The sequence below is a fragment of the Sorex araneus genome, chromosome 5, assembly GCF_027595985.1.
Source record: "Sorex araneus isolate mSorAra2 chromosome 5, mSorAra2.pri, whole genome shotgun sequence".
In the NCBI taxonomy this organism is placed as follows: domain Eukaryota; kingdom Metazoa; phylum Chordata; class Mammalia; order Eulipotyphla; family Soricidae; genus Sorex; species Sorex araneus.
Genome location: NC_073306.1, coordinates 99,399,745 through 99,543,923, shown reverse-complemented (window position 1 = coordinate 99,543,923; position 144,179 = coordinate 99,399,745). Strand labels below are relative to the sequence as shown.

General features: G+C 44.7%; 2 protein-coding genes across 4 annotated transcripts; both read left to right on the top strand.

Annotated features, from left to right (window-relative positions):
* Positions 1-28,368: 28,368 nt before the first annotated feature.
* LOC101539556 (multidrug and toxin extrusion protein 1) lies at positions 28,369-67,272 on the top strand. 2 transcript variants are annotated; one of them, XM_004621594.2, is made up of 17 exons: positions 28,369-28,690; positions 38,066-38,167; positions 39,746-39,814; positions 42,716-42,864; positions 43,965-44,007; positions 45,324-45,368; positions 47,902-47,999; positions 48,274-48,371; positions 48,472-48,585; positions 48,655-48,722; positions 52,374-52,482; positions 52,592-52,667; positions 54,359-54,428; positions 54,679-54,811; positions 62,242-62,336; positions 64,504-64,579; positions 66,750-67,272. In XM_004621594.2, exons 1-17 carry the CDS (start codon positions 28,556-28,558, stop codon positions 66,968-66,970), a joined length of 1,701 nt encoding a protein of 566 aa, XP_004621651.2. In that variant the 5' UTR covers positions 28,369-28,555; the 3' UTR covers positions 66,971-67,272. The 2 variants fall into 2 exon arrangements, with proteins under 2 accessions (XP_004621651.2, XP_054996781.1); XM_055140806.1 differs by lacking the exons at positions 28,369-28,690; positions 38,066-38,167; positions 39,746-39,814 and adding an exon at positions 41,650-41,765.
* Positions 67,273-72,554: 5,282 nt separating this feature from the next.
* On the top strand, positions 72,555-130,695 carry LOC101539297 (multidrug and toxin extrusion protein 2-like). Of its 2 annotated transcripts, none has more exons than XM_055139383.1 (17): positions 72,555-72,782; positions 72,922-73,023; positions 81,960-82,028; positions 87,257-87,405; positions 89,287-89,329; positions 89,875-89,919; positions 90,510-90,607; positions 93,359-93,456; positions 96,700-96,813; positions 98,090-98,157; positions 113,348-113,456; positions 114,936-115,011; positions 122,932-123,001; positions 124,422-124,554; positions 125,270-125,364; positions 128,415-128,469; positions 128,753-130,695. In XM_055139383.1, exons 1-17 carry the CDS (start codon positions 72,615-72,617, stop codon positions 128,989-128,991), a joined length of 1,731 nt encoding a protein of 576 aa, XP_054995358.1. In that variant the 5' UTR covers positions 72,555-72,614; the 3' UTR covers positions 128,992-130,695. The 2 variants fall into 2 exon arrangements, with proteins under 2 accessions (XP_054995358.1, XP_054995357.1); XM_055139382.1 differs by having other exon boundaries at positions 114,936-115,032.
* Positions 130,696-144,179: the final 13,484 nt, after the last annotated feature.

The window sequence follows — 144,179 nt, the reverse complement described above, 5'->3', positions numbered from 1 at the left end:
ATTCTGAGTATGCAATGAATATACTTTAATACTTTTAGTAACTTCTGAATATGCAACGAATATATTTTCACACTTTTAAAAATAAATCATGAGACTAAAAAACTGACCACATAAAAAGAGACAATAAAAATAACCAGGCTTTTTTTTTTTTTTGGCAGGGGTGGGGAATTGTGGGGGTGAGGGAGGCTGTTTTTGGTCAATATTCAAGGCTCTCTCCTGACAGACTATGGGTGCCTGGGTGTTGGGGATCCAACCCAGGTGAGCTGAAGGTGCAGGGCAAGCACCCTACCCACTCTACTCACTCCAGCCCAGACCATGCATGTTTTATAGAACAAAATTCTAGAAATGTTTAAGATAAAGAGTATAATAAATACAATATAATGAATGGAGTTTAAAAAATGAATTAGTAAAATAGAATATTTTGGTGGCTCATGGTATAGTATATCCAGAAATTCCTGACAATATCTTCAAAAAAATTATTTCTAATTCTCTTTCCTTTAAATGTGACCTGTACTTAATACCTTTCAGTTGTCACAGAGGTTCCCAGACTCATTTAACCTACCATCCCCTTTTCAGAAAATAAAAAGAAAAGAAACAAACAAAAAAAACCTACTCAATACCCTCTGGAAATCATCCTCCTTTGAGTGAACAAACAGAAAGTGGCCCCCAATTGCATCTGAGGCTCCTAACACCCCATGCATTGCTTCAGCTGCACCCACTCTGGGAAACTCTGATCTAAGGAATGGAGAGTACGGGTGACTCTGGAGGTAGATCAATAGACAACTAGACAAAAATCAAATGCAATAAATCATCGAGAAGTAAAATTAAGAGGCAAGGAGATAAGAATGTGAGGGAAAAATCTAAGCTATATTGAAGTCAAAATAAAATGCAAATATCTAATCTCAATGTTAATGAAGATGCTAGAAACAGAGGTTGATGGAAGACATGAGCCTCCACTATTAAGAAGCACTCTATATCCTGAGCAGGCTAAGAGCAAAGAAGTCCGGGCCTCTAAAGAGCATAAGGAAACTACGTCAACAGCAAGTAAAGACTTTGAAACCAGAGGAAACAAAGATCAGTTAGCTCCAACAATTAACCTAAAGCAGAATTCTCAGCTGTAGCAATAAAAGAGTGTATGTACCAAGAAGGAAGTCATTTCCAAATAGAATAATATACTGGGAATTTGTTTCAGTAGTAGAGGCATCTTCAAATTAATGGCCCCATCAGAATCTCTTCCATGAAATTCTGTACTTTAGAGAGCTGTAAAGTGCATCTAGAGGATGTACTTTAAGGAGAAGAACCCAGTGGCAAGTTACAAGAGAAAGAAGGACTGTGAGCAAAGACAATGGGAGACCCCCAAGAAGAGCTAACAGAACAGCCACAGAGAAACAGCAACCTCAAGTATTATGGAGTCAAAACTAAAATATTAAAGACTGCCGTGTAACCAGAGTGACCTGGGACTAGGCCTTTTAATGTGTGAGATTGCTTGAAAGGAAGGTTACTTTCTAACCAGAAACCATAGCAAGTATATAAACAATACAGCGTGATCACACAAAGAATAGAGAAGATTGGTTGATTGTACAGCTCCTGAAAAATCAACTAAAACAAATCAAGATTTGAATAATAAAATTAGTAAGATTAGACTCCTGGACAAAACCAAAATTCCATGTAGAACAATTAGTAACTGTGTCCTTGAGTTCCCATGGAACGTTTTTTAATAACTTAGCTTCATTCTGAACCATGGACCAAGCCTCAGTCAGTTTCAAGCCCTAGTACCATGCAAGCCACTTTCTCTGACCAACTTACGGCACTCGGCAGCCACAAAAACAAACAAAAATAAAGCACAGAAACCAAAAGACAAACCAAGTAACAAGCGTAGATTATTTTTTAAAAGCAATTTGAAATGACTTCATACGTAAAAATAAAATTACACTTAAACAACCTAGAAGCTGAGAGCTACAGACATTGCAAAGGGTGAGCGAGGCTGTCAGAGTCAGCAGATGTTTACTTGCAGAATTGAGAAGCTAAAAAGAGTCAGCTGAAGATTTACTGAAAACATAAAGGAGCCAATAAAATAGGGCAGAACTAAAATCAGTGCCGCTTTTTAGAAAATCAACCAATAGCTAAACAAAAGGAGTAAGGTGAATGAGGACAAAGGTGGCAGCAAAGCTTGTCATATCAGTATGGCTCTATTACCTAGTTAAAGAAAGTTCTGGAGCTGGAGCAATAGCACAGTGGGTAGGGCACTTGCCTTCTGTGCAGCCGGCCTGGCTCCATCCCCTGCACCTCATATGGTCCCTTGAACACCACCAGGAATGATCCCTGAACACAGAGCCAGGAGTAAGCCAGGAGCACAAGGGTGTGGCCCAAACAGCCTCTTCCCACTGCACCCCTCTTCTCCCCTGCCTCCCTGTAAGAGAGAAAAGAAAGGTCTTAATGTCAGGGATCCTGACATTGAGGAGACCTAGAGACCCTCCGAGGGACCAGGTGGACTAGGTCAGGGCATTGGGCAGACAGGAAGTGTGCTCTGGGCAGACTCTAGGAGGAAGAAGTATTCCGGGAGGACACCCACCCCTGCTTGTGGCTTGTGTCAAGGTGGGCAGAAGCAACCAGTATGTCCAGTGGGAGGCCCACAGTCCCCAGCTTTAATGTGAGATCTTGCATGGTTTCCCTTTCAAAGACCCATTTTCTGACCCCACTTCCAGTCTGTCTGATGCAGCATGAGGCATTCCCCGACACTCTCTGGGACTTCTCTGTGGGCATTAATGCAGTGCTCACTCTCTGGCTTCCAGCTGAAACTGGTGGATGTGGAGAAGCCTGAGGAGGAGTTAAAGGCACACATGGGCACACACAGACACCACCCCCACACACCACCAAGAGAGCAACAGTCTGCTGTGTGGTCGTGGGCAGTGATGGAAGGGAGGTTTCACTGGCAACTGGGATAGACTCTGGGTTGCAGAGGCTGGAGCCTCGGCTCCTGGGGTTCTGGGACCAGCTAACTAGCAGAGAGACATTCTGTGTGATTGGTACTAGATCCTGGGTTTCTTCCACCTGTCTCTAAGTTGCACACAGACTCAATTCGGGAAGTTGTCAGTTATTGGTGAAGTCTTGGCCATTTGGGGTGAATTCTTGCAGAAGTGATCTAGAAGTGGTCTCTCGTAAGTCTGACGTCATGCAGCCCCCCGGGAGGTTTATTGGAGATCACGGTTTGCTTTTCTGTGCAGACCGCATTAGGTGACAAACTGAAGTCGTTGTTTTATATTTTTACTTGTGTTTGTTTGTTTGTTGATCCACATCTGGCAGTGTTCCAAGCTTACTCCTGGCTCTGCACTCAGGGATCACTCCTGGCAGGCTCCAGGGGTCATATGGGATACTGGGGACCGAACCAGGCAGGCTGCATGCGAGGGTAATGCCTTACCTGCCATATTATCTCTCCAGCCCCCAAAGTTGTCTGTTTACGGACGGACGGTGTCACAGGGATCTGTTTGTACCATGTGACCAGTCTCTGACAGGGGGCTAATTTTGGCAAAGCCCCAAACTCCTTCCTGCCCTGCCCTGCTCTCTGGAGCATTTCCTGACAGATCCGCCAGCTCAGAGTCTCAATGGGACCCTCCAGAGAGAAGAAATGCCCAGGCCCTATCCAGAGGCCCTTCTAGTCGCCTAAGGCGTGACTGGCCAAAGCGGCGCCTGTCCTGCAGCCTGAGTGTGGCTGGACTCTGGCCTGCAAGCGTCGTCTGAACTCCTGCCATCAGCACCGCCCCAGCAGTATTGGAGAAAGGCTTTCTGACTCCTCTCCTTGAGCCGACAGAGAAAACTCTAGAAGCTGCATGAAGAATGAAGTATACATGACCAAGAATACATGACCAAGTATACATGACCTGCCTCAAGCTGGAGATACACAAACTGGACAGTGGCTGAGAAGGGAGAAGAGAATGGCCAAGAGAATCTGCCATACTCCAGGTGTCAGGAGCAGACCCAGGGGCAGCAGATCCTGCACACACTCACACACAGCACTGGCAGAGGGTCTGTGGGGGGTAACAGCACAGAGATTCAGGTCTCTTGCCTGTATTTACACATTATCTTCTGCAAGAATGGCAGAGAGTAGAGGTAGTTGTGCCAGCCTGGAGTGCAGGGCCAGGACCTAAGCCTGGATTCCTCTCTCCCTCTCTCCCTCTCTTCCTCCCTTCCTCTCTAGTCCCTTGTACAACTTTTGGTTCTGTTTTTTATTTATTTATTTATTGCTGTTGTGGTTTTGGTTTTGGTTTGGGGTCACACCCAGAGGTGTCTAGGGCTCACTCATGGCTCTATGCTCTCTGGTGAGCTCGGGGGACCCTATGAACTGCCAGGAATGGGACAGGGTCAACCCCCCTGCCCGCTGTACTGTCTCTTCTTTCCCCACTATGTGACCTTAGATAACATTATTTCACCTCTCAGCTCATGAGAACCCGAGTGGTTCCCACCTTGCAAATCAGGTGAGTGATTGACTTTCAGGACTTCTAAAGTGACTAGCACAGAAGAAATAGTAGAGACCTCGGCTTTGTGATTTTCACTCTTAACGTTTTTGCTGTGGTTTTTTGTAACCGCATCTCCAAGGCTTGGACGCCCTCCTGAGATTAGTCTGCAAAGGAAGGGGTGTAAATTTGCAGAGACCGCGTGCAGCAGACCGAGAAAACTCCGCGCTGCGGCCTGGCCAGTTACTGCTCCCTCCCGGCTCTGTGGCTGTCACTCAAATGCTCTGGAGGCCGGTCCCCATAGAGACTAACCCAGCGGGGAAGGGAGCCAACAGGGCCGCGCGGCCTTTTATAGAAGCAGAAATACAGATCTCTAGCAGAGGGCGCACATGGCAAACCCAGAAAAGTCGGTTCTTTTCTTCCTCTGTAACTACCAGGCTTTTTCCCTTTGAGTCTCCTGAAAAGAATTTCTGGAAAATTATACAACTATTCAATTATACAACTCTTGCACATTTTCAAATAGGTATTTAACGCCTTCAGAAAAAACTTAAATAGTTGAACGAGTTTGTAATAGTAAGTAGTCATATTCTAAAATGTTTACATCATTCTTCTAAATATAGCTCTTAAAATATAAACATTACAATTTTATTCTATGGTCACTGTCATCCTGTTGCTCATCGATTTGTTCAAGCGGGCACCAGTAACGTCTCTCATTGAGAGACTTATTGTTACTGTTTTTGGCATATCCAATACGCACGGGAAGCTTGCCAGGCTCTGCCGTGCGGGCTCCATACTCTCAGTAGCTTGCCGGGCTCTCCGAGAGGGCGGAGGAATTGAACACGGGTTGGCCGCGTGAAAGGCCAACTTGCTATCACTCCAGCCCTTAATCTATGGTACACATAAAAATACAAGAGCTATTTTTTTGTTTGACAGACATTTTTCACATTTTCTTGCCTTTGTATTTCCTTCTCCCTATATTTGTGATAATGTAATATCCTTTTACTCTACCACTCTTTTATAACTTTTCCCACAAAAATAGAAACTGAAAAATTAAGATATATTGTACCCTAAGATCCTAGAACCCTAAGACGGAACAGTTTTTAATTGAATTAGCATTATAAATACTGTTGTCATACTCTGAACACAAACAGAATAAATATATTGGTTTTGGTAATAAAGTCTGAAATTGTCAAATAATCTGGTAACTTTACACCTCTTGGACAACACCGTGCAAGGGGATCTGGGCTAAGGGTGAGGAGGAGAGTAAGTAAAAGGAGATGGGAAAAGAAGAGTCAGGTCAGAGACAGGTTCTTATGTTTTTTTTTTTTATTTTTGGGCCACACCTGGCAGTGTTCAGGGCTTAGTCCTGGCTCTGTGCTCAGGGATGGCTCCTGGTGATGCTGGAGGGACCCTACACGATGCTGGAGGGACCCTACACGGTGCTGGAGGGACCCTACACGGTGCTGGAGACCAAGGTGGGGCCTGTTGCACACAGGCAAGTGTCTCACTCCTGCCCACCTCTCCAGCCCCCACAGTCAGTTTCAACAAGTTGAGGGGCTGGGAAACCAATTCCTTAAAATTACGTTTGCTCAGGGGTCACTCCTGGGCATTATGTGGGGTCGGTGGTGTGCAAGGCAAGCACTTTAACCTCTGTACTATCTCTCCGGCCAGGTTTTGTAGGTCAGCACAATCCATGGTTCTGTAATTAGACACTTGGCCCAGGAGAGCTGGACCAGGAATCAAGACTGAGTCATAGATGGCGTCTCTCAAAAGGGATGGAAAGAAATATTTTAAGGACTGGAAAGACAGTACAGCAGTCGGGACACTCACCTGTCTAAGGCTGCCCGGGTTGGATCCCCAGCATTGTAAATGGCCCCTGTACCCGCCTGGTTCTCCAGGAGTGGGTCCTAAGTGCAGAGTCAGGAGTAATCCCTGAGCACTGTTGGGTGTGGCAGAAAGAGAGAGAGAGAGAGAGAGAGAGAGAGAGAGAGAGAGAGAGAGAACACTCAAGGAAGAAGGGAAGGAAGAACGGAGGGAGGGAGGAAAAGGGAAGTAGGGAAGGAGTTTTTTTAAATTTTATTTTGTTTTTTGCTTTTTGGGTCACACCCAGTGATGCTCAGGGGTTACTGGAAAGAAGTTTTAAAAGAAAGAGTAAATATAGTTTTTCCAAGTGACTTCATTACTTTGCAACTAGGAATAACAGAGTATAGTGGATAGGTAGTGTTTCTGTTTTATTTATTTTCCTTTTTTTCTTTTTGGGTCACATCTGGCGATGCACAGGGGTTACTCCTGGCTCATGCACTCAGGAATTACTCCTGGCGGTGCTCAGGGGACCATATAGGATGCTGGGAATTGAACCCAGGTTGGCCGAGTGCAAGGCAAATGCCCTACCCGCTGTGCTATCGATCCAGCCCCAGAACTAGAATATTTTTAAATGAATTTATCCTTCCACTCCCCATGCTGCTCCCTGGAAGGGCCTATATTTCATTCAGTGGGTTTATTGGGGAGGATCAGGAGGTCCTGAGGCCCCTCTCAGGAATTTTTGCTCAAGGATGCAGTGCTAGGGATTATCTGGGTCGTTGCTTTACCCTGCGATGTTCATGGGACCAGGTAGTGCTGGGGATAGAATTAGGGTCAGCTGCATGCAAGGCATATGCCTTATTCCCTACACCAGCACTCCAGTCCCAAGGGGTGGATTCTGATGAGCCTAAATACATCACCAAAATCCATTCTCCAAGACCTCATTCAACCATTTACATTTCACAACAGGGTATTTTCAGCAGTGAACAATTGGGGTCATCATCATCAGGGTTCCAGGTACCCAGGAACCCTGATGATGATGTAAGATGATACATTGATGCTATCAAACATGAACTGCAACTGCCTTCCCCAAAGGGTAAGCCATATGTGCAGGAATGCATTTCACACACTTAAGGGCCAAGGATAAGGAGAGAGATAAGATTAATGCCACCTTCTCTTCTCCTGAAACATGAACACAGAGTCTGACCATGGCAGAAAGTACATTCAAAGTCACTTCAAAGCATCATCGATGCCTAACACAGTTATGGAAATCACAGCACCAAATTAGCTAGACTTTGCCACCTTCACCAAACTGCAATATTGTGAAAAGCAGAGGTACCAATGTTTGGGGGGTTTTTGGGGCAAATTCCTCCATCTGAGGGGAGGCCCTTTTCAGGCACCAGGTTTGAAAAAGACTTTCAGATGACAAGCATGATGGAATCAACCAAACTTAAAGGAAGACTATTCCCAAACCAATCCCAGTGACTATCTAAGCTCCAAGGTTAACAAGATGATCAGGCATGCATTCATGAAGAAGGGGGTGGCTTTGTGTGCCTGAATCAGCCAGGATGCTTTTCCTCAGCAAGCAGTGGGGTACTCAAACTCACACTGAACCAGTGACACTCAGGAAGGCAAAAGGAAGAGAGGGAGAATTCAAGCTGAATTCTTTTTTTTTTTTAACAATTATTTTAAACCGTATATATTTTTAATAGAATGAATTATTACTTTGTGGAGATTTTGGGAATCTCAAGTAATTTTGTGGATTTGTAGCTTTTTTTATTTTTAAAATTTTTTAATTTATTTTTTGAGGGTACAGTTACAGATTTATACATTTTTGTGCTCATGCTTCCCCCATACAAAGTTCGAGAACCCATCCCTTCACAAGTGCCCATTCTCCACCACAAATAAACCCAGCATCCCTCCCACCCTCCGCAATCCCATCTCCCCCGACCCCACCCTGCCACTGTGTCAGGGTATTCCCTTTTGTTCTCTGCTCTAATTAGATGTTGTGGTTTGCAATAAAGGTGTTGAGTGGCCATCGTGTTCAATCTCTAGTCTACATTCAGCACGCATCACCCTTCCCCCGCATGGCCTTGAACCACATTTTACTTGGTGTTCCCTTCTCTATCTGAGTTGCCCTCTCCCCATCAAGCTGAATTCTTTGGAGAAGCAAAACTGGCACATTTTGCATGGAGAGGGCACACCAATAGATGATAATGATAAATGATAAGCTGTGAATTGATAATGAAAATGATAAGCTGCAAACACCATTATTCAAAACCCTACTCAAAGGAGGTGGGACTGGAAGGATAGGGTGTTTGCCTTGCACGCAGCCAACCTGGGTTCGATTCCCAGCATTCCATATGGTCCCCCAAGCACTGCCAGGAGTAATTCCTGAGTGCATGAGCCAGGAATAACCCCTGAGCATCGCCACAAACCTGACCCAAAAAGAAAAAAAAAAAATGAGGTAGATTGACTAAAGCATGCCCCAGCATACATAAATCTGCAAACTCCCTGGCCCCAGAATGCTCCCAGTTTCCCTCAGGTCATCCTGCAGAGCTTGTCCAGAGGCTCTGAAGGGTGAGTGCAAATCCTCCCATGAATGAATTTTCCAAACGAGCCTCTCTTCTATAGTTTGTTCCTGAATAAGCCCTGTTGTGTTTGAAATCACTGAGGTCAGGTACCACATGTGCTCGGCCACATGGGCACAGGCAGCACCTGGGCTCAGGCAGTATATGCGCCTCACACTTCCTTTGTTCAAGGTGGCCTTTTATATAGGGTTTCTCCAACCTGCCCCCATGTGGGGATTCTACCTAGATAAAAGTCCATTGCTAGGGAGGTTACTAAGGGCGTTGGGAGTGGTGATGGTCTTCTTTGAAATTCCTTTCCTGACTTTGTTGCTGCAGTAGCTTCTTTTGGAGGGGTTCCTTCTTTTGGAGGGGTCCAGCCTCCTCACGGTCTGTTACCAATAGGCACCAGTTCTCCATGAGGTCAGGGCTATTCCTTCCCAGGAGATTTACTGCCATTGCTTGGGAAGGACTTCCCTGTCTGTCTGCCTACAGAGGCAGCAAGAGCTGGCCTTGTCAAATATTAACCTTTGGCCAAGTTTCAATCCTCTCTTTCAGTTCTTCTTCCTATTTTATGGAAATTGAGGCAGTCAAAACTGACTGCTTCCAACTGAAATAATTTTTTATCCTTTTTTCTCAAGATTATGTTATACACCAATAGGTGAAATCATCTGTGGTATCTTACTTTTTCTCTCTGACTTATTTCACTTAACAAAATACCCTCCAGTTCCATATTCAGTTACCTTTTCTGCTTAGATAACACAAACTAATTCTGATCAATAAACATACATAGGATAAAAAATATTTTTATAAGTATATTTTTATTTAAAATATACTTATAAAAATGTAAAAATATTTAAAAGTATATTTTTAAATAAAAATATACTTATAAAAATAAATATAATATAAATAATAATAAATAAAAATTCATTTTCATGACTTTGAAGACCCGCATATTTCCAAATGAACTATTTGGAAACTATTTGTTTTTTGGGTGTTGTTATATTTTTAATGATTATGCTTTAAACCAGGTTTCGTCTACCAAAATTACTCAGACCATAATTATTTGGGGTCAGATATTCTAACAATTCCCTCTGGAAATAAATTAAAATGAGAGATGTACATTCAGACACAAAAAGAAATCTCTTCGTTTTTGTTACAATTTTAGATACCTGAATAAGAAAATATTTGAACTGCCAATGTTTGTAAAAACACAAGAACTTGCTTTGATTTAATTTCAATAGTTCAGTATATGCTTTAAGAATTTTCTTTTTGTGTGGCTGGAAACATAGTATAGGGGACAGGGTGCTTGCCTTGCACACAGCCAACCAGAGTTTGATCCCTGGCATCCTGTATGGTCCCTTGAGACCTGCCAGGAATGATTCTTGAGTACAGAGCCAGGAGTAACCCCTGAGCATCACTGGGTGTGGCCCAAAACAAAACAAACAAATCTAAAAGGTACTTTGGGGACCAGAGAGATAGTACAAGCTTTAAGGCATGTGCCTTCCATCATCTGATCCTAGTCCAATCCCTGAACATCAGGGATCACATGGTCCCCTGAGAATCACCAGGGACAGCCCTAGGGGGTGGGGGGAGGCGAGGAGGAAGGGCGTGGCAACCGGCAAGGAAAAGGTGAGAGAGAAAAACCTTTCCCCTCCTGGGCAGGCATGGGGCTGCAGCTTAGTTTGCAGTCTAGAGACGTTTCTGCAAGAAGCTGCTGATACCAAAAGTAGTTTAGCTGGCCTCTGGAATTATGCTCATGCAGCTGTGGAGAGGCTGCACATGTGCAGCTGCCGGGATCACATCTCGGTGGAGAGCCCTTAACTTAAACTGTTAACATGTTTATTTTACCCTTTTTCCGTATGTTATATGGTAGGTGAAATTTGGATATCTTAGATAAACAAACAACATATTTATTGATTTGTTGAATCACGATAAGGTTGGAAGAGTTTTCAACTGATTATTGTACTTATAAAAATTTGAAGTTTTCAGCCTAAATTTTTTATTGGGGAAAATTAAATAAATTTAAAAAAATGAGAAAGCATGTAAGAATATTATGGTTAGCAAAGCTATTGTGAGTGATGTGTGTGTTTGTGTGTGTGTGTGTGTGTGTGTGTGTGTGTGAGTGAGTGAGTTTGCCACAACCAGCAGTGCTCAGGCTTTATTCTTCCTGGCTCTGAACTCAGTATTCACTCCTGGGAGTGCTTATGGGACCATGTTCGGTATCGGGAATTGAATCCTCATCTACTACATACAAGGCAAGTTTGTACCCTCTCTCTGGCCCCCAAAACATTTTAACTTTCAGACTTGAAACCTTTTAGGTTAAAATCTCTCTTTCTTTCTCTCTCTCTCCTTCCTTCCTTCCTTCCTTCCTTCCTTCCTTCCTTCTTTCTTTCTTTCTTTCTTTCTTTCTTTCTTTCTTTCTTTCTTTCTTTCTTTCTTTCTTTCTTTCTTTCTTTCTTTCTTTTCTTTCTTTTTCATTCACACCCAGCAATGATCAGGGGTTACTCCTGGCTCTGCACTCAGGAATTACCCCTGGTGGTGCCGGGGGGACCATAAGGGATGACAGGGATCGAACCTGGATCAGCTGCATGCAAGTCAAACACCCTACCCGTTGTACTACCTCTCTGGTCCCTCTCTTTCTTTTCTTCTTTCTTCTTTCCTTCTTTCTTTTCTCTCTCCTTCCTTCCTTCCTTCCTTCCTTCCTTCCTTCCTTCCTTCCTTCCTTCCTTCCTTCCTTCCTTCCTTCCTTCTTTCTTTCTTTCTTTCTTTCTTTCTCTCTTTCAATTTTATCTTATTTTTATAGGGCTGGAGTGATAGCACAGCGGTTGGGCATTTGCCTTTCACGCGGCCGACCCGAGTTCGATTCCTCCGCCCCTCTCGGAGAGCCCAGCAAGCTACCCGTGGCATATTGGATATGCCAAAAACAGTAACAGTAAGTCTCTCAGTGAGAGACGTTACTGGTGCCCGCTCGAACAAATCAATGAGCAACAGGATGACAGTGAAGTTAAGTGAAGGGTTGTATTCAATATGCCAAAAACAGTAACAACAAGTCTCACAATGGAGACATTACTGGTGCCTGCTCGAGCAAATCGATGAGCAACAGGATGACAGTGATAGTGACAGTGATATAATGACTTATTACATTCAACATTCAACACCAATTCCACCACCATTATTTTGAATATTCCCAACCACCACCCAACCTACCCAAATAGTAGGCCCTAAATAATTTATTTTGTATTGCTCATTATAAAGAATCCACTAAAAATGATCCAAAAGACTTTCCTCAAAGAAAAGTGTGTGAAGCTTGTTGTATCTCACCCTGTAACCATTAAGCCCTTGTATAAGAGATTACTAGCATGTTGTTACAGGTTGAGCTTTTTGTGTGCTAATGCATATACATATATATATTTTGATCAGGATGAGATTGATTGCCTTCTCTACATCCCATCTAAAGTGGTGTGCTGCTCCTGGTACATCAGTGGTGTAGAATGTAAGATATTGCATGGCCACAAATGCTGCCATGCACTCTAGGAATTCTAAAATTTTAAATAGGGTAATACAGCTGGAGTTAAATTTTTAACTATATGGTGACTTTGGGGTCCAGAGGCATCCCTGCAGTTTGTTGATCTCTTCTGAGATTTATTTTTGAGTCTCTGGATTATGGCCATAATGAGCTTATATAACCATTAATGAGTTCATGGGTGTGACTGCCACAATCCGGAAGAACAGGGAGACAAGGGGATGTCACCCTTCACCAACTCCACGAGACTTTGGAGATTTCGGTCACAAACCTGCATACCTGAGTTTCTCAGCAAATTCACTCACGAACGAGGCTCCTCTCCAGCCTGTGGAGACTGACTGTGAGCAAGGTGGTAATTGGGTTATGCAGGTTTTCGGCTGAAGACTCTGGGGCTTTGTTTGGGCTCACCCACCCTGCTCTGGGGTGCCCCAGATGAGATTCAGTCTGGGTCTGGAGGCATCTCTGCAGTTTGTTGATCTCTTCCGAAATTTATTTGTGAGTCTCTGGATCATGGTTATTAATGAGCTTATATGGCACCAGAGGCAGTTCATGGGCATGACTGCCAGGCTCCCAGAAGAACAGGGAGATGGGAAACTTTTTCTTTCTGGTGTGCATTTTTCTCTGAGAAATAAAGACACAGAAGTTGTTATACACAGATAGATGAACTGGTTAATGGATCCTGGGTAAAAATCCATAACTCTTCCGATTCCTTAGAGAGCACTTGCAGATTTTCCCCAAGTCCATAGGGAAATGGGTCCCAGACAGAGGGCAGGGAGTTTCTTGGACATGCACCCCAAGTTAGACTTTCTCTGTTTAGACACATCGAAGTGCTGACCTGTTTAGAGTACCATGAGAGGAAGAAGCATTGGGCCAGAGAAAAAGGGCCAAATCCTCAGGGCAGAGAGCCCTGACAGCAAAGGGGCTCATCCAAAAGTTTGCCCTATCCAAGGTTGATTCACCATAGTAAACTCCAGTCCTGCCTAGCTCACCAAATTTATAATCGCAAAGGATCAATCAAATAAGGACAAGGTGACAGGTCAAGAAAGAACTTTAATGACAAGCTTATAGGTTGGAAGATGGCAGACTCATCTAGAAGCAACCATGTTCTCTTCCTACTGGCAGGAAGGGGTTTTTATAGTGAAAGAGAGCAGGGAAAACATTTTTTAGGAAAGGAGAGTTACAGACTGATGAGCAGCAGGATGAATGATGAAAGCCTTTCCTAGACTTGTCCCTTCAGATACACTATTTTTTCTGCAAACTAAATAAAATATGGGTAAACTGAGAACAAAATGCCTTTATCAAAGACTGTTGTCCTAGTCTGATACTGATCTTTGAACTGGTTTTGGTGTGGATTTGGGAAGCAGGGCATTTACTCAAACCACCATTTCTCCAATACCAGCTCAGTGTCCTATGTTACAGTTCAATCGACATTATTACCTAGAGTTAGAATTAGATTCCACACTTCAAGAACCATTAATTCAGGCACCAGTTCCCAAGTTCCGATTGTCATCTGTGCCTCTGACCTTTCATCTATAGTTTAGAGGTTTCCATGATCCACTCCTTGCATTTTGTTAATTTTCTAAACTCACAGAACTCAGAGAAACATTTCACTTACCAGATTTCCAGCTACTATATAGAATTTTAACTCAAGTCAGGTGGAAGACATTCATAGTACAAGTTTTGGGAAAAAACATAGAACTTCCTTGCTATTCTTCACACTTTTATTTTTTCTTTTTGGGTCACACCAGGTGATGCTCAGGGGTTACTCTTGGCTCTGTACTCAGGAATTACTCCTGGTAGTGCTCCGGGGACAATATGGGATGCTAGGAATCTAACCCAGGTTGGCTGCATGCAAGGCAAATGCCCTACCCGCTGTGCTATTGCTTCAGCCCCTTCACAAACTTTTTTTATGTTCATCAACTTGGAAGCTTTCTGAACTCTACTTTTGGGAGAGTTTATGGAGACTTTATTACATATAAGTGATTGATTAAATTACTTACTATTGATGATTAATTTTATCTCCAGTCCAGATCTCTTTTTCTGGAAGTCAGTGAAATGGGACTGCAAATTCTTACTCTCAAATTGCATGACTGTTTCTCCTGACAAGTAACTCCCAACTTTAAGTGCATTCCAAAAGTTACTTCATTAACATAACAAAAGAAACCCTCCCATCAGGAAATTCCTCCAATCAAGAAATTTCAAAGATTTTAGGAACTCTTTGCCAGAAACAGGAATGAAGACCTGTGTGTGTGTGGGGGGGGGGGGGGTGCGCGTGTGCGGGCACGCATATATATATATATATATATATATATACATATATATATATATATGTGCGTGCTTGTTATCTCAACTATTAAAAAATCTTTTTCTCTTCTTGCAAATGGTAACGATTTACCTACTTACACTCTCAATAGCCCTCTTATTCGGTTAATTTTCCTTTTGTATCTGTGATTGTCTTGGCTTTCTCTTTCCACTATTGGCTTTCTCTTTGGGGCTGTTAGCATGATGGCTCTACTTTTGGCACTACAGCCGGATATTGCAACATTCAAAGGCATAAACTGAGACCCATTTCATTTTTGGCTCCTTAGAAACAACAACATCATACCCAGAAATGCCATCAGATTTTCTCTCTTGTTTCATGGTTTGAATGGAGACAAATATCTCTGTATCTATACTGAGTCCTGACAAGGAAAATGAGACTATCATGACTAAGATGAAATATTTAGGGTGAAGGGGCTGGAGAGATAACACAGCAGGTAGGGTGTTTGCCTTGCACGCGGCCGACCCGGGTTCGATTCCCAGCATCCCATATGGTCACCCAAGTGAATGTGACCCAAAAAGCAAAAAAAAAAAAAAGAAAAAGAAAAGAAATATTTAGGGTGAAAATAATATAAAAAACTAAAGTACAATGATTACAATACTTTCCATAATATAAAGAATTAGGGTAGCTTTGGAATTTTTCCCCTTAACACAGAATATGGGAAGCATAGTAGCTCCTCCTTACCCAGGACCATTGGTGGGCGCTTGATATCGTTAATAGTACTAAACCCTTTATGTGTTAGTTTTCTCTTGCACCTACTTAGGACAAAGTTTAACTTACAAGTTATGCACAGAAAGAGATTAACAATGATAGTAATACAATAGGATAGTTACAACATATAGTAATAAAAATAGGGTGGAAGTGATGGTACGTTGAGTAAAGCTCTTATCTTGCACATGGCTGATCTGGGTTCGATCCTCAGTATCCCATATGGTTCCCTGAGCAGTTCCAGGAGACATTCCTGAACACAGAGCCAGGATGAGAAAGTCAGAGGGATAGTGCAGCTGTCAAGGTGTTTGTCTTATATGCAACTGACTCAGATTTGATCCCTGGCATCCAGACTTGCCAGGAGTGATCCCTGAGCACAGAACCAGGGGTAAATTCTGATCACAGCTGGGCATAGGTCCCCCAAAGTTATGAGAATGTTACATTGTTGTAGTGAAGTTCACTCAATCAATCACACCAAGACAATCTTTTACTGTGGGGGTGCTCAGGGGTTGTGGCGATGCTCAGGGGTTACTTCTGGCTCTGCACTCAGGAGTCACTCCTGGCGATGCTCATGGGGCCATAAGGATACCAGGGATCAAACCTGGGTCAGCCATATGCAAGGCAAGCACCTTATCTGTCATACTGTCTCTCTTGGCCCTATACCAAGACAATCTATTTTTCGGGGGGGTCATACTCGGCGATGCACAGGGGTTACTCCTGACTCTGCACTCAGGAGTTACACCTGGCAGTGTTCAGAGGACCGTATATGGGATGCTGAGAACCTGGGTCGGCCGTGTGCAATGCAAACATCCTACCCGCTGTGTTATTGCTCCAACCCTCAACACCAAGACAATCTTAAGGTGGAAAAGGCAAGGATATCTTTTCTAGACAGATAACACAGCCAGGCAACCCAGCCTGAGCCTATACCTAAAGCAGGAGTAGGGAGCACTTTATATGAGTACATTGACAACGTAACCTACTGTGGAACAAAGAGAGGAGCAAAATAATGGAATTTTTTTGATTGATTATGTAACAACTGTACAATCGAGGCAGAAGAGCATATCATGGGAATAGCGGTGAACCCCCATTGCCAGGAGTCTTTGTGTTTAGACATTCTGTTTAAGTTTCCTACACTTATCTGTCAATTGTTTCTGTGTCCCCTTTCTTTCCCATGCCTAGGTAACCACGTCAATACAGCTCATAAAGCTGTTCTGGTCAGCTTCATGATTTATGATCTATTCATCGGCCCAGTTCCTAGAATGGGTCACTTGGAGTTCCTGCCACTATCTATCTGTTTATGGCTCTAGCTTTCCCACCACTACAACAATACATCAAGACAAGACATTTCTTAAGTTAAAAGAGTACATGGAGAGCAGAATAAAACCGCAGTTTAACCCTTGTATACACAATATGGCCATGATAGGTACCTGATATTAAAATGCAGCCTTATTTTGAAGTAGGATCTTTGCAGATGTGACAAACTAAGATCAGGTCATATGGATTATTAGGGTAGGTCCTGATACAAAGATGAGTGTCTGCACAGCGGGCGATTGTGGGATTCCCCATTAATGCTAGAGCTAGAGATCAGGCTTATGCTGCCACAGATCAAGGATTACCAGGGATTGCAGGTAGGCACCTGCAATGCTAAGAGAAGCTAAGAGAAAAGCCTGGAACAGACCTTCCCTGAGAATCCCTGAAACTGAACCAACCCTGAAAACTTCTTGGTTTCAGACTTCTGCACTGTATAGCACTGTCATTCCATTGTTCATCAATTTGCTCTAGTGGGCACCAGTAATGTCTTCATTGTGAGACTTGATGTTACTGTTTTTGGCATATCGAATACGCCACAGGTAGCTTGCCAGGCTATCCTGGGTGGGCAGGATTCTCTCAATAGCTTGCCGGGCTCTCCTAGAGAGACAGAGGAATCAAACTCGACTCAGCCGTGTGCAAGGCAAACGCCCTACCCGCTGTGATATCGCTTCAGCCCTTCAGACTTCTAGTCTCCAGAATTATGAAAGAATAAAATTCTGTTATTTCAAGTCATCAAGTTTGTGACAATTTGTTGTAGCCATCCTAAAATTCTAAAAAAGGTATATACCATCAATACGATTTGTCACCGCTGATATTAATGTATCATATGCCAGAAGCAGTATTTGCCAGATTCCTCCATTGTAAAGTTGCTCTTCTCCTTCTTATATTTCTTTCTCGTCAGAAGGAAGTTACTGTGTACAGCTGACTTTTAAGAGGTGGAATGCTATACTCCACATCATAATGTGTGTTTGTTTGCTGTTATCATAGGTTTCTCTTCAATTATTTCATATTTATTATTGCTGATATAAGTGACTAATATTGACTATCAAAGTACTTGAATGTAACAGCTTCCTTAGCACTCTTTATTAATTTACTTGTATCACTTGTCATTCTGTTGATCTTCGATTTGCTCGAGCGGGCACCAGTAATGTCTCCATTCATCCGTCTCGAGCTAGTGTAGCCCAATGATATCTGCTAACTCCAGGAACAGGAAGAGCGTCAAACCGTTCATTCAGGATTTTGATGAAGAAGTCTGACTATCTCATTAGTGGGCGGCCACGCGGTCTTTGACGTCCCATGGAATCAAGTCGGTAACAGCTCTAGTCCAGGGGTCGTCTCTGAATGGCATTACGTGTCCAGCCCATCTGATTTTTGATGCCTCGGCAAATGAGACAGCGTTCCTGACTCTTGACGTCGATGGAGGGCAGAACTCCAGATTCCTTCTCTCACTTGAGTGAAACGTGATAATCCAAGCATAGCTCTTTTGATTCCTCTTTGGGATACCCAAATAGCGTTCTCATCCTGTTTTCACAGGGCCTAGGTCTCTGAGGCGTATGTTAGTGCAGGCAGAATGGTGGAGTCGAAAAGATGTGCCTGGAACTGGAGGTTCTTCATCCTCTTAACCACTTCTTCAATGCTCTTGAAGGCGTTACACGCTGCTCTCTTCCTCTTGCACAGTTCTGGTGCCAAGTCGTTCCTCATGTTGAATTCTCCACCCAGGTACACATAGCTGCTGCATTTAGAGATATTCATTCCATTGAGAGCAAATGGAATGTCAGGGACTAGTTCATTTTTCATGAACATTGTTTTGCTGAGATTCAGCTGCAGTCCGACCTTTCCAGACTCGCGGTCGAAGTTGGCCAGCATTTGTTAATTAATTAATTCAATTGCCTATGCCCCAGATAATCATTGAGAATTATTTACAACTGTGGGTATTACTACTGCCTCTTTTGTCATATTTATACATTATGTATATATTCATAGGACTGCAGTGATAGCACAGTGGGTAGGGCATTTGCCTTGCACGCGGCCGACCAGGTTCAATTCCTCCATCCCTCTCAGAGATCCCGGCAAGCTACTGAGAGTATCCCGCCTGCATGGCAGAGCCTGGCAAGCTACCTGTGGCATATTCGATATGCCAAAAAACAGTAACAACAAGTCTCACAATGGAGACGTTACTGGTGCCCACTCGAGCAAATTGATGAACAATGGGACGACAATGCTACTGTAGTGTATATATTCATATATTATTTTTCTTCATTTCCTCCCTTAAATTGTCATTGTAATCCATATTGCTATATTTGGTGCTCATACATTTGTGTACAACCAGATTTAATCTTCACAACAACCTCACTTAATCTTCATAGCAACCAGTGGTGCAGATGTTATTTCCAACTTTACAGACACCAAAGATTTGTGGTGCTGGGGGTCTTGGTGGCAGTGCTCCCAGGGTCACCAGGGGGATGTGGGGCAGATCCAAAGGTGAGTTCTGTCCTCACTCCTAAAGGGGTATGTTCCACCATCGAGCCACGCTTCCAGTCACTCCCTATTTCACTTATTATATCGCCCACAATTCTAGAAGACCATTCAAGAATAATAGTGAATTAAAATGTTCTGTGTATGTGAGAACTTTAGTTTATTGGAACATTCATTCCTTTGAGGAACCTTTCTCCTCTCTCCACATGTGATTCTGGTGAGAATTTTGCCAATCCCAGATAGCGACCATCAGTTTCAGTGAGAGCTAAGTTTTTCATGGTTGTTTCAAATATGACAGGAAATTATGCAGAACTAATCTCGATTTCCCCTTGTGTTTTATTTGAGAGCTAGACTAGATGGAGAGGAAGGGCTTATTTTCTAGTTTCTGGGTGGGAAAAGGAATGAGAGTCTCCAGAAAACACTCCACACTGGTTAGGAAGGAGAGGCTGCCTTCAGAGAGAGTGAAACTAAGAAAATCAAAGAATGAAATGCTTTGCATTCCTAGGGTCAGAATCACTGAGGAGAAGGGGCTGGCAGAACAGAGACAAGGAGGAAACACTAATGACCCTGAATCCAAGTGTCCTGATTATGTGAGCCAAAAATATGTGTTTCATCTTTTTCATTGCTTCAGTTGTGGGCCAGTTACAGCAGAAAGGATGTTGATTATTGCAGCAATAACCTATCCTTGCTCTGGTAATTAACATTTGTTAGGTTGAGAGCGATGGTTTAGCTAAACAAGTTCATTTAAATTCCACAGCAAACAGGATGTAGATATTATGTCCAGCTAACAGATGAAGAAACAGAGGCTCTTGGCTTGGTCCTGGTCCGTGCAAATCCTATGTCACTGTGCTCACTAGGGAGCCCTCCTTTTCCTCCTCACTCTTTCTCTTCCATCGTCCTGAATTAACTCATAGTAAGAGATATTTTAAGGAGGTTCTCCCAGCTTAGTGGGACATTCCACTTACTACTACCCTTTTGTCCTGGAATGGGGAAACCGTTTGCCAGGTTTCCATTATGGAAAATCCTTTTCCTTTTGGGTTGAGAAACCTGATAACTCTTATTGATGATTGCTCTCTATTCTGATCTGACACCTTTTTCATTGTCACCATGCCAAAAGGAAGGAAAGTCACTTTTCTTTTTGGCCACACCTGGAAGTCTCAGGACTTATTCCCGGTTCTGTGCTCAGGAATCACTCCTGATGGGGCTCAGGGGACCATGTAAAATTCTGGGGATTAAACTAGGGTTGGCAATGTGCAAGACACGTGTTTTACCCTGTGTACTATCACTTCAGCCAGTAAATTCACCACTCACCCTATACTTTCCTCTTTGGTAAAGCATTTCCTTAATGTACGTGGCTTCCCAAAGGGGAGACTTCCAGATTGACGTTAGTAGCTGTAAGTTCCCTTGTCCAGCAGTGGGACATCTCCATGCTGATTTGTAGTGGGATGCTAAGCCAGAGGAATTCACTCCTCAATTGGGATTTTAATAAGCCACCAACAATGAAAACATTAACACTCTCAGTAGATACCCATTCAGAATTCCAGTAAGTCATGTGCCAGGGATTCCTACCCCTATTTCTGGTCTCAAACCCAGTAGTATTTTCCAGGGACTTGATGACATTTTTTCTAGCCCATTGGATAGAGGAGCACTTCATTCATAGGATTCACAGCATTGGATTCCACCCAGCTAGCTTTTTTTTTTTTAAAAAAAGTAAGAGTACTACTATTTATTCAGTCACTGATTAAGCTGATTGAAGAAGTCATGAACTCCACACTTTTATTTTAATTAAATTTAAAAGTTTTTTCATAAAGTTGTTGACAGTAAAGTAGAGCTGAAGTGATAGCACAGCGGTAGGGCGTTCGCCTTTCACGTGGCCAACCCGAGTTTGATTCCTCCGCCCCTCTCGGAGAGCCTGGCAAGCTACCGAGAGTATTGAGCCTGTGCAACAGAGCCTGGTAAGCTACCCGTGTGTATTGGATATGCCAAAAACAGTAACAATAAGTATCTCAATGAGAGACATTACTGGTGCCCGCTCGAACAAATTGATGAGCAACAGGATGACAGTGGCAGTGACAGTGTTGACAGTAATTGTTTACAGCCAATATTTCAACACCAATCCCACCGCCATTGTCCCTTCCCACCACCATTACCTTGGATCTTTCCACCACCACCCCAGCCTGGTCCTTAGGCAGATGCTAAATTTTTGTATGGTTTGCCATGAATAGTATGAGGTGTCACACAACCATGAAAGTGGCCTGTGTTGCTGAAATTCTAAAATTTTTAAATATTTGGGGTCTGGAGGCATATCTGTGGTGTTCTGCTCTCTTCCAAGATTCATTTGTGAGTCTCTGAATCATAACCATTAATGCACTTAAATGGCACCCAGAGACAGTTTGTGGGCATGACTGCCAGGAAACCCAAAGGGAGAGGAGACGGGGGGAGGTTGCCCATCTCTGACTCCATGAAGCCTGGAATTTTCAGTCACTGGTTCTGCATACCTGGGTTTTTCAGTGGGTTCATTCTCATGTGTGGGGGGCTCGGGATGAGCCTGTGAAATTTGGCCATGAGCATGGCAGTGATTGGGTTCTGGAGGTTTGTGGCTGCTGGGGTTCATTTGGGGCAGGTGGAGGGTCATATTTGCCCCCCCTCCTCTGAGGTGCCCTGGTGAAATTAGCCTGGAGTGGGGTGGGGAGACATCTCTGTTGCAGGCTGCTCTTCTCTGAGATTCATTTGTGAGTCTCTGAATCATGACCATTAATGCACTTAAATGGCAGGCTTTTGATCTCTTTTGAGATTTATTTATGGGTCTCTGAGGCAAGGCTGATAACGAGCTTGTATAGCTGAGCCAGAGGTGGTTTGTGGGCATGACTACTACATATCCACCTTTTGGCCGTTTAATTTCTCAGGAAACTTGTTCCCAAGTTGTTGGGGTTTGGCCAGAGGCACAGTGGCAATTTGGGGGCATCAGGAAGCCTGAAGGCACCATCAGACTGCTGATGCACTCGCCTCTTGCGTACAGGCTGACCTGCTGGGCGGCACTGTACCCCTCACCCCAAGTTGGCTTTTTACCCATTAAAAACCCATGCCCTTGGGTTTTTACCCATTTGGCATCAGCAGGTGCCTGGCTTGGCAAGTGGTGGGACACTTCACTACTAAGAATCCCTTCCTGCAGGACTGGAGAGATAGTACAGTGGGTAGGGTGCATGATTTGATTTTCTTGCAAGCGACCGATCCAGGTTCGATCTCTGGTACCTGATATGGACCTCTGAGCTTTGCCAGGAGTGATCCCTGAGCACCACCACAACGTGTGGCCCCAAAGAGGGAAAAAAAATCTCCTTCTGTTTGTGTGCTTCAGCTAGGAACTATCACTTAATCCTGGATGGTTCACCTTCAGGCTGTCTACTGAAAGACTGGAAAATTTTGATCTCTAGTCTTTTAAGAAAAAAAAAAGACTCATCCGCAGCCAGAGACTGTCCACAGGACAGGAAATTAAGTCGGGAAATCTGGAGACTTGGCTAGGATAGGGAAGTATAAATTATACTATTTGGGAGCTAGGTCAGTGTTTTTAGGAGACTAGAAAAGAATGTGGAGTATCCTGCATCCAACTTTGCTTTGTGCAAAAATTCTGACCTCTGCCAACTGGCAGCTAGAGGCTGCTATGCAACGCTCTAAAACAAGTCTTGCCCCAAAGCCCTGATTCTTCTGTCTCTACAAAAAGGGAGACTTCTTCCCCTTGGCCGGGCTGCACCAAAGCCTTGGTGCCCCCTTCAGGGACTAACCCCATGAGTTTGGGACAGGCAGGATTCACTCCCCCCCTTTTTTTTTGTTCAAAGACTTAGAGCAAATAAAATTGACCTGAGATTTTTCAGATGATCCTGACAAGTACCTTGAGAATGTTCAGAACCAGACATAGATTTGTGAGATGACAGGAAAAAGCTGTTGCTCACTTTAAATCAAACCCTGACAATAAATTGAAAAAGAAAAACCCACAACAACCCACTGTATCCTAGACAAGGCAGAGGCTTTTGGGAACCAGATGGCTATTGCCTGTGTCAGAGTTCACTCTGAATGGGACTGCCATCAAGAAGATGGTGGAAGAGTTTAGCCTGGAGGAGGTGCTGATAAAAAGCATCAAGTCTTTTAACTACATCTAATTAACTATCACTGAATAAGAACCTAATGAGAATCCTACAGTCTTTTGGGAAAGATATAGGGAGGCTCTTAGGAGATAAACTCTATGAATCCTGACTCTTCCAAAAGGGGAAAATTTCTCATTCTTTTTTCTGTTTTGTTTGTTTTTGGACCATGCCTGGCTATGCTCAGGGATTACTCCTGGCTCTGCACTCAGGGGCAGGACCATATCATGCTGGGGATTGACCCAGGGCATCCATCTGCAAGGCAAGCCCTCTACTTGCTGTACTACCTCTCTGAGCAACACCAGGAGTGACCCCTGATGCAAAGCCAGGAGTAAGCCTTGAGTACTACCAGGTGTAGCCCAAATATCAAAACAAAACAAAACAAAACAAAACACAAAAAAAGTGTTGGATCTGGTTAAACAGGATGGCCTGATTGCTTGCAAGCAGTGGCAAGCTAGGGCTTAGTTAATGTAGAGATCTTCAGCTGAGTCAAGGAACTGCTTTCAACTGTCCAAACTCAAATAATGCCTCTCCTAAAAACCAACAGCAGCTTCTCAGAGGAACAGTTGCTTCCTCAAATATCATGATTAACTCTTGGAAAATCCAGACTTTAATGCTATGTACTACTTAATTTTATTTATTTATTTTGTTTTGAGGGGCCATACCTGGCTGTGCTCAGGAAAGATTCCTGGGTTCTGAACTCAGGGATATCTCCTGGTGGTGCTCAGGGGACCATATGAGCTGCCAGAGATGGTTGGAAGCATGTAAGTTAAGCACCCCACTCACTGTACTATTTATCGGCCCCATGCTTTAAATCCAGCTACTTTGCTTCCTATGCCAGGCCCCTCCTCCATTATAGTTTTCTTGTGCCCAGACCCTCAAACGAGCTCTGTCTGGTAGCTATCTGGAAAACCCAGACCTGATTTTGTTTATAGGTGGCAGCTCTTTTTTAGAACCAGGTCTCTGAAGTCTGTCTACGTGGTAGTCCACTCCACTGCAGTGGTGGAGATTGGTACTCCGCCAGCAGGATGTTTGCCCTGCTTGAAGAACTCATAGTCCTGGCCCTAAGCTACGGGAAGTCTGCAAAGATCAACATGGACTCTAAGTATGCCTTCTTGGTCTTTTATGCACATGCAGTCATTTGGAAGGAAAGAAGACTTTTGACAAAGACAGTCTCATTAAGGACAACTCTCAAATTCTCTTTGGAGGCTGCTCATCTGCCTACAAGGGAGGTGGTCACTATCAATGAGGTCACCAACAAGACAAAAGCAAGAACAAAAGAACAGATCAGGAAGCTAAACCACTGACCATGCAAATGGAAGCAAACATAAAAAAATGGGACTACATCAAACTAAGAAGCTTCTGCACTTCAAAAGAAATAGTGATGAGGGGCTGGAGAGATAGCACAGCGGGTAGGGTGTTTGCCTTGCATGCGGCCAACCTGGGTTCGATTGCCAGCATCCCATATGGTCCCCAGAGCACCACCAGGAGTAGCCAGGAGTAACCCCTGAGCATTGCCGGGTGTGACCCAAAAAGCGGAAAAAAAAAAAAAGAAAAAAAGAAACAGTGATGAAAATACAGAGAGAGCCCACAGAATGGGAAAGAATATTTACCCAATACCCATCTGTTAAGGGATTACTATCCAGGATATACAAGACACTAGTAGAATTGTGTAAGAAAAAAAAAACCCAACCCCATCAAAAAATGGGGAGAAGAAATGAACAGAAGCTTCCTCAAAAAAGAAATACAAATAGCCAAAAGGAACATGAAAAAATGCTCCACATCCCTAGTCATAAGGGAGATGCAAATCAAAACAACAATGAGATATCATCTCACACCACAGAGACTGGCACACATTCAAAAGAACAAAAGCAACCAGTGCTGGCGTGGATGTGGGGAAAAGGGGATGCTCTTTCACTGTTGGTGGGAAATGCCTTTCTGGAAAACAATATGGACATTCATTCAAAAACTAGAAATTGAACTTCCATATAAGCCTGCAATATAACTTCTGGGAATATATCCTAAGGGTGCAAAAAAGCACAATAGAAATGACATCTGTGGCAGACAATATTCCCCAAACTCACTCTCTGCTTTTGGGCATTATGGTTTGCAACAGAGGTGGGGAATGTGCACTGGTGGAGGGATGGGTGTTTGGTCATTGCGTGATTGTAACCCAAACATGAAAGCTTGTAACTATCTCATGGTTATTCAATAAAATTTAAAAAAATAATTAAAAAAAGAAATGACATCTGTACCTATATGTTCATTGCAGTACTGTTCACAATAGCCAAAATCTGGAAACAATCCAAGTGTCCTAGAACAGATTAAAGAAACTTTAACAAAGGTTAAAGAAACTTTGGTACATCTACACAATGGAATACTATGCAGCTGTTAGGAGAGATGAAGTCATGAAATTGGCTTATAAATGGATAGACATGGAGAGTATCATGCTAAGTGAAATCCCTCAGAAAGAAAGAGACAGACATAGAAGGACTGCACTCATTTGTATAGAATAACATCACATGAGACTGACACCCAAGGACAGTACATACAAAGGCCAGGAAGATTGATCCATAGTTGGAAGCCTGCCTCATGAGCTGAGGGGAGAAAGAAGCTGGAATAGAGAGGGTATCACTAAGTCAATGATGGCTGGAGGGATGGACTGGGATGGGAGATGTGTGCTGAAAGTAGATAATGGACCAAACATGATAACCCCTTAGTATCTGTACTGCAAACCAGAATGCCCAAAAGTAGAGAAAGAATGGGGAATACTGTATGCCATGGAGGCAGTGGGAGGGTGGGAAAGGGGGGGTATACCCGGGATATTGGTGGTGGGAATATGCACTGGTGGAGGGATGGGTGTTTGATCATTGTGTGATTGTAACCCAAACACGAAAGCTTGTATCTCATGGTGATTCAATAATAATGAAAAAAGAGCATCCTATAGAACACAAACTGCTGACAAGAGGATACTCTTATGGGTGTGAGTATGACTTTGCCCCAGCCTTTTTTGTGGAAGGCTCTCAAAGTCTTCTACATGATACCTGTGACTTGAGTGGAGAAAAACTTCACCTGTCACTCTGTTCTTTGTGGGCAAAGGCTAGCTAGTACTTTGGACTGAGTTTGTCAGAAATCTGTGCAAGTAACAATCCACAAGAGTCTCCCCCATTGGTCAGCCACACACAGAGGCCTGGACACCTAGAGAGGAAGACAATTGGACTTTGCTCAGCTGTCCCAAAGTGTGGGTTCAAAGTCTTGCTAGTCCTGGTGCACACCTCGGATAGATGAGTTGAAGCATTCCCTACGCAGACTGAAATAGCACAGGAAGTAACTAAGGCACTTATCCCAGAAATAATCCCCATATCCAAGCTATCCTGAAGTTTGCAAAGTGATAACAGTTCTTTATTCACTGCACAGATAACCCAACAGATGGTCAGTGATGTGGGGATTCAGTATTATTTACATTCTGACTGGAGACCTCAATCATGGGGAAAAGTGGAAAGAGAAAATCAGACCTTAAAGATACAAACCAGAAAGCAGAGAGAAAAAACTTGTCAAAATTGGAGCAGGTTATCCCCCTGGCTTTGTTTCAAATGCACACTCCCTCATCCACTGATTCAGGACTTCACTCCTTCAAAACCCTATATGCACTCACTTATTGCTTGATACAGCAATATTTTGAGTATTTTTACTTCAAAGGCATACACTTTTCTTCATTCCCCCCACACACACACTCTTAAGGTTGATCAACAAACACTCCCTGAACCCTAAATGTCTTATCGGGAACCCCTTTATTCTCTAGGTACTTGGTACTAGTCAAAGCTCACCGAAGTTGGCTTCAAGAACATGCTCTCCTTTGAACATGTATTTTACTTGCTTGCACATATATTTCTTTGCTTATGGTACATTTCCATTCTGAAGAAGCCTGTATTCTCTCTTAAACACACACTTCTTCCTTTCTTTCCCCTCACATCTTTCTAAATGAGTTTTACCAACACTCACCAGAATTACAAACTCTCTCGGGAAAGGGCCATTCTGGCCCTTCTTCTCCACTCACACATCCATCAAGACTCCTGGGATCCAGAGCTGAGTTCTTCACGCTCAGGTTGGGAAGGTGTGTTGGTCCTTCACTTATGGAGGTGGAGGGCTGACTCAGGTGTCTCATCACCAACAGAGACTGAGAAGACAAGAGATACCAGTCCCATCATCTGGAGGGCCAAAAACTTCCCTTCAGAACCTTCAGGTCAGTATATCTAATTTGCTAATTTGCCCCTTCTAATGATCACTTCTTTTTGTATATGTCTTGTAAATGGCTACACCAGAAGCCAGCAAGTTGCTGCCCTTAAGACCTAAGTTTCCTCCTAATAAATCCTATTTGCTTGTACTTTGGAACTTCCAAACTTCAAAGGATCCTGCTCTTTCTGCTGGAACACCATCCACTCCCCTTGGAACAGCCAGACTTCGGTCACAGACCACTAGGTCGTCCATGGAAGATCCTGGCCGGCGGTCCGTGTCATGGAGCGGGTTGGGAGGGTGTTAGGCGGGTGAGATGGGCTTTCACAGGGATGGGCAGGAAGGGAGCAAAGGGGGAACCTGTTAGACTCCTGGGCAGAAGTTGTGTTTACACCTTTCACACCTGGGGCAGACAGAAAAAGACTTTCAACAAATGCACAATGAGAGAACGAGAGAACAGCACGGAACCACATGCCAACCAAGTTAGTGCTGCCCGTGGTTCCAAAGTCCTCTTTGCCGTCCCCAAAAGAGCTGGTCTAGCAACTTGCTGGGTTCTAAGTAAACTTCACCTTTCCCAAGAGAAATAAACATAAGAGGCAGGGATAAGATGGGACTCCCCAAAGCAGGAAGTAGGTAAAAAGTACAAAGGGGAAACATCTCCGCGGTGCTTCCCTCAAACACCGCCCCCTCCCAGCCCCGCCCATGTGTGTGTGTGTGTGTGTGTGTGTGTGTGTGTGTGTGTGTGTGTGTGTCGGGGGGGGGGGGGCGTTGCATTTCACTTTCTAATAAACGCTGGTCTTGCTCGCTTCGGGGTCCCCGCGAAGTCTTTTCCAGGCTCCACACGCACCCAGCGGACTCGCTTGCGGGCGACACTCGGCAGCTGCAGCCGGGAGCGCGGCGCTGGGCTGCGCCCGGGACGGCGGCTGGCGGCGGGCCCGCGGGTCGCGGCGGCTCCCGGTTCCTCCGCCTGCGGCAGAGCCCGATCCGGGCCGCGCACGCTCCGCGTCTCCCCGCGGCCCCGCCGGCGCATGGAGGCCCCGGAGGAGCCCGGGCCGCGCCTCCCGGCCCGGGGTGCCCCTCGCCCGCGCCGCGGGCCCCGCTGCCCGCCGCTGGCCGGCTTCCGAGAGGAGCTCTGGGAACTCCTGGTCCTGGCGGGCCCCGCGGTGAGTTGGGGACTCCGCGCAAGCCGTCGCGGCAGCGTGGGGACCTGGGGACAGTGGCGAGCGGCCCGTGCGGAAGACTGTCGCCCTCGGGGAGCGCGGCCACCGTGCCTCACCGTGCCCCCCAGCGCGCCCGCCGCAAACTGGCCCCGAAGCGCGGGCGCGCGGGCGGTCCGCGCCGCTTCCCCGTCCCGGCTGCTGCTAGCCGCGCGCGCAGGACACTGGTGTGCTTAGGTCGACTTGTTTGAACTAGCGGTTTTGTTAGGAGGGGTGCGGGGTAGTATCAAGAAGTGGAATCGCTGGGTCATTTGGGAATGTTACTTTCTGAAGAAGCTCCTTACTATTTTCCATAATGGTATATACAGTTCACGGAATACCTCCCCGCTCTAAGGAAGAAATGAGATCTTGGATCTTTTCTGCACGTGGAAGGAACTGGAGGGTATCGTGGTCAGTGAAATAACAAATACGTTATGATTTCACTCATCAGTGGTATATAGACAAAACAGCATCAAATGGTAATATAAAGGTGACATTGGGACAATGGAGAGGGGTCTTGCACACTTTTGGTTTGGGGATGTGCAGTAGCATCAATACTAAAAACAGCACCATGTGACCTAAACTATAAGTTAAACATTAAATATTAAAACACATAAATTATGAATTTAGAAATAAAATAAGATCATGCAGGAATCTGATGGCTTAAAAACTAGCTGTTGAGTTTAGGAGCTGAGGTATGTAAACAATGTTTTCGAGTTGTGGAGAAGGAAGATAAATTGTCACAGAAGATAAATTGTCTCCAAAATAATTTCTTTGGAATTACTGATATAATCAGTCTCTGTCTGGGGAAAGCAGGAGGGTTCTCTCCCATATTTCTTCTTTCAAGTTATTTTAGTATTTTTTTTAAAACCCTTTTGGGCTGGAGTAGAGCCCATGCTTTGCATGTGTGAGACCCTGTGAGACCCTGGGTTTGATCACCAGCTTCACGTTCTCTCTCTCTCTTTTACACACACACACACACACACACACACACACATGCACACACGCATGCACGCACAGAGATAGAGAGAGAGAGAGAAAGTTTCTAATTTCCTATTTTGATCTTGGGTTGGTCATCCATCTTTCTCTTTTAAAAGCAATGTGGGTTTTTAAAACCACAAGGGCCACAAGAAATATAATCCAATCAAGTGTTCGTGCCAGAGGGTGGTGTCCAGTGGGCAGGGGTGGAGAGTCATTTCATTGGACAGAAAGGGCCTGGTGTGATTTTAAAGTGTGAATAAACTATTGACACAGGGTAGACTTTCCGCACCTGCGAAGGCTAAGGTGGACCATTGTATGTCCTGGCATGTGGACATTCTGTTCTGCAGGATCCTGTGGGGCACTCGTGGCCCGGGTAGTGTCAGGGACAAAGCCATGGATGTAAGCCCATGAAGCAGGAAGAGTTGCTGAGGTTCTCTTACAAAATATATTGCAAGAACACCTAGATCAAAATCTCACTCCCTTTGACCCTTTTCCTGCTTTGATCTCAGGAGGTGATTCGTGAAACAACTCCATGATTTTGAGTAGTCTTGGAATCTCTTCCAATCTCTGCTTATTCATTTATAAAATGAAAATAATCCTTGCTTTTATCCAACACTCCGTTGCAGAACTGCTGTAAGAATTATTTCTGCAAGGCTGATATCATTCTTTTTTTTCCCTATTTTTTAAAAAAACATTTATTGAATCATCGTGAGAGAGTTACAAGCTTTCATGTTTGGGTTACAATCTCACATTGATCAAACACCCATCCCTCCACCAGTAAGGCTGATATTATTCTAACAGCATGGAAAAAAAACACACCAGCCATCGCAGTGAACTGGTCCTCTGGTGCAGGGATCCTTCTGGTTCCTGGGACAGGCACTACACATGTGTATGCATGTATATGCCTGTGTTTGTTACCAATGAACAAATTCCTAGGAAAATGAAGACAAAAGAAAAGCTCTAAAATTTTACTGAGATTGTTTGGAAGTTTTCTTTCCAGTGTTTGAAAACATTTGTAAGTAACATCTTCCCCCAATGAGGACAGAGTTCATACTTTTAAAATTTCTTGTAAATTTTTTATGTGCCTTTAAGTCTTCATCTTTGTTCCCTTCTGCTGCAAGTTTTCTATTTCACCAACTTCTTTTCCCTGCTCAGGGTCCTGCACTTTGCCCTTCAAGACACCATAACAAGTTAGGGGGTAACCTGACCTGCAGCTCCTGTCTGATTTTTCTCTTTCCCACTCACCATCTCTCCTCCAGGCTTCACATGTTAACAGGGAGGTTTGAATCCTGTTGGGGTTCACCACTCTCTCACCAGCCTTTAAATGAGGCTTCTAAGGAGGGAGGGAATATCTCAGGACACAATGAAAAGATTGTGAGATGAACCACGTGCAACAGAAAAGATTCTATCCAGAGATGTTTTCCATTTGTCCTGCAGAGAGCTTTAGGAAAATGTATTTATGTGAGAGGCAAAGTTAAAATTACCTAGCCTCAGGCACTTCAATCTTTCTCTGTCATTATCACCTCCTCCACAGGCTGGAATGTCAGAAACGGAATCCTGGAGCAGGAGTAACTGCTCCCCACCAGATTGGGCTCTGTGTAGTATTGGCAAGGGTACAAAACACAATAGAATTCTCGGAAAGAGAAAACTTGGGAGAGAGCTGGAAAATTTTTTAGAGTTTTGTAGACAGAAAAAAACTAAAAAGGCCCTGCTATTTGGGAGACGAGGGGTGGCGGTGAAGGAGAGACTGGCTGGCCTCAGTGGAGGACAGGAAGGCCCTGCAAAGTCATGTCCACGCCCTGGAGATGGGGGATTAGTTTGCAGGAAGTGCTTCATGACACTGTAAGATTGAGCAGGAACAAGATGTTCGAGGCAGAAAACTCTCTAGGTGAACTGATAAAGGCCTGGAAGGAAACTGTTGTCCATTTGGGAATGCCGAGGAAGTATTCCGTGCTGGACTGGGAGTGGCATACTCCAGGAATGTCCCTCTCTCCTCCCGATCCTTGCCAAGGCCTGATCATCTCTGCATCCCAATCTGGACCACTGTGGTCTCCAGCTAAATCTCCCCCTTTCAGCTCATGGGCCCAAAGTGCTCTGCCTGAAGCTACTAAAGTCCTCTTCAAATGCACATGAAGCTTGTGACTGTCTTTCCTTGGTCTTGAAGTTCTGTTAAGGCTTGGCCACCTTGATCTTGTTTCATTGTCTCTCGGCACCCCAGCCTTTGTTTGGTGCCTGAACCATGTCCACCACCTTGTAATCTCTTGTTACTCTCTTCCCTCAGTCAAGAATATTCTCTCTGGACAGAAGCCACTTTCACTTGCAGTTCATCATCTGGGTTTCAGCTAAGTGCATTTCCTTCAGGAACAGTCTCTGGTTCCTCTGCTGTACTCTCAGTATATCTTTGTTCTTTGCTGGACTTCTCATCTGTGTCAGCTCTATTGGCACACGAGGATGCGTTTGGAGCACTACAGATTCCGTGGGGTAGGAACGGAGTCATGGTTTTCCTTACTTGGATCTTTACCACGAGTGTACTCCCAGGATACTGGCCACACTAGCCATCGAGAGTCAGGGAGGGGACTTGGGTCCTAGTTGTTCCTTTACCACCAAGTAGCCACATGACTTTGGGCTGGTTGCCTGTTGATGTGGCACATGGGTCAGATTTATATTCATCACCTCTCTGACAGCTGTCCCTGGGAGCATCATTTGGAAGCTGCCAAATGGTAGAAGTTTTATTTGTTGCTGCCTGACCCAAAGGATCTCTGGGACAAGAAGGGACAGAAGTACAGGGTGGCCCTTTCTGTTGTCTAGTTGATACATCTGGGCTACTTTGAACTGGGGTTGTTGAGACCGTCATTGAGACATCTGGGGGAAGCAGACTTTGCCTAGGTTCATTCCCTGCACACAGCACCATGTCCTGTGACAGCACAGTACTACAGGGACTAGTGCTAGTTGATTGCATCTTGAAAAAGTGTGGATAAGGTGGAAGTAGGATGTGTCGAAATGAAAATCCCATGGCCTCACGAGACTCTTGAGATGGGTTGAGGCCCACTGCACACCACCTTGTGGATCCTTCTTTGTAGGAGTCACAGGCTGTGGCTAAGAGCGCACCTGGAGGCCTGGAACTCAGAACCTTAGATGAAGTGCATGGTGCTTGATTAATAAATATGAACCCTGGATCCAGAAAAATCTTGGGACAGAGGTTCAGGAAGGAGCCTGTGTAACTTCTATCACCTGAGCAAAGGAATTTATCTAGTGGCAGCTGTAGTAGATGCGTCTCACATGGATCAACTTCATCCAGCTAGACTTTCTTGCCTTGTGTAAGACACAGCCATTCCCTCCCTTGGACTGGCTCTTGCCCTGAGAAAATGCCTGTCTGCTCCACAGGAAACTGATCTTCCAAGCAGATCAATTTGTAATAGAAAATCTGGGAGAAGGCTCAGGGGAATGACAATAGAGAAGACATAAGTTTTCTTTCAAAGTCATGACAACCAGTTTAGAGGCCTACAAGGATTCAGGACAGGCAGGTCCACAATGCAGGGATGGCCTGAAGACAGTGGCTAGCAAGATTCCAGAGCTATGCTGGCATCATAAAGCAAACTGACCCCTCATGACCTCTGCATTATGTAATTTCACAGCCAAGGGACAATAACTTCTTGGAATGAATCCACCGAATACCTGTAGGTGGGGACAGTGCCTCACCTGTGGCCTGTCCCCTGCCACAGGTGCTCTGAGTACTCCATCTAGTTTCAGGTTCCTTGGAACTGTTTATTTTTCACATATTCTGAGTTTACAACTCTCTGCTTTGCTTTTTATTGTCTCCTGTCTCCTGTCTTGCTGAGGATTATTCTTTCAGTCCATGCTGAAAAGTTCCCTTGCAGATGAGTACCAGGAGGCTGTGTGGGACACTAAAGTCACATCTGTTATATGTGACTGTGAAAACCATGTGCCATGGCTTGGGAGGTGATGCAGTAAAGTATGCCCTTCATCTCTCACACACACATATGCATGCACACGTGCGCATAAATACATGCACACAGTCACATACACATGTACATGCACACAGAGGTAGGAACAGGGCTTTCAAGTTGCAACAACGTGGGACTGTCAGAATAGAAAACTGTCTCCCCACTGGTGGATTCAGGAGCATTAAACTCATGGTTATCTGATCCCTCGTGGGCAGGACCCTGACTCAGCAGTTTTTGGGTAACTCCAGGGCAGAAAGAAGGGCCTCTGTGGGCCATGGAAGGGAGGAATAACCCCAGACTGTTCTTCAACTCATTGGAAGGACTGAAGAGCAGCACTGCCCCCTGGACCAGCAGCTTCACCTGCCCCTCCTTTCTTCAGGGCACTGGCTTTGGGAGGGACTGCTGGGCTGAGGGGGAGACGGCAGCAAGTGAATTCACTAGTGAACTAGTGAATCCTTAAGTTGGATATTTTCCCTGGGGAATGAATCTCCCTACCCCCCACCCCATCCCAAAGCCTCCTCAGACTTCAGGACTTTCCTAGGAAGTTTCAGATCACCTGAGCTTGGTCATTGCTGGGCCGTGGGAAGTAGTTTTAAATCAGTCTAAATAAGTAAGATCCTGTCCAAGGTGCAACTAAAGCGCGGTGGAGGGGTCTATCAAAGTGGTTCTGAGGATTGTGAGAACTAGGGCTCCGGGCACAGTGGAGAGGGAGTTTGCCTTGCACGTGGCACCCCATATGGTCCCCGAGCACCTCCAGGAGCATTTCCTGAGTGCAGAGCCAGGAGTAACCCCTGACTGAGCAACCCAGTGTGGCCCCCCGGCCCCAATAAAAGGCAAAAAAAAAAAAAAAAAAGAGGAAGAAGAAAGAAATAGGGCTCATATCTCCGTATCTGAATTTCCCTGGAAATGAGACTTCAGACCCAGTCTGGCTTGGGGCCCAGCACACGCAGGAGACTGGGGGGACCAGTGCGGCTCCAGAAGCTGTCCTAGCACTAGGGGCAAATCTACGCTGCATGTCCACGTGGGATCTATCCTTCATGCACCCGGCACCGTCTGGAAGGCGCCCTCGTGTCCTGGCCGTGCTCAGAGGACTGGGGTCCGAAGCCTGGCCAAGTCCCACCCCGCCACCACAGTGCAGCTGCAAGATTCCCTAAGCGCAGACCCACAGCTGCCCGAAGCTGTCCCTTCTTCTTGGAGTTTGTGTGTGTGTGTGTGTGTGTGTGTGTGTGTGTGTTTTGGGGGGCGGGGGCGGCCAGGGTTCCCAGGCACAGAATTGCTGCTCCCTGAAGTTAGCTAGACCGTGAAGTAGAGGTGCCATGCAGATCCAGTGTGCTTCAAATGGACTTAACAACAGGGAAACTGAGGCACCCTCTGCTGGCCCAGCCCGGCTTGATGCAGGAGGAGCGGAGGCTTGACCCTGAGCCTGGGAGGGCTGCTGAGTAGGAGCAGGGCGCAAGGGGAAGGAGGAGGGCTTGTGAACGCAGCTCCTAGGGAAGGCCAGTCCAGGGGTCCATAAAAGCTGCTTTCCTCTTCCTTTCCTCAATTTCATATGCACTCCCCCCCCACGCGTGCGCGCGAGTGCATGCGCGCGCGCGCACACACACACACACACACACACACACACACACCACCTCATTTAGGTAGGGGCACCTTACCTCTCCCGGTAGTTAGTCTCCATCCTGGGTGGGAACCAGCTGCTGCGCACTGCTTGGCTAGTGTGTGAGGCGACAGGCAGAATTGGGAAGATGTAAAAGAAATGCGTGATGCAGCATTTATTGTTGAGCTTTAGGCAAGCAATGCCTTTATTTTTGGTTTTGAGGGTTTTTTGCAGGGAAAGGTTTGTACCCCAGCTCAGGGCTTACTCGTGGCTCTGAACTCAGGCATCACCCCTGGAGGTGTTGGGGGGCATAGGGTGCCAGGGATTGAATGCTGGCCCTGTGCAAGGCAAGTGCCCAACCCACTGTACTATCTCGCCAGCCCAGCACTGCCATTTTTTTTTTTGCTTTTTGGGTCACACCTGGCGATGCACAGGGGTTACTCCTGGTTCTACACTCAGGAATTACTCCTGGCGGTGCTCAGGGGACTATATGGGATGCTGAGATTCAAACCCGGGTCGGCCATGTGCAAGGCAAATGCCCTACCTGCTGTGCTATCGCTCCAGCCCCCAGCAAGTCTCAAAGGGCACTTTGGGTGGTAATATCACTTTAACCCCCTAAATCCGGAGTCTCTTCATCCCCCTTTCCCATTATATTGATCTCATTTCTTCTCTAGTTCCAAAGAAGACATTTCTTCCCTAGTTCCAAAGAAGAAAGAACAAAAAGTGAGGAAGAGTTGGTGACTGCCTAGCAGAAGGACCATAGTGGGCGAGACTGATTAACTTCTGATCTCTGCTCAGCACCAGGGTTGGGGGGCGGGGGGTTGTACCTGACACTATTCCTCTCAGCAGGAATATCAAATAAATTAGTGTTCCTGGGGCTGGAGAGATCGTATAGTGGGGAGGGTTGCCTTACACCCTGCCGACCCACTTTCAATCCCTGGCATTCCCATATGGTCCCCATCCTGAGCACTATAGAGCCAGGAGTAATCCCAGAGTATTGGACGATGTGGTCCTCCAAACCAGAAATGAATAAATAAATAAAATAGTGCTCCCATGAGCACTGCTGAGTGTGACACCACCATCACCCCCTAACTGAACCTCCCCTGCCTCAGTATTCCAAAAGGCACAAAGGCACCACGTAGTTTGGTCTTCTGATCTTAGACCCTGACTTGGGGAATGGAGCCTGAGGGGCCTGTGTATGTGTCTCTGTGTGGTTTGTTTAATTTGATTTTGCTTCTCTACACATCTGACCCCTTCCTGTTTTCAGAGAAAGTGGTAAAACTCTATGAAATTACTCTTCCTTATTCAATTATATTTTAAAAATTTCTATTTTGTTTATTTTGTTTTGGGCCATGCCTCATCAAATTCAGGGCATTCTCTTGGCTCTGTGTTGAGGAATAACCCCTGGCCATGCTCAGAGGACCATGCGAGGTGCCGGGGATGGAACCTGGGTCAGGTCCTGCAAGGCCAGCTCCTTACTTGCTGTAGAATCTCTCTGGACCCCCTTTTCTATTCTTTAAGTTCTTTTCTGGAAAGGAGAAGGGAAAAGCCTGTTTTCTTATTTGTTGTATAAATATTAAAACAATGTTAAAGGGATTAAAAATAAAACTTGTTATAGGCTTCATTTGAACTTTATTTTTTCTGAGCTCTGGTCTCTCCAGTTTTCATGATCAGTTACAATGTGATTTCACACCCTACTCATAAGAAAATGCAAAACACAAGCATTTTCTTTTGGTAGGAGTGCTATTGACTCTAGAGTTTTCTCAGTAGCCACACAAAGCATTGGATATCAAAGTTATTGTCCTGATAATTTCTAAACCTACCCTGATTTTCTTTGAAAATGGATCATTTATTTCCTAGTTCTCTAATATAGGCTGTGTTTTGAAAAGAGATTTCTAAGGGTCAATTTGAACTTAGAAATAAGACCTGAAGGGGCCGGAGCGATAGCACAACGGGTAGGGCGTTTGCCTTTGCACGCGGCCGACCTGGGTTTAATCCCCGGCATCCCATATGGTCCCCCAAGCACTGCCAGGAGTAATTCCTGAGTGCAAAGCCAGAAGTAACCCCTGAGCATCGCTGTGTGTGACCCAAAAAGAAAAAAAAAAAGACCTGAAAATAAAAAATCATTTAAAAAAGAAACTAAGCCCTCAAGTGTCACCCTGAGGGTCCAGAGTGTGGTCCTTTCTACTTGGTGATCTTAATCCTGGGTCCTTTCTACTTGGTGATCTTAATCCTGATCAAGTTCTGTCTGTACAATGTTCTTGCTGGCCAGCATTCTTGCTGTCAGTGGCTTCACTACCCACTAGGTAGAAACCTGGGATGAAAAATGAGTTACCCCAAGGGGCCAAAGTGAGAGTACGGTGGGTAGGGCACTTGTCTTGCACATGGCCAGAGTTCTATTCCTGGCACCTCATATGGTTCCCCAAGCCCACTAGGAGTTATCTCTGAGCATAGAGCCAGGATTAAGCCCTGAGCATCACTGAATGTGGTCCAAATATAAAAAAAGGAAAAAAGAGTTATCTTAGAAGACAGTCTCTGAGAGTTTTGGACAAAATACAGCATGAGCATCTGAAATAAAAAAGCAGATTAAAAAAAAAGATGAAAATGTTCTCAAGAATATGATTCTGATTGCTTTTGCAGATTAGTTGTTTCAAATGTTCCCAGAAGCCCACCAGAAGTGGCCCATTCCCCCGGAATGAGTGAGGCCCCTGCTGCTGGGAGGGGAATCCTAAGGGAAGAGCTGTTCCTTCCTCTGGGCAGCATGGCCAGCCCACAACCCCTTGTTTTTCTCTTTTCCAGTTCTTGGCCCAGCTGATGGTATTTCTGATCAGTTTCATAAGCTCTGTGTTTTGCGGCCACCTGGGGAAGCTGGAACTGGACGCCGTCACGCTTGCCATTGCAGTACGTATGGGGCTTTCTGACATGGATTGATGAAAATGATCTGTACTTGTTTCTTCTTGCTGTGGTTACAGATTACCACAATTTGTTGACTTAAAAGAGCACAAGTTTATTATCTTAGTGTGTTGGAGGTTGGAAGTTCAACATAGGGTTCACTGGGCTCAAATCTAGGTGTTATCATGGCTGCAATCGTGTTATCATCTATAATCTTAATTATCCTAGACCACGTAGCTTCAAATATTTCCAGCTCTGGGAGTTAGACTGGGAACACCTTGTGTGTGTGTGTGTGTGTGTGTGTGTGTGTGTGTGTGTGTGTGTGTAGGGGCGGGCCCACCATCTGAGCTGATTTATAATCAATCCATGGACCCTGGGCTCCTGCTTTTGTTCCCACAGCTAAGAGAAGGGGATCATAATAAAGGGCTTGAGGAAACTTCACTAAGAGGAACCTTGCTCCCTTTCTCCTCCCCACCACTACTTGTCTGTCTCCCTGAGAATCCTGATCAGGAACAGAAACTAGAAAGAGAAAACTCAGGGTCGAGTGTTCAACCTAAAATTGGATGGGATCCAAATCTGCATACTGAATACTAACCCCAGATACCAAAGGGCTGTCCTCAACCTCTGGGTTAGCTGGTTGTGTTAAAGGGCCAGCACATTTTTTCCAGGTAAGTGGACTCAGTTGTTTTGCAGCAGGATGTGTCCCCTGCTCCCCTGAGCCCCCACATTTCCCCTTTTGCTCCTGAGGACCGCATGACTCTTCCCGCAATTCCTCCTGGGAGCTGAATTTGCTTCTTCTGAACTGTGGTGCTACTCTTATGCAACCCCTAGGCACGCAGAGGGTATTTTGCTGTCAGTCGGTTCCTGGCAGTCTCAGGAGGAGGTAGTGGTTTTAGACAGCAAGAACATCAGGTGTCTTATAATTTCACTCCCTGATTTAGGGGGCACTGCTCTGGAACCCCCGGTTTTGTTGTTGAACTTTGTCAAGACAAGAACCTGGAAGGTCTGGCACACTAGCCTTGTTGCAAGGGAAGGGTGTTGGTCCACACCCAAGTGTGCTCAGGGCCTGTTCCTGGCTCTGTGCTTGGGAGTGATCTCTGGCAACTCAGAGGACCAGGCAGTGCTGGGGTTCAATCTATAACCATTCACATGCGAGGCAATTACCTTACTCACTGTACTACCACTCCAGCTCGTGGGATACTAGCTTTTACTTCAGGATTACTCCTGTGCTCCCGGAGTTCTTTTGGGCATTGTAACAGGCCTTGCTTGACCTTGAACAAGTAAATTCATCAGAACTGCTATTACTCCCTGATGAATTTCCCCTTAGAAATGGTGTGAAAAAATTCTCTGTGAAATTGAGAAATGAAATGCCTAAGACTTAACATGGAGAGGGATGGGCAAGACTTATGTTTTTCTTCTGACTTTAAAATTGTTACTCTTTAAATGAAATCGTCCCAGTGGATCCCAGGTAGATAACTTGGAGTTGACTTATGGTTGATTCCAGTCTGACTGCAGACTGGAATCAGACAGAATTTGCCTGTTTTTCCTTTTTTAAGTGCATGACCTTCTCCTTGTGCTTATATCCAGGTTATTAACATCACTGGAATCTCTGTTGGGTTCGGTTTATCCTCTGCTTGTGACACTCTCATCTCCCAGGTAAACAGAAAGCTCTCTCATAGCCTCTCTCAGAGTGTTTGTGGGCATCTTCTCTCAAAAAGTTCAACTTTCCCAGCAGCCCAAATGGCAAGTCTATGTCCAGTAGGAGGAAGGCCCTAACAAACCCTGCCCTGGTGTTTTGTCAGCTACTTATTCCCAATCCTGCCTGCTCTCTTTGACATGTGGTTGAATGTCATTCATAGTTGCTGAGCTAGTTCGTATCTGCACAACTGCCTTGCCTAAAGGGGGAAGTTTTACAAACATACCTCCTATTGCTTTTCTTTTTTAAAAAAAATTTTAATTTTAAAAGTTAGTTCACAGTATTTGACTACATTTAATATTCAAACACCAATCCCACCACCATTATACCTTCCCACCAGATTCAGAATATTTTCATCCCAAGCCCCAATTCCTGTCCCAAAACTCAACCAAAATAATATATTTTTTGTTGTCTGTTATAAAGAACTGCTGAACATGTTTACAAAATAGTGTTCATATAGGAAACAGTGTGAAGATTGTTCTATTTTGGCAGGATATCACTAACATGTTGTTAAAGTTCGGGTGATGTGAGCTTTGGTATATATATACATATATATCTGAAAATATGTATATATGCATATATATACACTTATTTCCTTCATGATTTGTTGCCTACTGTCTGAACCCCATCAAATATGGTGTAGTAATTATGGAGAATGGGTAGGGAGTATCTTATGATGTGTTGTGCTGCTGCAAAAGCGGCCGCACAGTCCAGGAATATGTTCACTCATATTGGTCCCATTGAGCCCAGAGTCCAAGATCACAAAGTTCCGCATTACCTGGGTTCTGTGGGACTTCACTCATGTGTGAGGCTTGGCCCCTGCGTGTGTGGGGAGGAGGCTTGGAGCATGGCGGTGGTTGGGTTGTGGAGGCCAGCTCCCGGGGCTGGGTCCCTTGGGGCAGGGAGGGCTTTTTACCCTCTGTGGCACCCTTGTGAAAACAGCAGAGTCCGGTGGCATGACTATGGGGGGCCTCATGTTATGCTCGCTTCCGGGAGAAGCAGCTGTGTCTCCTGTTGCTTTTCATGTTTCTGCATCCCTGTCTCTCAAGCTTTATTGTATATCAGATTCACCTGGAGGGCTTACTAGAACATAGGTGAGTGGCCCTCAGTCAGTGGTCAGCTGATAAATATTTAAGGACATGGTCCTTAAATATTGTGTAGTTCTCCCTCTTGGAGAACTTGGCAAGAGTATCCTGCCCACACGGCAGAGCCTGGCAAGCTCCCGTGGCAAATTTGATATGCCAAAAACAGTAACAATGATGGGTCTCATTCCCCTGACCCTGAAAGAGCCTCCAATGTGGCAGCTTTAGGATGGACAAGTAAAGAGAGGCTGCTAAAATCTCAGGGCTAAGATGAATGGAGACATTACTGGCGCCCACTCGAGAAAATCGATGAACAGCAGGATGACAGTGATACAGTGATACAGAGATGGACCTGAGTTCTCCAAGAGGCCAAGTTCTCCAAGAGGGAGAACTACACAATATTTAAGGACCATGTCCTTAAATATTTATCAGCTGACCACTGACTGAGGGCCACTCACCTATGTTCTAGTAAGCCCTCCAGGTGAATCTGATATACAATAAAGCAGGAAGGAAATGCTTTATCAAGTAGGGTTTCCTAATTCCAGTGGAATAAGCATTTTTCAACCTTTTTACACCCATGAACTGGTTCCTGTTCTGGATATCAGCACACAGAGCAGCCATTCTAACCAAAGCCTAGACCATTGTTTTTTAACTTTTTTACACTTGCAGGTTAGCATCAGGCCATGGGCCATGGACCAGCGGTGTAAGCAACTCATTGAATTTCAAATTAATCTCAACCTATGGAGAACACAGAGTGACCGTGGAGATGTCTAAACAGAGCTGTGAGATGTGCAGTTTGGCTTTTGCAGGCCTACAGGCACTGGCAGCAGTATGTTGTCATCCCTGCCCTCCAAGTTTATGCCTGGAGTAGGGCCCGAGACTGTTTTTCTTTGTGTTTTTTTGTTTGTTTGTTTGTTTTGGTTTTGGTTTTGGGGATGCAAACCTGGCTGTGCTCAAGGATTACTCCTAGCTCTATGCTCAGAGATCACTACTTTCAGGCTTGGGGGAACATATAGAGTGCCAGAGGTAGATCATGTGCAAAGCAAGTATCTTACTTGCTGTATTATCTCTCTGACTCGACTCTGCATTTCTTACAAATTCCCAGGTGATAAAATCTCAACTAGAATCACATGGGAACTTTATATTTTTTTCTTAATATCTGTGTCAGTTAAATTCAGTTTCCCAGTGGGAACCTGGATCCGTGTCTTAAAAATATTCCTCTTGGGCTAGAACTATAGTATAGCAGGCAGGGCTCTTACCTAGGGTCACGTAGCCTATGGGTAGCCAGGAGAAGATGGATCCAAGCAGTCTGGCGTCAGCATTCCAGTCCAGGGACATGGTTCAAAGGGCTGGAGTGTGTGTTTTGTAAGGGGGACCCCCTCCCTCTCTCCCTAGCACTGCATAGTCCCCCGGGCACTACTGAGAGAGCCTCCAAGTCACGGGGCCCAAGCAATTTTACAGCTAATATGGCATTTGTCTTGAATGTGGCTGACCCAGGTTCAATTCCTGGCATTCCATATGGTCCCCTGAGCACTGCCAGGAGTGATTCCTCGGTACAGAGTCAGGAGTAACCACTGAACACCCCTGGATGTGGCCCCGAAACAAACAAAGAAATTCCTTCTGGTGACTCTAATGGGCAGGAAAAGTTGGGATCATGAACACCCATGGAATGTGGCAGAATGTCTGGGGTGATGTGTGTCTAGGAGACATGACTGAGGTCTTTAAATGGGAGTGGTGCAGGTGCTAGACTGATGGTTCATTTTGGCTGCTTCTACCCAGACCTACGGAAGCCGGAACTTGAAGTATGTGGGTGTCATCCTGCAAAGGGGGGTGCTTATGCTCCTGCTCTGCTGCTTCCCCTGCTGGGCGCTCTTCATCAACACCAAGCAGATCCTGCTCCTCTTCAGGCAGGACCCGGATGTGTCCAGGTAAAATGGCATGTTCCACAGTGATAGTGGGTGGGATTGAGGACTGTCTTGGTAGAAGATGGTTCCCTTCTGAGAATCAGCAATACCAGGGACCAGGCCATCCACCAAGAAGGCAGAAATTTCTTCAGCTGACTTCAGCAAGGTCTTAGGGCTTTTTATGCTTGTTCCTTAAGATCTAGACTCGACTTCATCAGGGTGATGCATTTTGTGAACATCCTCCATCTTTCATATCATTGCAAGAAGATAGCTTCTGATTTTTTTTTTTCTTTTTGAGTCACACCTGGCAATACTCAGGGGTTACTCCTGGCTCTGCACTCAGGAATCACCCCTGGTGGTGCTCAGGGGACCATATGGGATGCTGGGAATCGAACCCGAGTCGGCTACGTGCAAGGCAAATGCCCTACCCGCTGTGCTATTGCTCCAGCCCCGATAGCTTCTGATTTTTATTCATGGTTTTGTGATTCTTGATCATGGTTGATATCTATCCCCTGGATGCTTTAAAAACTCACCCACGCCTGCCTCCCCACCTCTACTTTGTTTTCATTTGTTCAATGTATGCTTAAGCTTCAGTTTCTCTCAAAGCTCCCATACATGATTCAAACATGACACCAAGTTTGAGACCCATTGTTTTCTTAAACAATATATATCTATATATATGTATGTATGTATATATATATATATATATATATATATATATATATATAAAAGTCTCTTTCCTGGAAGAGTATAACTCCGAACCTTAGGGGTTTTGACAATGGTGGCCAAGATTTTTGATTATCAAATCCGGAAGTGGGCATAGTTGCATCTGAAAAACATCTTACAATGTACAGAACAGCTCCTCAGTGCAGGCAATGACCCAGCTACAGAACTGGAGTTGAAAACTCCTGTCTTAAGCCTAAAGACTTGGAAGGACCAAGAGGGGTTAATCTGATTATAAGAATGTTCTCAGTATAAAATTTCACATTTGTTCCATTTGCAGTCGAAGCCCATTAACTTAGAAAGAGGTGAGAATGAAAAAAGAAGTTTAAATTAGTTTATCCTGCCTTCTTTTACCTTAAAATGAAGACCTTATGAACTTTCTTTCCTTTTTTGTTTTATAGGCTTACCCAGACCTATGTCATGATCTTTATTCCAGCTCTTCCAGTAAGTTTGCTTGGGTTAACGGGCTTGAATGTTTTTCTCAAGGTCCGCTGACGAGGGAGAGCACAGCTCTGTCTGGGTGAACTGACTCAGTCTGATATGATTCCCACACGTGGTATTGGTGGCTCTAATTTTTAGTATAAAAGATACAAACATTTGTCCCTCAAGAAAAAAAAAACAGGCTTAAAGTTACTCTAGTGGAGTACAATCCTGAGCAGTGCTGGAGTGGGCCCGGGGAGCATCCATGCAGAAGTGTATAAATCATTTTTTGTGTGTGAAGGAATCAAGTCTTCCACACTGGGCCTTACTCTGCATGTTTACTCTTTTTAGTTTTGTTTTGGTTTGATTTTGCTTGTGGAGTGTGGTCACACAGAGCCTTAAGTGTAAATTAGTACTGACAGTCATGTCTGGGCAATGAATAATAAAAAATCAATTAGTATTCATTACTAGTGTAGCCAATTAGTTTGCCAGGGCTATGACAAGGGGGTACAGATCAGGGAAAACACAATGAACATCTATTTTCTCATCATTTGGAGACTGATAATTTGGGATGGAGGTGTTGCAGGAAAGGTTTCTTTTGATAAAAGGTTTTCCTCTCTCCTTGGCTTATAGATAACATGCTCTTGCCTCTTTATAGATCCCTGGGTTCCTCTGTTTTCTGATAAGTATACATCCTATTAGGACAGGGTCCACTCTAATTCCCTCACTGTAACTTAGTCAGCTCTTCAAAAATCTTTTTTTTTTTCTTTTTGGGTCATACTGGGTGATGCACAGGTGTTACTCCAGGTTCGTGCACTCAGAAATTACTCCTGGCGGTGCTCAGGGAACCATATGGGATGCTGAGAATCAAACCTGGGTCAGCCGCATGCAAGGCAAACACCCTACCCGCTGTGCTATCGCTTCAGCCTCCAGCTCTTCGAAAATCTTATCACCAAATAGTTACCTTGGGAGTTAGAACTTTAACATGTGAGTTTTTAGAGGCCACAGCTCAGTTACTAGCGATAGCCCTCTACTTTCATTTCAAATTGCTATTGTACTCCCTATTTATTCTGAAACCCTTTGATTTTATTATTTTTTAATTATTCCATGAAAAGGGGCTAGTAGTGAGCCTTTAAGGGAAACCAGTGTTGCTTGGAGCAGGTTCATCTGTAAAGGAATGTTTGGGCCCCCTCGGCCCCAGACAGCCTGGCTCCCCCCTTTATTCTAGCCCCGTTCTAGGCTAACTCTCAGTGGGATCAGAGCCTGCCAAACTGTGGCTCCCAGCTCTCTGCTTCACAAAGGCCAGAATGCTGACATTTGTCTGTCTTTTTCTCTCATAGGCAACCTTTCTTTATACACTGCAAGTTAAATATTTGCTCAATCAGGTAATGCAGACTTTTCTTTTCTTTCGTTTGGGGGCTCACGAGGCTTGTACCTTTCTTTCTGGCATCATGGAGCCCTGAAAACACTGAGGGATAAGAAAGACCAGGGTGGAGCTTGCCTGTGGAGTCACTGAAAAACATTTCCCCATTTATGCACCTAGGACTTTGGCAGTGAGTATTTTGTTAAGTGATATCAAGAAAAGGACAGATTATTTTAAATTCTGGAAAATTCACATCTGATTCACATTTGGAAATATTGCCATTGGAAGGCTTAAGGTTAGAGCTGTAGTGTTCTTTGGCTCAGTATTATAACCCAGACCCAGAGGTAGAATGCTTGCCTTGCATGAGACTTGCCTTGCACATGGCTGAGCTGTATTCAATCCGCAGCACCACATATAGTCTCCTGAGCCCTTCCAGAAGTGATCCAGGGTAATCCCTGTTAGGTATGGCCCAGGCCCTCTCCCTTCCCTCAAAGTAACTCATATCCTTGCAAGTGAGGGCATGTGTCTGGCCCCTAACTTCAGTATAATCATCACTCTCCAAGTATCCAATTCTGCACTAGTTTGTCTGTCTCCATGGGGTCCTAAAGCACGCATCATAATATTGCCTCAGAATCTTCATGGTATGAGCAAAGACCATACGCCAAAGACCAGCTCCTGGCATCCTGACTCCAGCTGATACTGGGCTGTCTGGGAGGAGGCATTTTTAGGGCCACTGTGTCTTTTCTGATGAGAATTTTAGCTTGTAGGAAACATACCAATTTCCAGGGGAAGAGATGAGAGTATTGCCATGATCCAAACAAAAATCATGGTCAATGATGGAGAAAGGACAGCCCTGTGGGATAATGGGAGAGCGAGTGCTGGGGCGGACTCTGCAAAGTGATGTTATGGCTTCGCTGGAGGGACCACAGGAGAGCAAGGAATGGCTTTGAACCAGTTTCCACTTGGGGGCCTGACCTGCCTGTGTGTATAAGACAGAAAGAAGCAACGGGGATTGTTGAGAAAGTAGCAAGGATATCTGGTAGGAAGAGAAGTGAGGAAATTGAGAACACTTATAGTTTTGAGGCAGTAGGGGAGTGAGAGGAGTCGGTGGCAGATGGCTTTAAGGATCTCTTCTTACCTTACTCTGCTCAGGGCAAGATGTCTTTGTGCGTGTCTCTCTCTCCACCTATGTGCCTACCGCACCTACATTTATGTCTATCTCTAACCACCTGCCTAGACATTCTTGCTCTTGCTCTAGGGCCCCAGACTTGACCTTTTCCTGGTGCTCCATAAGCCCTGCCCTTTGCTTTCCTGAATTCTAGTTATGGCATTGTCCATTATCTTCCCCCTTATTCATATTTTGTTGTAGTTACTGCTGTGGGGTTCACACTCAGCAGTGCTTGCAGATTGAACCCAGATCCTCTTGTGTGCAAAACATGTCCTCTACCATTGAGCCTCACCCCTGATCCATCTGTTCTTCCTGTATCCCATCATACATCATTCTAATCCTCCCACCCTTTCGTCTGCCTCCCTCTACACACACACACACACACACACACACACACACACACACACACACACTCACACACACATGCGTGTCTGTCACAGGGCCCTACAGTCTCACTTGCTGCTTTCCACCCTTCTTGTCACTGCCTTTACTCATCTCAGATCCTTCTCTCCCCCATATTACTTCAGTAGTCTCTTTTGTTATTGTTTGGGGGGGGTGTTCCCAAATGGTGTTCAGGAGGTCCAGGATCCCTTCCAAGAGATTCTCAGCCAACTGGGTCGCAAGGATCACTCCTTGTGGTGCTTAAGGGACTGTGTGGCACTGGAATGGAATCGAGGGCTCCCATAAAACAGCCAAATTATTTACAAACTATAATTTTAGAAAACTAAATTTCCAAAGAGCAAGAAATCTGTAGTCTTTCAAATGCAGGAAGGGCATGTGGGGCTGGGAAAATGACTTGAAGGACCAGAGCACGTACTTTTGCATGTAAGAGGGCCGATTTTGATCCCTGAGCATCACTGAATATAGCTCAAAACCAAACAATAAAAACAGAAGGCAAAACAAAGAAAAGGGATGAGGTCACACCTTCAAGTTTTCTGTTAGTTTTACAGATGACTTGACCCATGTCTACTATTCCTTCTTAATTCCTAGCAGAACAGATCTTTACCTCCTCAGTCCAGTGATATTTAACTCTCATACCTTAAGTCTTCTTTGGAGAAGACAAAGAGAGTGAATGGAGTCTTTCTACATTTTAGTTCCAAGTATCAATTGGATAGTCGATACTTTATAGACCAATGGAAGTAACTTACTGTCTACTTTTAAATCCCTGATGATCTTTGCATTCCTGTAGATGAGCCAGTTCTCTACTTACCTCTGTATATGCCTTTCATACCTTAGAAAGGAAGAGGTGGGGGATGCATGTGGGAAGGAAGGAGCAGCAAGTATGAGGGCCCCCACAGGCAGGAACTTCTGGCCACGCAGCCTTGTTTGGGTTGAGAAGACAGATCCAAGGTTCTCATGTATGGTGCATGGTCCTGGCTTCTTTCAGGGAATCATATTCCCCCAGATCATCACTGGAGTTGCAGCCAACCTTGTCAACGCTCTCACCAACTATCTATTTCTCCACCAAATGCACCTCGGCGTGATGTGAGTCCTACTAATTCCCGGGATGGGGAAAGGGCTCTGACTTGCAGATGGTCTTTCTGAGGGGGTGGTGAAGAGTGGGGAAACTTGGAACTTTTAGCTGGTCATCGTGTCCATGTGCATCTTAAGCCACTCTAGAAAAGCACCAAGGGATGGAGTGGAGTGCTGCTCTGAAAAGATGACAGTACTTCCAGTGAGGATGTCTCTCCCCTGCACCCGGTAGGATGGAGAGGAGGTGGAGTAAGACACTGCCCTTCACCGGGTTCTTTCTCCCCAGGGGTTCTGCACTGGCAAATACCATTTCCCAGTTCGTCCTGGCCTTGTTCCTCTTCTTCTACATCCTTTGGAGAAAACTGTATCAAGCTACCTGGGGAGGTAAAGGTGCTTTCGATTTTCCAGCTTGAATGTGGGTTTTTGTCCTGGGTTGAGCTCCAGCCTGGAAGCCGGATGTGTTGCCAGTGCCTGTGTCCTGTAGGGTGGTCCCTCGAGTGCCTGCAGGACTGGGCCTCCTTCCTCCACCTGGCCATCCCCAGCATGCTCATGCTGTGCATCGAGTGGTGGGCCTATGAGATCGGAAGCTTCCTGAGTGGTGAGTGTAGGGAGAGGGTGCTGGTGACTTGAGATGTGAAGACCCATGTCAACTTCCAGTCTCCACCAGGTATCCTTGGCATGGTGGAGCTCGGAGCCCAGTCAGTTGTGTATGAGCTGACCGTCATCGTGTACATGGTGAGTGTTGGAGGGCCACTATGTGCAAGTGCTAAATGATTCTCAGGACATCACTGACCTCTAGGATAATTTCCTGAAAGTATTATTTTTATTTGAGAATCTGAGGGATTGGGTCCTTTAGGGATGGTTAGAAGCTCTGAGCTAGAAAAACCACAGTTGAGGGGCTGGAGCAATAGCACAGTGGGTAGGACACTTGCCTTCCATGTGGCCAATCTGGGCTCAATCCCTGGCATCACATATGGTCCCTCAGTAGTACCAGGAGAGTGATCCCTGAGTGCAGAGTCAGGAGTAAGAACACTATCAGGTGTGACCCCCCCCCCAAACAAAATCAAACTACAATGACTCATTGCCATCAGTCTCTCTCTCTCTCTCTCTCTCTCTCTCTCTCTCTCTCTCTCTCTCTCTCACACACACACACACACACACACACACACACACACACACACATACACACATACACACACATACATACAATTCAAATCAGAAAAATTCTATTTGCTTGCCAAATATGAAGAATATTTTCGTATTTTCTAGGGCCAGGTGGGGGCATAAGCAGAGGATGGTGCTGGACACTGGCAAGAGCCAAAAGGCAGAAAGAACCCAAATGTCCTTGATAGATCAGATGTGGTCTGTCAGGCTGGAGCTCGTGGGTACAGCGGGTAGGGTGTTTGCCTTGTACGTGGCTGACCCAGGTTCGATTTCCAGCATCCCATATGGTCCCCCGAGCACTGCCAGGAGTAATTCCTGAGTGCAAAGCCAGGAGAAACCCCTGTGTATCACGGGGTATGACCCAAAAAACAAAATAAGTAAATAAATAATTTTTTTTAATGTGGTCAGTCCTTGCAATGAATTATCATTTTGTGTTGGAATGAAAAAAGTGGAGGTGCACAGGAGAAGCCCAGTCATTAGAAGCTTTTCTCTGTTCTTGTTTCTGTGAAAATGTTATGCTGAAGGGCTTTTTCTATAGTAAGCATCACTTTTGAATTTAAAAAGTCAGGTGGAAGCAGAAGATTTTTATAAGGTGGAAACTAAAGCATCATGTAGAACTTGATGTTGTTTATAGCACTAATGCTAAGATCTCCCCCATCTCAGACTGCTCATATAGAGTTGGGTTGGGGGAAGATGGTTGGGTCACACCCAGGGCCTATTCCTGGTTCTGCTCAGGGGTCACTCCCTGGAAGGACTTAGGGGATAGTGTGGATACAAGGCAAGTGTCCTAACCCTTGTACTATCTGTCTGGCCAGATTGGTTATGTTTTAAAAATAAAAATAGTATAGATTTACTGTTTTCCTTAAGAATTATTCTACTGAAGACTTGCTTCATTGAAACAGGTCAGAGAAATGCCCTTAATGACAGGAGTTATCCTGTGTATCTTTTTCCCATTTTCCTATCCTCAACAAAATTTTTTATCTGTCACTTCAACACTATTTATATTTTTATATACATTTATTTACATATATATTTATACATTTGTATTTTTTATTTTTTGGGTCACATTCAGCTGTACTCAGGGCTTTTTCCTGACTCTGCACTCAAGGATCAAGGATCACTCCTGGAAGGCTCAGGGACACTATGTCCTGCCAGGGATTGAACCTGGGTCAACCATGTGCAAGTCAATGCCCTACCTGCTATACTATCTGTCCAGCCCCTATATTTGATATACTTTTTCTATCTCAGTCACTGTCATCCCATTTCTCATGGATTTGTTCGAGCGGGCACCAGTAACGTCTCTCATTGTGAGACTTATTGTTACTGTTTTTGGCATATCCAATATGCCACAGGTAGCTTGCCAGGCTCTGCCGTGCGGGCTCGATACTCTCAGTAGCTTGCTGGGCTCTCCGAGGGGGCGGAGGAATCGAACACAGGTCCATCGCATGAAAGGTGAACGCCCTACCGCTGTGCTATTGCTCCAGCCCTTCTATTCCCAGTAGCAAAATCAAATAATTTGTTGTTGTTGTTGTTGTTGTTTTGGGCTATACCTGATGGCATTCAAGGCTCACTCCTGGTGCCATGCTTCAGGGATCTCTGCTGGCAGTGCTTGGAGAACCATGTGGATGCTGAGGATAGATCCCAGATCAGCCACATGTAAGACAAGTGTCCTGCCTGCTCTGTTATCTCTCTGGCCCCATCAGTACTAAATCCTGATTTTTAGTACTGTGTAATATTCCATGACATGTAGTATAACTAATAAAAATACTCTCCCAATGTCAGATATTTAGTTTATTCACTATGTTTCAGTCTAGCAAATCAATGAACATCTTAGGACAATTATCATTGTGTACTTGTCTATTTAAGAAAAATTCTTAGAAGTTTTGAACTTTTCTTTTCACGTATATTATAATACTTGCTTTAGGCTTATAATTACTTACATTTATATTTCTCCCTAATCAAATAAATATATTCCATCTATTTATCCACCCTATTTTAACATTTTGCCAACTTTATTCACCCAATCTTGCTTTCCTCCCCTTTTACTTCCCCTCTTTCCTTCTCTCTCCTTCCTTCCTCCCTCCCTCCCTCCCCCTCCTCCCTCCTTCCTTCCCTCCCTCCCTCCCTCCCTCACTTCCTTCCTTCCTTCCTTCCTTCCTTCCTTCCTTCCTTCCTTCCTTCCTTCCTTCCTTCCTTCCTTCCTCCCTCCCTTCCTTCCTTCCTTCTTTCTTTCCTTCCCCTCCATAGTCAAAGACAAGCAATTGTTCAAATAATGACCTTTGTAATAATTTTTCTCCTGGAATTATGGTACCATGTCTTATTAATGTGCTTTAACCTAGAACAGATTCTCATCCTTTTCCTTGTCTTTCTTGACCTTGTCTTTTATTTTTTAATTTAACTGGAATGTATAATGTTAAGGGAATTAAGCCAGGTAGACCACTTTGTGTAGAATTTCCTCACAGATAGAGCAATCTTCATTTGTCATTTGAAATGACACAGTGTCACTCTCAGGCACTGTAGTGGGCATTAGATGGGGCACCTGCATCTTTGGTACCCACTGCTGGGTTAAGGCAGTGTCTGCCAAGTTTCTCCACCATTGAGTCTCTTTTCTCCTTTGCAGTTAAACAGCAATCTTCCAAGAGATCTCTGTTCTGCTCCTACTAGACAGGACTAGAATTGCCTTGAATATTTCCAGGTGTGGCCAAAACCAAGCAAAAACAAAAACACCCAAGCCAACCCAGAGTCCCATTTCCTAACAATATTAGCATCTCCCACCCCTCTCAGAGAGGGGCAGCGTGGACTTGGTGCACTCACTCTTCCCCTAAGTCCATCCTTTCGTACCCGGAGGGGGATGTAGTTGTTTAAGGCCTCCACACCCACAGACACAAGTTGGAAACTGGGTGTGATGAGATCACAGCCTGGGGTTCCAGGATTCACACGTGTGTGTGTGTGTGTGTGTGTGTGTGTGTGTGTGTGTGTGTGCCGCGCGCGCGCGCACATGCACTCAAGGGAGAAGAGGGTGTGGGGCTGCAAGGAGGCAGTTAGTCAAAGGGGCTCTTACAAGTAAATCTTTTCAAACTTTTACTGTTTTTTTGTGGTGAGATAAGATGCGTGACCATCCAGGCTTTTGTGCCCCGGGGAAGGTGTGGGGAGACCCGAGGCGGGGCTGCGCCTTGGAGCCAGTGTCACTCTGTTTCATAGCAGGTTTCCTTTCCCCCTTAGATCCCGACAGGCTTCAGCGTGGCTGCCAGCGTCCGTGTGGGGAATGCATTAGGTGCAGGGAACATTGAGCAGGCCAAGAGGTCCTCGGCAGTTGCCCTGATCATCACAGGTGCTTAGACCCCTTGGTCCATAGCAGTCTGCACCCCTACAACCCATGTCTGGTACCTGACCATCCCCCTCTTTTTTACTCTGCTGTTTATTTGCAATTTTGCTTCCAGAACTCTTAGCTGTAACCTTATGTGTCCTGATGTTAAGCTGTAAGGACCTTGTGGGGTACATTTTCACAACTGACCGGTGAGTATTGGAATATTCTTGAAAGGTGAATATGTAGGGAAGAATGGTTGCATAGACGTTGGGTCTGGTACTGCTGGGGTTATTGCATCTTGGGGCAGGGTGGAGGGATGTCTGAGTCATTTACAAGTTTGATATTATTTGGGAAGAAGTGATTGTAAAGGGAAACTAATTTATAATCTAGAATGCCAACTTAGTAGTTTTTGGGACAATAATGTACTTCTAGGCATCAAGATGCTCTTGTATCGTTTGTCCTGGTCTTCCATGTGACTTACTTCACTCAGTATCATATCTGGTTCTATCCATGTTGCAACAAAGTGTATATAATTTTGTTCTTCCTAGTGGCACATAGTAATCTGTTGTGTGTGTATGTATGTGTGTATATTATATATATATGTACATATATATATAAATATCACAATTTTTTTTTGCCACACCCAGCAGTGCTCAGGGATCACTCCTGGTGGTGCTCAGGGGACCGTACGGGATGCTGGGGGTTGAACCAAGCTGCTTGCAAGGGAAGCGCCCTTCCCACTGTACTATGACTCTTGCCCCCTAGCAGCTCCTTGATCCGTTCATCCCTCGCTGGCATTTGGGTAGTTTCCACATCTTGGTCATTGTATTAAGTGCAGCAATGAACAGGGGTGCACACATACTCTTTTAAATCAATGTTTTGGGTTTGATTTCTTTTAACAACAAGCAAATGTTACCATTTAAAAAATGTTATTGGGATAACATAATTGTTTTTCTGTCCTTTGTATTAGTGGAAAGCATCTTATTTGGTGAAGGATTTTATATGTATTAGTTTATCCAGGAAATATCAGAAATCTTGCAGATTTATCTGTGACAAATCCATTCTGGGGTATCAGGAATTTCTTGCTTCCTCAGCCAGCAGCAAGATTATCTTTGTTGCTTTTGTTATTTTTGCTGTGATGACCGGAGGCTGTACACACTTTGTTGTGGTACTTGCACACTTGTTTGTGCTGCTTACTAGGGCCTGCACATGCAGTAGTATTAATTTTAGTTTTCTTTTAGTTTTCTAGTGTGGGCATTAAAAGCTAAGTCTTTAGTTTTGATAGTTAAATCTCATTTCTCAGAGACAAAAAAAATTCTGCAAATTTTATCCATGGCCTTGGTAATATGCTAACCTAGACCCATAAAGGGAACCTTAACTTTCTTTCATACATATTAGAGACATGTGAAATAACATTCAAAAGGATGGTGCTAGGGCTAAAGACATTGTCCAGTGGGTAAGGTGTTTGCTTTGCACTTGGCCAACAGGGATCCCCAGCATTCCATATGGACTCTTGAGCCCTACCAGGAGTGATCCCTGAACACAGAGCCAAGTGTTAGCTCTGAGCACTGCTGGACGTGGTCCCAAAACAAACAAGCAAAAACTGGATGGCACTATAATCCAGTTTTATTTGGAGGAGGAGGTTACCAGATTATTTAATTTTATTGTCTATATTAATTAAATAGACTATCTGTTTTCTCCAAAAGTGATAATGAAACATGGAGTTGGTTTCCGATACAGACCAAGACACAGTAGGACTGTCCATGAGTAGAACGTTGGCAGGCACTTGTGAGTCTCTTTGGTCAAGTAGAGAAGCTGCATGTCTGCATCCAGGACCTGCATGGCTCTACTTTTCCCACATGTTTGTCCCCCAGAACCATGTGCTTTATCTTTCAAACAGAGAAATCATTGCTCTAGTGGCCCAGGTGGTTCCGATCTATGCTGTTTCCCACCTCTTCGATGGTCTTGCTGTGAGTAACATGCCGTGTTCCCTAGATGTTCACCATCTATGTGTTTCTTCCTTTGATGATACACTGAAACAGAGAAGGGGGGCTGGGGATGGAAGGCAACACCAATTGTTCTTATCAGATTCACTTTACAAGAGAATTGGATCACTGCTTTCTAAGTCTGAGCATGGTAGAAAGGGTCGAAGTTGGGATAGAAATCATCCAGATAAGCTATCTGCATGGTTCACACTGATCAAATCTTCTCTGCCTGCAGTGCACAAGCGGTGGCATTCTGAGGGGAAGTGGAAATCAGAAGGTTGGAGCCATCATTAATGCAATTGGGTATTATGTCATTGGTCTCCCTATTGGAATTTCACTGATGTTTGCAGCCAAACTGGGAGTGATCGGTAAGCTTCAGCCACGGTAGGGCTGCGGACACCCAGCAGCCCCCAGCCGAACTCTCAGGGCTCAGAGGCTTTTCCTGAGACTCGGCCCTGAAATGGAAACTTTCCCAGGTTCCCTCAGACCCTGTTCAAGAGGGCACCAAGGGGACTGGGGAGCAGAGCCCCAAGGTACCTTCTCGCTCCCCTCATACACTCATAGTCAGTGACCCGTCACTGTGTGCTCTGACTATTCCTCTCTGTCCTGTGGCATCAGCCTCTTACTTCCACAAAGTTAGTGGCAGTAGGGATGCCTATTTTTGTGGCCCTTTTGTGGTTTCCTTCAGGGATAACCCTGGCATGGTGAGTCTCTGATAGAGTGGCCAACTGCCCATGGCCCTCAAACTGTCAGCCACAGCCACACAGCAGGGGTTGAGGCCCAGAAGTGGCAATCACCAGACAGCTTGTCTGCGGTTCTTACACAGCTTTTGGCAATAGCCAAAGTGGCTGAGTGACCCCAGAGCAGAATCTCTGTGTCTTAGCTGTCCAGCAAGAGAGAACAGCTAGGGGGCACCTCTGTCGTCATCTTCCCTGCTCTCCGAAGCCTCTACCTCCCACCCTGAAAGGCATAATGTTTTCAAGTGTGTGTCTGCTGGGTCTCCACACAGGGCATAGGTGATAAGTGTGACCTCAGAGGAGGGTGGGTTGGGTCATGGCCTCCTTCATTCCCTTTCTGTGTTGGTAGGAAGGAACTTAATCCACAGCATTTGAAATGAATGGCCAGAACTAATCTTGAAAAAATGGGGGGAAACCGAGGTTTGATTCCTAAAATAATAATTTGGAATATGTCTGCAGTCCATAAATGAAAGCAAAACACATTCGCTTTGACTGTGACTGACTTGAGGATGGTTTGTACTTTTATCCACAGGACCTTGGCAGGCTGAGGGGAGGTGAGAAGCCATGTGACACCTGGCTTGAACTTCCTGACTATTGAATTATATTACATTGCACATTTTTTCTCAAGCTCAATAATATTTTAGTGAAAAACATGGGAGGTATTCAAAGACAATGGAACTGCCAAGACAAAGTTCACCAGACTTGTGTCAGGGTACAAAAAACGATTCAGCTGATTTTCTGGGTTTTATTTATATTTGGACTTATAAACATATAGGTTTAGATTGTAATAGCTTTAGATTGATACCTAAGGGGAATATTAGCAGAATGTACTTAAAACTATAGATCCAGGACTGGGGCGATTGCATAGTGGTTAGCACTCTGGCCTTGCACGTGGCTAATCCAGGTTTGATCCTGGGTATCTCAAATGATCCTCCAAGCTTACTGGGAGTGAGTGATTCCTGAGCACAGAGTCAGGAGTAATCCCTGAGCACCATCAAGTACGAACTGAAAAAACTAAAACAAAAACGAAATTAAGGGGCCAGAGAGATACTACAGCAGGGAGAGCACTTATGGTCCCCCGAGCATCATCAGGAGTTATTCCTGAGTGCAGAGCCAGGAGTAAGCCCCAAGTATCACTGGGTGTGGCCTAAAAACAATATATATATATATATATATATATATATATATACACATATATAAAAAAAGGCAAAGATCTTTTTTCACTAATGTACAAATGACAGTTACTCATGAACCTTACTGTCCAAAATATGGTCTGATCACACCTGGAAAAAGTGATATGAGAATAATTCATACCAAGGAATGGTAAAAATCACACCAAGTTTCTAGGCCACCTATAAACTCAGTCTTGCCATCTTTTTTGCTTTTTTTTTTCTTTTTGGGTCACACCTGGCAATGCACAGGGGTCACTCCTGGCTCTGCACTCAGGAATTACCCCTGGTGGTGCTCAGGGGACCATATGGGATACTGGGAATCGAACCCGGGTCGGCTGTGTGCAAGGCAAATAAATGCCCTACCCACTGTGCTATTGCTCCAGCCCCCTGTCTTGCCATCTTAATCTTGCTGGGGGACCATGTGATGCCAAGAATTGAATCAGTGCTTCCTGCAGGCAAAGAATTCACTCAGCCCACTGAAATATATTTTTTATGGGTTGGTGAAAGTAGCAGTTTGGGAGCTTGCTTTGTACATGCCCGACCTGGATTTGAGGGCCAACACCCACACGTGGTCCCCAAAGCTCGCCAGGAGTGATTCCTAAGCACAGAGCAGGAGTAAGCCTGAGCATAGTCAGTGTGGCTCCCAAACCAAAAATTAAATATATATACATACATGCACATGTGTGTATAGATAGATATAGATATATATATAGGTACTTCCAGAGATTTGCACCACATTTCCCCACTTTGGTGCTTACACTCACCTGGCTACATAACAGTCAGAAATTAGCTCCAGGGATTGCAGGTTGAGTTACTAGGATTGCACTAAGCATGTGTGGCAAAAACAGAGATTTGAACTTGTGATCAGAACCTCACGAGCAGGCATTCTAAGTCTCTGTTCTTCCTCTAAGCCAAAAGTTGAATCAGTTTTTTTTGTTCTGTAGTAGGAAGTTTATCTACAACTGAACCAAAAAGGAATTTCCATCTTTGAGGTCTTGATTGAGCAACTGAAAAAAATGAGATGGGGGGATGGGGAGAGAGAACTTCAGTGAGCCCCTGGGTTACGTCTGTGCAGCGGGACTTGGTCCTCCACAGGTGAAGGCAGACATCTCAGTTCTCCTGGGGTAGAGATAGTGATCAACTGCAGGGGCAAGAGCAATATATAGAGGGGAGGGTTCTTGTCTTGCAAGTAGCTGACCTGGATTTGATCCCTGGCATCCCATGTGTTCCTCCAAGCCTGCCAGGAGTGATCCCTGAGTGCAGAGCAAGGAGTAACCCCTGAGCACTGATGGGTGTGGCAAAAAAGAAAAAGAAAAGAAAAATTAAGCAAATCCGTGAAACAAGTGGCTTTCAAAGAAATAGATGGTAGGAAAGTATTTATTTGGATTGGGGGTGATCAGGGTGCGGCAGGTGTCAATTTTCTTAAGCTTTTATTTATTTATTTTATTTTTTAGTTTTTTGCTTTTTGGGTCACACCTGGCAATGCGCAGGAGTTAGTCCTGGCTCTGCACTCAGAAATTACTCCTGGCAGTGCTCAGGGGACCATATGGGATGCTGGGATTCGAACCCGGGTTGGCCACGTGCAAGGCAAACGCCCTACCCGCTGTGCTATCACTCCAGCCCCTTTTTGAGCTTTTAAAACCAATCAATATCCTCATCCATTTGATTTCCTTACTGGTAGGACAGGCACGTCAAAGGGCTAGAGCCGACTAGAGTAGGCTAGAGAAGACTTCTGGATACGTCTTTCAACTCTAGGTTTGAGCCTTGCTTTGTTTTCACCTTCAGCAGGTGCTGGGATAATTAAGGCCATGTCTGGTGTGAGCTATCTGTGCTTTGATGAGTACTGCTCTAGTTGTACAGCTATGTCAATAGACTGTTTTACCCACGAAGTATCAGTTTCAGTGTCAAGAGCTTGTCTTGGGCTCTGCATCAAATGGAATGAAGGAGGCTTGATCTGTGAAGAGTATACCCGAGACTATGCCGGGGACACTCTGAAACCTGAGGAAGTAGCCGTTTATGTGCATTTCCTACCACACTTTCATCTGCAATTGGTGTCTTCCATTATGCTCACAGGGATCTCACAGAACAGAAGAGGAATGATAGGCCAAAATGATTTAGGTCCAAGGTTTCTAAGTAAGGGTGGAGAACAGGAGAGTCTATGGGTTTGCTGAATAAAATGGCTAACCAGGGGCCAGAGAGATAATCCTAAGGGCAGGGCATTTGCTTTGGTGTAACCAACCCGGGTTTGATCCCCGAAATCTCATGTTTCTCTAAGCCAACCAGGAGTGATCTCTTAGTACAGAGCCAGGAGTAAGCCCTGAGTATTGCCAGGTATGGTGTGGCCCAAAACCAAACAACCGTAACAAGTAATAAATTTGCGCCCCTGGCAATGGAAATCCAAAGAGAATGCCCTCTGTGAAACAAAGCCAAGTTCTTAGGACACAAGATTGAGCCAGAAGTTGTACCTAAGGCTGCTTAAATAGTAACCCTCAGTAAGATTGTGCAAGTGGATGTTGGTTCAGGGAGAACCAAACCTCGCAGTTCTGTGGGATCAGCTTGCACAACAGGCTCGAAGAGCCCAGGCCTGTCTATTCCCTGAGCATCTCCAGTGGCAAACAACACTTTTATAGTAAGCCCAAGGAGAGCAACATGGGAGGAAAGGAACATTCTGACTCTGCCAAAGGTGCCAAGCAGATGGGAACCACTGGCAAAATCCATGTACCAAACCAAAGAGGCATCCCAGGGGCTCAGTGAAGAGTGGAGTTAGATCAGTCCTGACAAGGCTCAGGCAGAAAGGTCAAGGGACTGCAATGAGTCTCATCTGGCCAAGACTAAGGTCCATGGTGATAGTCTCAGATGGCCTCTGTGATTAACTATTGTGGGTTTCAGAAAAAAAGCACAGTGGCATGCGGGACAAGAGTGTTCAGTGGCCCAGAATCATTCCCCTGGCCGGTCCATGGTGACAAACAAAGGACGGGGAAGGAGAGAAAGAGAGCCCCAGGCTGGTTGGTAGTTTATCTCTCTCTCCTCCACAGTGTAGTCCAATCTCTCCCTTATAACACAATCATAGTCGAGGTTTTGGTCGCAGTCTCAGTCGTTATAGTTCCATCATCCTAATTTCGTAGACCTCAAAGTCCCCCACCCGTCTTATCCATTAGAGCATAGTTACATAGAAATCATGAAGGATGGGGGTACACATAGGTGGGGTTGAGCATTGTCATAACAAACAGGTAAAGCCACTCCTTCAGGGGAAGTTCTCAAGGACAAAATCTCACCTGAGGGTTCAGCACTCCAGATTATTAGGAAATCCGCTCAAGGGTGGGATTCCATCCAGGGTGCATTGCTTTATCCTTTCCTCAGCTAGCAATCCATTTAAACAATCGTAGTAAATTTTCTTCTTATAGTATTTCTAGTCATTTTGTATGAACACAGTAAGAGATATATTGAGCTTAAAGGTTGGCTCTTCCTGGGGACATCTCGCTATATATCCCAGACCACAGTCCTCAGGCCAGGTTAGTCTTTCCTAACTCCAGCAGGGTCCTTATTCAGTTACTTCTTTTTGGGTCACGACAGAGTTTGTTCCATAACCAAGCTTTTAACTTATTATACTTATGGTGCTTAGCTTGTCCCCTTTCGATGCCAGGGTAGCTTATCGCTTGCCCTGGATCCATCCAATCCCTTTGTTAGGACCTTCCTTTTGGGGGTGTTAGGAAGTAAAGGAAACTGAGGCTTAAATCAGGTAATAAATAAATAAATAAATAAATCAGGTAAATATGATGGGTATCCAGAAGTTAAATATTATCTGGAGTCAATTAACTGCCATGTTACAAAGCATAGCATCAACTCTCTCCCTGTGTCTATACAAAAAGGACATTGCTAAACCAAACAAGTGATATAAAGGAAAGAGAAAAGCAATATAGGATTATTTGTGCTTGGTGGAATTGGGAATTGGGTGTGCCTCAGGGACACTGTTGTGGGAGTAACTCAATAAACCTAAGCTCCCTTTGGGAGAAGCAAGGACAACCCAATGTTATCCAACAAACTATAAAAATGAACAAAGACCAGCTGACTGAGGAAAGCCAAGACCCTTCTGGAATTGCTGTACATACGGGGATAAACCTTGTCCATGGAGGAGTGGGACAGAAGAAGAGGCTCAGCGTTGCCCTGAATGGGGGCTGTTGATCTGGGAGAGCTGGTGGCAGGCCCTGGAGTTCCTGTGTGATTGGTGAGATAGGTATTTAGTTTTCTCTGCCTGGCCCTAAGTTAAAAAAAAAAAAAAAGTACAACATTCGGGACACTGCTATTTGTTAATCGAGTCCTGGCCATTTGGGATTAATTGCTGCAAATGTTTTTTTCAATAAGAATTTTATTTTATTGAATCACCATGTGGAAAATTACAATGCTTTCAGGCTTAAGTTTTAGTCATACAATGCTGAAACAACCATCCCTTCACCAGTACCCATATCCCACCACCGAAAAAAAAACTACAGTACGCCTCCCATCCCGCCCACCCCCGCACCCCCCCACCCCGCCTTGTAACTGATAAATTTCACTTTACTTTCTGTTTACTTTGGTTACATTCAATATTTCAACACAAACCTCACCATTATTGTTAGGAGCACCCCACTAGAGTCAGACCTGTTGTGAAGAGAAATGAGGTTTTGGATTTCTGTACTTTAACAACTAAGTCCAGGGAGATTTCTTCAGGATGTTGGATCATTGCAAGCTTGTAAACCCCATCTGTGGTCGTCATAATATGGTGTCCCCACGCCCTGCATCCCCGGGAAGGGACAGGCGAGAGAGAGAAATACCTTTCCCCTCCTGGGTGGGCATGGGGTTGCGGCTTAGTTCTCAGGCTGGAGACAATCTGCAAGGAGCTGCCCATGTTGAAGTTGGTTCAGCTGGGTCTGGATTCATGCTTGTGCAGCTGCGGAGGAGCCGCACGCGCGTGCAGCCCCTGGGGTCACATCTCGGCAGTGGCAGGAGGGGCCAGTGCCTCCCACCTTCCTAAGAGCACCCTCTCGTCCTTTTGCTGCAGTTTTTCTGCTGCAAATTTTTTAAGTTTCTTTGAATTATATCCAATCAATCTGGCTTCTTCAAGTCTGATATCAGGCAGGCTGGCTTTTTGGGTGATTTGTTGTAGATAAGGGTTTGGTTTCCTGGGCAGATTGCTTTAGGTTGTGGGTATTTCTATGGTCTCATCATTGTTCATTTGTATAGACAGCCTCTTTGGGATCTCACTAGAATTTCTGATTTTGTTATCTGTTCGTTGTTGACCCCCTCCTCAAGAAACCCCTGTAATTTGGGGTCTCCTTGTGGGTCCCACGTGAGTTTCTTAGGCAGTTTGTATGGTATTTTGGGGTCTATAAGACTTTCCTCATCTCTATTCCCACGTAATCTCTCCTTTCTTATCCTTTAATCACTGCTGGAGGATAAGTGCCCTGGGAGCTTCAAGCACTATCTGTGGACCAAGCAAGTGAGATTGGACAGGAAGCATTCTAAACATGTTAGTCCCCTTTTGGGAAGAAAAAAAGGCACAGTAGTTTGAAAATAATGCTATAACAGTATTTAGTTATCTTAGTAGCCATGGTGACTTCACTCAGGCCAAAAACATTAAAAGCCAAAAAAGCCAAAAACATTAAAAGCATTATTATTGCAAATGCTGAAAATAACCACTGGCTACTCTGACATCTGGATCCTGAAAGGTTCCAGAAGCAGTGGGTACCCAGAACCTTCTGGAAGCCAAATGAGAGCGCAGGGTAGAGGTCTTCGGTTACTGGGGCTCCATCTCAGTTAGGGGAGATTTGGAGTGAGATATAACTGACATATTCTCTGGGGGGTGGCTAACTGAATCATGAATTGACTCCTGTGATGTGTTTCCGCTGCTAGGTCTGTGGGCAGGAATCATCATCTGTGTCATCTCCCAAGCTGTGTGTTTTCTAGTCTTTATTGCTCGGCTAAATTGGAAAAAAGCCTGCGAACAGGTAACTGCTATCCCTGTATGGTCTCTTTTCTTTTTTTCTTTTTTTAATAATTTATTTATTTTTAATTAGTGAATCACCGTGAGGGTACAGTTACAGATTTATACATTTTTGTGCTCATGTTTCCCCCATACAAATTTCGAGAACCCATCCCTTCACCAGTGCCCATTCTCTACCACCAGTAAACCCAACATCCCTCCCACCCTCCCCAGTCCCGTCTCCCCCACCCCACACTGCCACTATGGCAGGGTATTCCCTTTTGTTCTCTCTCTCTGATTAGGTGTTGTGGTTTGCAATAAAGGTGTTGCGTGGCCATTGCGTTCAATCTCTAGTCTACATTTGGCACGCATCACCATCTCTTTTCTAAAATTAGTGTTGACTCTCATTTTGAAAGTTTCTTTGCTCTTTTGTTGCACGTGCTACTTTATAGGTTATTTTGGGGCCACATCTGGTGAAGCCTTGGGCTTACTCCTGGCTCTGTGCCCAGGGATCACTCCTGGAGGTGTACAAGATACTGGGGATTTTAACCAGGGTTAACTGCCTTACCTCCTGCACTGTATTGTTTTAACTGGATTTAACTCAGATGTGATGACCAGACAATGGGCTATATTCATCTCCCTTTATTTCTTCATTAAATAGACAAATAAGGAGTTTTGTTTCTTTTTCCTGGCACCCCAGCTACACTACCACCTACCTTTGTGCCTCAAAAGTCAGCTTCAGAGTAAGATTTGGAATCTAGAGAGTGAGATGGAATGTCCTGAAATTCATTCTACGTTTTATAATTTCCACATATTTCTTTAAGATGCCTATGTATATCTGTCTCAAATTTTCTAGAGTGAGGTTTGAAAATATGTGGGGTCCCCCCTGCAGGCATCATCCTGTCCCGCAGGGAGGACCTTTCGTGGGGCTAAGGAGGGGACGCAACGGAACGAAGAGAGCAGAGCCAGAAGGAGGAGGAGAGAAAGAGAGAGTTTATTCACAGCAGTTACAATACTTATACCTCTTGGTGGGAGGGGGTGGTATGCATGCTTGGACCCCCATTGGAACAATAATAAAATGCAGATCAGGCATGGGCGTTGGCTAGTGAGAGAGGAATGGCGAACTGATAAGATCAGTAAGGTCAGCAGTGGTGACCTTGTTACAGGAATCCCAAGTAAGCCTCCGCTTGACTAGAGGATAAGAGCCGGGCTTGTAAAATGGCTCCCTACAAAAATAGGGTTAAATAAAGGAGTGAAGGAAGAAGGAAGATTCTAAATTATTTTAGTTCGTGCTCATTTATTTAGTTCGTGCTCAATTATTTTAGCTCTCCCTCATCTTGTGCTATTACATCGAACCTTACTGCCCTCCCACCCTCTGACCCTATATCAATCTTTACAAAGCATGACCCCTTGTTTGGAATTTAAGAAGACCCAGTTTGCATATGAATTAAAGAAAATAGCTTGACTTACAGTAGATGGGGATGTTAGAGAGGAAATGATCAGGAAGGGGCCCAGAAAGAGGAAGGGGGGACCAGACCTTTAATGGATAATTGGCATAATTTGCATCTGTGATCTGATTGGTCGTCCTCCAGACCTTACTCTCATAAGGGCATATGAGATCATCTCACAAATCCGCACAAGGGCGTGTACAATCTAACTGATCATCCCACAGTCATTCACCCTCCTTTGCAAACACAACACTAATTGGTTGTTCCAGTTACATGACCCGGATGTAACCAATCAAATAACAGCCACAATTAAGGGGCGTAACTACATAATTTATGTAAACCAGCTCACAGTAAGGAAGGGGCCCTGGTGCTAGTGCTACTACTTCTGTAGGGAAAAAAGACAAAAAAAAAAAAAAAAAAAGCCAGAGAACTACCTGGGCAAAAGGGGAGCTGGGTGTGTGAGCGAAGTGCAGAGGAGGAGAAAGGGAGACTGCAATTGGGGTTGCTGTCAAGGATGCTGTGGTTTCTGCTTCAGCAGTCCGCTGCGCTGCTGCCTGAAGAGAGATCTTTATGTGCTGTTGTGACAAAAAAGACTGTGGGGGTTGACATGTTAATCTTACACGTTGTCTATAAAAGATAAGCCAGAGCAAGTCACTACCTGCTGTAACAGGAGGTCCATCCAAATCAGGTGCTTTAATGACACTGTGGGAAAGCCTTGTGGATTTATTGTGTTTTATTTTCTAGGCTCAGGTACATGCTAATCTGAAAGGTGACATGACCCAGGAAGGAACTTCTCTCTCTCAGGACTCCATTTACCCAGGTATGATACAGCAGCTCTCAAAACAGGCCTGTCTAGATGGTCCTGGAGTCAAATACTGCAGAATACAACTAGATTTTCCGCCGATAGCTCCTACTTTTATTTTTTTTTCTTTTCTTTTTTATTGAATAACGAAGCTCCTACTTTTAAATAGGACAACAATCTTTCAGAAATAAAGGACAAAGTCAGATATCTAGTTGAGGTAAACAGACTTGAAGTTAGGTTTTGCTTTTAATTTTAAACATTAGCATATTGTTTTGTTGTTTTTGTTTTGGGATCACATTCTGCATTGTTCAAGGCTTACTCCTGGCTCTGTGCTCTGGGGTCACCCCAGGTGGGATCAGGGGATCATATGGGATGAGAGGATACAAGGCACTTGCCTTGTTTGGGGCCAATCCTGGTTCTGCAAACACTGCACGTAGTCCCTTTGACACAACCAGGGTTCACTCCCGAGTGCAGAGTTAGGAATAGCTCCTAAGAACCACCAGTGTGCCTCCCTCCCCCACAATTTATTTTGTAGAAGTGATATTAGTTATAGAAATTGAGGCCATTAGAATATTATTTATCTTCAGAAAGGTTTTCCTATGCTTCTCTCTAGTACATAACAGCTGTCTCGGAAATTTCAGAATTCAAGGTTTCTGGACCACTGTGAAGGCTGATTTACTTCTGGTTTATGCTTAATTCTTAGATGCAGTTCTTTGTTATTCTAAATTGAAGGATATTAAAGTACTGAGGAGTTTATCAGGGCCCTAATTCTGGCTTTAGTACTGGCTTTAGTACTAAACTCTCCAAAGCTCTGCTCTGTTCAGGAAGACAACCCTTAACCCAAGAAGCCACAAAGGTCAGAGCACTCCTCTGAGATTACTGCTTCTTCTTCCTTCAGTCTTCCCTGATGATTTTTCATTGCTTGTTTGTTTTTCGGCCCCTTAAGATAATGATGCTCATTTGTTTTATCCACCTGCTTTAAGTATCTTCAGAGGAATAATTGGTCTGTGTTTCTCACCATCTATCTTTTGCAAAACCAAGTAATAAGACCTCCTGTGACTGCAAATTAAGTGAATTTGCTTAACTCTAAGTTGCCTGCTATGAAATAAGCATTCGGTGAAGCTCATGCAGGCAAGTCTATTATGCTCAAATTATTTTCTCTTACAACTCCAATGGCAGCATTATGTTTCAAACATTTGCTTATGTTTAATATTAAATTGGATGCTGGTGTTATTAGGTTTGTTTTTTTGTTTGTTTGTTTGATTTTTGAGCTGCACACTTGACAATACTTGGGCCTTACTCCTGGCTCTGCACACAGGACTGGGGGACCATATGGGAGGCTGGGGATTGAACCTGGGTCAGCTGCATGCAAAGCAAGTGTTCTACTTATTGTACTACCTCTCTAGGGCCTGGATGCAAGTCTTAATCTTTTAGGCCCTCTGTTTTTTTGGTGTGTTTATTTTTCCTCTTGGCAAGATTTTCTCCTTCATTGGTCTTATTTTTCTAAAATGCTAGATAGGTGTTGGCCCCTTGAAAATTTTCCCTATGACACTTATTTTAATTATTTATTTTTTGCTTTTTGGGTCACACCTGGCAATGCACAGGGGTTACTCCCAGCTCTGCACTCAGGAATTACCCCTGGCAGTGCTCAGGGGACCACATGGGATGCTGGAAATTGAATCTGGGTTTGCCGCATGCAAGGCAAATGCCCTACCTGCTGTGCTATTGCTCCAGCCCCACACTTATTTTATTTTGATTTGTGTTGGGAGCCATATTAAGTAGTGCTCAGGACTTACTCCTGGCTCTGTGCTCAAAGGTCTCTCCTGGCAGTGCTTGATGGATCATATATGTGGTTGCAAGGATTGAATTTAGGTTGATTGTGTGCAAGGTGACCACTGTCCCGAGGTTACTATCACTCCAGACCTTACTCCCTGTGAATCTTGAGACTGATATTAATTCTGTTCTCTAGTTCTTGTGGAAGGGAGAATTCCCTGAATGCGCCAAGTTGATGACAGTGAAGTCTGGTCAGCGTCTGTGAGCAAGTGAATAGAGATGCACCCTGACATAGCAGTTCTTTTATTGACTCTGTAACAATTGCTTTCTCCAGATAGTGGCACATATAATCATTGCATTTGATATAAATTTAAAAAAATTATTTTAACGTACTATGTCCACTTTTACTTTCCAGTGAGTCCTGAAAACCATGGAGAAATTTTAATGAGAGATGTTGAAAAAAAAGAGGAGACACAGTGGAATCAGCAGATGCTTCAAGAAGAACATATTCAATCAGAGGACACACCTAAGTTGTCCAGGCAACGGCTGATACTGCGGCGAGGGCTTTTGTTCCTGGGGGTCATTTCAATCTTACTGGTGGGAATTTTAGTGAGAGTATATGTCAGAACTGAATGATAAGGTCAGGTCACAGTGATACATGTGAACTTACAAACAAATAATTCTTAGGCCAAAGGTAGGAGATAATTTTCAGTCAATGGGTTCAACTGCGTCCATGGATTTCAAGAACTGACAGTCTGAAGTATTACGTTCGAGTATTAATTGATCCTCCCCTATTTCAAGTAAGGACCACCATGTGCTGATTGCATTAGTTGATGGCTTTGATATTTCTTTTATTTACTGGTTTGTTTTTTAGATACAAATGCATATACTTAGTTTTGTGAATTCTTACTGTTTAAAATATTTAAAATATATTTTACAATACATCTTCCCTGTGCCTTAAATTATTATTCATCAGGCAACTAATATTAAGTAATGCTCATCTGGGAGTCCAGATCTCAGATCTCAGGGGCTGAGGGCATGGAGATGCTTTAAAAACTAAAAGATGGAGGTGGGTGTGTCGCGCGCCGCTTCGTCCAGCGAAGAAACACGCAACTCGGAGATCCTTTTGGCTGCGATTTATTCAGGAACTTTCTCATGCGTTGGAGAAGAAATCAGGAACGGGGACGTGGAGTAAGGAGGAAAAGGGGACGCATGAGGGAGAACCGACCAGCCAGGTGACTTCCCCCCTTATATACTTCTCCCTGCCTGTTTGCCCTCAAGTGTCTGCAGCTGATAAACCAGCCATAACTTGTGAGCGTGACAAGACATCCTGATTCCCCATCAGGTGTTGTTCACGAAGCACGGTGCAACCAACAAGAAACAGGTGTTCACGAAGCAGGTTCCATGGAGGCTCTCCACATGGGTGCAGGTGCTGGTACAATGAGTAGGAAGCTTTGCACACTGCTGACCCAGGTTTTATCCCCAGCACCAATATTACCCCCAAGCCCTGCCAAAAGTGATCCATGACACCACCAGATATGGCCCCTCCTAAAAAACAAAACAAAACAAAACAAAAACCCTAGAGAGGTAAAGAAAACAGATTTATTAAAAAGAAAGGAGCCAGATAACATCAGTTAGTCTGTTTCCTTACCACTTAAGACTGGTCTTAAAATCTGTTGGGACTCATGGACTAACACAGACAATGAGAAATGAAACTATATCTTAAGGGCCCCTGGGAATAGGTACTTATTTTATGGAATGGTGGGAGACTTGCAGAAAGAAATTGAGGGTTTGAGGGGCAATCAGACCTATGAAGAAGTCAGACCTTTTCCTTTTTGTAGTGGCGGGGGCAGAGCATTGGGCCACACTCAGTGGCACTCAGGAGCCATTTCTGGCACTATACTCAGAAGTGTCCCACCGATGGTGCTCAAAGGAACATTCACAGTGCTGGGGATGGAACTGGGATCAGTGGCAAAAAGGCAAGTGCTTTATGTTCTGTGTTATCTCTCTGGCCCCCTTTCTGATTTGCTAGTAGGGTAGGTCCTGTTCATCTTCTGTTTGTTCTATTCAAGTCTTTCAAAAGGCACACACTTTTACATGGTACACGCAGAAGGTCCTGTCTCATAAGGGTGCTATGATTATCGGGACTGAGTCATAGAAGAGCGGTAGAGCACTTGCCTTGCATGCTGCAGACCTAGATTTGATTCCCAGCACCCTGTATGGTCTCCTGAACCCCGATCTCTAAGTGTGGAACAAGGAGTAAATCCAGAGCACTGCTGGTTGTGCATTTCCCCTGTCCCCCAACCCCACCACCACCAATAACATTTTAAAAAAACCAAAAGGATGTGGTTTGGGCTGGGAATGTAGCTCAGGGGTAAAGCAGTTACCTTGCATGTGTCAGGCTCTCAGTTCCATCACAGGCACTACACATACACACACACACACATACACACACACACACACACACACACACACACACGAGAAGAGTTTTTTTATTGTTGTTGTTGGGCCACACCTGGTGTTAAAAACACAAAAAAGAAAAAAGGAAAGGGGCGAGGAGGGGAGCACCGCACCTCGGGCACTGGGCACAGGGTAGCAGCGCTCTATCTCTCCCGCCACCCGCGTTCAGTAGTCTCCAGCAGCTTCCCCACCCCGGGGAGGTTGATGGCAATGATGAGGCAGGCGAAGGAAGGAATGGAGCCAGGCTAGTTGGTCTCAGTTGTAGTTTATTCCATTCCCATCTCCATTCTCCTCTGATTCTCCTCCTGCTTCTTCCTCCCCCCATGCTACTTCATTCTCCTTCCCCTCTGGACCTGGATCTCGATCTGGCTTCTCCAGATCTCGCACTGGGACTCGCCCTAGAACTGGCCCTGGGACTGACCCTGGGACTGACCCTGGGACTGGCCCTGGGACTGGCCCCCAGCCCACTCTTACAGCCTGGTTAAATCCCCCAGCATGAGGGGTTGGGGCTTACACATAGGTGTGGTCACAATCAATGGGATAAAGTTCTATTCCTCAGGGGATGCTGCTTCTAGGACAGATACTCTTTCAGCAGGACACCCGCCCAAGAGAGAATCCCATGGGTGTGATTGTCCAACTAACATATAAGTATTCATATTATTAATAATTTTGTATGGACATAGCAAGAGATGCATTAAGCTTATAGAATTGCTTTCCTGGGGTCATCTCGATCTCATACTACAGTGCTCAGGCCCAGATTAGTCTTTCCTATCCCTAGCAGGGTCCTAGTCTCGTCATTGCTTTTGGATCATGACATGACATGTCCATGACCAATCTCTTAACATATAGTTAAGCATTAGGGGCTTTGGCCAGGCCCATCTCGATGCCAGGGTAGCACACAACTCACCGCTTGCCCTGGGTCCGTCCCGTCCCTCGTTGGGACCCTGCTTTTGGGGGTGATAGGAAGTAAGGGCAGCTGAGGCTTAAGTCAAGAAAGCAGATGACCGGGAGTGAATAATATTTGACGTCAATTAAATCCCATGTTATCAAAGCATATTAACAATTGTCTTTCTTTGTCCATACAAAAAGGATATTGTTTTAAAGTAAACTATTCAAAAGGCACAAGAGAGGAGAAAGACAATATTAATTTACAATACAAGTTCACTGTCCTAGCAAGGTCTGACCTTACAAATTAACAGAGTTTGATTAGGGGAAGAGCTGATTAACTAATTGGGGAAGGGAGCATAGAAGTGATTACAAATAAACAAAGGAATGGGAGTGACTCGGGAGCACCTTGATGGGTGTGACTGATATACCTAAGCTCCTAGTGGCAAGGGGAGCAGGACATACCAATGTAGTCTAGAATTGTTTAGAGATTATTACCAGATAAACCCAAACTCTGTGGCAAGGGAGAAAGGACAAACCAATGATATCCAACAACCTGGAGTTGATCAGGGCTTACTCTTGACTCTGAGCTCAGGAATCACACTGTCGGGGCTGAGGGGACCATTTGGGGGGCTGAGGATTAAACCTGTGTCAGTCATGTACAAGAAGTGCCCTACCCATTGTACTATTTCTCCAGCCTCCGACTTGCTATGGGGTACCAATTGGGATGCTGGGGATTGAACCTTGATTGGCTGTGTGTATAGCAAGTGCTATCTCTCCAGCCCCAAGGAGAAAAGGCCTTTTTGTTTGTTTGCTGGGTTTGACCCATGGTATTCATGGGTTGCTCCTGGTGGGGACCATACGGGATGCTGGGGGATGGAAGCCAGCTTGGCTACATGAAAGGCAAGCGCCCTACCCTTTGTACTATCTCTGGAGCCACAGAGATAGTATGTGGATGAGGTTTTAATAAATGTTTCCTTTTCCCTGGCCTTAGAAAATAATTGGGGAGCAGTGAAAATTCATACAACCACAGAGGAGTTTTGGGCTTGGGAAGATAGTAGAAGAGGCTAGTGTCTCCTGAGCAGCAACTAACAGGGCTCCGGGATTCGGGACTGGGACACATCCGAGCCACGGGGGGCGGGAGGGGGGGCACTGGAGTGGGGCGGCGCCAGCCCAGCCTCCTCGTGGTCCCGGCCGCCGGAAGTCATGCCCTCGACCCACCCTCGGCGCCATCTTGCCACATTCAACAGAGAAGCAGCCAGGCATTCTGGTGAGCAACGCGGCCCAGAAAATGCTCCGGACCCGAATTGGGGCCAGCAACACCCGGGAGCCGGACGGAGGAGGTGCAGCCAGCACACCTTCTCCAGATGGAGCCCTGGCGACACTGAGCAGCAACTAACACGGCTCTGGGATTCGGGACTGGGACACATCCGAGCCTTTTCTAAAACCTGAAAACATACAATCTTTTAATGGAAAACTAATTATAAAATGCTTCCTTAGTAGGGCTATCTTGTTTGGGGGTATAACTCCCACAACAATAGTGAGTTTTGTGTTGAAATATGGAACGTAATCAAGGTAAAGAGAAAATGAAGTGAAATTCATCAGTTATACAGTTGGGGTGGGGGGCGGGGGCGGGGGGTATACTGGGGATTTTGGTGGTGGAATATGGGCACTGGTGAAGGGATGGTGTTTGAATACGGTATAACTGAGACATAAACCTGAGAACTTTGTAATTCTCCACATGGTGATAAAATAAAAAAAATTAAATAAAAAAAAGAGGCTAGTGTCTCAACAGCAGCCTGGGATTAGTTGCCATAGTTGAATTCAGCCTTCCCAAACCCACACGGGCCCAGGCATATGAGGTCTGGCATGTAAAGTCTGGGATGGTCAAAAAGAGACCTAGGCTTATCCTTTGTCTTGAAAAAAAAAAAAAAAACAGGTCATGAACAAACATTAAAAAATCAACTACTGTGAGCAAAAGAATACCCAACAGCCTGTTTTGTCCAGGGCCACCTTAAGGCAACTTCACCCTCACTGAAATTCTTTTGGGGTGAATGGAGTCATTTTCCAAGACTCAAAACTAAGACTTTACTGATAGTGACCCTCATTGTCGAGGGCCTGGGCCTGGCAGCCTGAGGCCCCCGCGATGCTCCTCCAGACCACCCCTAACTTTTCAGCAGTGTTCGTTCCTGGAAGGTTGGCGGCTTGAGGGCCAATCAGAGGAGAGAGACACAGTGAAGGGCTGAGAAAGAGCTTTATTCAGCAGCAAGCCAGCAGTCCTGCAAGGTGCAAGGCAGAGGTTTCTAGCGGGACAGAGAACAGGTAAGAAAGCCTGTGACTGTGGGTTTAGAGCAATTGGAAACTCCTTCCAGGATCCGAGGCACAGCTCTTCTCATCTACACTTTGTCTCAAAGTAAGGACAAAATGAGGAACATCGTTCTCATTTGGTGGAGCAGAGAGTAGAGGTTGCTGTTCCCAATGTCTGGGTGGCTTTCCGTTTTCTGCATTCCCCGAACTTTCCCCTAGGCTGGGTGGAGCTGGGGCGGACCAAGGCTTGCCCAAACCTGCTGCTGGCACCGAGCTCAGCTTCAAAGACTAGCAGCCAGAAACTGAGACAGAGAGAGAAGCGCCAAAGGGAGCGCCTGCAAAATGCTCATCTTGTTGCTTTCTGGTCATCACAAAACTCCCCTCACGTGGCCTCCCACTCTGCAAGGACTCGGACCCGGGATCTTTCCTTCCGCAGCCCTCGAGGCCTCCCCAGCCGGTGGGTCAGTCGGGGCGACCGTTGACCGCTCCGCCGGCCGGGGCGGGGCCGGGAGGGGCCAGGGGGTCGGGGGCGTGTCCGGGACGGCCGGGGCGCGGCCGGGGAAAGCCCCTTCCACAGCGGCGGCTCAGTCCCGGGCTGGAGCTCCCGCCTGAGCACCTTCCGCGCCGCATGGATCCCCCGGTGGCCGCCTACGCCGGGACCCCCGCCGTCTCCCGGGGCGCCCCCCGCCCGCGTGCCCGCCTGCGCGGCCTGCGGGGCCTGCGGGGCCTGCGGGGCCTGCTGGGGCCCGAGAGGCGACGGGAGGCGGCGCAGCTGGCGGCGATCGCCGTCCCCGTGGTGAGTCCGCGCGCCCCGACTGCCGGAGCCGGCACGGAGCCGCGTGGGGCCCGGGGGGCGGCGCGGGGGGCGGGGGGGCGCGGTCCCGGGGGTGGGTCCGCGGGGGGCGGCGGCCCGACGCTCTTTCCTCCCCCCGCAGTTCTTCGCACAGCTGATGATCTTTCTCATCAGCGTCGTCAGCTCCATATTCTGCGGACATCTGGGGAAAGTCCAGCTGGATGCGGTGTCGCTCGCTGTGTCGGTAGGTGCATCTGTGCCTTTAGCTTGGAAAGGGAGTCATGCCGACTGCTGGAGGGAAAGGAAGTTTGGAGCACTCCCTAAACCATCCTTTATTAAAGCGTTCGTGGGGAGCGGCAGTTTCAGGGAGAGCAGGACCCCTGAAGCGACTGGATCGATTGTGCGGGTTGAAAGAAGAGCTTCATGATTTTCCTATTAAGAAATTAAACCCAAGAATTGTGAGGAAGTCTCGGTTATCTGCGATCCGTCAGACGTACACGGCTCATTAAGGTGGCATTGTTTCACTCATGTAATAAAGTGCTTACCTTGGTCAGTGAGTAAGTACATCCGCTTTGGAAGTCAAAAGAAGGCCAAACTGAGATTTATTATCCACGGAGTGGAAAGTTCGCCCTCTGCATTTCATCCAGGTTTTCAAAGAAATTGAAAAATACTGCTGGGGAGGACAGGTGATCTTTTTCTCTCTTAACAAGCATCTCCTCTTTTCTTAACGTGGGAGAACACAAGAATATTGCGGGCGGAGTGGGGTGCCAGGGCACCAAATTTCTCGTAAGTGGCGATGACCTAGATATGTTTTCATTGTTACAAAGTTACAATTCATCATACTTGAGGTTCAGACATACAATGTTCCAGTAATCCCTTCACCAGAGTCCACTTCTCTCCACCAATGAATGTCCCCAGTTACCTACCTTCCCATTCCCTAGACTGTCTCTGGTCTGCACTTGATACTTCCTTTCAGGACTCCTCCAGAGGGGCCACTTTCCTCCACCAAAGTCTTATTGTACCCTCCCCTGACTGTTGCCTTTGGGCATGTTAGTCCTCCACTATGTTTCTTTATATATCTCACATAAATGTGAAATTTTTGTTCCTGTACCTCTCCCTCTGACTGATTTCACTCAACATGATACTTTCTTTTTTCTTTTTCTTTTTGGGTCACACCTGGCAATTCACAAGGGCTACCTCCTGGCTTTGCACTCAGGAGTTACTCCTGGCAGTGCTCAGGGGACCATATGGGATGCTGGGAATCAAACCTGGGTCAGCCACACGCAAGGCAAATGCCCTACCCAGTAGCAATACCTGTGCTATTGCTCCAGCCCCACAACATGATACTTTCTAGAACCATCTACATAGCAGAAAACTGTATGACTTCATGTTTTCTTATGGCTGAATGATATTCCACTGTTTAGATGTACCATAGTTTCTTTATCCAGTCATCTGTTCTTAGGCACTTGGGTTGTTTCTAGATTTTGGCTATTGTGAATAGTGCTACAATGAACATATGAGTGCAGGTATATTTTCTTCCTGTTTGGGGGAGTATATTCCAAGAAGTGGAATTGCTAGATCTTATGGAAGTTCAGTTCCTAGTTTGTTGAGAAGTATCCATATTGTTTTCTAAAAAGGCTGGACCAGCTAACCCACTAGCAGTGGATAAGAGTCCCAACCCCACCTCCTCCACTCCCCCATCCTGCCTGCATCCAGACCAACATGGGTTATTGTCCTTTTTTTTTTTTTCTTTTTGGGTCACACCTTGTGAGCATAGGGGTTATTCCTGGTTCATGCACTCAGGAGTTACTCCTGGCGGTGCTCGAGGATCCATATGGGATGCTGGGAATCAAACCTGGGTCGGCCGCATGCAAGGCAAACGCCCTACCCGCTGTGCTATCACTCCAGCCCCTGTTGTCCTTTTTTATTGTTTATATATATTTTTTGATGTGTGCCAGTCTTTATGGTGTAAGGTGATATCTCATTGTTTGTGAGGGGTTTTTTTGTTGCTGTTTTGTTTTTTTCTTAGTTTTTTGGGGGGCCACACCGATGAACTTCAGTGGTTACTCCTGGTTCTGCACTCAGTATTCATTCTTGGCAGTGCTCAGGGAATCATATGGCCCTGTTCCCTCTTTCATGCGTCTGTTGGCAGCTGTGGCAGGCTGGGGTGGAGAAGTGGCTTATAGCCATGAAATGCACGTGGCGGGTGAGAGAGTGCACACTGCCCCCTCCGCTCACTTACTTATTTTGTGATTTTCACAGTCTACTAAGTGCAGTGCTTGGGACTCCTTAACAGTGTTCAGAAAGCCATATGATTGGATCAAATCTGGGTCTCCCACATTCAGAGCATGTGCTCCAGCCTTTTGGAGCTCCCATACTGACTTCCAGGGTGGCTGTAACAAGTTGCATTCCCACCAACAGTGTTCAAGGCTCTCCTTTCTCCACCCCCTCTGCAGTTACTTGTTACTTCTTGTCCTTTGCCAATGATCCTTCTGACAGGTGTGAAGCAGCGGTGCAGCATGGTTTTGATTCCCATTTCCATGGTGATTGGAAAGGCTGAATACTTGGTATTGGTATTGATGTAGGCAGGTAGTTAGGGAAAGGCCCTGGATAATAAAACAGGTCGGCAAAAGTCCTGGGAGGAAAATTCCAAGGCTGATCCACTTTGTGGATATGGATGAGACCTTGAGCAGCGGACCCTGAGGAGATTGGACCCCTCCCCATGAAGGAAATTCCTCAATTTCCCCTGGATTGTTCCCTCAATCGATTAACTTTAGTGATTCAGCCCAAAGAAGACTATCACCACTCCCAACCCCTGATAACCTGCTTAGCAAGGGCCTTTTACTTAGGAAGAAGCCCCACTTGGTGGCAGGTTGGAGAAACCCTATAAAGGCCACCTTGAACACAGGAAGGGCGCATATGCTGCCAGAGCCCATGTGCTGCTTGTGCCCACGTGGCTATGCACATGTGTCGCCCGCATCTCCCTTCTTGAGATGTGTACTTTCATGCTTTCATGTCTAATGCTAGGATGTGTGTAGGGGTCTCTGCCCCGGAGGAGCCCGTGTTCTCTCTTGAGTGCATTACTCTCTCTCTCTTTCACTCTCTCCCCTTCCACACCTTAAAAAACCTCCAAATAAAATCTATTTATTCACTGCTTGTCTGCTCCTGAAATTCCTTTCTGCGAGGCGAGACAAGAACCCAGTAACACTGGGTCCCGGGTGGCAGAGGTAGATCAGGAGAAAGTGACTGTCTCTCTCCTCCCCGCTTCACATAAGTCATCTGTGGGACCCACCAACATCAGTATGTGTCCAGGTTTTTCTGCCATTTAAAAATGGGTTTATTTATTTCGTTGTCGAGTTCTTTATGTATTTTGGATAGTAGCCCCTTGTCAGATGTGATTTGTAAATCATGTCTCCTTTGGTAGGCTGCTCTTCATTTTGTTGGTAATTTCTTTTGCAATGCTGAAGACTTTTATTGAGTTCCCACTAGTTTATAAGACTGGGGGCGGTTCAAGAGTAGTGCCTCACACTGTGTATATGCCTCACACAGTGTGTATACCTCACCACACCAAGCACCAAAGTCCTAGTGCCATTCACGCAGTCACACTGATCCCTCAACCCTCTTCTCCCACTTTTTTTCCCCTTCCATTTTGGTAGCCACCATATTTTCAGAATCTATGAATTGTTTTTGTGTTTTGTTCATTTTGTTGTGGGTAATGGGTGAAGCAGGAAGCAAGGGAGAAACTCTCAAGAAAAGAGTGCTCCATTTCTCTGCTGGACATACCCCCATCACCTGGGGAAATTCCTGGCTTGAGTCAAGACTGGTCAAGTTGCTACTAGCACCTACCCAGCATGGACCTGAGCGTCCCACCGGCCGTATGAAGCAGCCCAAGATGTGCCTTAGGCCTGTTTGTTCTGTGCAGCCTGGGAGATGATTCCTGCATGGGCGCAGGATGGAGTGAGGATTTGCTCTTTGCAGAAAGGGAGAGTCAGCCCTGCCGTCCACACAGGCACTCCGGGAACTCTGCTTTCTCTTGAAGAAAAGTATTTTAGGAGGAGGCAAAATAGTGCAGCAGAACAGTTTTGTTTAAAGATTTTTGCTTCGAGAAATGTGAGGGGAGAGAGAGGTGCATGTTCGAGAGAATACAACTTCTCTGAAGGGGGAGAAGCCGACCTAGACCGGTTTTTGGGAAAAGCTCATATACAGTTTCTTTAAAGTGCCTTGGTCTGGAGTCCTCTGCATACATTAAAGTTAATCTTTAACTCAATCTTGTTATAAGGGGAAACAACCTTGGACTGTTTGGTTTTGGGGCCACACCTGGTAATGCTCAAGAGTTACTCCTGGCTCTGTACTCAGGACTCACTCCTGGCGGTGTTGGGGAATCATATAGGATACTGGAGATTGAGCCTGGGCTGGCCACATGCAAGGCAAGTGCCCTACCTGGAGTACTGATGTTGGTGGGCCCACGGGTGACTTATGTGAAGGGGGAGGAGAAGACGGTCACTTTCTCCCCCATCCACCTCTGCCATCTGGAACCCAGGGTTTCTAGGTTCTTGTCTCGCCTCACAGAAAGGAATTTCAGGAGTAGACAAGCAGTGAAATAAATAGATTTTTTTTGGAAAGTTTTTGAGGGGAAGATAGTAAGAGAGCGAGTGAGAGAGAGAGAGAGAGAGAGAGAGAGAGAGAGAGAGAGAGAGAGAGAGAGAGAGAGAGAGAGATGTGCTCAAGAGAGAACCCAGGCTTCTCCAAGAGGGAGAGAGACCCTAGACACATTCCAGCATTAGACAAGAAAGCATGAAAGTACACATCTCAAGAGGGAAGATGCAGATGACATGTGTGCTCAGGCGCCACATGTGCTCGGCCACGTGGGTGCAAGCAGCATATGGGCTTAGGCAGCATATGTGCGCTCTTTCTTTGTTCAAGGTGCCTTTTACAGGCTCTTCTTGGGTTGTCTTGATCTGGGACGTTCTGGAGTCTTCTTGGGGCTGAATCACTAAAGCTAATTGGATTAAGGAAGAGGTCCAAGGGTTTGAGGAACTTCTTAGGGAGGGGTCCAGTCTCCTTCAGGGTCCACTGCTGAAGATCTTATCAGGTCTGTTTTCTGTATCCACAGGGTGGATCAGCCTTAGAATTTTTGTTGACCTAAGTTTCATTGCTGAGGGCCTTTCCCTGTCTACCAGCCTATATCAGTACTATCTCTCCAGACCCCCAAACCTTGGATTCTTAATAGTCCTTTGATATTCTTTTTTAAAAACCCTCTTTCTTTCTTTCTTTCTTTCTTTCTTTCTTTCTTTCTTTCTTTCTTTCTTTCTTTCTTTCTTTCTTTCTTTCTTTCTTTCTTTCTTTCTTTCTCTCTTTCTTTCTTTCTTCCTTTCTTCCTTTCTTTCTCTCTCTCTTTCTTTCTTCCTTTCTTCCTTCCTTTCTTTCTTTCTTTCTTTCTTTCTTTCTTTCTTTCTTTCTTTCTTTCTTTCTTTCTTTCTTTCTTTCTTTCTTTCTTTCTTTCTTTCTTTCTTTCTTCCCTTTCTTTCTTTCTTTCTTTCTTTCTTTCTTTCTTTCTTTCTTTCTTTCTTTCTTTCTTTCTTTCTTTCTTTCTTTCTTTCTTTCTTTCTTTCTTTCTTCTCCTCCTCCTCCTCCTCCTCCTCCCCCCTTTGTTTTTTTTCTTTCTTTTTTGCTTTTGGGTCACAACTGGTGATGCTCAGGGGTTACTCCTGGCTCTGCACTCAGGAATTCTTCCTGGTGGTGCTCGAGGGCCATATGGGATTCTGGGAGCCAGTCTGGTTGGCCACATGCAAGGCAAACGCCCTCCCTGCTGTACTTACTCCAGCCCTGACCTTTCATGTTCTTGCTTAGTCTTTACATTCTCCTCTAGCTTCTCTTTTGATGGGGGTTCTCTTTCTCTGGGTTGTGCCTCAGTTTTTCCATCTCTAAAGAATTTTGTATTTGCATCTCGGAGAGGTATTATTCTCATGCCTTTTGCCTACTTCAGGATGAGGCATTTTCCTCTTAATTTTATTATTTCCAAAAATTCTCATTAACAGGGCTCCACTATCTAACTGCCCCCCAACATTTTGCTTTGGTTATTTATATTCCACACATGAGAGGAACCATCCTGTAATTATCTTTCATCCTCTGACTTGTTTTGCTTATCATAATTATCCCAAGTTCCATTTTATGTTGTCACATAAAGCAAGATTCCTACTTTTGTTTTGGGGCCACAACAGGAGATGCTCAGGGGTTGTTATTGGCTCTGCACTCAGGAATTACTCCCGACAGTGCTTAAGTGACCATTTAAAATGCCAGGTATTGAACCCATGTCAGCCACAGTACAAGTCAAGGCAAGAGTCCTAACTGCTGTGCTATCAGCCTGGACCTGAAGTCTTATTAAAATATGAGTTAATCTCAGAAATGTGAGGGATATCACATTGTGATTTTGAAGAAGTGTCTAGTATTATGCTAATTTTATTGGTAATTTTTGGTTTTTGTTGTGTGAATTTTTTTGTTTCTTTTCCTTAAAAAAAAATTCAGGATCGTGACTTACAAAACTGTTAAGATAGAGTTTTGTACATACAGTGTTTTAATGCCACATCCTCCACCAGAGGGTCCATTTCCTTCCACCAATGATGCATGGACCCCTTGTTCACTCCTAAACCCTACTTTGGTTAGCTCAGTTCTGTATATCAATTTTCAGGTTTTACTGCCTTTGACTATCTGTTACTCCTTAACTCCTTTGCTAAGTTTCTTTATGTCCCACATTATTCTGTATCTGTCCATCTACTTCTTGTCAATTTCACTTGTCAGGAAATTTCCCTTTAGTTTCAACCATGTAGTGGCAAATTATATGACTTTATCTTTTCTTATAATCAAGTATTGTATTACATTATGTGTGTGTGCATACATAGACACACACACACACACACACACACACACACTTTCTTAATACACTTAGCTCTTCTTAGACACTCGGGTTTCCAGATCTTGGCTATTGTGAATAGTCTTGCAATGAACATAGAAGCAAAATGCATTTTTTTTGGGGGGGGGGATTTGTTTGGGCTACATCCAATGATGCTCAGGGGTTCTTCCTGGATTTGTACTCAGGAACTACTCTTGCAGTGCTCAGGATACCATATGAAATGCAGGGATAGAATTATGTTGACCATGTGCAAGGCAAATTTTGCATTACCCATTCTACTATCTCTCCAACCCTGCAAAAATGTTCTTTTGAAAAGTGTTTTTGGAGCCTTGGGGTAGGTATTAAAAGTAGACATAATTATTCTTACCTTATTGCTTTGACTATGACTTCTAAAAATATTTGACAGTTATGGTGAAAGTGAATAAGAAATGGGGAATAAGAATCTTATTCCATGGGTTAGAGAGAGAGATAGTGTAGCTGATAGGTGAAATTTACACTGGTCAATGGATGGGTGTTGGAACATTATATGACTGAGACCTAACCCAATCATGAACCAAACTCAGCCTGAGCCCCATCAGGAGGGTTCCTGAGCTCAGCCAGGAATAAGTTCTGAGCACTGCCAGGTGTGGCCCACCCCCCAAATCTTATTCCAGATCTTAGGAAGAAAGCTTTTAGTTTTCCAACACTGAATACAAAGCTGTTTGTGTGTTTTAGGAATAAAAACTGGGGATAACTCCAAGTCATAGAATAGCATCCTATGCTAATTAGACCAGTCAGCTTTTTTAAAAAAGAAAAATCACTGCAACTTTTTTTTTTAAAAAGCATTTGTGGTGCTTTTTTTTTCTTTTTTTTTTTTTAAAGTGCAAATCCTGGAGCTGGAGCGATAGCATAGTGGGTATGGCATTTGCCTTGCATGCGGCCAACTGGGTTCGAATCCCAGCATCCCATATGGTTCCCTGAGCACTGCCAGAAGTAATTCCTGAGTGCAAAGCCAGGAGTAACCCCTGTGCATCGCCGGGTGTGACCCAAAAAAAAGCAAAAAAAAAAAAAAGTGCAAGTCCAGGATTTGACACACTTTATCTCTCCCCCACCCCCCTTCCCCACACACACACTGGAGGCTGTGGTGTGGTTGAAACCATAACACCCAGCATCTCACCCCTGGACCCCCTCTGTGGTGGTCACTGACAAACTTAAGGGTGGGTGCTGAGTCAACCAAGCAGTCACTCCCTGGAGTTGACATCACTGATGAAATCAAGGTGCAGGATTAGAAGCAGGGTTCTAAAAACCCCTGCTACAAAATGGTACCTTGGACTCTGATCTCTTGCTTGTGGGGCTGGGCGTAGGGTCACTGGGTGAAGCCTGATCAAGAGAGTGGCCTAAAGCCAGCCCCATTGCTCACTAGAGGAATATAGTCTGTGATGAAGCAGGAGTGGAAGGGTAGCATGTGAAGTGAATTTAATTGGTTTAAATCTCACCCATTGTAAACAGTGTTCCATCAAAGTAGATAATGGGATGGGAGGGTGTGAGGTAACATCAGATAAAAGGAAGCCTCCCATCTCCAGGCACTCGAAGGACTTGGAAAGTGCCTACACAAAGCACTTGCTCCGTAAATGTTTGTTTTTGATCTTGTGAAATGAACATCGTGGACCAGGGGCATGGCCTTCAGATATTAAACACAACTAACTTTTTAGTATGGAAATTATAATGCACTATTCTGTTCATTTAAAAAACTAGGCTGTAAGCTTTCCAGATGGTCATGGTCCTTCAGTTTAATAATTGACAAGGATAGATGTAGATTTAATTTGATAATTGACAAGGATACTAGAAAACTATTCTATCAGAAATGAGAGCTTGGGGTGGGGGGAGAGAGTCAGAGAGAGAGAGTGGAGGGAGGGAGAGAGAGAGGGAGTGAGAAAAAGTGCTTGCTATAGAGGCATGTGGGTGGGGAGGGGTGGGAGGGAAATTGCTGGAGATGTTGGTGGTGGGAAGTTTACACTGGTCAATGGATGGATTTTGGAACATTATATGACTGAGACCTAACCCAATCATGAACAACCTTGCAACTCTATCTCACTGATTCAATTTTTAAAAATTAATAATTTTTAATTTAAAAAACTGTCCAAAAGACATCAGAACGGGGGTGGGGGACAGCCTTTGTAGAAAATGATATTACTCTGAGAGGAATTGTCACAGGTTTAAAGGAGCTTGTCTGTCACTCTGTCACTTGGAAGCCCCGTTCCATGAGTGGTGCTGCCCCTTGTTTCATGCAGGTTGTGAATGTTACTGGAATTTCAGTTGGAACCGGCTTGGCCTCTGCTTGTGACACACTAATGTCGCAGGTAAGAATCATCCTTTGCTACAAACCATTTTTTTGTTGTTGGTTGCCTTTCATATTAGAAGATCGGGAGAGGCCCTGTCCTCTGCTTTGCTTTGTTTTGCCTTGATTTGTCAGGTACCTGCTGAATGCCCGTAACAAATCACCACGGACAACTTTGTAAATCACTGTATTTAAATAAAGTGTGCAGGGAAAACTTGTACATATGTAGGCCTTACCTATTTTATAATATATTATATGATATATTCCAAAATATATTAGCACAGAACTTTTTAATAAAGTTTTATTAATGACAGTTAAGATATGATTATTACCATAATGAGATCTAAGTACAAAATAAGATTTAATGCCACATATTTTAGAGTTCAGAGTTGAAAACTTATGTAAATGGGAATAGGCATTTTATTATTTACTTATTATTGTGTTAAATGGTTTCAGTTTTCTTACTTACATAGCTTAAAATATAGCAAACACAAATTTGCTTTTACGGATTTGTTTTCTGATCATTCTATTTGCCATTTCTTTAAGTTTTGTTGGAGCAAGAAATATGAGGTAAATTTGTTACATGCCTAAGGGGACAGGCTAGGGTGGAGGGGAAACTGGGAATACTGGTGGAGAGAAGGTGCTACCAGTCCTACCCCCCCACCCCCGACTCTGTGCTCATTCCTGTCTTTTGCAGTCTGGTTGCAGTCCCATCTTACTGGGCCTCCTGTGCTTACTCAGGTGAACATGCAGCTGTTTTTTTGTTTGTTTGTTTGTTTGTTTGTTTTGCTTTTTTGCTTTTTGGGTCACACTTGGCAATTCTCAGGGATTACTCCAGCTCTGCACTCAGGAATTACTCCTGGCAGTGCTCGGGGACCACATGGGATGTTGAGAATCAAACCCAAGTCGGCCACATGCAAGGCAAACACCCTCCCTGCTGTGCTGTCGCTCTGGCCCCCATGCAGATGTTCTTACCCCACATGGACACTCTCCATAGCACCTGGTCCTCTTCCAGTATCATGCGTCCCAGCACTCTCACCAACCCTCTGGCTTTTCCTTCTCAAGGTCCCTGTTCTTCTGCCTGCCCCTGAGGTCTTCCTCTCCCGAGAGGCTCCTGTGCCCCACCTACGGTGTGCTTCTTCCTCCATAGTTCTGTCTTCACTCATTGTCAGCAACTCAGTTTTCTCCATCTCCTGCGTGTGTCTCTCTTTTGAGGGCACATTCAAAAACTGATTGTGTTCAGACATCTCGGATACTCAGCTTACCCAGAACTAAGTTTATCTATCTTGTCCATTCTTGATCTGTTTCTTTCAGAATTCCTCTCTCAGGATTACCACACTGTACTGGAGAAAGAACCCTTCATTTTCCATCTCCATAAGTTAGCAAAATTATTTATTCCTAGTGATGTTGAATACCTAAATGTTTCTTGAATTTGCTCCCCCCCCTTTTTTTTTGGGCCTGTCACAGAGGTTGGAAGTCCTGGGCTGGCATGCTAACATCTTCAGAGGATTCCAGGAGAGGCAGATTCTGATCAGGGCATTTACCCCTGGCTCTGTCAGCTGTCCTGCCTATCTGGTCCAGAACCATAATGGTCTCCCTACTAGACTGAGCTGCGTAGAAAGGCTAGATCTCTCTCAGTCTTTGAATCCCTTTAGTTATTATTGTGCTTGCTATAATAGTGAATGCCTAGAAGTTTTTTGAACGAGTAAGATGGAGCAACCAGAAGGCTAGGCTGACTGGACGGATGGATGACTGGTTGGCTGGGTGAATGGTGAGTGGATGGCTGGATGGGTAGATGAATGGTGGGTGGGTGGGTGGATGAATGGCAGGTGGACAGGTGTGTGGGTATGTAATGAGTGAGTCCTGTCTTCAGTCAGAGCCTTGTGAGGGAGAGTGGGGATGGAATTACTCCCCAGGCGGCAGCACTGGAAGTGTAACTGTTGAGCTGTTATGTTCAGCTCTTCCACAGTTTGTGGGGAAAAATGTTTTTTATTGGTTAAGCTGTGTAATTTTAAAATAGACCTTGTCCCCCTTTTTTGTACCATTCTAAATTTTTATTCCTATAGCTTTTTTTAAAATTATGTATCTAGCTATTTCCCCACCTATCAATATATCACAGACGTCTTTTTATGCACTGAATATATTTCCAGAGTAGCACATTGTTTTCCAAATTGTAAAAAAGTTTTAAAAGATTATAAAGGTCGCACATGTATAGAAACTTAAGTTTGTTTAGAGAAGTAATCTTCTAAAGTGAAAAAAATCACTACCATTTATCCTCACTTCTAAAACTTTCCTATATTAGCTTTTTGGTGAGTGTTTTTCAAATATTTCCATTTATATACATTTCCACGCCTACATAATTCTGAAATCTACACATGGCTTCATTAGGTTTTCTTCCTGTTGCAGGCTGGTAGGTAGAGGTCCCTGGTAATGTATTCTGGGAAATAATAAAACTTAGAAAGAAATCGCCCAGCCCTGAGGCACCACAAACGCATGAGGAACTCATCCCTTTGAGACACGAATCCTGAGCTAACTAAGGCACCTCTCAGATGCTGAAATCCTAGGCCCACCCAGAGAAGTTTGTGTGGGAAACTCCGGAAAGAACCATAGGAGGAATGGTATATGATACCCCCCACTGAGAGCCAGTTGCTGTCTCATGCCCATGTTCTCTCTTGAAAAACTATCTTGCTTGCTAGTTCTCTCAAGCCTGGATTCTCCCATGAACTCTCTTCTTTGCTTGCTTGCTCTTTCCATTCGGGAAAAGGTAGTGTTCTCTCTTGAACATGCATTCCTCTCTCTCTTCTCTATTCCTAAGTAAATTGAATTCATTAAAATTATTTTAGTTCAGGGGGCTGGAGCAATAGCACAGCGGGTAGGGCGTTTGCCTTGCACGCGACCACCCAGGTTCAATTCCCAGCATCCCATATGTTTTCCTGAGCACCGCCAGGAGTAATTCCTGAGTGCAGAGATAGGAGTAACCCCTGAGCATCTCCGGGTGTGACCCAAAAACAAAACAAAACAAAACTATTTTAGTTCACCATTTCACCTCCTCCTGAAATTCTTTTCTGCAAGGAGAAGCTTCTGACCCAGAGTGCTGTGTCCACGTCAGGACGGGCATCCCTCTCCTGCAGAGAGCGGTCCCTTGCCCCAGCAGAGTTGTGCTCCCTGATAATCAGGCAGCGGGGCCTATCACCCAAGCTGTGTAGAACAGGTGGGCTCCAGGCGCAGGGCGACGGCTGCCTCATGGGGCCGGTGGGACACCAGCCTCCAGGCTTAAGTGCTCTTGGCAGCTGTACTGGCCCTGCCCCACGCTGGGGCGTTTCCTGGGGTACCTGAGGGGTTCTAGCAGAGAGGTGGACGCTTCCCCTTCTTCCACACTCTCCCTCATCCCCCCCTTTACCGGGCCACCAACAGCACTCCACTGTGTTCTGGAGAACTCTGTTTCAGTGGAAGAGATGTAGACTTTCCTTTTTGTATTAATGTAATATTTTATAATATATCATTTATATGTCCATTTTGTTATTAATTTGCCTCTGACAATACTTCAAATATTTTATGATTTTTAAAGAGACAACCGTAAGTAACAAAGTGGTCACCTGGAGGAAAAGAAGCGTGTTAAGAAATGAGGCCAAGGGGCCGGAGCGATAGCACAGCGGGTAGGGCGTTTGCCTTGCACGCGGCCGACCCAGGTTCGATCCCCGGCATCCCATATGGTCCCCCAAGCACTGCCAGGAGTAATTCCTGAGTGCAGAGCCAGGAGTAACCCCTGAGCATCGCTGGGTGTGACCCAAAAAGAAAAAAAAAAAAAGAAATGAGGCCGAGCAGGCCTGGGAGCTAGTCCAGCGCTGGGGCTCGCCTTGCGCATGGCTGACCTGTGTCTGGTCTCCTTGTTAGGACTGAGACTACCCCTCAGTATTCAGAGAGACAAAGAGTCCAGCGGGATTGCAAAACACACACTGAGACTTTATTATTCCAGCTAGCTGGGACCGAGCTGTCCTGCCAAAGCAGGAGGCCAGAGCTCGACCCTGGGGGCTTACAGCAGAGGTCTTATATAGCCATCCTGGGCACACAGGCCTTAGGAATAGGCACAAAGATAAACAATTCCAAAGGCACAAATAACTTCAAACATTTCATAAATGAACAAAAGCATACAGGAACAATATATCAAGAAAACATTCCCAATTAGGGAGTCATTCCCAATTCCCATACATCAAGAAAGCAACTTAGTTAGACACTTATCAGTTAGACACAGGATACAAGACAAGGGTGCATCGACTTCTGTCTGTGTAAATACTAGTTAGTACCTTTATTCCCTTAGCTCAGTCTTATATCCTTCATGGCCAGAGCTGCTTCCCACCAAGTGGTACTGTTAACCAATTAGTTCAGTTAAGTCAAATATCCTTCCTGGCCTGAGTTGTCTCCTACAAACTTTATGGCCAAAGTGAGAAGAGGCAAGTTAGCCGCTTCTCACATCCCCCCTTTTCTATGATCATACTGAAGAATCTGCCTCTCACACCCTGAACCCGGTGGGCAGTGACCCCTGACCTCAGAGGCCTGAGGAGTGAGCCCTGGGCACTGCCAGGTGTAACCCCAAACCTGAATAAACAGGAAGTGAGGCGAGGGTTGTGTGGCTCCCTGCAGCCCGCCCTGCCCTTCTGTTTCCCTCCTGCTGCTGCCCACGCGTGGTCCCCTCCATTGCGGCTCTGACACTCCTCACCCCAGCTCAGCCCCTGCCTGAGCCCTCGCACTTGGGTGTCACTGGGCCCACTGTTTTCCCCAGCTGGCTCCGGCCCGGGAGGCTGGTGGGGCCTCCCCTCTCCCCTGCAGGTGTGGCCAAGGCCTCGCCATCCCAAGTTTAACAGTTGTGCTCTGTTTCAGACCTCTCCTTCCTGGCTTATTTTTCTCACTCCTCCCACCTCACAGTGTAAAACTTGGCTAACTCCCTTTGTTGCTTGATCTGCGTGTCTGCTGGGCAGATCCCTGAGGCAGGACCCTGAGGCCGGCCCTTCTAGAGTAAGAGCTCAAGAAATGCTTGCTGACCGTGGGCCCCTTGCACAGGCCCCGCCAGTGCCCACCCCGGCCAGTGGTGGCAGTTCTAGAAACGGCTCTGAGTGTGCAAGCGTATCTGAGATGCCAGGGGGTGAAGGAGCTCCTGGCTGGCGAGGCTCGGGCTGGGCTGGCGCCATGACAGGAGAGGCCGGCCGGCTCCTGCAGGTGTCCACAGCGACTCTCCCTGTTTGCTCTCTCCAGTCCTTCGGAGGCAAGAACCTGAAGCGTGTCGGGGTCCTGCTGCAGAGAGGGATGCTCATCCTGCTTCTGTGCTGCCTCCCATGCTGGGCGCTCTTCCTGAACACTGAGCACATCCTCCTGCTCCTCAGGCAGGACCCTGAAGTCTCCAGGTCAGCTGCCCTGAGCCATAACCATTGTTCCTGTGCCCACCTCTGTCCAGCTGCCTGGATGTGGCGGGAGGAGCCTGGGGGCCGGGAGTGTGGCCATACTTGTTGGAGCCATTGCCTTCAGAGACCAAGATTAGAGCCGATGATAACCTGGCCTGCCTCCTCTGGCACCTCCCTTTTGAAATGTGGCAAACATAGGGAATGTGCTTTTTATTTGTTTGTTTGGGCGGTGCTCAGGGCTCATTCCTGGCGGGGAACAGGGAGTCGTGTGGAGTGCAGGGATTGGACCCGTGTTGGGTGCTTGGCTCGCGCCTTACCTGTGTCGGCCCTGGAGGGGATGTTCTTGGCAAAAGGAGAGTCAAAGCACAACTGTCTTTGCTTTTTTTTTCTCAGAGCCCATGTGCCTGGGAGACATGGCTACAAGAAGCATCTCTCCTTTCCAAAAAGCTGGTCTGGCTTCACCATAATAGCCACAGTTGTGACTTTCATGAAAGGGTTCTGGATTTTGCTGGATCTGAGTCTGGTTCATTTTGCATGTACATTCCATGAATGAGCTGAAAGTGTCAGGTTGCTTGATTTTTCTAGTAAGTCCTGCCTTTGGGAAGCCTGATGCAGTGGTGAGAACAGCGCTTCCCAAAGTGGGCCATTTCTCCACTTCCCTGAGCCCTACCTGCTCTAAAGCAGGGTTGATGGAACAAAGGATGAGGGGCCAGTAGTAGTGTTGAGCACACTTTTGGGAATTCTTCCTGTTTGTTGGCATAAAGAAGGTACATTTTCAGGGAGTTGCTCTTTGTTTGTTCATTTTTTCCTTGAAAAGGGGGCAGCAGGTCAAGAAAGTTTAGGAGTCTCTGGTTAGAATCTCTGGTTATAGAAAAAGCACTTGAAATTGTTATTAAATTTGTATTATGTCAATTGGTTTTAATTTCTAAAAAATAACTCTGTAAACCCGAATGCCCAAGAACAGACAAATGGATAAAGAAACTATGGCACGTCTGTACAATGGAGTACTATACAGCTGTCAGGAAAAATGAAGTTATGAAATTTGCCTATAAATGGATGGGCAGGGAGAGTATCATGCTGAGTGAAATGAGTCAGAAGGAAAGAGACATATAGACATATAGAATGACTGCATTCATTTGTGGTATATTATATATACATATACATATTAGAAGAGTAATATCCATGGCCAGGGTAAACAGAGATTAGGAGGACTGGTCAGTGGTTGGAACTACAAGTGTGTGTGGGACTGAGGGTAGGTAACATAGAGAAGAGATCGCTATGACAATAATAACTGGGAATGATCACACTGGACAAGATCTGAAGGTTAAAAGTAGGTAAGGGATATTCTTTTTTTTTTTTTTTTGCTTTTTGGGTCACACCTGGCAATGCACAGGGGTTATTCCTGGCTCTGCACTCAGGAATCACTCCTGGCGGTGCTCAGGGGACCATATGGGATGCTGGGAATTGAACCCGGGTCGGCCGCGTGCAAGGCAAACGCCCTACCCGCTGTGCTATTGCTCCAGCCCCCGTAAGGGATATTCTTGATAACCTTTTAGTATCAATAATGCAAGCCACAATGCCCAACGTGGGCGGGGGAGAATAAAAGAATCTGCCATAGAGGCTGGGGTGGGGGCAAGGGGTGTTGTGAGGGAACCTGGGGACACTGGTGCCCAAAAATAACTGGTAGAGAGATGGATGTTGGGATACTGTATGACTAAAATTCAATCATGAACAGCTTCATAATGCTCTAAAAATAAATAAAATTAAATAAAAACAACCCCCCCAAAAAGGAACAAAAATAACTGTGGATTCAGTTTGAAGACAGTATAGCCTGTAATTGATTTACTATTAACTGCTGGGTTTTTTTGTTGTTCTTTATTTCAGGATTGCCCAAATTTATGTGATGATTTTTATTCCTGCTCTTCCTGTGAGTGTTGCAAGATACTCTTGCATTTCGGTACATAAAGCAGCTTGTGTTTTGTGTGCATGCCCTATTCCCTCCTTTGTTTATCTGAGTGCTTATCCTATTGGTCTTCCCTACATAATTCTCAGAGCTTGTACCATTCTGATGTCCAGCAGCTGAAGTTAAATGCAAACACTGAGATAAAGAAGGAAGAAAGTTTCTTCCCCCCTCTTTAGTTACTTTTGAATGCAAATTAATCTGAATGTTCCCCTGAGACTTCTCTGGAATTTTAGAAGGGATGAAGTAGATGGGGGTGTGTGGGGGGGAGCAGGTGAAGAGTAATGGCCTTTTATTGGTACCCAAATCCCAGATTTAGGTACCAATAATAGCAAGTACCCTTGTAATTGTACTGTCTCTTGGGGACCACTCTGGAAAGTGCCTAGTGTTTGTGCAGTGTGACTCTGATTGTCTAAATAATAGAGGATATCCTTTATGAAAGTACAGAACTGAAGGAAATGGTTGGAATTACACTTTTGTATTAATGCTTGTTTATCTATTTCATTTTCTAGGCCGTGTTTCTATTCCAGCTGCAAACAAGATATTTACAAAGTCAGGTACAGATTCTTTTTATGTTTTTATTCCATAATACTGGAAATTTATACTCTCTATTCTTCATGAGTTATCCATAAAAGCAACTCACAATTTCCCCCCTGCTGCACCATCCGAGCTTTTTTTCTGGGAGATGAGCTGTGGGGTGGAGGGTGCGTTTTGCCATCCAAGGAGAGATGATGATGATGATGATGATGATGATGATGATGATGATGGTGTCAATCTGTCACACTCCTCCAGGCCACCTCTTGTTTCTGCAGCTCCTCTGGCTTTGACCAAAGTCAAAGCCTAGGCCCGCCTCCTCTGGGAACCTCCATTTTGGTCTTGTGGCAAACACAGAGAATATGCTTTTTGTTTGTTTGGGCAGTGCTCAGAGCTTACTCCTGGCTCTGTACTCAGGGATTCCTCCTGGTGGGCTCAGGGGACCATATGGGGCAGCAGGGATAGAACCTGGGTTAGCTGCATGCAAGGCAAACATTCCACCTACTGAACTATAGATGTGGTCCCTATATTCATTCCGATCTATATTTTTTCACACCATTGAGCTGATTTGCTTTTGAAAAATGTTTATGTGTTTTTATTTGGGAGATTTTAGGGCATCATCATGCCTCAGGTTATTATTGGGATTGTAGCGAATGTCATCAACGTGGGCATGAACATCCTACTGCTGTACGTTCTGGACCTTGGAGTGCTGTGAGTAGTGGCCCGTTCGCTCAGCAAATCTAACTAGTCTTCTGGTGTTGGGTCCCATGCCTAGGGCAGGGTCACAGGAAGTGACGCAGCTAGTAGGAATACCAGGAGGTGCCCCGGTTCTCTGACAGTTCAGGTAGGCAGTCAGGCCCTGGAACACTGGCCCAGGCTGCTGGGAGAGAGCAGTGGCAGCATGAGTCTGCGGAGAGTGGGGAGAGTGTCCTGGGAGAGTGCGCATGAGAACTACACCCACATGTTGAAGTGGCATTAGGTTGGAGAGCACTGCGAAGCCTTGAGGGGTAACCAGAGGGAAGGCAAGGGGAGACGGATGTTTCTGGAGATTCTCCCAGTGTCTCTGAACTACACAGAATGGAATCAAATTTCGTCTTTATGAAGCTTGAGAATTGAGAGTTTGAGAAGCTCAACTCGGATTGCCCCCCTGATCCCACCTGTTAGTCCCTCAGCCCCTTGACAGCTGTCAAACGCTCTGGCCCTTTTGACTGTGGATCCTGCCAGCAGTCCTGTGAACCTGTGGTTTATAGGTGCTTTAGAGCAGTTTGTTTCTAAAGGAAACTCGTTTAGTGAGTCACTTAAAAAATGAAATACAGGGGGCTGGAGTGATAGCACAGCGGCTAGGGCATTTGCCTTGCACACGGCTGACTTGGGTTCGATTCCCAGCATCCCATGTGGTTCCCTGAGCACCACCAGGGGTAATTCCTGAGTGCAGAGCCAGGAGTGACCCCTGTGCACCGCCAGGTGTGACCCCCCCCAAAAAAAATGAAATACAGGACCCAGAATACCTTAACCAGTACAGTGGTTAAGGTACATGCTTTGTGTGGCCCTGCAGATCCTCACCAGAGTAACAGGTAATTCTAGCACCAGCGGGCCCAAGCTGGAGTGATAGCACAGCGATAGGGTGTTCGCCTTTCATGCGGCCAACCCGTGTTCAATTTTTCTGCCCCTCTCGGAGAGTTTGGCAAGCTACCCGTGGCGTATTGGATATACCAAAAACAGTAACAATAAGTCTCACAATGAGAGACGTTACTGGTGCCCGCTCAAACAAACCGATGAGCAATGGGATGACAGTGACAGTGACAGGGGGCCCAAGCGGTGTCTCACGGCCGAGCAGCCCCACATCCTTGGGCCCTTGCATTCACCAATGTCAAGAATGGCCTCCTGGCCCTCTGAGCACTGCATGGGATGTTCCTGCACCCCATCCCCCAACCCCCCCGCAACCCAGCAAGAAATATGTGTTGAATAAAATGCAATCAAGTAGGAAATACAAGGTAATCCAGGATAATTTTCATAAGATTTTTGTTCCTTAAAAATTTTTTTTCTTGGGGCCGGAGCTATAGCACAGCGGGTAGGGCGTTTGCCTTGCACGCGGCCGACCCGGGTTCGATCCTCTGCATCCCATATGGTCCCCCAAGCACCGCCAGGAGTAATTCCTGAGTGCAAAGCCAGGAGTAACCCCTGAGCATCGCTGGGTGTGACCCAAAAAGCAAAAAAAAAAAAAAAAATTTTTTCTTAAATTTTTTGGCCACACTCTGATTTGCTCATAGCTTAATCCTGGCTCTGAGCTAAGGGGTCACTCCTAGGGATGCTCAGAAAACCACATAGAGTGCTGGGGATTGAACCCAGGTAGGCTGCAAGTATGGCAAGTGCCCTACCCACTGTACTATCTCTCTGGCCCCAAGACTTTTGTTTGTATGGGGGCTGTTTATACATATTAATGTTGATACTGGTTATTTATAATTAGTTACACCAAGAAAAAAACTGCACAATTTGGAACATAAGACTAATCAGTAATAATAATAATAATAATAATAATAGTAACAATAATAATAATAAAACATGTGCAGCATCAGCATCTGTTTATGCCAGAACACTGAGTGAGCCTTTTTCAGGGCTGATGGTCTGTGGGCTGGTGATCCACGGGTACACCGAGCAGCGCCCACCTTGTGTTCCAGAGAATCTCAGAACCAGCTTTCTGGGCAGATACACAAAGGACAGTTTGGGAATAGATGCGTAAGAGAAGAAAATATAAAAATGGATCAATAAAAGATAAAATGTGAGGATTTATCAGGAACGTGAACTAGAGAAATGGAAGAGAAAACAAGCTGACAAGCTGGGCTTGGTTATAATGTGTGGTGATTTCAGGTCATCTATTGAGGATAATTTGTAGTTATTTTATATATACATATATATATATATTATATTGCTTTTTTGGTCACACCCAGCAATGCTCAGGGGTTACTCCTGGCTCTACACTCAGGAATTACTCCTGGTGGTGCTTGGGGGACCATATGGGATGCCGAGGATCGAACCCGGGTCAGGCAAGTGCAAGGTGAACGCCCTCCCCGCTGTGCTATTGCTCCGGCCCTGTATTTATTTTATAAATGAAAATGTGTTTATTATAATCTGAAATATAAAACTACTGTGACCTAGATCAGCATTGTGAACACAGTAGCTGCTTGGTAGGTCCTTTTGACCTTTGTGTACTTAAGACTTGATTTGATGGGTTCTTTAAGTGAAGGACAAGGCTTAGTGCTACATTTTTATGTCTCTTTGTTCTTTCACTGATGAATGGTAACATTTGGTTCTTCCAACTTTGAGTTTGATGAAAAAAATAAATAAATAAATAAACAAGTCTGTTAGCAATGGAGAAGGGTTTTAAAATATCCAGAGAATGAAATTGCAGAAGCTTAATAGTTGTGATTCTTGCATAGGTAATGACAACCTTTTCTTCTACAGAGGATCTGCCTGGGCAAACACAACTTCCCAGTTCTTCTTGTGTGCTCTTCTGTTCCTGTACATTCGGTGGAAGAAAATCTACATCAGCACCTGGGGAGGTATGAAGAAACTGATGCCTTCCTTCCTTCCTTCCTTCCTTCCTTCCTTCCTTCCTTCCTTCCTTCCTTCCTTCCTTCCTTCCTTCCTTCCTTCCTTCCTTCCTTCCCTCCCTCCCTCCCTCCCTCCCTCCCTCCCTCTCTCCCTCCCTCCCTCCCTCCCTCCCTCCCTCCCTCCCTCCTTCTCTCCTCCTTCCTTCCTCGGAAAGGCAGCTTTTGTTTACAGAAAACTGCTCACAGCTCCTGGCTTTAAGAATAATGAATGAGGGGCTGGAGAGATAGCACAGCGGGTAGGGCGTTTGCCTTGCACGCGGCCGACCCGGGTTCAAATCCCAGCATTCCATATGGTCCCCTGAGCACGGCCAGGGGTAATTCCTGAGTGCAGAGCCAGGAGTAACCCCTGTGCATCGCCAGGTGTGACCCAAAAAGCAAAAAAAAAAAAAAAAAAAAAAAAGAATAATGAATGAAAATGAAAGTAACAAAATTCTGCTTGGGACCTGAGCAATAGTGCTGTGGGTAGAATGCTTGCTTCATATGCACCCTACCAACCCAGGTTCAATTCCCAGCACCATGGTTCCCTGAGTTCCACCAGGAATGATCCCTGAGTGGTAAGCTAGGATAAGCCCTGGGCACCACTGGCTGTGGCCCCTAAACAAACAAATAAAATTGTCCTTGTTCCTTACAAATCACCCTGTGTCTGTTACAGTGAAGTTTGAGGACTGGAGATAGTTCAACTGGTGGAGCAGGAGCTTAGCATATGCAAAACCTGGAGTTTGACAGGCATCCTTACCTGGACACTGTTACCTGACCCTGGTAACCCCGAGTATTGCTGGACCAGATCATTGCTGGCAGCATCCCCTGTTCCAAACAAACACACAAACAAAAGCCTTATCACTCGGGTGAACAGATATCAAACTATCTTAAACAATCAGTACAAAGTGGCCTAAATATCTAAAATATCCTTTCCAGGTATTCATAAACTTATATAAATTACATAAAGCTTGCCATTTTAATCATTTTTGAATGTAAAGTTCAAAATAATATTAAGTACTTAATAAAATATTAAGTACATTGACAGTGTTGTGCAAACCATCACCACCAACTATTCCAAACCTCATCAGCCCTTCTGAGAACTGTACCCACTGGGCACTATCTTCCTATTTCCCTTCCCCCTGCTCTGAACCTCTGACCAGCTTCTGTCTCTTTTTGTTCACTCTGTCCTCTGAAACTCCGCTGACCTCTTTTGCTTTGGTAGTTTTCTTGTGAATTCTTTTTTTTGTTTGTTTTCTATATCTTGGATCACGCCATGTTTCAATACATAGACTTTTAGGGGCCGGAGCGATAGCACAGCGGGTAGGGCATTTGCCTTGCACGCGGCCGATCCGGGTTTGATCCCCAGCATCCCATATGGTCCCCCAAGCACCTCCAGGAGTAATTCCTGAGTGCAAAGCCAGGAGTAACCCCTGAGCATCGCTGGGTGTGACCCAAAAAAAGCAAAAAAAAAAAAAAATACATAGACTTTTTTACCCCTTCTTCTCTAATTTTGATGCCCGTTTCTTCCTTTTTTGATTCCTTTAGCTAGTACTTCAAATACAGCATTGTCTAGATGTACTAAAAGGTAGTATAGTTGTCCTGTTTCTCACTTTAGATATAAAAGAGCCAAGTAAATACTTAGAAGTACAAACTATAATTGCTAAAAATTGAAGCAGTAATTAAGGAGAATTAGATTAAGACACAGCTTAAGGGATAGTTAGAAAACAGAGAAGAGAAAGTCTAAGAACAATGCAGAGAGCTGCAGTGAGGACAACAGGGCAGAGAGATGAGAAATAGAAGATTAGAGCACAAAGAGAAGAACAGTTTGAACTGGGGAGTAAGCAGCTGAAGAAAGGGCTATAAGCTGCACAATTGAATATGAGCCTTCCTTGAGGCTCAGCAAGTTTGCCAAATGCCCATGAGATAAACTGTTTCCCTGGAGCCTGTCCCCAGATGGGCTTGATGTAAAGCACGTGCTTTACCTGCAGGGGGCCTGGGTTTGAGCTCTAGCACCCCTATCCCCCAACCCCAAAAAAGAGAATTTGTTTACAACTTCTCAGGTGGGTGGAGTGCATGCTTGGATGTGGTTTGCCCGGGTCCAGTCAATATCCGGTACAGTATGGTCCAGGGGTAGGACATATGCCTTGCACAGGTTCGATCCACTACATCCCATATGGTCTCTCAAACCTGCCTGGAGTAAGCCCTGAGCACTGCTGGGTATTTTTGGATTTTGGCCCAGAAACAAATAAAATAGATCCAGTAGTCTGGTCCCCGGAGTCACCCCTGAGCCCAAGTTTCAAGTGAGTCCTAAGCACAGAGCTGAGAGTAGCCCCCAAGTACCACCGTGTATTGGCTTTCAAACCAATAATAATAATAATAATAATAATAATAATAGAAGTTTTAAAAGGGGCCAGGGAGCTAGTATAGTAGATAAGGTGCTTACCTTGCATGTGACCAGCCCAGGTTCAACCCCCAACATCCATATGGTCCCACTGAGCCCCACAGCTAAATAGGGACACTGTAGTCCATGTGCGACTCTTTCCGTCTCAATCCTCACTGCAACAAGGGGAAGAAGAAAATAAATTTTAAAATAACAGGCTGAACTTACAATAACAATGACATGATAGCCCAGACTGGGGAGAGGGATTTGAAGTGTGCTATCTCATGGGGAAGAGGCCAAAGATGAGAAAAAGCGTTTGCAGAAAATGACCGGAGCATTGTGGTTGCCTGTTCAGCTTTCTCTTGGAAGCTCCTCATTGTCATTCAGGAAGCTACAGTTCTTTGCACCCTAGTACTGAACTAGGATTTAAGTTGCAGGAGCCAGTTATGTAAGCTTTTTTTTTTTTTTTTTTTTTTTTTTTTTTTTTTTTTTTTTGCTTTTTGGGTCACACCTGGCGATGCACAAGGGTCACTCCTGGCTCTGCACTCAGGAATTACCCCTGGCGGTGCTCAGGGGACCATATGGGATGCTGGGAATCGAACCCGGGTCGGCCGCGTGCAAGGCAAACGCCCTACCCGCTGTGCTATCACTCCAGCCCCAGTTATGTAAGCTTTTAATGGTTAACTAGATTGAATGGTTGTATTTTTAACTTACAGTTGAATGCATCCTAATGGGTACAACAAATGTACTCCCGCTTTCTGACCATTTGGTGAGGGAGGGACAGCGTGTGAAGTAGCTGGAAAAGAAATGCTTGTTTCCTTCCCATTCTCCAGGCTGGTCAAAGGAATGTTTCCAGGAGTGGGGCCCCTTCATACAGCTGGCGATTCCCAGTATGTTCATGGTATGCATCGAGTGGTGGACCTTTGAGATCGGGACCTTACTTGCAGGTTCGTCAACAGTTCAGTGGGAAACTAACAACCTGCTCATCATGGATGATCAAAGCTTTCCCAGAATCTTAAGGACTTCTTCTCCTTCCTCTTTATTTTATTCAATTAATTAGTTTGTCTTTTGGTTTTGGGGCCACACTCAGCAGTACTTAGGGTTCACTCCTGGTGATGTTTGAGAGATCATATGGGGTACCGGGGATCAAACCCAGGTCAGCAGCATGTATGGCAAGTGCCTTACCCTCTGTACTCTCACTCTGGATCCCCCTGCTTCATTTTGGCAGGTTCTCATGGAAGTTTTCAATATTGGTTTAAATCCTCGGTGTACTTGAAGCATATTCAAGTGGGGAGGGGGCTTTAGGTCTTCTGCCAGTCTTCATTCATGGAATCAGAAAGGGAGAACACTTTCAGGTTTGCTAACATTGGGGTTTGGATGGAGCTGGAACAATAGTACAGCATGTATAGTGGTTGGCTTGCACATGGCTGATTCAGGTTCCATCCTTGGTACCCTAAGTGATCCCCCAAGCTTCACCAGGAAGGATCCCTGAGTGCAGAGCCAGGAAGCAGCCCTGAGCACCATTAGGTGGCCCAAAGACAAAAAAAAAAAAAAAAGGAAAAAGAGAAAGAAAAACCAAAGTAGGAGAATGAAAACCCCACATTTAGGTCACAGACTCTTGGCTCATGTTCTACTTCAGCTGATATTTGCTAGACATCATAACACATTTTTAAGATATTTGCAAAATGAATAATTTGTTTCTGATTTAAATACAATCTCTATTTCTATCAAAACTAGAATAGTCGGTCAAAAGTATTCACCAAGTTATGTTGCTAGTGAAGAAGGAGAAAAGACTAGGCTAGGAGTGATAATAACTGATGCTTGGGTCTCTGTGTCTGTGGAAACTTGAAGTCCCTCAGTTCTATAGGAACCCCATCGCTGCCTTTCCTTTTATTTCCATGCTTGACCCACAGTCTCCTGAGAATGAACTGCAATTCTAGGAAACTCATTATTTTCTACTTAAAGCCTAGTGGTTTTTATTCTGGTGGAGTTGGGGCTTGTAATGACTGTGTCATATTTTGCTGCCTGAGTTCTTGGCAGCTCCTGGGACAAGCTGTCTGCAGTTCTCGGTGAAGACAGTGAATTTTTCCAATGTGTGGTTATACTACTGGGAGCAAGCTTGGCTTCTCTGACATTTGGATGTATTCTTGTTCCATAAGGGAAATGTTTGCTTAAACTCACTTTCTATGTGTATTGAGTGTGTGTACATGTGTGTCATTTCAGGACTGATTAATGTGACAGAACTTGGAGCCCAGGCCATCATTTATGAACTGGCCTCTGCAGCTTACATGGTAAGGTCCTTCATGGTAAGAGTCACCCCTTTCCTTGAACAAAGGCAGTTGGGTCATAATCATTGCATTCACTCGGTGTACACGGTGTCAAGTACCCACCACGTTGTGTACCAGAAGAGAAGGACCAGATGACATGAGAATAAATGAGCACAAAGACAACAGAGAATATACTAGGACATTCTCCTGGTTTGGGAGTCGGACATACTAGACTGAAGTCCTGGCTATGCTGTTATCCTACTTTGTGACCATGGGTCATTACTTAATCTTTCTGAGCTTTGATGGCTTCATAAAAAAAGAGAAAAACAAATACCTCCCTAGTAGGTAAAGAGTAAATATGCTAATACCTGTCAAATTCTTAGAACAGTGCCTGGTGTATCTGTTAAGCAGAGTGGAGTTGCAGCTTGGGTCCATTGAGACTAAGATGGGGACACTGTTGCCTTCTTATGCCTTGTGGTTCAGTAGGGACAGATAAACAAGTAAATATAGGAATAAAATTAATACAGGCATAGGTGGCATGCACCAAAAGGGAAAAAAATGTCTGATATGATTAAAAACAGAAACTGACACTTTCTGTAGAGATTGTCAGGAATGACAGTCAGGAATGTGTCTGGACTGGCCATGTGCTGAGAAGCTATAGGAGAGGAGCATCAGCACGGGAGGCCAGAGCCAGGCTCCAGGAGGGGAAAGAACTCTTGGTGTGTCGGGCCCTGCTGAGGGTTTGTGAGGAAAGAGGTGAAGGCCGTGCTGCTGGTGCCGTGCAGACACAGTGCAGAGAACAGGTTGGGGTGGAGAGGCAGGGGAGGGGTGCTGGAAGGAAGTGTGGGAACCGCCTTGCCGGGCAACTCAGAGGCTTCTGGGCAGACTCCTGTGCTGTGGAGACAGATGACAGGACAGGACATACTCCATGTTCAGGTGTGAAAACAAGGCAGGGAATGGGAAGAGCACGAAATTACCCTCGGGTTTCCAGTTTCAACTATGCCCAGTGAGTGGTCTCTCTTGTTCTCTCTCTCCCTCTCCCTCTCCCCCCCCTCTCTTTCCTCTCTCTCTCTCTCTCTCTCTCTCTCTCTCTCTCTCTCTCTCTCTCTCTCTCTCTCTCTCTCTCTCTCTCTCTCCCCCCCCCTCTCTCTCTCTCTCAAGTGAGGGTTTGCGTTTGTTTCGCTTCTTGCATGGAAAAACCTTGAGCTTTTGAGAAGCTTGTGGCAAACAACACCTGCCCAGGAACTCTCTTTCTTTTGTTTTTGGCCCACACCCAGCATAGGATTAATAGGGGACCACTCCTGGTTCTCAGGGGTGGCCGGAATGGGGGAACTATGTGATGTGAGGGATTAGGTAACTCTACCTTTTTTTCAGATCTTCTTTTATACTTATTCTGTTACTGACTGCCTTAATAAAATTTTTTTTTGTTACAAAGTTGGTCATGATTGGGTTTAAGTCATACTATTTTCCAATTCCCATCCCTTCACCAGTGTACGTTTTCTGCCACCAGTGTCCCCAGTTTCCCTTCATCCTCCACCCCAGCTGACATCTCTGTGGCAGACACTTTTCTTCTCCTTGTCTCTCTGTTTCCTCTTAGGCACTGTGGTTTGCAGTACTGAAAGGTCATCGTGCGTATAAACTTGCCTCCTCTCAGCACTGTGTCTCTGTCCACAGTGATCATTTCTGATTATCAGCGGTCCCTTCTCTGTGCTCACTGACCCTTCCCCTCCCGCACACATGCACTGTGGCAAGCTTCCCACTGTAGACTGGTCTTCCTACTCTTTGTTTCTACTGTCTTTGGGTATTACTTATTTGGCTATTATTTATTTGGGTATTATTCTCCTACTATGTTTTTATAAAAAATATTTTAAAAAATATTCTTAAATTATTGTTACTGTCTCACAATGGAGACGTTACTGGTGCCCGCTGAGCAAATCGATGAGCAATGGGAAGACAGTGCTACAGTGCTATTTTTAATTATTCATGATTGGCATGCAATGTTTCAACACCAATTTCTTTACCACTGTTTTTTTATATCCTGCAGTTGAGTTCCATCATTCTATGTCTGTCCCTATCCCTCTGACTCATTTTACTCAGCATGATGCTTCCATGTCCCTCCGTGTATAAGCAAATTTCCTGACAATAGTATTCTATTGTGTAGATGTACCATAGTTTCTTTACCTAATCTCTGTTCTTAGGCTATTTCCAGATTCTGGCTATTGTGAATAGATTTGCAATGAACATAGCAGTTCAGATGGCTTTTCTACATTGCGTTTTTGGGCCCCTAAGGGTATGTTCCCAGGAGTGGTATTGCCACATGGAAGCTCAATTTCTGTTTTTTTGAGCAATGTCCATATTGTTTTCCAAAAAGGCTAGACCAGTAGGCATTCCCACCAGCAATGAATGAGAGTCCCTTTCTCCCCAAATCTGCACCATCACTGGTTGTTCTTGTCCTTTTTTTTTCCTTTTTGGGTCATACCCGGCTATGCACAGGGGTTACTCCTGGCTCATGCACTCAGGAATTACTCCTGGCGGTGCTTGGGGGACCATATGGGATGCTGGGAATCAACCCAGGTCAGCCGTGTGCAAGGCAAACATCCTACCCACTGTGCTGTCGATCCAGCCCCAATCTTGTTCTTTTTGATGTGTACTAGTCTCAGGTGGTGTGAGATGATATCTCAATGTTTTTTGATTTGCAGTTCCCTGATGATTAGTGATACAGAATATTTTTTCATATGCTTTTTGGCCATTTATATTTCTCCTTTGAGGAATTTTTTCTTCTTTCCCCCCTTTTGTTTTGTTTTGGTGGGATTGGATATCTTTTTCTTGTAAAGTTTAACCTTATATATATCTTTGATATTAACTTCTTATCAGATTGGTGTTGGATAAATAATTTTTCATGTTCTATGGGCTGTCTTTGTATCCTAGTAATTGTTTCTTTTGAGGTACATAGCTTCTTAGTTTAATGTAGTCCCATTTATTTATCTCTGCTTCCACTTGCATAGTCAGTGGTGTTTCATCCTGAAGATGACTTTACCTTCAATGTCATGGAAGGTTCTGCCTACATTTTCCTCTATGTACCTTATTTATTTTCATATGCTCTCTTCTATTTCTTGAAGTAGTGTTTTATAACTTCTTTATATAGTTCTTTCACCTACGGCAGAGCCTGGCAAGCTACCCGTGGCATATTGGATATGCCAAAAACAGTAACAATAAGTCTTACAATGAGAGACGTTACTCGTGCCCGCTTGAACAAATCGATGAGCAACGGGATGACAGTGACAGTTCTTTCACCTATTTTGTTTGGCTGATTCTGGGGCACTTGATTCTCTTTTTGTTTGTTTGGTTTTTTGGGTCAGACCAGCAATGCTCAGGGATTACTTCTGTCTCTGCACTCAGGAATTACATGTGAGTTGCCAATGATTGAACCCGGGTCAGCCACATGCAAGGCAAATGCCTTACCCGCTATGCTATTGCCCCGGCCCCCAGCACTTGATTTTCTGAGGCACAATTGTGAATGGGATTGTTTTCTTGATTTCTCCTCTTCTATTTCATTATTTGTATATAAGAAAGCCTAGGACATTTGTGTATTAATTTTGTAGCCTGCCATTTTACTATACAAATCTATCGTTTCTAGGAGCTTCTTTGTAGTCTTTAGGATTTGCTAAGTATAGTATCATGCCATCCACAAACAGTAAGAACTTGACCTCTTTCTTTCCTATCTGGATGCCCCTGATATCTTTTTGATTTCTAGTTGCTACAGCAAGTATTCTCAGTATTATATTGGATAGAAGTGGTGAGAGTGGGCAACCTTGTCTTGTGCCCGATCTTCAAGGGAAGACTTTTAGTATTTTGCCCCTTGAGTATAGTGTTTGCTATGAGCTTGTAGTAAATGCTTTTGACTATATTGAGGAAGAGCAGCTGGTTTTTTTCCAGAGAAGAGAGGAAAGATAGTTAATTCTTGTTAATCCGGGTTCCCACTCCTGGTGCTGCTGTGCCTGGCATGGTGGGCTTGGCAGGGCTTGTACCTGCTGGAACAGGCTTAGTGGCCATCACGACCTCCCCCAGCAGTGCTTGGAGTCAAATGCAGCACTTCACACATAATAGTGATTGTATTTTTAAATCAGTATGCATTTTGACATTTCCTCCTTCCTTTGGGGGCGGGGAGGGCCTGATAGTGCTCAGGGCTTACTCCTGGCTCTGTGTTCAGGGATCATGCCTAGTGGGTCAAGCATATAGGGACCATAGAGGGTGCTGGGTCTGCCGTGTACAAGATAAGCTCCCTACTTGCTGCTCCCACCTGGGAGCTCCCTATCTTGCCAACCCCCTTTCCTTTCGCTACTGTGCAGTGACTGGAGGGCTTCATGCTTGGTTGTTGGTACTCGGCCTCTTCTCATTGATCCTCAGTGAAGGGGGTGTTCCTTTAGTGTCTTTGTGACCACACTTCTCTTCGCAGTTGTCACACATAGTCATGGCACTTGCACACCTGGTTGTCCTTCAGAGCTCAGGAACACCATGGCAGAACCACAGGTTCCAGACAGCTGGAGCCCCTAGGACCATGTACTGCCCATGTGGCAGGTACTCACGACCTCACACTTGCTAGGCAGGTGCGTTTAGCCACTGAATTATTTCCCAGCCCTGAATCTGTCATTTTAGGGTGTATAACAAGAATAGAAATAGAATATATTTCCAAACCAGTAGCATGGATAAAAAGGAAATTTAGAAAACATGATCAGATGCCAGAAATACAGGACAGTGGGTGGGCACTAGCGTCACCTGTGGCCAAACCAGGTTCAATCCCTAGTCCCCTATGGTCCCCTGAGCCCACCCAGAAGTGACCCCGGAGTGCAGAGCAGGATTAAGCCCTGAGCACTGCCAGGTGTGATCCTACATCAAAACAAAACGAAACAAAACAAAAAAAACCTCCAAGAGAACAGCAACAAAATATCTCAAGTTAGAGCTGGAGAGAGAGTAGAGTGGGTAAGATTCTTGCCTTGCAGGCATCCAGCACAGTTTTGATTCCCAGCACCACATGGTTCCCCAAGCCCAGAACCAGGAGTAAGCCCTGAGCACTCCTGAGTATGGCCAAAACAAAACAAACCAGTAAATAAATAAAGGGGTCAGAGTGATAGTACAGCAGGTAGGTGTTTACCCTGCGTGTGGCCAACCCGGGTTCAACCCCCAGCACCCCAAATGGATCCCCTAGCCCACCAGGATCTCTGAGTGCAGAGTTAGGAGTAAGCCCTGAACACAGCTGGGTGTGGCTTTAAAAAAATAACAGAATTACACTTGAATTACATTGCACTCATCCTTTGCCATCTTTTAAAAAAAGTTAATTTTTATTATAGTTTAGGTAATCAGATTTTAGTATTTTTAAACTTTATGGTTTTGATGTACAGTCAGTGTACCTTCACCACCACCAAATGCCCAAGGGTCCCCCTGCCCCTCTGCCCTCACCACCAGCTCCTCCACTGCCTGGGGACCCAAGTTTTGTAATCCGTAGCCAAGGGTTTGTCATTCTTGAATCAATTGTCACTTGTGATCTTCAATTTGCTCAAGCAGGCACCAGTAACATCTCCATTCATCCCTGTCGCGTGCTAGTGTAGCCCAATAGTATCTGCTCTCTCCAGGAACACGAAGAGCTTTGTTCAGAGTTTTTTTTGTTTGTTTGTTTTTGTTTTTTTGCGTTCTTTATTTTTCTTTTAATTTTATTTTATTGAATCACCATGTGGAAAATTACAATGCTTTCAGGTTTAAGTCTCAGTTATACAATGCTGAAACAACCATCCCTTCACCAGTGCCCATATTCCACCACCAAAAAAAAAAAAAAACCAGCATACCTCCCATCCCACCCCGCCCCCACCCCGTAACTGATAAATTTCACTTTACTTTCTCTTTACTTTGGTTACATTCGATATTTCAACAAAAATCTCTCTATTATTGTTAGGAGTTCCCCACTAGAGTCAGACCTGTGGTGAAGAGATATGAGTTTGCGCGACCGCAATTGTGGCCGTGCGGTTTTGGATTTCTGTATTTTAGCAACTAAGTCCAGGGAAATTTCTTCCAGATATTGGATCATTGCAAGCTTGTAACTCTCATCTGTGGTCCTCATAATATGGAAGTTGCCATGCCCTCCCCACCTACCCCAGCAAAGGAAAGGTGTGTGTGTGAGAGAGAGAGAGAGAAATACCTTTCCCCTCCTGGGCAGGCATGGGGCTACAGCTTAGTTCTCAGTCTGGAGACATTCTGCAAGGAGCTGCCGGTACCAAAAGTAGTTTAGCTGGCCTCTGGAATCATGCTTGTGCAGCTGTGGAGAGGCCGCACACGTGTGGCCCCCGGGATCACATCTCGGCGGCGAGCCTCGTTCAGGGTTTTGATGAAGAAGTCTGACCATCTCGTAGGTGGGTGACCACTCGGTCTTTTGATGTCCCGTGGAGTCCAGTGGGTAACAACTCTAGTTCAGCTGTCGTCTCTAAATCGCTTTATGTGTCCGGCCCATCTGATTTTCCATGGCTTGGCAAATTAGACAGTGTCCCTGATTCTTGATTATTGATGGAGGCCGGAACTCGGATTCCTTCTCTCATTTGAGTAAAACATGATACTTTAAGCATAGCTCTTTGGATTCCTCTTTGGGAGACCCAAATAGTGTTCTTATCCTGTTTGCACTTGACCCAGGTCTCTAAGGCAGATGTTAGTGCAGGAAGAACGGTGGAATCGAAAAGATGTGGAGGTTGGAGCGATAGCACAATGGGTAGGGCATTTGCCTTGCACTCGGCTGACCCAGGTTCGATTCCCAGCATCCCATTAGTCCCCTAAGCACTGCCAGGGGTAATTCCTAAATGCAGAGCCAGGAGTGACCCCTGTGCATTGCCGAGTGTGACCGAAAAAGCAAAAAAAATTTAAAAAAAAAAAAGATGTGCCTGGAGCCAGAGATTCTTCATCCTCTTAGCCACTTGTTCAACATTCTTGAAGGCATTCCACGCTGTTCTCTTCCTCCTGTGCAATTCTGGCACCAAGTCGTTCCTCATGTTGAGTTATTGACCCAGGTACACATAGCTGCTGCATTTGGAGATGTTCATTCTGTTGAGAGCAAATGGAACATCAAGGACTAGTTCGTTTTTCATGAACATTGTTTTGGTGAGATTCAGCTGCAGTCTGACCTTTCCACGCTCGCGGTCGAAGTTGGCCAGCATTTGTGTCACTTGGCTAATGTTTGGTGTTATAAGAACAATGTCATCAGTGAAGCAGAGGTGGTGTAGTTGCCGACCATCAATCTTCACTCACATTTCTTCCCATTCCAGTTGTCACATGATGTTCTCGAGGGTGGCACTGAAGAGTTTTGGTGAAATGGTATCACCCTGCCGAACCCCTCTTTTTATGTCAATGACCACTTCCTTGTAGAATGGTGAGATACTGGTGGTGAATCCACAAAAAAACTCACAGAGGATCTTGTTGTACTGAGTTTGAATGCTCTGCTGGGCTAGGGCTTCGATGACCGCTTCAGTCTCAACAGAATCAAAGGCCTTCTTTAAATTGATGAATGGTTAGACAGAGCGACAAATATTAGTTCTTGAATATTTTTTTCTTTTTTTGGGGTCACATCTGGGAATGCACAGGGGTTACGCCTGGCTCTACACTCAGGAATTACCCTTGGTGGTGCTTGGGGTACCATATGGGATGCTGGGAGTCAAACCTGGGTTGGCCGTGTGCAAGGCAAATGCCCTATGCACTGTGCTATCGCTCCAGGCCCAGAGTTTATCGTTCTTGAATAAAACGTAGTCCCCAGTTTCATTCTCTCTGCTTTACAGCTAATATTGTCTAGTATCTGTCCTTCTCTCTCTGGTTTATGTCACTTAATTTGGTTCCCTACGGTTCCATCCAGGTTATACAAAACTGCATGATTTGAAAATCTTTTTGTTCACCTCACTTTATCCACATTTGTTAGTTGTTTTTCTTTCACTTAATAGTATCACATAGCATTTTCCCCCCATGTTTGTTAAAGGCTCTTCCTAAAAAATTTGATAAACAGGGCCGGAGACGTGTCCAACCAAGGTTCAGTACCGGCCCCCACATGGAGTTCCGGGCCTGCCGGGAGTAAGCCCTGAGCGTCGCCGGGGCCACCCTCCCGAAGGAACCCTAATGCACCCGTGTATAGTCAGTACCTATGTATAACTGACCTCTTGCTCGCTTCCTTCCTATTTTTTTTAAAGCACTGTTATTTACAAAGTTATTTGTTGAGTTTTAGGCATATAATGTTGCGACACCAATCCTCAAACTGGTGTCAACTTCCTTCCACCAGTATTCCCATGTTCCTGCTTCACCCTGACTCCCAACTTGCTTGATTTCTTGCTTCCTTTCCTTTTGTTTTTGGGGCCACAGCCAGCTGTGCTCAAGGCTTGCTCCTGACTTTGCATTCAGGAATTACTCCTAATGTTGCTCAGGGCACTCTGTGTGGTGCTGGGGATTGACCCCAGGGCAGGCGCCTTACCTGCTGGACTGTCTGTCCAGCCCCACTCTCCTTTCTTTGCTTTCCCCAGTCGCGGTTCAGGAGGCCTGGGGTCTCTACTGGGCTGCCAGTTCACTGCAAGGGCCCGAGGATGCCCTGATGCTCGACATAGTTCTGAGCATGGTGTCAGGACGGGACCGTGGAGTCTGGGACAGACAGCACTGTCCTCAGAATATAGGGAGAAATTGAGCTACAAAGGGGATACCTCAGAAGTCCTAGATGTCTACAGGCCCTGCAATGCAAGGCTGCACCCTGCAGTGCCCTGGGGACCACGTGGTGCTGGGGATCAAACCTGGGGTACTGCTGTCACCTGGTATGAGTTTGTGCTCGTCTCATTTGCCTGCAGCTTTGGTGAAACATTTAAGAGTCTCACTTATGCTTCAGGCAGGCATCATTGAAGCCCTTTTAGAGATAGTGACATATAGAATCTTCATTGAAACTGCATGGAAGGTATTAATTGCTGTTTCCCACATCTTTATATACAAAGAAAGGGGTCCAAAGAGATCATTTGTCCAAATCAAGGAAGTGACTAGGATTTGGTTTCAGTTACATCACTGTTTTCAGTTTGTGAAGGGTAAAAAAACATTGGAATTGTGTTTTATATAGAACTTGTCTGGGGCTGGAGTGATAGCACAGGGGGTAGGGAGTTTGCCTTGCATGTGGCCAACCCAGGTTCGATTCGTCCGTTCCTCTCGGAGAGCCTGGCAAGCTACTGAGACTATTTCTCCCATATGGCAGAGCCCTGGCAAGCTACCTGTGGCATATTCGATATGCCAAAAACAGTAACAACAAGTCTCACATGGAGATGTTACTGGTGCCCGCTGAGCAAATCGATGAGCAACGGGATGACAATGACAGTGACACAATGATAGGACTTGTCTGAAAAATCTGGAAACTAGTTACCATCACCAATATGACTTTTCTCTCCCTTTGCTGACAGCCTCATTTTGCAGTTGTTTTGCTGTCTGGGTGTTGCACACTTGGTTGTAGTGTACTGCAGGGGGTGTGGTTGGGGGATGTCACACTTGTGGTTCTGAGAACCATGTCATAGCACTCATGGCAGGCAGTGCTGGGAATGGACTCAAAGCCTCGGGTGTGCATCTTGCTGCCCCTCGGCCAAGCCCTCTGGCCCCTAGAGTGATTTTATAAATGCTGGTGAGCATTGTTCGCACAGTTAGTGAAGGTCTTGCATCAGTGCGGAAGGAAATACCACTCCAGTTCCCACCCCACCCCTGCCCAGACCTTTATGCATAGAAAGTGAATCACGTTTGTCCCGCTTTCATAAGTGGTCAACATCATTCTGCTTCTGTTCAGGACATGACTGCTGGGCACAGCTTTCTTCTCTTTGTCCTTTTGCCTCTTGAAGGAAGCGGCATATACCCTCACTGCACCTGAGTCACCCAGGGAGCAAGACCTCGGTCTGAATCTGTCTTCCTCTCGAATGCCTCAGGCTCTTTGATCCTCACTTTGTTTCTTCTGATTTCTTTTTTTTTTAATTTTTTATTAATGAATCACTATGAGGTACAATTACAAACTTATGAACTTTCATGTTTGCATTTCATTTATATCCCTCCACCAATGCCCATTCTCCTCAATCAGTGTTCCCAGTATCCCTCCCACCACCCCCACCCCAACCCCCACCACCCCACCCTGCCTCTGTGGCAGGGCATTCCCTTTTGTTCTCTCTCCTGTTGGATGTTGTAGTTTGCAATAGAGGTATTTATTGAGTGGCCATCATGTTCAGTCTATAGTCTACTTTTGGCACGCAGCTTTCAACCTGAGTGGGTCCTCCCAATAGTCTCTACTAGGTTTTCCCTTCTGATTTCTACCTCTTTTTTTTTTTAACAACACGCAGTAAAAATTTATTCATATTAATAACTCCATTTGTCATGGGGGTTGTTGCTTAGATGTATGGGATGGCACATGCATGCTGGCTCTCTGAGGTTACACAGGTGCTGGCTCTCTGAGTTTACACAGGTGCTGGCTCTCTGAGGTTACACAGGGCTGGCTCTCTGAGAGAAAAGGTCGCGGGGCCGCTAGTGCGGCCGCGCGGCTCGGATCTGTCCCAGTCCCGAATCCTGGAGCCGTGTTAGTTGCTGCTCAGTGTCGCCAGGGTTCCATCCGGAGAAGGTGTGCAGGCGGCACCTCCTCCCTCCGGCCCCCCGGTGTTGCTGGCCCCGGTTCGGGTCCGGAGCATTGTCCGGGCCGAGTTGCTCACCAGAATGCCTGCCGCTTCTCTGTGGATTGTAGCATCAAGATGGCCTGTTTCTTCTGATTTCTAAAGAAAAAAATTTTTTTTCCTGATGTGCTGCACAGTGTCAGACCCCAGTGATGTTCATGGTCCTCAGGAATAAAGCCAATAGATTTTTTAATCCATTTCTTCTTAGATTCTTTAAAAAATAAATTTTGAAGTATTGAGTCAAAGACTTTGCTCCCTCCGATTATATGGAGGCATGGGGCTGGAGCGATAGTATGCAGTAGAGGTAGGACGCGTGCCTTGCATGTGGCCAAATTTGGGTTCAATCCCTGGCACCATAGTTGGTCCTCTGGGCCCTGCCAGGAGTGATACCTGAGCATAGAGCCAGAAGTAAGCCTTGAGCAACTGCCAGGTGTGGCCCAGAAAGCAAATAAAACAACAAGAAGATCAGAATCACATTAGTCACTCTGGATGCCAGGAGAGCATTAAGCAACACCTTCAAAAATAATTGCTTTAGGTAGATAAAGGACAAAACGTGATGGCCTCTCAGTATCTATATTGCAAAGCATAATGCCCAAAAGGAGAGAGAGTGTATGGGGGAAATTGTCTGCCATAGAGGCAGGGGGAGAGTTGGGATGGTATGTGGCGAGGTAGGGATACTGGGGATGTTGGTGGTAGAAAATGTGCACTGATGAAGGGATGGGTGTTCGATCTTTGTATGACTGAAACTCAAACATGAAAGCTTTGTAACTGTATTTCACAGTGAGTCAATAAAAATTATATATAAAATAATTGCTTCAGTCAAATTATTAAATAGGCAAGGGAAAAATAGAGACTGTTGAATGTGCATACCTCATGGTTTACTTTCATATAATCTGTTTTGTTTTGTTTTGTTTTGTTTGGGGCCATACCGCAGAGCTCAGATCTCCTTTGTGTGAAGCTCTGGAATTGACTTCTGGCATTGTGAAAAAAAAAATTAACCCAATAACAGTGAAATGACAAAGATTTATTTCTTCATCCATAACATTTCACAAGGTTGTGTATTTCTTTTTTTTTTTTTAAGGGTGTGTATTTCTGGGGTGCTGTTTTATTCCTATGACTAGCACTTGATTTACTCTTTCGGAGAGTTTTGTTTTTCCCAACTCAGGTGGGGGATGGGGAAGCACTATTCTTTCTCTACACTTTATTTCCCTATGTACTAAATTTCCTGTAAGTAGAAGCTGACCTCCTAGATTGATCTTGCTTTTTAACCTCTTTTCATTAAAAAATAAAAACAGCTGTTTGTGGGTACAAGGGCATAGCTCAAAGCCGTGAGCACAGGCTTTGCTTGCTGGAGGCCCAGGTTCAGTCCCCAGCACCACATTGAGCACTTCTGGGAGTCACCCTCAAGCTCCAGGCTGCGAGTCACTGGGAACACCTCAAGTGTGACTCCAAAATGAACACTCAAATCAACTTGTCTTTTGGTTACTAAATCTTACTAGTTTTGTTTTTGGGCTTTCCTATAAGAGTCACTCCAGCAGTGCTCAGGGGTCTCAGGCTCACTCCTGTTGATAGCTAGCAGTGCTCAGGGGTCCATCAGTACTCCACTAACATGTGCTAAGCATGTGCTCATCTCCCTGGTGGGTCTTGGTTTCTTGAGTGTGGGGGGTTACACTTGGTTGTGCACAGGGCTTACTCCAGGCTCTGCAGTCAGGAATCACTCCTGGTGGGCTTGGGGGACCATGTGGGTGTCAGGGATCAAACCACAGCCAAGATTGCTATTTATTTATTTATTTGTTTATTTATTTATTTGTTTGTGCTTTTTTGGTCACACGGTGATGCACGGGGGTTACTCCTGGCTCATGTACTCAGGAATCACTCCTGGCAGTGCTCAGGGGACCATATGGGATGCTGGGAATCGAACCTGGGTCGACCGTGTGCAGGCAAATGCCCTACCCATTTGCTACTGCTGCGGCCCCTGGATTACCTTTTAATTATCTCTGAAGATACTAAGTTGAACATTCAAATGATTTCCCCTCTTCCTTGAAGCATCTGTTTCCTCTGAGATTGATGGTTGTTTTTGATTTGTTTTTCTTGATATTTTATGGGGATGAGTTCTTTGATGTTCCCTCCAAATCAGGTGATCCATAGCAGTCCATTTGCACTCAGGAATGAGCACACTGATTTCCCACGTGAGTTTCTGGCCTGGCTTTCCTCTCCTTATAATTAGAAATTTTTATTTCTCCAGCAGACTTCATCCCTCAAAGGGACTGAGTGCAAAGGTGCGACCTGTGAAGGAGTGTGCTGGTCTCTTCCTCTTCCTTCTCCTTGTTGCTGTCTCAGTAATGGCGTGTACCACACTTGCCTGCAGAGACCCATACTCTGGTGCGCTGCCCACAGGCTAAACAGCAGAACCCTGGGGCTTCTCTCAGCACATTTGGGCAGCTTAGGGGTCAAACTCGAGGCCTCACACTGGCAAAGCAGGTGCTTTTTGCCATTGAGCAATCAATCCCTGTGACCTGTCAGCCAGCACTTGCCTCCTGTGTCCCACTCATTCCCCTGAGACATAAGAAGGGGTCATTCTGAGGTGCTCACCCTGCAGGGATCTCACCCACTTTGCTTCTGTAGTGTAGCCCCATCTTTCTGTGTTCAACAAAGCAAGAGGGGGTTTCTGGGGACTGGGTGCAAGGCCATGCTGCTCATGGCTCTCCAGTGGGCCCCCCAGTCCCTGCTCACTGAGTCACTGGGGCTGCGAGAGTCGGAGCTGGTCTGTCTCTTGGCTGTTCTGGACTGTGCCTCCTGGTGGCTCAGCCTCCGGTCAGGGCTCCTCCTCCTTCTGTGTGGAGAGCCAGTCTCCTCTCTTCTCTCAGTGCTCACAAGTTACTTCTGTTAATCATCAGGATTGATACTTTGGAAAGGGAAGGGTTTCAGCATCTGAGACAGGTTGAACTGAACTCTGAATTCTATACATTTGGACACATAAGACATCATTTTTTTTATATTGTCATGTCATTATCAAATATGTACACATATTTGAAATGAGGGGGTTCAGGTTGCTCCCATCTGTGCTTAGGCTTTACTCCTGGCTCTGTGCTCAGAGGACACTGCTGGCAGTGTTCGGGGAATCATATACGGTGCTGGGGATCAAACTGGGATTGGCCATGTGCATAGTTAGGTTTGTACATTGTTTGTTTTGCTAACTCGACATAGTGTAGTTCTGGAAACAACAAGAAACCAGAAGGCTCTTGGGAACATTTTGGTTAGAGTGGGAATGAGAAGCTAAATGTGAAGTGAGAGTTATTTAATGCAGATATGAGGAGGGTCGCAGATACAGTACAGGGGAGAAGCACTTGTCTTGCATTGTGGCCTGCCCTGGTTGGATCCTCATCACCATGTGGTCTCCGGAATACCAATGGGGGGCAGCCTGGAGGCCTGCAGACGCTGTTGGGGTGACCTGCAGTGCCCAGGCAGCACCACATCCTTGGACCCTTGCATTGAATCACGTGCCTGTTTGGCCAAGAATTGCAAGGAGATGCCTCAGTGGCTCCTGAGCATCTTTAGGAGGCACCCTCCTCAAGAGGTATGAGATCTGAGAGCTGAAAACCAGTTTCCTACAACCCATGTTACCCAAATAGCCCCTTAGGCCGGCACTGCCTCACAGAATAATAAAAAGTTATAAAGATGGCCCAGGATTTGAATAATGATCTATTGATCATTATAGTTTCTGATGTCTGTATCAGATGGTTAAAACGTTCAATTTGGCATTTGAAGAGATATATTTCAATATATCAGTAATTAGATATGTAGGATGTTGGAATTTCATCAATGTTTATTGAGGTTTTATAATTGATGGTTAGAATGTTCAGTTTGGCAGTTGAAGGAATATATTTTAGTGTATTGGGTAATTTAATATATGGAATGTTGAATTCCATCCATGTTTATTGAGTTTCTATGTCGTACCAGACTTTGTTCTAAGTGCTACTTCACAGTTCACTTAAGTTTTTCAAATGACATACCTTCAGTGTTAATGTGTCTAATGTAGTTAGGTTGAACTAAGTCTTGATTATATAATTTTAGCTAGTAAAAGAGATACCTTGCCCTCAAATCATCATTAAGAAGTTCTGTTCTGTGGGGCTGGAGCGATAGCACAGTGGGTAGGGTATTTGCCTTGCACACAGCCGACCCGGGTTTGATTCTCAGCATCCCATATGGTCCCCTGAGCACTGCCAGGAGTAATTCCTGAGCACAGAGCCAGGAGTAGCCCCTGTGCATCACCGGGTGTGACCCAAAAAGAAAAAAAAAAAAGAAAAAGAAGTTCTGTTCTGACCCATGGTACAGGTAGCAATTTCAGAAGCAGTTTATAGTCCTTAGTAATAAAGAAAATGCATGTCACATCAGCAAGGCAGAACAGTTTTCTGTGTCACACAGCTCACGTGTAAGAAATCCACTTCTAGAGCCCTGATGTCTGACTCTCGGGCGCCCTAGGACATGGTCATTCTTAAGTCTTGTGACTTGTGATTGCTCGTTCTTAGGTGCCTTTTGGCCTTGGTGTGGCAGCCAGCGTCCGAGTGGGCAATGCCCTGGGGGCAGGAGACACGGAGCAGGCTCATCACTCCTGCGTCACTGTCCTGCTGTGTGCTGGTGAGTGAGGCGCTCCAGCTCGTGCCGATGCCGATGCCATCTGTGTGTAGCACCATCTGATACTGTATGGATTTAGGGCAGGAGATGGCCCAAGGGACTGGAGCACATGCTTCACATCTGAGCACCCTGGTTCCCACATGGTCCCCAAGCACCAAGCCAGGAGTAACCTCCAAACAGGAGGGTGAGACCTTCCCAAAAAACAAACAAGAAAACTAAAAGTGTACTTATCAGAATTTCTTAGCAACTGACTGACATATATAAATTCAAATGAAATACTTATTTTTTAGGCTTCTTTTTTCCCCAGTTTATTCAGTAATATAAAGCACTGCATTGGATTTCACTCAGGACTGTTGAGATCATTCCAAAGCTGCTTGTCTTCACATGCTGTCTTACTTTTTGCTTTGGTTTGGTTTGGTTTCGGTTTTGGGGCCACAACCAGCAATGTTCACATGTTATTCCTGGCTTTGCATTTAGGAATTATTCCTGGTGGTGCTTAGGGGACTATATGGAGATTGAACCCAGGTTGGCCACATGCAAGCAAGCTCCCTACCAACTGTACTATCCTTCTAGTCCTTACTGCCTTACTTTTTTGACCAAAGACTTCTTTGGAGGATGGGGGGAACATACACACCTGATGGTGCTCAGGGCTTATTCCTGGCTCTGTGCTCAGGGATTACTCCTGGTATTGCTCAGGGGGCCATATGGGCTGATGGGGGTTGAACCCAGGTCTCATGCAAGGCAAACACCCTACCCAGTGTACTATTGCTTCAGCACCTGACCAAAGACTTTTGACTGGTTTTCACGTTCCTGGACCATAGCTTGGTTTGGCGGTTTTCATGTTCTTTTATTTATTTATTTATTTATTGAATCTATGAGAACAGTTACAAAGCTTCCGTGTTTGAGTCATACAATGATCTGGCCCGCACTTGGGTTTTCCAATGAGTTTTGGAAGATGGCGGCTGCGAAGGTGGCCTAATGCAAAGTCCAGGGGCATTTCTGCCAAGAGCTGCTCGGTTCTGAGATTCATTTGTGTCCAGTTTTCATGTTCTTGGATGCAAGCTGCTAGATTCCTGTTGGCTCCTGATTGTGTTGACTCAATGAGCATCTTTTCTAAAGGAGTCAGAATCATCTGGTCCCAGTCATCCTTTTTTTCATAGACAAAAGGAAGAAAGACTATTAAAATTACATTTCTTTTTTATTAGATTTTTTTCATATCTTTGGGCCATACCTGGCAGTGCTCAAGGTTAACTCCTTGCTCTGTACTCATAGATCACTCCTAGCAGGGTTCCAGGCACCAAATGGAGTGCTGGGGAGTGAAGCAGGGTTGCTGCATTCAAGACAAGCACAGTAGCTACTATACTATCTCTCTGGCCCCAGTTGTTTCTTAAATCATTGGCACAGATGTATTATGAGAAGTCAATACTAAGATTAATCACATTGAAGAATTTTTATTTCTGGTTGTTTCTTTATCTTTTCCAGCTTTTTGTGGACTTGTAGTGGGTGTTTTGTTTGCAATACTGAAGGATGTGGTTGGCTATATATTCACCAGTGACAAGTATGTATCACAGAGAAAAAGGTATTTTTGTTTGTTTATTTTGCTCTTTTTCTGTGACAAAGATCAAAATACATGAGGCATGTCCTCTATTCTTCACTATGCTTTCCTGATCCCGAAAAGCACGTAACATTTTGGGTGGGGCAGGGGGCAGGGAGTGGCCTGTTCTCCCAGCATTCCCAGCCAGTGCTTCAATATGAAGGCCCAAGAATGGGGTGCTGGGAAGGTTCTGCAGTGCCAGCACTACCTGAGCTTACCCAGTGGGATTCAGGAGCCTGCAGGGCTGTACCTAGGAAGCTTGGGAGAGTGTGGTTCCGAGCATCGCGCATCAAACTGGGGTCAGCCACGTGCATTAACCCCTTAGTTTCTCTCCAGCCCAGCTCCCCAGACAGCTTTGCAGGCAGCCAGGAAGGAGAAGCATGGTACTAAATTTAAATGAACATACTGAAAATCATCCCTACTCCTCCAATACCCCATTCATTTGTTCATCAACATTCAGTAGTGGAGTCTCTCAGGCATGATGCTGATTTTGCTGCAAGTTGCCCAGTAAACTCATGGCACATCCTCATCCCCAGTGGCATCTCCCAGCCTAGAGCACCCTGATAGCATGCATGCTTGTTTGTGTAAATTGCTGACCTGATCCTTAGGTGGAAGTTTATTTCATTTTCTGAAATTACATGTTTGCATGATTATTTATACATAATAAAATATTTTAACTACATAAATCCTTCCTATGAAAAGACATTAATAATTTGCACCAGTTGCATAGATTATGCTTATGAAGAAATTTAGTATTGTTACTTCCAGTTGTGTTCTAATTTCACTTGATCTCATTGTTTCTAGACTAATATTCAGATTTTTAGGACTTTTTAAAAACTCTGCCAGGGGGCTGCCGGGGAAGAGCCACAGCGGCTCTCCCTGTTGGCCGCCCGGGTTTGGGGTTGGTCCCGGGCCGCTCGCCCAGCTAGGGCGGCCCAGGCCATGGGGCAAAGAGGAAACGAGGGCCAAGCCGGTTGATTGATCAGTTGCTGATTATTCCATTCTCTCCACGCATCTGTTCCAGGCTCTCTGAGCCCCCCATTCTAGTCTCACACTGTTCCTCATTCCCGTCTCCTTCTGTCTCTCCTAGCCCCTCATTCCTCCATCCCAGCTCTCTGGATTCTCCTCCTCCTCTTTATTCTCTCCCCCTACTTGTCTCTCTCCATCTTGCCCTCTGGGCTGCACACAGTCTGGTAGCAAAATCAACATAAGAAAGCCCTTCCTGAGGGCCCACCAGGTTCAAAGGAAACCCCACCTAGAGGTATTTCCAAAGCCCTTCCTGATTGCCTGCAGGCAAAATACCTCTTAAGGTGTTTTTCTCCTTTCCTCTGTCCAAAAACTCAATCAGCATCTTAATACTAGTTATTTTTGTATGGACACAGTAAGAGATAATACATTGAGGCTTGTAGGGCAGCTCTCCTGGGAACATCTTGCCACAGATTGCAGCACTCGGGCCAGATTAATCATTCCTAACCCTAGCAGGGTCCAAATCTAGTTATTACTTTTTGGATCATGACAGCATTTGTCTATGACCAAGCTCTTAACTTATTGTTAAGCATTAGGCACTTTGGCCATGCCCATCTCGATGCCAGGGTAGCACATAACTCACCGCTTGTCTTATCGGGACCCTGCCTTTGGGGGTGCTAGGAAGTAAGGGCAGCTGAGGCTTAAATCGAGAGAAAATATCTAGGAGGGGACCCTCTGCGCCTAAAGACTTTGATTCCAAAGATGTAACACATTCGGGCATCCAGCGCAGCATCCGATAGCGATGCACTGGGACACCAAACTGGGCTACAACTCTGTGCTGCCGGGGGTGGATTTTTTTTCCTCCCCACCCTGTCTTCCTGCACGGAAAGCGGCGGGCTGGAGGCACCCATGTGGCAGGCGCCATCTTCTGTGACTCCAAACCCACAGGTATTCGGATTTTACTTTGGGGGCTCCCAGGAACTGAGGGGAAGGGGGCGTAACCGGCACGCCCTCGGCCCAGATAAATCCGGAGCCGCTGAGCGCAAATCGGACCCTCTGCGCCTAAAGACTTTGAATTCAGAGACTTCTTACAGCAATGCACTGGGACTGTGAGCTGGGCTATGTAATTTCTGGCAGAATTTTCCCTGGACTTTATACAGAAATCCAAAACCGCGCGGACGCGGTAGCGTCCACGCGACTTAACATTTATAATTCTCAGCAATGTGAAACGGTTCCATTTGAACAGGTCTGACTTGGGGGGGAAACTCCAAATAATAACAGTAAGTTTTTCTTGAAATATTGAAGGTTTTTAATGTAGCAGCCACCTCTGGACTGTGAACTAAGCGAAAGCCCCACGCTGGCCGACGCGGCGTGGAGTACACCATACTATGAGGCGCAGGAAGGGGGATGAGGGGGAAAAAGAAAAAAAAAAAGGGAAAAGGAAAAAGAAAAAAAAGAGAGAGAGAGAGAGTTATGTCAACTATAGTGAGTTTTGTGTTGAATTATGGAATGTAATCAAGGTAAAGAAAAAATGAAGTGAAATTCATTAGTTATACAGTAGGGGGTAGGGGGTGGGGGCGGGGGGTATACTGGGGTTTCTGGTGGTGGAATATGGGCACTGGTGAAGGGATGGGTGTTTGAATATTGTATAACTGACATATAAACCTGAGAACTTTGTAACTTTCCACATGGTGATTTAATAAAAATTTTAAAAAAAATAAATAAAATATCTAGGAGGATAATGTAGGAGGAAAATATGTAGAGTCAAATGACCCTCAGGTTTCAAAAGCATAGCATTTACTAATATCTTCCTGTGTCCATAAAAAAAGGATGTGGCTCTGAATAACTATGCAAAGGACTCAAGGAGAAGAGAAAAACAATATTTACAAGTCAACAAAGCACAAAGAGAGAAGTTAAAAATAAGCACAGAGGAAAGGGAACACTGTGATGGGAACAACCCAATAAACCTAAACTACCTGAGGCTATGTTATCCTACAAGGACTAATGTGAATTTTAGGACTAAAGATATGGTCAGATGGAGTAAGAGATTGGGAATAAATTTTGTCATTTTTCTCATTTCTGGGTAAATTTCATTGATGTTACTTCTATGACTTAAGTTTCTTAATTCTTTGTATACCTGAAAAAATTTTAAGTGCATGCAAACTTTGTGAGTTTGGCTTTGCTTATTCTTGTAATATCTTGTAATATTTTAAATACTCTTAGCTGTTAAGTTCTGTGATGCAGCTAAACTTGGAAACAGTTTAATCCTTTTGAGGTTTGTCCTTAAGTTTTGTTTGGTGGGATCAGAGCAGCATTCATTCTAGGGATAATTTCTGTGTCAGTCAGAGATTGGATTTACCCTCTTGCCTTAAACAACTAAAAATCTGGAGCATATCCCTATTCTGTGCTGCTTGGCGTCAGACATCAGACACCCCTAAGAGGGAAACAGATGATCACCCCAGCTAAGGAGGATGGAGTTTCCAGACCCCAGCATAGGAGAGGGTCCATCCAGGAGAAACCACTTCATCTTCCTGGTTGAGGAAATGGAGTTGAGAGATTAGGCCAGAGTTTCCAAGAGTAGGGCAGCACTTGGAAGAAGCAGGCAGAACAACCTCGGAGCTCACAAAGAAATGCGTTTGTGTTCCCACTGGCTGGAATGAATCACACTTCATATGCTAGTAGAGTTCTCAAAAGAATTCCGCCTTATTATTGAAGAAAAATTATCCCTAGAATGAATGTTGCTCTGATCCCACCAAACAAAACTTAAAGACAACCCTCAAGAGGATCAAACTGTTTCCAAGCCTAGCTGCAGAATAGAATTCAATAGCTAAGAGTACTTAAAATATTACAAGAATAAGCAAAGCCAACGAAGTAAAACTCACAAAATTTGCATGCACTTACAATTTTTCCAGGTATACAAAGAATCAAGAAACTTAAGTCATAGAAGTAATATCAATTGAAATTTACCCAGAAATAAAAAAGATGACAAAATTTGTCCCCAGGCTATACATTTTTTAAAAAAATGTTTTATTTTTGGTTTTGGTTTTTTTTTTTTTTTGGTTTCTTTTGAGTTATCTTATTCTACTCCAAAACATCTTTTTCCAGCTTAGGAACTTTCTACTCTTTTTCAGTGAGGATCATCTTCACGTGGCAGGGAGAGCTCAAGTAGGCGTTAATCTGACCATGAGCTCTGTAAGTCCTAGGGCAGGGCATATCTTGGGGGCTGCGTTCAGTGATCAGAGAATATGGCCTGCATATGGTCCGTGACCAGAGAATCTATATCTAAATCCTAAAGTTCCATTTTTAAGCAGGTGCAATAAGAACTCCACATTCGTTGGCCCTCCAGTCCTGTATCCAGTCCCACTGTTTGGCCTGAGCACACTTACAATGCCTCTGCTATAAGCAGAGAATATGGACCCCCCCAGTAGGCACATCTGGGGGTCAAACTAGGACCCTCATGCCTGAGGCACACCAACCCTTTGAGCCATCTTCCCAACCCCACTCAAAAAAAAATCTTGTTGATTGCTTTTTCCTAGGTTTTCATGGCCTAGGTTTGGGCCATGCATACATTCGACTTTGTCACTACAGTAAGAATATAAGACTAAGCTACTGAACAGTCCCTCTGGGCCCTGATAATAGCTGTTTTCTATGAATGAAGCTTCAAGTTCAACCCATTCTTCCTTTTCTAGTCTTGGACTGTGGGTTGCCACTCATTTTTGGAGGGGGCCATCCCAAGCAGTGCTCAGGAGACGTGTGGGGTGCGGCACTCCTAGCTGTACTTGGCCAACCAGGCCAGCAGTTCGGTGTGAGAGCCTGGGGGTGTGGCTGCTGGGCTGCAGCGCTACCCCTGAGCCCAGAGCCCTGAGCGATACAGCTGAGTGATGAATTCAAGTCCTGACGCCACTAAATAAATAAGCACATTGATTCATTTATAAAAATAAAGCTTGCTGCTAAGGAAGAAGGGAAGGGGATGCTCATACAGGGTGAGTCAAAACACTCCAAGCCTTTTACTACCAAGATGATTTGGCTACTTCTCTTAGCCTTTAGTTAATTCCCAGAATTTTTTTTAAAAAGAGATTTTGATATTTGTTAACTTTTTTTTTTTTTGCAGGGATAGACACAGCGGTGCTCAGGACTTACTCCTGGCTCTGTGCTCGGATTTCACTCCTGTAGACTCAGAGGACCTTATTGGGTCAGCCACATACTATCATTCCAACCCCTATAACTCTGGCCCCTAACTTTTTTTTTAAAATTTATTCTTTTATTGAATCACCATGTGGAAAGTTACAAAGCTTTCAGGTTTAAGTTTTAGTTATACAATGCTCGAACACCCATCCCTTCACCAGTGCACATATTCCACCACCAAGAATCACAGTATACCACCCCTCCTATCTCCCCAGCCCCCACCCCCGCCTGTGTAACTGATAAATTTCACTTTACTTTGATTACATTCAATATTTCAACAAAAAACTCACTATTATTGTTTGGAGTTTCTCCCCCCTAAAGTCAGACCTGCTGAAAAGGAGGCATTTGATAATTTGTTTTCCATTGCTGAGAATGAAGAGATATGAGGTTGAGCAGCCACACTAGCGGCCACACGGTTTTGGATTTCTGTGTTTTAGTATTTTAGTAACTAAGTCCAGAGAAATATCTGCCAGAAATTTCATCATTGCAAGCTTGTACCTCTCAGCTACTTTATATTTCACATATGAGTGCAATCTTTCTGTGTCTTTCTTTCTGACTCATTTCACTCAACATGATACTTTCCATGTTGATCCACTTATATGCAAATTTCATGACTTCATGTTTTCTGACAGCTACATAGTATTCCATTGTGTAGATGTACCAGAATTTCTTTAACCAGTCATCTGTTTTTGGGCACTCTGTTTTTTCCCCAGATTTTGGCTATTGTAAACAGTGCTGCAATGAACATAGAAATGCAGGTGTCATTTCTACTATACCTTTTTGCCTCTCCGGGATAGCATTCCCAGGAGTGGTATTGCTGGGTCAAATGGAAGCTCAATTTCTAATTTTTTGAGAATCGTCCATATAGTTTTCCAAAAGGGCTGAACCAGTCGGCATTCCTACCAGGAGTGAAGGAGAGTCCCTTTCTCCCCACATCCACGCCAACACCGGTTGCTTTTGTTTTTGGGATGTGGGCCAGTCTCTGTGGTGTGAGATGATATCTCATTGTTGTTTTGATCTGCATCTCCCTGATGATTAGTGATTTTGAACATTTTCTCATGTGCCTCTCAGCCATTCGGATTTCTTCTTTGGGGGAATTTTCTGTTCATTTCATCACCCCATTTTTTGATCAGGTCGGCAGTTTTCTTCTTGAATTCAACCAGTGCATTGTATAGCCTTGATATCAACCCTTTATTGGATGGGTACTGCGTAAATATCCTTTCCCATTCTGTAGATTGTCTTTGTATTTTGGTCACTGTTTCTTTTGAGGTGCAGAAGCTTCTTAGTTTGAGATAGTCCCATTTATTTATCTCTGTTTTCACTTGCTTGGCCAGTGGTGTGTCAGCTTTGAAGATACCATTGGCTTCAATGTCGTGGAGGGTTTTGCCAGCCTTGTCTTCAATGTACCTTAGGGATTCTGGTCTGATGTTGAGGTCTTTAATCCATTTTGATCTGACTTTTGTACAAGGTGATAGGTGGAGATCTAAGCCCATTTTTTTGCATGTAGCTGTCCAGTTTTGACTGGCCCCTAACTTCTGACACCAACTCTTGATGGCACCCCTCTTTTAAAAAAATATATGTATATGAATGGGCTAATCTTCCCTGATTCTCTGTCTGCTGGGTCATTCTCTGGAGAACCAAACCTCACTAATGGCACCTTCAGGAACCAGAGTCCCCTCAGGTGTGGCTCATCTGCTCCTCAGTCCTCCTCGTCTAATGGCTTTCCAAACCATTTTTCGCCAAGGCTGTCTTCCTCCTCAGGTGGGAAGTCTGTGGTCTCCACAGGCAGATGGTCCTGACAGGTTGATTTCCTTCTGTGACTTGATTCAATAAGAGATGAGTTTTGGTCTGGTTTCTGAAAAGCCCTACTCCTGCTCTTCTCTGATAGCCCTGAGGTGGGAGGGCCTCTTGGGCCCCCATAGAACTGAGGCCAGCCTCTACGCCAGTCCCTTAGTGATGCCAGGTCAGTCACAGAGTCCTAGCAAAAGTATAGCGCCTAGGTGTTTGCCTTGCATACGGCCCACCTGAGCTTAATCCCTCACACCCCATATGTTTCTGAGCCTACCTGGAGTGACTCCTTAGTGCAGGGCCAGGAGTAAGCCCTGAGAACAGCCAGAACAGTTTTGTTTCTGTATGGCCCAGAAATAAAGAAGTAAACACACATCCCTGATGTGGGGAGAAGCAGGTGGTGTCCTGACTGTTCAGCTTGTTGCCGGTGAGTCACCTCAGGAATGCTTGCAGCAGTGTCCCTGAAGCTCCCTGCCACACTGGGGGATGGGAACTGTGTGAAACAGCTCCAGGAAATACCAGAATCCACTTCTAGCATCAGTTTCTCCGTCACACAACTTCCCCATGACTGCAGGAGTTCAGCCGGACTCCCACATTCTGAAAACATTGAATGGCATTTCTTGTCATTCAGTAGAGGTGTTGCCTCCTACCTAGAGTAGAATGTTCCCATTTTGTGTGATTTGGCAGGTTATTTTGGGGGTTGGGAATGGGAATTCGAGAAAACATTTCATATGAATTCATGGCAACAGTATTCCCGGGTCCCAAAATAACTTCATCAATTTTAACTAGTAAAATGTGAGTCAGCGAGCTTTAGCATGCACTCCCCTTGGCCAGGGAAAGCATTTATTCTGGTGGAATTGCCAGTGGGCAGGACTGTCAGGTCAGCTGTTAAGCAGTTCTCCATGTGGGGTTTGGGCCGCTGATGATTGTCTGTTCCTCCGACAGAGACATCATTTCCCTTGTGAGTCTTGTGATGCCAATCTATATTCCCTTTCACCTATTTGATGCACTTGCTGTGAGTATTTTGAGGGATTTTCCCCCTCTGTCTAGTATACAAAGCAAAATGTGTTGTTTCTAGCTTTTGAACTAAATGTCTGGGATTTCATCTTTGAAAAGAGAGCACTCGAGCAATCTGAGCCACTTGTGTAGCATCCCAAGGTGAAAGAGATCCCCTTCTCCAGCCTCTGGAGCCTGAATGCCCTTCCTGACATCCAGCCAGGTGATGAGGGGATCTTGGCTTGAATCCTCCAAGCAGAAATCTTGAGTTCATTCTGGCCAAAAGAAAGCCCTTCTCTGAGTGTACTGAGTATACACTTGTCAGCTCTTCTTTTGCGGGGACAGTGTGACAGGGGACCACAGCAGCAGTGCTTAGAAGCTATCCCCTGCTCAGTTCTTGGGAGTCACTATTGCTAGTGCTTGGGAGATGATACAAGGTAGTATTAGGGAAGCATCAAGGATCAACCTGGGTCTCCCACGTGCCAGACCTGTGCTCTAGCCTGTTTCATTATCTGTCCAGCTAGAGTGGCCCGTTTGCAGACCCCTCTGCTGATCTTGAAATCATTCCTTGAGGCATAGTCCCAGTTCCAGCAATTCTCATGACACAATTTGCCATCTTAATTCCTTGCCCCACCAGCCCCCTACACACACACACACACACACACACACACACACACACACACACACACACACTCATACATGGGGGGAGGGCAGGGTGGAATGTCTTCTATTTTATTATAGTTACTCTGAAGATATGGAACCCATCACTAAATACTGGCCATGATGAGAAGAGTGTGAAAGTTGGGCCGAAAAGATAGTATAGTGGGTAGAGCATCTGTCTTGCATGTTGCTAAATTGGGTTCTATCCCCAGCATTCCACATCCCATATGGTCCCCCAAGCACCACCAGGACTAATTCCTGAATGCAGAACCAGTAGTAAACCCTTAGCATAGCCAGGTGAGGCCCCAAGCCCTACCCCTCCAAAAAAGTGTAGCATGAAAGGGCCAGGGAGATAGCTCAAAGTGGTAGGATGCATACCTTGCATGCTTGAATCACCATGTTAAAAAAAGAAAACAGAAGATAGCAAGACACTTGCTACTGCTTCTCATCTGAGTGTTCGGAGCCTAGGGTTGCATTACTTTCTAGCCGTGATAGGAGGTTAGCTGTGACTGAGGTTTCTGTTCCTGGAACTGCTCTATTTTTTAACACACTCTTACAAAGTATGTTGTAAATTGAGGTATATGGAATCTCTGGGGTTTTCTAATGAAGGTTATTGTGGTTTGTTGTTTTTATTGTTGTTGTCAACATAACCTTTGAAACAAAGTGATTCCTTTTATCTCCTCCCTAAAGTTCAAGGCTTGTCTGAGATAGAGCTGTTGGACTCCATCCAGACTTGCATTCTGGCCTTGCTCACTAATTGGCCTGCTCTGGGTTTGTAGGGCACCTGTGGTGGAGTCCTCAGAGGTGTAGGAAAACAGAAGGTCGGAGCTGTGTTGAATGCCATTGGCTATTACGTGTTTGGCTTTCCCATTGGAGTATCACTGATGTTTGCGGCCAAACTTGGTATAATAGGTATGTGTCTGATCCCTCCTGCACTGGGACTCACCTTTGCTCCCCTTTTAATCCAAATGCTTGAGGGGGGGGGTGTGGAGAGAGAGAGGGGGGGGAGAGAGGGAGAGGGAGAGGGAGGGAGGGAGAGGAGAGAAGAGAGAGAGAGAGAGAGAGAGAGAGAGAGAAGCAGGAAAGGCACTTGCCTAGCATGTGGACTCTCTGGGGCTGATCCCCAGCACCCCATATGATCCCTTGAGCCTTGCCAAGAGTGATTTCTGAGTCCAGCCAGGTGTGACACAAAAACAAAAACAAAATCATGGGGCTGGAGTGATAGTACAGTGGGAAGAGAGCTTGTCTTGTATCCAACCAACCCAGGTTCAATCCCTGGCATCCAATATGGTTCTCCAAGCCCTGCCAGGAGTAATTGATTAATCCATGGCAAACCTGAGTAAACCCCCAGTCTGTATTTATTTAAAATGTTGGGGTGTAAGTTTAGTTGAAGTTTACTCATTAGCTGCAGTAATTGGGGTAGAATTTTAATGAGGATGGGAACAGAGGGAAGTCTTGGGACTGGAACAATAATACATCAGGTACAGCATTTGTTTGCACCTGGATGACCCAGGGTTGATCCTCAGCACCCATATGGTCCACTGAGCACCTCTGGGTGTGTCCCCCCCAAAAAAAAAATTTAAAAACTTGAGGAAAGTCTGAGCTGTGATGTCTGTTTCACACCCAGGTCTCTGGTCTGGACTGATAGTTTGTGTCTTTCTTCAAGCCCTTTTCTATTTGGTCTACATCTGCAGGATAAACTGGATTGAAGCTGCAGAGAAGGTAACAAGTATCTGTTGGAGATGTTGCTAAATTATCCCAGGACATGGTAACAGGTCATTATAAGAAAATACATTTGAAGCTTGACTCATTCAGAACCATGATATGCGTTTAACATGGGGTGTAGGGGCAGAAAGAATCATATTTCAGCACATTTCCCCTGAGGAGACTAGGGATGTACCTCAGAGGGTTGAGTGCATTCTTTGCATGAGGAAGGCCAGGGTTTGATCCCAGCACCACATGGTCTACCAAGGTCTGCCAGAAGGAACCCTGAGCACTTGTGCCAGGAGTAGCCTTTGACTAGTGAAAGATAAGGCCCTCAAACCAAAATTTAAAAAAAAAAACCTATCAAGAAATTAATAATAAATGAATATCAGGTAAGTTTAGTATCCACTCAACTTAAAAAATAATATTAGCTTAGAAAATATTTTGGCGTAATAGTCTTAGAAAGATAATAGTTTTTTTTCTGCTTATCCTAGCTTGTTATCAGTTTTCAGTCCTCTTTTTGGAAAAAATGCTTAGGTCCCAGTTTCCAACTATGATGTTGGAAGCAGAACCCCTGGGGAGAGGGTCAGAAACCTGACCACATGGGTCTCTCTTCAATTATGAGCCCTCTTTGAAAAAAAAAAAAGTTGATTCACCATGTGATACAGTTCCAAAGCTTTCATGTTTGAGTTTCAGTCAATGAATGATTGAACATCCATCCTCCACCAGGGTCCATTTTCCACCGCCAACATCCCCAGTATCCCATATCCCTCTACTCCCCACCCCCCACCCCCCATGGCAGACAATCTCCTTCGTTCTCTCTACTTTTGGTCATTATGGTTTGCAATATAGATACTGAGAGGCCACCATGTTTGGTCCTTTACCTACTTTCAGCACACATCTCCGATCCCGAGCGATCCCTCCAACTGTCATAGATTTAGTGATCCTTTTTCTATCCCAGCCACCTTCTCCCCCAGCTCATGAGGCAGGCTTCCAGCCATGCATGGAGGAATCTTCCTGGCCCTGGAATCTTCTACTGTCCTTGGATGTTAGTCTCATACTATGCTATTTTATATTTCACAAATGAGTTCAGTCCTTCTGTGTCTGTCCCTCTCTTTCTGACTCATTTCACTTAGCACAATACTCTCCATGTCCATCCACTTATAAGCAAATTTCATTACTTTAGCTTTCCTAACAGCTACATAGTATTCCATTATGTAGGTGTCATGATTGCAGTGTTGTTGACTCTGATTTAGCAAGGTAGTTCTATCATTCCCTAACGCCACCCATGTACCTTGTGCTACTTCTCTCCCATCTCTTCCTTTTATCATTTTTTAATTTTCATTTTACTGAAGTCCACTGAAAATCAGTTGTATACATTATAATCTTTTTTTTTCCTTTTTGGGTCACACTTGGCAATGCACAGGGGTCACTCCTGGCTCTGCATTCAGGAATCACCCCTGGCAGTGCTTAGGGGACCAATGGGATGCTGGGAATCGAACCCAGGTCGGCCACGTGCAAGGCAAACACCCTACCTGCTGTACTATTGCTCCAGCCCCTACATTATAATCTTTTATCTCTAAATATGTGTATGTGGAGTGATAACACAGCAGGTAGGACATTTTCCTTGCACTCGACCGACCCGGGTTTGATTCCTCCACCCCTCTTGGAGAGCCCGGCAAGCTCTCTAGAGTATCTTGCCCGCACAGCAGAGCCTGGCAAGCTCCCTGTGGCATATTCGATATGCCAAAAACAATAACAACAAGTCTCACGATGGAGACGTTACCGGTGCCCGCTCAAGCAAATTGATGAGCAACAGGATGACAGTGATAGTGATACAGATGTTACCAAAGTTTCTTTTGCCAGTCATCTGTTCTCGGGCACTTGGGTTGTTTCCAGATTATGGCTATTTTAAACAGTGCTGCAATGAACATTCAGGTGCAGATGTCATTTCTCCTGTGTGTGTTTTTTTTTTTTTTTGCACCCCTGGGATATATTCCCAGGAGTGGGATTGCTGGGTCTTTTAGAAGCTCAATTCCTAGTTTTTTGAAGAATGTCCATATTGTTTTCCAGAAAGGCTGGACCAGTCGATTTCCCACTAACAATGAAAGAGAGTCCCATTATCCTCACATCTGCGCCAGCACTGGTTGTTCTTGTTCTTTTTGATGTGTGCCAGTCTCTGTGGTATAAGATGATCTCTCTTTGTTTAGATTTGTATCTCCCTGATTATTAGTTATGTAGTGCATTTTTTCATGTGTCTTTTGGCCATTTATATTTCTTTTTTGAGGAAATTTCTATTTATTTTTTTCTCTCCATTTTTTGATGGGGTTGGAGGTTTTTTCTTGTACAGTTCTATTAATGTCTTGTATATCCTGGATATTAGCTCCTTATCAGGTGGGTACTGGGTAAATATTCTTTCCCATTCCATGGGGTCTCTCTGTATTTTAGTGAAGCTTCTTAGTTTATTATAGTCCCATTTGTTTGAGTTTGTTTCCACTTGCTTGGTCAGGGGTGTTTCATCCTAAAAGAGGCCCTTAGCTGAATTATGAACCCTTTTTATTGTGCTGAAGCTTTACAAATAATGGAAGAGAAGTTGGCTTGAGACAGTATATTGATAGGAGACATGAGTGTGAGTTTAGTTATACAATCTTGTCACCTAATCTTGACCACCCTCTAGGTTTCAATTCCCAGTGGATTTTCTAAAGTGTAATATGTTTTTTTCTGCCTTCTCTTGGACCTGCTGAGGAAACCAAGTATAGGGGACATTAAGCTGGAATAGGAACACCATTTTTGTTCATACTTTATTCCTGTGTGCAGGAACACTTATAGACACAAATGCAAAATATTGAAATTTGCAGTTAAAGCAAAAAAATTTTTTAAAGGCTTTTGTATTTATTATTAAAAGTTGAGGAAAGTAGTGATTTTCAAGTGTTTAATTGTCATTGAGATTCATGCAGAAGAAAACTCCTGTAATTCTAGCAATCATTTCGGTAGTGGCTTAAGTGAGGCTAAAAGAATATTGTCCCAACTTGAATTACAGTCTCTGCTTATGTGATACGTGCTTTTAGGCGCAGGTTCGAGCTGGACTAAAAAGGATGAAAGAGACAATGCCTACCCCAACAGGTAACAGATTACTTTCTCTGTCTACTTTTTAACCTATGCTATAAGACTTCAGTGTTGTAACATACAGCATAGCTAAAGTTGCTCATGTATGAGACTCTGCTTTCACCTGGTAAGCTTGTCTTTGTCCAGATGATTGAGAGGGCAGCCCTGGCTTCCTCCTTGGAAGGTTTTCAGAGGATGTCCTCATATACCAATGAGTGATAGGGATTGTTAGCAATGTATTCTGTAACCTTGCAATGTACTCTACAACCCACACATAAGTAACTCTGGTCTCAACAACTAGATCTCCCTATGCTGGACAAAGAAGTAACTGATGGAGTGATTTTACCTGACATCATCCGGCCAGAGAGCCAGAATGTGCAGCTGGTGGTGACAGAGGAAAGCAGCCAGTCTGACTTGTCCACCGTCGGGAATGTTCTGACCGTGCGCCAGCTCATCTTCTTCCGCGGGCTAGCATTCACTGCTGCTGTTGGTGTTCTGTTAGCAGGGATTTTAATAAGAGTTTTAAATGACCGTGGCTAAATTAGAAGAATTCTCACCAGCCCACAAGCTAGAAATATATAAAGTATGGGAAGTGGCTAGTCAGCAAAACCCTTGAGAGCGGTTTTGCTCTCTGCGGTGAGAGGAAGCCTCATGAATTCTTGGCCATGCTGAGAACCCACACCATCTGCTCAGGATCAGGAAAGGAGGGGTTTATCATTTTAAGTAAACTTCCATCCAAAGCTCAACTAGATCATGGTTTTAAAACTTGTGAAAAACAAAGCCAGCCATAATTTTGAGTATCTCAAATGTTTGTTACTTTTATATATTTAATACTTTTCTTAGGCCTGTAAAGAGGTCCAGTGTTCTACAAAAGTAGTTGCTGGGGCTGACCCACGTTCTGTCCCAGCACCTTGTGGTCCCCAAGTTGCAGGAGCATCTCTGCGCAGAGCCAGGAATAAGCCCTGAGCTCTGCCAGTATGGCCCAAAGCAAAGAAAAGTAGTTTCTGATCTAGTTTTGTTTGTATTTCTCCATTAGTGTACTTAATCTTGGCAGTGAGTAGAAATTAAATATCTATTCAAGTCTTACCTCAAGTATTGCTGTATACATTTTTATAAATTAAACATCTTAACACTTACCATGTATGCTGATAATCTTTGTGGGCCTAAAACCAGTCCATATTATTGCTTTTAGGTGTTCACCCTTTAAAAAAAATTTAGTAACAACTTGTATACTAAGTAGAAACTAAATCTGTGTTCTGTTTTGCTGTTCATCTTCCAGAATGATGGCAGGGATGGCTTCCCTCATCCAGCAAGAGACTTTTAGAACCCTTTCTAAAATTAAAATTACTAATACTGGGGAGTCTTCAAAACAAAGCTCGTCAAATGAGCAAGGTGGTTTCTGGTTCAAAGCCAGTCGGCAGCCAGTGCTTCCTTTAGCTTTCATCTCCTACTCTGAAATAGGAACATCCTGGGCATCACATCTTTTTTAAAAAATAGGCAAAGGACTTGAATAGATATTTCCCCCCTCCCCCAAAAAAATTGCCAATGAACTTAGGGAAATTAATATATTGATAGTATCAGTAATTTACATGAGAAATGCAGATGAAACCCATAATGAGAATGCTTCACATGTACTAAGATGGTGCAATAAAAACAATATAAAGGCTTTATTCTATAGTAGCCCATCTGTGTCAGGTTGTAAGATATTTTTCAATATTTATAAATTTTATTTTCATAAAGTAGTTCACAATAGTTCACTATAGATAATATTTAAATAGCCACCCCACCAGCGAGCATCTTCCCACCACAATAAGAGGGAAGTGTATAAAGGTTGTTGTATTTCATTCTGGAGCAAATTAAGCCTGCATGTAAGAGAATACAAGCAAGTATGTTAAAACCAAACAAATGTGTGCTACTTTAGTTACATCAGTGGGCTCGAGTACAAGATGTCACACAGCCACAAATGCCACCAGGAAATACTGCATCACTCTCTTCTGGGAGTTTTTTAGTCTCTGGTTCTTGGCCATTGATGAGATCACATGACACCAGGGGTGGTTTGTGGTGTGACTGCCAAGCTACTGGAAACTAGGGATCTGGGTGGAGGAGGCCCAGTCCCGATCCAAGCAGGCTTGGAGATCTCAGCCACGGTCCCGCATACCTGGATTCCTCTTCTGGTTCCTTCATGTGTGAGGCTCGTCTGAGCATGTGGAGAGTGGCCTTGAGTATGGCTGCGGCTGGGTTCTGGAGGTTTTCGGCTGCCAGAGATTTGTAAGATTTAATACAATCCCTTTGAAAGTGTTTTCTTCTTCTATTAAATTTCTTATTCCTTGTTGGCAGTGTGGTTGAGAAATTGAAAATCTCTAAAACACTGTAATGTAAAATGGTATAACCAAAAGAAACATGTAGCAGTTCTTCAAGAACAAACATAAAGAGCTTTTGCACCTGGGCTCAAAGGGTTCATGCACAGGCTTTGCATGTACAGAATCAGGTTCTCTTCCCGGTATCGCATAGTATCCCCCAGGCTTTTCTGGAGTAACCTCACCTCCAGCACCACGCCAGGGGAGCACCACCAGCATCAAACACATCCCAAACCAAAACAAACTGAAAAAGCAAACAGATTTATTATATGCCCCAGAAGTTCTACTCCTAAGTATATCAAGGAAATGATATCAGCTACTCAAAAACTTGTCCATGAATTCTTAGCAGCCCTACTTCCAGTATCCAGAGGAGAGGGCAGTGCTGATGTCCAGCACTGATGAGCACCTGGGGACCATGGTAGAGCAAATCAGGAAGCAATATGAAGGGATCAAATCTTGATGCATGGATGGATCAAGAACATTATGACAAGGGAAAAAAGTCAGATAGAGTATTCATGGTATCATTGTCACTGTCATCCCGGTGCTCATCGATTTGCTCAAGTGGGCACCAGTACCATCTCCATTGTGTTGTTACTATTTTTGGCATATCGAATATGCCAAGATAGAATATTATGTGATATTAAATTAGGCAATATGTAATTCAGTAGAAGTCAAGAGATTAGAAAGTTTTCTGTCAGGAACTGTGAACGTGGCTATCATAATATCACAAAGAAAATATGAACAAATGAAATACAAATCATCATTATTAAATCTACTAAGGAACTGAGGTCATAAGGATAACTTCTGCTACTGAGTGTTGAAAGTAGGTAAAGGGATATAGCAGATAATCTTTCATTACCTATATTGCAAACCATAAGGCTCAAAAGGAGAGAGAGAGAGGGAGAGAGAGACAAAGAAGAAAAGTACCTTCTACAGTGGCAGGCAGGGCCGGTGGGTGGGAGGCAAATGGGGACCATTGGTGGAAAGTATACTGATGAAAGGACAGGCATTGGAACATTATATGACTGAAGTCCAATCATGAACTAACAACTTTGTAAATGTGTTTATCACTGATTCATTTTTTTAAAAAAAGTTGTTTTGTTTACAAAAAAGGATAAATCCTGCCTCCCCAACTGTAGAGGTAAGCAGTCAGATGGAGCTTACCAGAACAGAAGCAGCTGGAGCCATTACCAGAATGAAATCACACACTATTTGTCAGACAGACTGACCTGAATCCTGCAGCCTAGCAAGAGTGGTGACCTTTCCCTGTGAGAAGCCACCTTCTCGCATTGGTGTGGTTGATTCCTAGTTCTCTGCTCACTTGTGACCCCTGGCAGTGCTCAAAGGACCATGTGTGGTACCAGGAGATTAGAATTGGGTTAGTCACATGCAAGGCAAGTACCTTAACCCACATACTGTCTCTGACCCCCTTTCAACAATTAAAATGCTGTATCAGAGTTTGCTTAATCAATCACACCAAAACCATCTTTAGGCAAGAAAGCAAGATTTGATTAACATCAAGACAGACCACAGCTAGGCAAACACCTAAAATTGTGCCCTGAACAGGGTTTCAGAACACTTTGTTTTGTTTTCGAGGGTGGAGTTGGGGCCACACCCAACAGTACTCAGGACTTACTCCTGATTCTGTGCTCAGGACTCACTTCTGACAGGACTTAGGAGACCATACCTGGTGTCAGGGATCAAGCCAGGGTTGTTAGCTTGCAAGGCAAGTACCTTTCCCCTTTAATAGAAGCTATTCTGTCTCATAGAAAATGGTGAGACAAGAAGGGCATACAATCAGTCACTTCATCACGATCTCCCCCTGCAGGAAGGGCACCTCGAGGGGATAGCAATGAGGCCCTCTTGCTAGGAATTCTTGTGTTTAGCACATTTTTTTAGGTTCCATTTGGATATTTTAATTACTAATTGTTTTAGTAGCCCATCGTCCCTTCCCATCTGTTCTGTTTTGAATCATGGCATGATTTATAGGCTATTCATCTTTGCCTTGTCCCCAGAATGAGTCACTCAGAGGTCCTGCCTCTTAGCTCCCTGCTTAGCAACTTGTTTATATTCCTGCTTATGTTTTTAATTTTGCCACTACTAAAACAATGCACCAAGATGGAGCATTTCTTAATTAAAATACATGAAGAGCAGGGCAGAAATTACAGTTTAATCCTTACATACCACACACACACAAATTTGTTTTTACTTATAAAATGCTGTTTATTCCCCGGCACTGCATCTGGTCCCCTGCGCTTTCCCCCGGAGATCTCTCCGGCCCGCGGAGAGACAGCAGTGGAAAGCGCTCCTAATTGGGTGGGTTCTGTGAGCGGTTCCGACCTGAAATAAAACTAGTGAGGATAATAAATAGGGGGCCCAAGACGACACATGCCGATCAAGGGCAACTTTATTAACTGCCACGCTGGTTTTATACTTTTCTTAGCAGGGGGTTGGTACATAAGTTGTCAATCATCAGGGAAGTGTCTTCTCAGACCAAATAAGGAAAGGTTCGGGGTGTATTAGGTGGGCTTACAACATTCTTCAAGAGTAGATTGAGAAATAGTGGGGAGAGGAAGGCAAGGGTTTATCTGGCAGGAGCATCTGGCAGGAGGAAGGCACAAGGTAGAGGAAGGTATTCTACTTAGGGGCTTAATGGCATCTCTTAGTTAACTGCCCTGGGCTACTTTTACCTCTTGAGTTTGGCTATTTCCTTTGTCACAAGGGCACCTTTGCTCAGGTCATGCAAAGCTGGTAATGGAATTTTCCGGTTTGTCCAGGGTAAAGGTTTCGGGGTCCTCTTTTGTTCAGGGTCCTGAGCAGTCCCCAACAGTCCCCCAAGAACTGCTAGGAGCACAGAACCAGGAGGAAGTCCTGAATATGGTTGGGTGTGGTGCAAGGCCCCTCCCACCCCCACCAAAATTGTGTTTGCCTTATTCTTTCTCTAAATCTTTACTGTATCCAAGCTTATAATATGTATGTGTAATGCATGCTTTTTTTCATAGAAACAACAATGAAGAGGTGGGGAAGGAAATTTAAAAATAAGTAAAATAAGATTTAAAATATATTGTTATTAGATGCTTGCATCACTCACGATGCAGAACAGTATGATCTGAAAGTTTAATTACATTAATTATAAATACATATTGCAAAATCTCGGGTAACCCCTGAAAATTTTTTAAGAATAATTCATATACTAGAAAAGGAGAGAAAATACAATCATGAAATCTAGTTAAAGTCAGGGAAGCAGAGATTACAGAATAACGGAACAAGGGCAGTAAGAAGAAAAAGTCACAAATGTGGTAGTTACCAACTCTATCAGCAACCTTTTATTCTTCCTTTCCTTTTTATTTAGACACTGATTTACAAGACTTTTTTTTTTTTTTTTTTTTTTTTTGGTTTTTGGGTCACACCTGGTGATGCACAGGGGTCACTCCTGGCTCATGCACTCAGGAATTACTCCTGGCGGTGCTCGGGGGACCATATGGGATGCTGGGAATCGAACCCAGGTCGGCCACATGCAAGGCAAACGCCCTACCTGCTGTACTATCACTCCAGCCCCAAGACTTTTAATAACAAAATTTTATACTTTCAGTGTCCATCTTGAAACTCATCACCAGTGTCAGCATCTTTCCACAGTGACCCAAGATTTCCTCCCTCTTGCCACTCCATCAGTAATCTTAAGATCAGTCATCTTAGCCAAAAAATCAAACTCAATAAACAAGGAATAGAAGGAAATTGCAGCTGTGTGTGAAAAGTCCATGACTAACATCATGGTTGATAATGTTACTGAATGTTCTTTCTCCTGAGATGTGGGATGTCCACTTTCACTGCTGTTCCTCACAGAGTGTGGTGTGGAGGGTGGGGGAGGAGACAGATAAATGGGATTTCCTGTTAGCCTCTCATGCTATCCGATTGGCTACTGTGCAGATCCTCACCTAGGAAAGGAAAAATCACTATGAAGGCAAAGTGGGGGGTGGATCACCTGTATCAGGTGGGGTCTTCTCAGATCTGGGTTCTTTCCGCAAGGAGAGGGGACCCGCTTCTACTGCCCACTACCACTGCCTCTGCATTACGCATGGCTGAAGGGGAGGAATTTCCTGGGCAGTGGGTGACTGCTGAGTCCCTGAACATAGGGCTTGCTGTAAGTAGAGACAATGAAGGTCTCTGGGGCTGGGGGTTCTATGCTTATACTCCACAAGCACCACTAGGGAGCCAGCTGGCCTCACTGTTGCCTGGGAATCCAACAGCTTGAGGCCTATGATCAGATTCTCGTTGACTATAACAAGAGCCTGGATAAGACAAAGGAAGTTTGAAATGAAGTAAAATCATTTATATTCATGGAGAACAGAAACTATATGCTTTTGAAACCCTAAAGATTCCCCAAAGCTGTTAGAATTTAACAGAGTTGCAGGGCACATAATTGCATCTCCGTACAACAGCAATGAACAATTCTAAATGAAAATTAGGAAAACAATTCTATTTATGATTGTATCAAAAAGAAAAAATACTTAATGGGAAATAAAACATGTACATTAAGAACTAAAAAAGATTGCTGAAAGGATTTGAGATAAGATGGAGATTCATCAAATGGTGTTCAGGAGGCCCTGGGGACTCGTCAGTAAGTCACACCCAACAGGCCTGGAGCATGTGGTGCTGCTCAGGCCCTGTGATGCAGAGGATTACCTGGGCTGCCCTGGTGGTGCAGGGGACAAAAGGGAGGTGGGAAATGTGCAGGGCTCATATTGGCTCAGGTGCTGGGAATTGAGCCAGGTCAGACTCAGGCTCGTCATGTGCCCTAACTGTGTACGCTCTCTCAGACTCAAGAAAGTTAAAAGGTTAAAATGAACACGAAGTCTTCATATTACTAAGACAATATTATCAAAAGTCACCTATAAATACCATGTAATCCCTGTCAAAATCCCTCTCATTGTCCCAATCATTCTGCAGAAATAAAAAAAAATATGCAAAATTCAGAGTCTAAGTAACTCAAAACATCTGGAAAAGAACAAAGTTTGGAAGACTTAATCATGTTTATTTAACTAAAACTCAATGGTAATGAGAACTGTGTAATTTTGGAAAGTAAGGAGTCCAGGAAAAAAAAATCACATAATTTTCACCTTTGTCACATAATTTTCATGCCATTGTATGGGGAAAGATGGTCTTATCAACAAATGGTACTCAATAACTGGAAATCTGCATGAAAATGAAGTTACATGGCACCAGATACACATTAAATCAATTGAAAACTAAAAGTTTTCAGAAAAAGCAGGGGAAATCTTTTTTTTTTTTTTTGGTTTTTGGGTCACACCTGGCCTGCACAGGGGTTACTCCTGGCTCTTCACTCAGGAATTACCCCGGTGGTGCTCAGGGGACCATATGGGATGCTGGGATTAGAACCCGGGTCGGCCACGTGCAAAGCAAACGCCCTACCCACTGTGCTATCGCTCCAGCCCCAAAGCAGGGGAAATCTTAATGGTATTGATTTGGCAAGAATTTGGCAAATTATTGGAAATTATATAAAATAAAGAAGCAGCACAAGAGAAAAAATAAATTGTATTTCAAAAATTAACAGTTTTTGTTCATCAAGGAATAATATCAAGAATGTGGGGCTGGAGCAATAGCGATAGTAGGGCGTTTGCCTTGCACATGGCTGACCCGGGTTCAATTCCCAGCATCCCATATGGTCCCCTGAGCACCACCAGGAGTAATTCCTGAGTGCAAAGCCAGGAGTAACCCCGGTGCATCGCCAGGTGTCACCCAAAAAAGCAAAAAAAAAAAAAAAAAGTGAAACACAAACCATGGAATGGGATAAAATATTGTAAATCACTTATCTGATAAGAAATTAATAGTCTCCAGAAAGTATAAAGACTTTTACTGCTCAATATAAATTCAAACAAACAGCTCAATTTCAAAATGGGCAGAGGAAGGACTAGATAGTACAGGTCTAAATTTCTTGCTTACTTCTGGCCATCCTTGATTCAATCCCTAGCGCCATCTATTCCCCCAATCGCTACCAGAAGAGTCCCCTGAGCACAGAGCCAAGATTAGACCCCAAGCACTACTACATATGGCCCAACCTCCATCACCAAAAAAGGGCAAAGGAGGCACCAATGATGTAGCTCAGAATGCAGTCTGTCTCCAATCCCTGTAGTTACAGAACAGAACAAAACAAAACAGACTAACTCCTCAATTCTCCTTCTTCTTACACATATCAAAATAAAAGTGGGCAATTTCCCGTCATCAGCCGGCGTGGGGCTCTGTCTTTTTCTTTTTTGGGGGAAACCCCAGCAACAATAGCAAGTTATGTGTTGAAACATAGAATGTAACCAAGATAAAGCGTAAACGAAGTGAAACTTATCACTAACAAGGGCGGGGACGGGGGGGAGGGTGGCAGGAGGGGGCGGGAGGTATACTGGGGTGGTTGGTGATGGAATAGGGGCACTGGTGAAGAGAAGGGTGTTTGAGTATTGTATAACTGACATAATTCTGAGAACTATGTAACCCTCCACATGGTGATTCAATAAAATTTAAAAAAATAAATAAATAAAAGTGGGCAAAAAGATTTATTCATAATACCGCAGCCGCACGACTTCATTTCTCTTCATAACAGGTCTGACTCTAGTGGGGTACTTCTAACAATAATAGTGAGGTTTGTGTTGAAATGTTGAATGTAACCAAAGTAAACAGAAAGCAAAGTGAAACTTATCATTTACAAGGCGGGGGCAGTGTGCGGGATGGGAGATTACTCTGTGGGTTTTGTTTTTTTTTTTTGGTGGTGGGATATGGGCACTGGTGAAGGGATGGTTGTTTCAGCATTGTATAACTGAGACTTAAGCCTGAAAGCATTGTAATTTTCCACATGGTGATTCAATAAAATAAAATTCTTATTAAAAAAAAACATAGTCTTAGAGTGAAAGGATAGGAAACAGTCATGCAAACAATTGGTAAATTAAAAAGAGCAGGGATAGTTATACTTGTGTGAGACCAAAGAGCAATCAGGATAAAAAGTAATAAGAGATAGGATGATATTACATATTAGTTTAGGGTTCAATAGGTCAAAGACTTAACTCTTATCAACATAATGTATCAAATGAAGGGCAACTAAGTTTATAAAGCAGCTTCTAACAGAACTGAAGATATGCAATAGTAATAGGAGACTTTAACATCACACTGTTAACACTGGCTAGATGAGTCAGCCAGAACATCTATAAGGAAATAAGAACCTAACTGAGGAAAAAGAGGGATTGGAAGAACTGAGACTAACAGCTACGCAGGACCCTCTATCCTACCAAGATATACCACATGCTGACACACAATAGAGTATCCATAAAGTCAGAAAATAGAAATCACATCAAGTATCTCTCAGACCACAGTGCCATGAAGGTAAAAATTAACCAAAAAATAAAATGAAGAAAGTGCCAACATTTGTAATCTGAGTAGCATAATACTAAATAACTATTGTGATCAATGGGAAAATGAAATAAATAAAGATATTACTCAAAGTGAACAAGAATGAAGATATGAGCTTCAGAACATATAGAACTCAGCAAAAGCAGTATCAGAGGGGAAGTTCACAGCAATCGAGTCTTAGCATCAGGAAAACTCAAAACCAGAAAGCTCAAAAAAATAAGATAATCTCACAGCTTGAGTTGCTAGAGAAAGAACATCAAGTGATGTCAATATAATTAGAAGGAAAGTGTCCAAAAACATCAAATGCATAAGAATCAACTTAACAAAAGATGTATAAAACTTACATATTGAGAAGGACAAATTGCGATTGAAGAAATAAAGAACACCAGGAAATGAGAAAATATTTTATGTTCATGGATAGGAATAATTATAATTGTTAAAGTAATCATTCTACAGAAAGCATTATATTAATTCAATGTATCAAATTGAATTCCATCAACTTCATAAAAATTTTGATGATGCTTTTAAGGACTTAGCACAAACTCTATGAAAATTTGTATAGGAACATAAAACTCCCCTAATAACCTAAGAAAAAGAATCTGAGTGATTTCACATTTCCTTACTTAAATTATGTTATAAAGTTGTAATAATAAAAACCATATGGTACTGGAACAAAGATAGGCTCTCACACCAAGGTAATAGAAATCTCAAAGGTAAATCCTGGGATTTATGTTCATAAACCTATTTATGGACAGTTTACGATGACACAGAAGCTGGGTGCATGGATTTGGAGCAAGGAAATCTTAAACAAGTGGTATTGAAAAAAACAAAATAGCCACATTAAAAAAAAATGAAATTGAAACCAGGTTCACACCATACACAAAAATTAATTCAAAGCAGTATAGAGATCTTAAGATGAGACCAGGGGGCTGGAGCGATAGCACAGCAGGGTAGGGCGTTTGCCTTGCACACGGCCAACCCGGGTTCGATCTTCAGCATCCCATATGGTCCCCTGAGCACCGCCAGGAGTAATTCCTGAGTGCAGAGCCAGGAGTAATCCCTGTGCATCGCCAGGTGTGACCCAAAAAGCAAAAAAAAAAAAAAAAAAGATGAGACCAGAATCTATAATATACATTGATGTATAAATCTCTAGGATATGGATCTCAAAGGTGTTTTCAGTGACTGATTTCATTGGCAAATATAAACAAAACAAAAATAAACACATGAGACTACATCAAATTTAAAAGGTTTTACATTGGGCCAGAGTGATAGTATAGCAGGAAGGGTGAGGAGAAATTGAGAATTTCCAATACTTTATTGAGTAATAGTGGAGAGAGTGGATATCCTTGCCTTTGTGCCTGATTTCAGACGGAAGACTTTCAGCTTTTTACCATTGAGTGTGATGTTGGCTGTGGGTAAATGACCAGACTTTTCTTTTTTTAAAATTTTTTTATTATTTTAATTAATTTATTTTTTAATTAGTAAGTCACAGTGAGGGTACAGTTACAGATTCACGCATTTTCGTGCTTGTTTTTCCCTCATGCAATGTTTGAGAGCCCATACCTCGACCAGTGTCCATTCTCCACCACCAATGAACCCAGTATCCCTTTCACCTCCCCCAATCCCATTCTCCCCACCCCACCCCGTCTGTGGCGGGGCATTCCAATTTGATATCTCTCTTTCCTTTTGGGTGTTGTGGTTTGCAATAGGGGTATTGAGTGGAATGACCAGACTTTTCTTGAGGAAGATTCTCTCTGTTCCTATTTTGTTGAAATTGTTCCTACTTCAATATCGTGAACAAATATTGAATCTTGTCAAAAGATTTCTCTGCATCTTGATATGATTGTATTATTTTTATCTTTCCTTTTATTGATATTTTGAGTTACATTGTTTTGTATGTATTGAAAAATCCTTACACTGTTGGAATAAATCCCATTTGGTTATGGTATATAATCCTTTTTTCTATATTGTTGGTTAAGTTTGCTAAGATTTTGTTGAGAACCTTTGTATTAGTGTTCATCATGGATATCTCTCTGTAATTTTATTTTTTGTTTTATCTCTGTCTTTTGGGCTGGAGCAATAGCACAGCGGTTGGGCGTTCGCCTTTCACATGGCCGACCCGAGTTCGATTCCTCCGCCTCTCTCGGAGAGCCCGGCAAGCTACTGAGAGTATTGAGCCCATGCTGCAGAGCCTGGCAAGCTACCCGTGCGTATTGGATATGCCAAAAACAGTAACAATAAGTCTCTCAATGAGAGACATTACTGGTGCCCGCTTGAACAAACCGATGAGCAATGGGATCTCTGTCTTTTATATACATATATATATATTTAATGAATCACAATGAGATACAGTTACAGACTTACAAACTTTCTTGATTACATTTCAGTCATACAATGATCGAGTACCCATCCGTCCACCAGTGCCCATTCTCCACCACCACTGTTCCCCGTATCCCTGCCGCCATCCCCACCCCATTGCCTCCCCATCACCTCATCTCCACCTCCATGGCAGGCACATTCCCTTTTTCTCTCTCCTTCTGGGTGTTATGGTTTGCAATAAAGATAGTAAGTGGCCATCATGTTTGGTCTATAATTTACTTTCAGCATGCACCTCCAATCCCGAGTGAGCCCTCCAAGCATCATTCACTTAGAGGTCTCTTCTCTATCCCAGTTGCCTTTTCTTCAGCATGTGAAGCTAGAAGCTCATGGAACGATTCTCCTGGCCCTTACCTCTATTATCCTTGGGTATTAGTCTCTAATTCTGTTACTTTGTATTCTACAAATGAGTGCCTCTGATTTATTTCATTTAGCATGATACTCTCCACGTTGATCCACTTTTATGCAAATGTCATGATTTCATCTTCTCTAACAGCTGCATAGTATTCCATTATGTTGATGTACCAAAGTTTCTTTAACCAATCATCTGTTCTTGGGCACTCGGGTCTTTTCCAGATTCTGGCTATTGTTAATAGTGTTGCAATAAACATACAAGTGCAGATGTCATTTCTATTGTATTTTTTTGCACCTCCTGGATATATTCCCAGAAGTGGTATTGCTGAGTCAAATGGTAGCTCAATTTCTAGTTTTTTGAGAAAGTAGAATCTCCTGCCCCCACGCCTGGCTGTCTTCACCGGGCCCTTCGGAGGGGAGTGGGTTGAGTTTCCCTCCCTGCCCCGAGCAGAGCCCCAGCAGCTGAAGACCTCCGGAACCCAGCCACAGCCATGCTCCAGGCCACTTTCCACATGCTCGGATGAGCCCTCACGCGTGAAGGAACCGGCAGAGGAACCCAGGTGTGTGGGACTCAGGGCTGAGATCTCTAAGCCTGCTTGGATCGGGACTGGGCCTCCTCCACCCCAGATCCCCCATTTTCCAATAGCTTTGCAGTGACACCCACAAACTGCAAAGTGTAATCCCATCAATGGCCAAGATACAGAGACTATAAAATAAAGCTCCCGGAAGCATGGCCTCTGATTGTCAAGCTCTCCCTCTCAGAGAAGCCGGCAAGCTACCAAGAGTATTCTTCCTGCACAGCAGAGCCTGGCAAGCACCCTGTGGCATATTCGTTATGCCAAAAATAGTAACAATGATGGGTCTCATTCCCCTGACCCTGAAAGAGCCTCCAATGGGCACTGTTGGACGAGTAAAGAGAGACTGCTAAAATCTCAGGGCTAGGACAAATGGAAACATTACTGGTGCCTGCTTGAGCAAATCGATGAACAACGGGATGACAGTGATATGGTGGTACCGTGAGAAACGTTCATATTGTTTTCCAAAAAGGCTGAAACAGTCAGCATTCCCACCAGCAGTGAAGGAGAGTCCCCTTCTCCCCACATCCACACCAGCACCACTTGCTTTTGTTCTTTTGGATGTGGGCCAGTCTCTGTGGTGTGAGATGATATCTCATAGTTGTTTTGATCTGCATCTCCCTGATGATAAGTGATGAAGAGCATTTTTTCATGTGCCTTCTTGTAGGGAGCCATCTTACAGAGCTTGGCTCTTATTGTCTAGTCAAGCGGAGGCTGCTTGGGATTCCTGTGATCTTATCATTTCACCACTTGTCTCACTAGCCAACGGCCATGCCTGATCAACATTTTACTATTGTTCCTGTGGAGGTCCAAGCATGCATACCACCCCCTCCCACCAAAAGGTATAAGTATTGTAACTGCTGTGAATAAACTCTCTCTCTCTCTCCTCCTCCTTCTGGCTCTGCGTCTGTTCATTCGGTTACGTCCCCTCCTTAGCCCCACGAGGGGTCCTCCCTGCGGGACAGGATGGGACCCCACATCTGGCGCCCAGCGTGGGGCACTAGGGGACCACCGAACGCCCGGTCAAGTTCACGTCGGCCGACGAATTCATGGAAAAGTGAGTGTCTCTGAGGGTCGCCTCTCTCTTGGCGCACACCCTGGTATGGGACCGGGCTCGAATACAGTCTCGTGTTAAGGATGAGACGGTCACTGGCGGAAAGGCTTGAATTCCCTTGTCTTGTGTGTATGTGTGAGTGATTGTGCAGTCTTGGACGTCCTCGTCCTTGTACTGAGTCTGTGGCTCCACAACTTGGCATCCTTAAGATCCCTTTAAGGTTACGGAGTCCGATTGGGCTGTCTGCGATTCCACGAGGAACATATGGTCTAGGGTGGTGCTGGTTTAGACACCGGCCGCAAGTCACCTCTCAGGCTGATCCACTATGGCTAAGTTCCTCACCGGCCAGACATGCATCTGAGTGGTTTGTTATGAGTGTCCCCATCCCCCCCGCCCCCTTCTTGTGTCTTTTGTGTTTTCATTTCTGTCGAGTTGGCAGAAACTACCTCCCAGTGTAGACAGTCACTGGTGGAAGGTCGAATCCCTTTGTCCTGTGTTTTCATTTCTGTCAAGTTGGCAGAAACTACCTCCCAGTGTAGACAGTCACTGGTGGAAGGTCGAATCCCTTTGTCCTGTGTTTTCATTTCTGTCGAGTTGGCAGAAACAGCCTACCAGTGAAGCAGCCACTGGTGGAAGGCTTGAACCCCTTTGTCCTGTGTTTTCATTTCTGTCGAGTTGGCAGAAACAGCCTACCAGTGACCCTTTCTTTTCTCTTCTTGCTTTATGGCCTGCTTATCCTCTGTTTCCAAGGCTCCCTCAGTCTGTGGGGATGAGGCCACCCCCATGCACGGAACTGACTCCTCAAATTCTACTACTATAGACTCTGACCATCCTGCTTTCCTACCTGAGCCCTCCCAAGCGGAGGCGCCTCCAAGACTTTAAAAAGAAAAACGGCAGTTGGCGACTGCTACAGGATCTACGAGCAGTAAATAAAACCATAGTCATTTTTGGGGCGCTTCAACCTGGACTGCCGTCCCCAGCAGCCATTCCTTCAGAAATGTATAAGACAGTACTTGATTTAAAAGACTGCTTTTTCTCAATTCCCTTGCATCCTGATGATCACCCCCGCTTTGCCTTTAGTTTGCTAGCTTCTAATTAGAAAGAGCCCAATGTACATTGGAGCAACCCCATTGTCAGGGGGATAAGACCAAAGATAATGTGGACGTCCGTAGGGCAGGTTCAGGAATTTCAGTGTGAATGTGGTGAGTGGGTGTGCACCCTCGTGAAAGAAGGACCCGTCCGAGCGAGTGCAGGAGTGTGCTTTGTGCGTGTGCCTTTAGTATGTGTGTAATTGTCTCATTATCTTTCTCTTAGTTCTGCTTATTATTATCAGCAGAGAAGGCAGGAAAATGCAAGATCATGTGGTTAAGTGTTTAATAATATCAGGAAATAAAAGTATATCACTAAGGTAGCCTATTCCCAAATCTAATAAGAAGTCACTAGTTCCCTGCCTCAGAACTAGTCTTGACCAAGAAAGAAAAATGCTAGCATCTGACCACCTTAGGTTTCAACAATTTTGAAAAGGTTTTGCCGGCTAATACCAACAAAAGCGCTTTCTTGACCCATTTTTAACAAGCAGGAAATGGGCTGGTCAGGCAGAGA

Coding starts and splice junctions, on each gene's coding strand:
- LOC101539556 (XM_004621594.2), top strand. CDS start 28,556: ATGGAGGCCCCGGAGGAGCCCGGGCCGCGCCTCCCGGCCCGGGGTGCC. Junction 38,168..39,745: donor CCGTCACGCTTGCCATTGCA/GTACGTATGGGG, acceptor GCTTATATCCAG/GTTATTAACATCACTGGAAT. Junction 54,429..54,678: donor ACCTCTTCGATGGTCTTGCT/GTGAGTAACATG, acceptor CTCTGCCTGCAG/TGCACAAGCGGTGGCATTCT.
- LOC101539297 (XM_055139382.1), top strand. CDS start 72,615: ATGGATCCCCCGGTGGCCGCCTACGCCGGGACCCCCGCCGTCTCCCGG. Junction 90,608..93,358: donor GTTCTGGACCTTGGAGTGCT/GTGAGTAGTGGC, acceptor TTTCTTCTACAG/AGGATCTGCCTGGGCAAACA. Junction 115,033..122,931: donor TATGTATCACAGAGAAAAAG/GTATTTTTGTTT, acceptor TTCCTCCGACAG/AGACATCATTTCCCTTGTGA.